This window comes from Acanthochromis polyacanthus, chromosome 15 (genome assembly GCF_021347895.1).
Source record: "Acanthochromis polyacanthus isolate Apoly-LR-REF ecotype Palm Island chromosome 15, KAUST_Apoly_ChrSc, whole genome shotgun sequence".
Lineage (NCBI taxonomy): Eukaryota > Metazoa > Chordata > Actinopteri > Pomacentridae > Acanthochromis > Acanthochromis polyacanthus.
Window position 1 is genome coordinate 36490546 of NC_067127.1, and position 144179 is coordinate 36634724.

Below are 144179 nucleotides of genomic sequence, written 5' to 3' on the forward strand. Positions count from 1 at the left end.
GTTAGTCCACTTGATTGCATTATTTAACCCAACACAGGGAATGAAAGATGGTAAATGTGATGACTGGTTTAGTTGCTATTTGTCACTGAGGTCTGGTTTTCCACTGTTTGCTTATTTAATGTGAAATGTTAACACTTTGGAGACTGTTTTTGCTCTTATTTAATATCATGAAGCTGGGATTTATACCTTTCTGGATGATTTCCTCCACATAAATGTATTAAGTCTTATCCCACTCTATGGATGGACACAGATGTTGCTTCTGGTCATGTGATCACATCTGCAGACCAAATGTTTGTGCAGGAAACCAGAGATTCATGATGAAGAACATCAAAACATGTGTCATCGCAAATTCTTCCTCTTTTTCTCATGTGTCAGCAGAGAAAATCCATCTGTTGTCAATCATGAACGGGACAGAACAAAGGCGTGGCAGCTTTTTTTCATTACTTTATGCCCTAAAAATGATTGTTTCAGACTTCAATCCATCATAAATGAGCCTGTCAGAGATTCAGCTTCCTGCAGAATCATTCCTAAACCTCTGCATGTGCTGGAGATTAAGTGGAATCTCTGAAAGTCTGAAGCACATCTGGAGACAAGTTGACTCTGAAACTTCCAACAGTTCATGGTTTCAGCCACACTATCTCTTTACATCTCCTGTGTTCAAACACAAGCCAAGAAAAGGTCGTTTTATCTTTATTTTTCCTGAAGTTTTGGTAAAACTCTCAGCTGGATCTGCTGTCCCGGATGCCCTGAAACCTTGACAGAACCTCGTTTATTTCTTTCCTCCACTTTCTTTCTTTCTTTCTGCCTCAATCTGTCAAACTCCCATTTTCTTCAGCCTCACTTTCTCTTTCGCTTCTCACCTCTTCATCCGTCCTCCCATTTCTCTCCATTCTTCTGCTGTCACACGCTGTCCCTCCTATGTTTCAATTATGGCTTTTTTTCCCCTTTCTTTCCTTCAAACCGTCGTCCTTAAAAGAAAAACAAAAAACAAGAAAAAGAACATCAGTCTGGAGATGCTTCGATCTGACCGACCTGTTGACCAGCATCTCTCCATCAATACGACGATGCCACAGTAAAAACCAGCCCTGTCCTCTGAAAACCACATTCACATGCAATTAAACTGCATCTTTACAATATTTGAATTTATACAGGAGGTCCTCGGTTTATGACGTCCTCGACCTACAGCGTTTCATTGTTATGTCAGAACTGGTTACGTAGAACTAGTTGATGAGCAGAGCGGATGAATACGTCGTCACACGGCGCTATCAGACGCTTTGTTTCCATTCTCCGGTTGTACTCCACTTTGGATTGTGCTACATTCACTAACTTTTTGTCCTTCGTTAAGTCAGACTCTTCTGATACTTGGAAGAAAAGGAAAGCCGTCTCCATAGAGGTGAAATTAGACAGAATAAAACGCTGGGAACAGGAAGAAACACCGACCAACATGGGTCAGGTTGTACAAATCGTGCAACTTATTGTTTTATGTTATTGTAAAATTACTTCTACATGCATGAAAGCAGTTGGTCTTCATGACTTTTCCAAAGAACTGATCGATATCGGGATGCATGTAACGGCAACACAAGTTTTTACAATGAGACACTAACTGACAAAAATGACACAAATGACACAAAACAAAAAACAGACAAAAAACTGGAATGGACAAACGACAAAAAGATAAAAAATGACAAAAACCAGAAACAAACAACAAAAGAATGAGACAAACAACAAAAGTCAGACAAAAAAGACAAGAACAACAAAATACAAGACAAAAAATTACAAAAATGAAACACAAAACGACAAAAACATGAGACAAACAACAAAAGTCAGACAAAAAAAGACAAAAACAACAAAAAACAAGACAAAACATTACAAAAATGAAACACAAAATGACAAAAGAATGAGACAAATGACACGAAACAAAACAAAAAGGGACAAAAAATAGGCAAATGGCAAAAATATGACAAAAAGCAACACAGTTGACACAAAAATGAGTAAAACAAATGACAAAAACGAGAAACAAGTGACAAAAATGGACAACACAAGCAAGACAAAAAAACACGAAACGACAGTAATGATGCTCTAAACAACAACTAAAGTAAAACACAAAATGACAAAAATAAGAAAAAAATCACAAACAATACAAAAAGGAAACACAAAAAAGTGAAATAAACAACAAAAATCTGACAAAAAACAACAAAAACAAGACAAAATATTACAAAAATGAGACACAAAATGACACAAGAACAATCAACAATCTAGTATTTTACTCTATGATCCAAACAACTTGTCATGGTCTAGAAATGATTTTAAATTTATATTTTACTAATTTACAATCTGCAGTTTATGTCTTCTCTGTAATTTTTACTCTTTGAGGGCCGGACTGGACCCTCTGGAGGACCACTTTTGGACCACGGGCCTCATGTTGGACACCCCTGCTGTAGAATAAAGGACTTTACGTCCCACTATGACAGTCTTACATTAACTTACTTTTCTTTCTAAAGCCTAAATAAATGCGATTTTTCTGAATAGAAATACATCAGATCTCTACACATTCTGCTGCTGAAGACTGAGAGAACCAAATTAGTAGTCGATGGCGGTAATCGTCAAACGTGAGAACTCAAACGGTTTGTTTTGGGAATCGACTCGTTGTAGAAACAGTGAGGGAGAAGCAGGCGTCTCTGGAGTGTCGGTCGATCGTCTTTCTTTGGGTTGCAGCTGGTTTTAAAGAAAGCACAGAAGCAGAAATCCTCCCCCAGGCTGCAGAGGAGGCGAGAGCTTTGCACCGCCGAGGCCGGAGCCAAGACTCCCGATCCGACGCCAGACCGACTCTTTCTACTCGAGGAGAAAGACGAGGGAAAACGTACAGAAAGCATCGTAATCGCACTGCAGAAAATCAGTGTTTTAATCACAGCCAGGGGAGAAATTACACCTGTAAAGAATTATCCAAAACGACTGCCGCATGCTGCAATTTGCACAAACAGTGGTTGAGTCTAACGGCTGTTTTAATTACCTGTGAAAATTACAAAGTGCTGTAAATGCACGCCGCTATTTAAAGTGGCTTTAAATTGCAGAGGACGTGGGAGGCAAAATTACAGGTTCAAAAGACGAGAGAAAAGCACTGATCCAAGGCAAATAATATGAAGGACCTGCTGAGATTAGTCTTCTAATGAGGATTCTGTTTTATTAGATCCCGTTCTCCAAAATAAGAGAAATGAAAGAGAAATGAACGTCTGCACCGGAGCAGCTTCATGACTCTGGCTTCTGAAGAGGAGTTTCAGAGCATTTTAAACAGATCGGTTTCTGTGGAGGATTTTGGTGTCACTCTGCCATTTTAGTGCTTTTCTCCTCCGCTGAGGACTGCTCTTTCTCTTGAAATATAATACTGTGAGTCCACGCTGCTGCTGTGTGCTCTGCAGGGATGGAGGCTTATGAACTTTCCTAAAGGAGGTGGAGGAGGTTATTCTCCCCCTCAGGGACTGGCTTCTTGTAAGTCAGTCCAGGTTTCAAATCTGCAACCTTCCAGTCCAGCACTTAGAGTTTTTTTCCCCTCTTTACCGCCATTGTTTAGCATTTCTAGAAGGAACCTCCAGGGTGTAAAATAAACCATGGAAAGAATATTTTACAATGTTCCAATGGATGGATGGACGGTTGGATGGACGGACGGACGGACGGACGGACGGACGGACGGACGGACGGACGGACGGCTGGACGGACGGTTGGACGGACGGACGGAAGGATGGACGGATGGATGGATGGATGGATGGACGGACGGACGGACGGACGGACGGACGGATGGCTGGACGGACGGACGGATGGCTGGACGGATGGTTGGACGGACGGACGGAAGGATGGACGGATGGATGGATGGATGGATGGATGGATGGATGGATGGATGGATGGATGGATGGATGGTTGGACGGATGGATGATGGATGGATGGATGGATGGATGGTTGGACGGATGGATGATGGATGGATGGATGGATAGATGGACAGATGGATGGATCAACAGATGAACTTTAGTTAAGTCTGAAGGTGCAAACAGCCAAAATGAATAAAATAAAACCTCTCGGACTAGAACTCCTCTCTACCATCTAGAAGAACCTCCAGGGTATAAAATAAACTGCAGCAGGAATAAAATTGTTTCAAAGCAGCGCGGCGTGACTCTAATTATACTGAAAGGATACGGAGGCCTGAGAATCACTTAATCCTGAATGTGCTGCGGCTGTCACATGAAAAACACCTGTCAAACAGGAATCCAGAAATTAGGTTGGACTGCTATTTTTAAATCTGCAGACCACATATTTTAAATCACACGTTTCATTGTTGTTTGCATTCAAAGCTTCCCCGCATCGTATTTACCGTAACCCGTTCTTTTACTGTGACAGCAGTGAATGAGCAGCAATGCAGCAGGAAAAGGTCCCAGCACAAGCTTTTACTGGATTCTAATTATAGTGGAGGTAGCATGTTGTTCATTTTAAGGTTCCAGATATAATGCACTGTTTGAATAATCAGCAGAATACAGTAAACGGTGAAGCCAAATGCACACACGAAAAGCGTTTGTTCCACTGTGAATGAATCAAACAGCTAAAAAGAATACCTTAAGATGACTTGAAAACATGTAGTTTCACTCAGGTCTGCTGCTGAGGCTGTTTTGTTCGTTCTAACCTCCACTACGTTGCTTAAATCAGGATTTTCTGGCTCTAAACTGTTGCTAAAATGGCGACAAGCTTCTAAACATCCCTTCAGAAGAATGTGTCAGTGATGTCTGTGGTTCTGATTCAGATTTCATGTTCTCTTCTTGACCTTTAACTTGAATGTAGACAGTTGATGTGTAAATGCATGAAGACGTATTGTTTTCAAAGTTGGTCTCTGAAGATGACATCAACAGGTGACGATGTCTTTAGATCTCTGCAATCTCTTGAAATTTTCCTGACTTTGGTGGTCAGTTGTTTTTTTAATGTGATGGTAAGTCCATCAAAGACTTTGTTTCTTGCACAACGTCAACACAAGACAACCAAATGTAAATCAGGTTTTTGATTGTCGCAGTTTTGGAACTTTTAGATCATGTGTGCTGTCGGCCTTTGCTGTGTTGGTCTTATTTTATAGATGGAAAGAAAAAACAATGATTGACTTTGTTGATCCTTTGCAGGACAGTGTGTTGTTAGAGCAGTTACAGTCAAGTCCAGACCTCATATCTGACAATAAGCAGTAATGGTTTTCACAGAGAATCTGTTCAGAGACAGTACAACTTAGTAAAACTATGAATAAGGTGATCAGATGTTTGTAATGTCATGTAAAACTATACAGTGTGCAAAATGTAAGCAGAAATGTCAGGTAAAGAAATATTTTCATCCATCCGTCCGTCCGTCTGTTTTGGCTCCAAAAAATAACAGAACAGATCATGTTAGTGCGCTTTAACACATACGCCTTTTGGTCCGCAACACCAGCAAGTACGGTTCGTTTGGGCTGGTGCGAAAGCAGACCACATGTTTTTGGTGCGGACTAAAGAACCGGACCGAGACCACCTCCGCTTCTATGTGAACTCCAATTCGGTTCGCTCCTGGTGAGAACACAAACCTGTCTCCATTCGGACCGGCTTGATGGTGCAGCAGACTTTTTGGTCTACGGGAGCTTCCGTAGCAACCTGCACAGGGAATTTTGGGATAACGATAACGTCTTGCAATGCATCTTCTCCGTGCCAAAAACGACTGTGTAATGTTCTCGTACCGAATGCGAGCTTCATGCTGGAACAACAGCAGTATTTGTGCTTGCTGCATAAAGCAATGATACGAATATATGGCAACAAGAAGGAACAGGAGAGCATAGTTCATTGTTTACGAATAAACCGCGATCCATGGAATAAACACAGCCTGCTGTTTTCTTCTGGGATTTTTCCCTCTTCACATGCTGCACCAATCAGCGTTCACCTACGTCATGTAAAACACCTTATTTTGTGAACAGCGCCGCCAAACGACTGGGGGGAGATATAACATTCATCGTAGTTGGTTCAACTGCGAAAACACTGGTGTGACTGCGAACCGAACCAGTTGAAAATAGCAACATTGTAACAACTTTTGGGTCCAAACGAACCACTCTAACAGACTAACAGGTGTGAAAGCACCCTTAGAGGCCTAAATGGCAAACACACACACATAGCTCTTCTTCTTCTTCTATTTCTTCTTTTTCTTTTTTTCTTGTTCTTCTTCTTCCTCCTCCTCTCCTTCTTGCTCTTCTTCTGTTTCCCTCTCCTTCTTATTCTTCTTCCTCTTCTTCTTCCTCCTCCTCTCCTACTTCCTCTTCTTCTTCTTTTCTTCTTTTTTTCCCTCTTGTTCTCCATCCTCTCCCTCGTCTCTTTCATCCCGTTTCCTCCCTCGTAGCCAGCAGTCAGGATCTGCTCTCCAGTCTTGGACGGAGGAGCTGGCCCTTGTTCCAAAGAGAAAATGTGTTGGTGTCCTCCTGAACACCAGGATGTCTGTTGCGATGTGTGTGTGCTGCAGAAGCAGATGTAATATCACAGAGAACATCTGTCTGTGGCGTGTTGAGGGGGGAGAAGGATATGCAAAGCCCTGCACTTGGCTGGTTGTCTTGTTGTGTGTCTGTGTGTGTGCGACCATTTCAAAGCTTTTATTGCTTCATAAATCTGTTGGTGGAAGCTGCTGCAGGACCGTTAGTGTGGTGTTACATGTGTGTTTGTGATCATACCCACCATGAATACTGAAATCTACAGTCAGTCATATATCTGGATTTATAGAGTCTGTACTATCTAGAAATGGTCATTTTTCACATTTAAATGTATTTTGCAGTTGATCTGATCCTAGTACTAATTTCACACCATTTTTCTGAATAATATACACTTTAAGTACATTAAAGTTATTAGAATCGGTCTGATGTAGGTTTGACAGCTGCAGTGCATTGGGACACCTGTGTGACAGCCGACAGGTGAACTTCCTGCTCAATAAAAATGATTCTGATCGGATAAGAAATGCATCAATCAGTGAGAATGGAACAGAACGTCTCTACATTTGATTTTAACACTGGAAAACAACAATCACATCATTTATTTACCTAATTAATGACGATGGATGGATGGATGGATGGATGGATGGATGGATGGATGGATGGATGGATGGATGGACGGACGGAGTGACGGACGGATTTAACACTTTGGTTAGATTTGAAGATTCAAACGTCCAAAATAAATCAGAATAAAACTCAGATTAAATGACAGCTCTTCTCCAACATCTATCCGTCCATTTTATTCTCATTGCCTGGGTTTAGGTCTCAGTGGCAACAAAAAAATCTGGCCTTTCAGATGTTTCTCTCCTTAGCGATGTTCTCCAGGTCCTCCTGGGGGGATATTGAATTGTTGCCAGGCCACATGAGATATGTGATCCCTCCAGATCACATATCTCTTGCAATATCTCTCTACTTCCAATTCCTTCTGGATGTCTGAGCTCTTATGTAGGAAACTCTTTATGGCTGCTTTCACCTGAGATCTCGTTCTTCCAGTCATTATCCGGAGCTTATGACCCCCACTGAGACCGACTGCTAAATCTGGAGGTTTGTTTTTACCATTCAGTTCCTTCTTCATCATCTCACATTGCATTTTCTCTTCAGTCCTAAACAAGATCTCAAGATACTCAAGCTCTTTCGCTTCGGGCATCAACCAAAGGTTTCCAGCAGAGAGCCATTCCAGCTACAATTTTATTTCTTATGAAAACATTCTGAGAAAGTTCTGCAAAGTTTTCAGAGGTAAGTTTATTTTTATTCCCAGATTGTTCCTGAAAGCAGGATAAGGTTGTCTGAGACATTCTGAGAGCGTTCTTCTTGAAATATTTGCTGAATGTTGCATCCAGAGCATCCTTTATTGTGGTAATGTTTTATGGAAGAACCTTCTCCAACAACAGCATCCTCCAAACATCGTCAGAACACTGCAGGCAGAATGTTCCACCGGTGTTAATGTGCCACATTAGAGGAACGTTACTGAAACACATTCCATCATTTCAGATCTCACTGACGTCTTGACAACATTTTGAAATGTTCTTCTTTTGTTGTCATCATCTGACAAAGCCTTCAAACGTCGTCTGAATGTTCCAATTAAACCACTAAGTCTTCGTTAGATTTTACAAGCGGCTCTGTTCCCTGAAGACCACACGTCAAAAGGCTGTCACATTTATTTTCGGTGCAACATCAACGCATCCGAAGCTGTGAATTATGAATATAATGTACATTATTATGTGTAATATTTGTACTTCCAGACACATCTGTGTAGTATAAATATTAATAATAAACATCTATGCAATGTTAGTATGTCTATATCAGTATTTCTACATTTCTGCTCATGAAAGAATCTGTGCAGCACCACTGAATTTGGACAATCAGAACTATAACATGTATTTTTTATTTTATTTTTCTGCTGACATTTGCTAAATGTTTCCACTCTCCCCCTTTTCTGCTGTAACTATGCAAATTTTGGGATTAATAAACGAGTATCAACTTTATATTGAGATATGCATTCACTGAACACCAGATTTTGATGATTTCTTTCAAACATTATTGGGATATAGGCCAGATGAAGTCAACCCTGTACCGCAAAACTACATTTCTATGCAACAATATTGATTTATTCTCATGTATATTTAAGAAATGTGTTTTCCTCCTGAAAATTAAGACTGTGATGTTGTCGGACAGGCTTTTAATTTGAAGGAGCCACATATCCAATCAAGTAGGCTGGAGGACTGTCAACACATTTCTTATTGTAAGACTTAAATTTCATTTTCACCAGTTTATGTTCGATTTTCACACACTGTTTGATCAGATTTAGGGAAATATCACACTTTAGTTGAAACTTTACCAACAATAATTGCTTGTTAGAAGCTTAGGCACCAAAATGACTTGACTTGGTTTGGAAAAATATCATGATTTGGGTTCAAATATGAAATTTTCACCACGTTTGAAGCTTTGTCTCCATTTTTTTTGGGTAGCTAGGTTGGTGAGTCAGTCCCCACCTGATATAAACTACTTCTCAAACGTTTTGGGGTCACTTAAAATGTCTTTGTTTTTGAAATAAATGTTTTTTCTTTCAATGAAGATAACAAAAATGAATGATAAATCCAGTCCAGACATTGTTCATGTGGTAAATGACTATTCTAGCTGGAAATGACTGATTTTTAATGGAATATACAATAACTACTTGTTCAAGGCTTAGGCACCAAAATTGCTTGGTTTGGTTTGGAAAAATATCATGATTTGGGTTCAAACATGGATTTTTCACCACCTAATTATAACTTTTCTTGGATTTTTGGGTTGCCAGGTTGGTGAGTCGTTCCCAGTCTCTTATATGATTGGATGCCTGAATGGGAGTGAAAGTAAAGCAGTAAAATAAACAGAAGATTTGTTGATTTTAAACTTATTTGCGATCCATCAGGATGAATGTAGTCTGACAGAGAATGCGGTTTAGTTGTCGGAACAGAATTCCTGAGAGGCAGATCTCAGGTCGTTTTCAGCAATAATTAGATTTGCTTCAAAAATCTGTCAAACCGAGCGAGACAAAAGTTCTTCCGGAAGACAAAGTTGAGATTATACACACTTTTTATATCTTCTGTTGGTTTAAAATCAGCCTCTGCAATCAAGCCATCAGTCAATCCATTTTTAAAGCGGCTTCCTGCTCCCCTCCCCTCGGCCCACCGCCTGTCACTCAGCATTTACAAACCCTTCACAAAGACCCCCCACTCCGACGAGCAGCGCCGCACATTTTAACTTCACAAACGGGCCTTTTTTTTGTGCAGCTGTCACGAAGCCATCACAGCCGGGTTTAGTCAGAGACAGAGGAGTAGATTGAGAGAGGAGGGATATTGACACAGAGAGTGAGTAAGAGTGAAAGAGTGTGACAGAGCGAGATGTCACCCACGCTCTTTTGCTCTTTCTGAACAAGTCGCACGGTACCGACTGAGTGACGCCGCTCCCACGTTCGACTTTAAAAAAACTAGACTTTTCTGCTGCTTTTTTTTCCTCCACTTGTTAAAAGGCTTTCAAGGTCTTTGTAGACTTTGGTAAAAGGCAGCAGAAGAGCAGAGGTGTATGCAGCTTCCCACCGGAGAAAGAAACAGTAATGCAGGTGTCTGGGGTGCCGCTGCTCAACTCAAGTGAAGTTTTGTCAGCGCCGAGCTGTGTGAACTGAGCCGGTTTTGCATTTCAGAGTCTGAACGGATACCTTCAGCAGTGGATTTGAGCTAAACAATAGAAGAAAAAAGTTTCCACTGTATATTACAGTTATGTTTGGTGGAATCATTAATGGATGACGAAGAAACAAGTTCAGGTTTCAAATTCTTCCAGTATGTTCAACCTGGATGGATGGATGATAAATAAAAGAATGAATGGATGGATGGACGGACGGATGGATGATGATAAATTAAAGGATGGATGGATGGATGATAAATGAAAAGATGGATGGATGGGTGGATGGATGGATAAGTGGGTGGATGACTAGATGGATGGAAGGATGGATGGATAGATGATGAATGAAAGGATGGATGGATGGATGGATGGATGGATGGGTGGGTGGGTGGATGACTAGATGGATGGATGGAAGGATGGATGGATGAATGGATGATGGAAGGATGGATGGATGGATGGGTGGATGGATGGAGGGATGGGTGGGTGGATGGATGATAAATGAAAGGATGGATGGACGGACAGACGAATGGATGGATGGGTGGGTGGGTGGATGGATGGATGGATGCCCTTGAACAAATCCCATGAGACACTTTAGTCTGAAGGTGCAAACATCCAAAACAAATCAGAATAAAACATTGATCAGACAAGAACTCCTCTTTCAGATGTTTCTCTCCTTAGTAATGTTCACCTGTTCCTCCTGATGTATACTGAAGTGTTCCCAGGCCAGATGAGATATATGATCTCTCCAGACAGTTCTGGGTCTTACCTTTTTAGAGTCTTAGCGGCTACCTTTGGCAGTGGATTTGAGCTAAAAAAAAAAACCAGAAAAGATTCTAATATGTGTTTGTTGGAATCATCAATGGTTAACAAATAAATAAGTTCAGGTTTGAATTTCCATCCAATACGTTCCACCTGGAGGATTTTTAATGACTAGGCTTTAAACTACTGATCTGTAAAATGAGGATTAATCTGGGAGCTCAGAGCCTCCTGCAGTCCCTCTGGATGAAGACAGATGTTCCTTCCTGACAGCTGTTGATGATGGTGGTCTCAGGGACCCTCCATGACTCACTGTTTATACCTCATCTACTTTTTATTTTTTCCAGGATGACATGAGCAACCAGCCTTCATCTGTTCCAGCGTTCAGCCCAGACAGAATTTAAACTCTGGGACAAACTGACAGATGCACAATCCTGATATATTGTGAAGCTGATACAGCTAATGTGTTCGCAAACACTCACATATCTACACTTTCCTCTCCTTTTAGCCTTCAGTTCTGAAGTTTCTGGTTGTTTTCTATTGTTTAATAAGAGACATGACACTGAACAACACAATAAATGTGCTATTAAGCCAAAACAATGCCCTGTAAGATTGGAAAATTGATGATAAATCTCTGATTTGTTACTGCACCAGCGGTAACAAAGAGGATATTTAAAGACCTGCTCATGTTTTCTACCTTATTTTTATGTCCATATGGGGTCTCTTACCTGCTGGAGGAGCTATAATGGGTAAACAAACAACACATTGTTGAGCATTTTCACCTTCAAACTGCAGTGCATTAATGAGTAAAACATGGTTTGAGACGTCTGGGTTTTCATTTCTAACAAACTTAAAGATCCCATAAACCTGCAGCTCTTTCACAATCTATTCCACTGTAAACATAAAATAGAATTCTGTCTAAGCCAGAGGTGTCCCAGATAGCAAACTATGGGTGAATCAATGTTGAATCTATGTTGAGACCTAACGTAGAAATTATACAGAAAGCGCAAGGTTGATAAAATGTTGAGTCAACGTTTGCTTACATAGATTACATGTTTGCAAACATAGATTCAACATTAATTAAACATTGACCTGTCAAACATTTTAATTAAACCAAAATACAACGTAGATTCAATGGTATCTTTTAAACACAAACTTCAATGTTAACAAAATGTTGTTGAATCAACGTTGATCCAACCATCAGTCTTCAACCGTAACCACAATTCAACCTTCTTAACCCTAATTCAACATTGATTTAACATCTTTTGCTATCTGGGTAAAGTGTGATTTATGGTTGAAAAGCAAACGTTGACTCAACATTTTATCAACCTTGCGCTTTCTGTATAATTTCTACGTTAGGTCTCAACATAGATTCAACATTGATTCACCCATAGTTTGCTATCTGGGGTCAAACTCATCTTAGTTCAGGTTCCAGACCAGAAAATCACAGCATAATAACCTATAAATAACCACAACTCCAAATGTTTCCTTTGCTTAAGTTAAAAAAATTACATTCTGAAAATGTCCCCATTCAAGGAATTATCTTTTCTCTAAACATCATGAACAACCTGAAATTTCTTCAGAAAACTAATTCCATTTTCATCAACATTCATCCTCAGTTTATCATTTCCACATTACAACTTCCAGATCACAGAGTGTCTACAAAGGAACACAACATTTAGTCATCTGGAACTGAACCACAGAGGATTTTACTTTATGATCAAAATGACAAAAGTCAGGCAAAAAAGACAAAAAAAAACCCAAAAAATAACAGAAACAAGACAAAATCTTACAAAAACGAGACACAAAACGACAAAAAATGAGACAATCAACATGAAACAGAACAAAAGAGAAAAAAAGACTTTAACCAAAAAGTTAGACCAAGGCAAAAAAAAAAGCACTGACAAACAACCAAATTTGACACAAAATGAGACACAAATCAACAAAAGTGAGAAAAAAATGACAAAAAATGAAACAGATGACATGAAACAAAACAAAAAAGAGACAATCAATTTTAACAAAGTTTTGTTTAATTGACAAATATTTTTAAAATAAATTTGACAAAAGTTTTGTCTAAAAAAAATTAAAAAGTGACAAAAAATGAACAAACAACAAAATTATTTAAAAGTAACAAAAGTGAGAAACAAAAGTCAAGAAAATAGACTGAACACAAGCAAGACGAAACGAAACACAAAACGACAAATAAAGCAAAACGCAAAATGACAAAAATAAGACAAAAGAACCCAAACAAGACAAAAAGGAAACACAGAACAAAAAGACTGAAACTAAATGACAAACAAAAGAGACAAACGACAAAAGCCAGGAAAAAAAGGTAAAAAACAAAACAAAACAAAAGCAAGACAAAAATAATACAAAAATAAGACACAAAGCAACAAAATAAAAATGAACAATCTAGTATTTTACTTTATGATCAGAACAACTTGTCATGGTCGAGAAATGATTTTAAATTTGTAGCTTTACTAATTTACAATCTGCAGTTAATGTCTTCTCTGGAATTTTTACACTTCGAGGGCCGGATTGGACCCTCTGGAGGACCACTTTTGGACCACAGACCGCATGTTTGACACCTGATATAGATTATGGTATCGTGTTTTTGAGATTTCTTATTGTTGAAGATGGTCTCTGACTGGTTTGACAGGAGTTTATCAACACCAGATATAAAGAAGTATTAAAAGCAGTGATGGATGTTTTATTATTTGCTTTTTCTTTCTGTTATTCTGCAGTTCTCGTTAAGTCAAGAATGTGAAATTCTTCATCTGCTGTCAGGTGTTTTATCTGAGTAAAAACTCAGTGAAAATGTATTCAGACTGCAGTTTTTAGGTTGTCAGGTTTGGATTCTCTGTTTACATCTCACCTGTTGACGAACGTGGCAGCTTTAAAACCAGAAAATATAACGAAATGCAGTGAAAATTATGTTTGTTCACCTGACTCAGTGATCACAGCGGGATCTCCTGAAACTCATAAAGTTCCCTCTGAAGTTTGTTTGAGAAAATGACAACTCCATTTACAGTTAGGAGATCACATGATATGAAGGAACTCATGAATAACTACTGAACCTACAGCCGGCTGGTGCCAAGAAACAACCTAAATGTTTGCATAAATATTCACCGTCACTGTCTGGATGGAAAACCAATCATCTCCACGAATCAGTTCTCTATCAGAGGATCTCTCTAGACTTTGCTGCATTGATTTACACTCTATCATAACAAGCCAACCCGCTGCTGAAGAACACCATGATGCTGCCACCACCATGCTTCACATGATGCTGCCTCCACCATGAGTTTGAGTTTGAGTTTATTTCGAGCTTTTACAAGATAAAGTTTATACATGTTGTGAACAGTACTTTGGCAGTTTTTCTACTATGCTTCACATCATGATGCTCCCACCACCGTGCTTCACATGATGATGCTGCCTCCACCGTGCTTCACATCATGATGCTTCCACCACCATGCTTCATGTCATAATGCTGCCACCACCGTGCTTCACATCATGATGCTGCCTCCACCATGCTTCACATCATGATGCTGTCTCCACCGTGCTTCACATCATGATGCTGCCTCCACCGTGCTTCACATCATGATGCTGCCACCACCATGCTTCACATCATGATGCTGTCTCCACCGTGCTTCACATCATGATGCTTCCACCACCGTGCTTCACATCATGATGCTGCCACCACCGTGCTTCACATCATGATGCTGCCACCACCGTGCTTCACATCATGATGCTGCCTCCACCGTGCTTCACGTCATGATGCTGCCACCACCGTGCTTCACATCATGATGCTGCCTCCACCATGCTTCACGTCATGATGCTGCCACCACTGTGCTTCACATCATGATGCTGCCTCCACCATGCTTCACATCATGATGCTGCCTCCACCGTGCTTCACATCATGATGCTTCCACCACCGTGCTTCACATCATGATGCTGCCACCACCGTGCTTCACATCATGATGCTGCCACCACCGTGCTTCACATCATGATGCTTCCACCAACATGCTTCACATCATGATGCTGTCTCCACCGTGCTTCACGTCATGATGCTGCCACCACCGTGCTTCACATCATGATGCTGCCTCCACCATGCTTCACGTCATGATGCTGCCACCACCGTGCTTCACATCATGATGCTGCCTCCACCGTGCTTCACATCATGATGCTGCCTCCACCGTGCTTCACATCATGATGCTTCCACCACCGTGCTTCACATCATGATGCTGCCACCACCGTGCTTCACATCATGATGCTTCCACCACCTTGCTTCACATCATGATGTTACCACCACCGTGCTTCACATCATGATGCTGTCTCCACCGTGCTTCACATCATGATGCTGCCACCACCATGCTTCACATCATGATGCTGTCTCCACCGTGCTTCACATCATGATGCTTCCACCAACATGCTTCACATCATGATGCTGTCTCCACCGTGCTTCACGTCATGATGCTGCCACCACCGTGCTTCACATCATGATGCTGCCTCCACCGTGCTTCACGTCATGATGCTGCCACCACCGTGCTTCACATCATGATGCTGCCTCCACCATGCTTCACATCATGATGCTGCCTCCACCATGCTTCACATCATGATGCTGTCTCCACCGTGCTTCACATCATGATGCTTCCACCACCGTGCTTCACATCATGATGCTGCCACCACCGTGCTTCACATCATGATGCTTCCACCACCATGCTTCACATCATGATGTTACCACCACCGTGCTTCACATCATGATGCTGTCTCCACCGTGCTTCACATCATGATGCTGCCACCACCATGCTTCACATCATAATGCTGCCACCACCATGCTTCACATCATGATGCCACCACTGTGCTTCACATCATGATGCTGCCACCACCATGCTTCACATCATAATGCTGCCACCACCATGCTTCACATCATGCTTCCACCACCGTGCTTCACATCATGATGCTGCCACCACCGTGCTTCACATCATGATGCTGCCACCACCGTGCTTCACATCATGATGCTGCCACCACCATGCTTCACATCATGATGCTGCCACCACCGTGCTTCACATCATGATGCTTCCACCAACATGCTTCACATCATGATGCTGTCTCCACCATGCTTCACATCATGATGCTGCCACCACCATGCTTCACATCATGATGCTGCCACCACCATGCTTCATGTCATGATGCTTCCACCACCGTGCTTCACATCATGATGCTGCCACCACCGTGCTTCACATCATGATGCTTCCACCACCATGCTTCACATCATGATGTTACCACCACCGTGCTTCACATCATGATGCTGTCTCCACCGTGCTTCACATCATGATGCTGCCACCACCATGCTTCACATCATGATGCTGTCTCCACCGTGCTTCACATCATGATGCTTCCACCACCGTGCTTCACATCATGATGCTGCCACCACCGTGCTTCACATCATGATGCTGCCACCACCGTGCTTCACATCATGATGCTGCCACCACCATGCTTCACATCATGATGCTGCCACCACCGTGCTTCACATCATGATGCTTCCACCAACATGCTTCACATCATGATGCTGTCTCCACCATGCTTCACATCATGATGCTGCCACCACCGTGCTTCACATCATGATGCTGCCACCACCATGCTTCACGTCATGATGCTGCCACCACCGTGCTTCACATCATGATGCTGCCACCACCATGCTTCACATCATGATGCTGCCACCACCATGCTTCACATCATGATGCTGCCACCACCATGCTTCATGTCATGATGCTGCCACCACCATGCTTCACATCATGATGCTGCCACCACCATGCTTCATGTCATGATGCTGCCACCACCGTGCTTCACAGTGGGTCTCCACATGTCTTCTGGTGAACTCTAGTCCAGATTTAATGTGAGCTTTTTTCCACAACATGTTTCTCATTGCCACTCTACCATAAAAGTCATAGGTGTCTTGCTGGCATCCCTAGTCTCCTTCTCATAACTCCTTCAGAGGAGTCATAGATGTCTTGGTGGCCTCCCTCTTTAGTCTCTCAGGTCTTGAGGACGTCCTGCTCTAGTCACATTTATTCATGTTCCATCTTCCTTCCATTTCTTACTGACGGATTTAACTGGATTCCAAAAGATCTTCAGGAACTTTTAATGTTCTTGTATCGTCCTAACCGATGCTTTTCAACAATCTTTTATCCAAGTTTGTTGGTGTTCGTTGGTCTTCATGGTGTAGTTCTATCCAGCATTTCTGATCCACCAGAGACTGGAGCATCCAGATACAGGAGTCTGCCACCAACTGGATGCACCTGAGTTTAATTGAATAAGTTACTTTACAGGATTTAAAGGGTTAAAGCTTACACAGTTATCTATCCTGCACTGTATATTTTTGATAGGGTAATGGTACTTTGTTGAAATCTGCTTCCACTTTGACACAAACAAGTTGTTTCTTGTAAATTATTTTCCAAAATCCAAATTAAACTGACCAGGATTCAAGGTTGAAATGCAAAAAAAGGTTAAAACATGCAAGAGACTGAATACTGTCTATACATATTGTCTATTTTACTGTATTTTATGAGGGAACTTGCAAAAAGATGCTGATGTTTTCAACTTCTTTAACTCACATATGTACACAAACATACAACCCTACTAATAGTGGACCATCAAAACAAGTGTGGACCTCTGTTTCTAGGTGTTTTAAAGAGGCTACAATGAAAAGTGCTCGTATTTAACTTGGCTATTTGCTTTAAAACTGTGTTTGAATACGCATCTATAGGTGTTCTGCACAAGAATTATGTAAAATTACTTTTCCTAATGTTGCATCAGGCTTCACTTCGAGGACGTTTTGATAGCATAATATAGCAAATAGACATAAGAGAATAAAAGAGTGAATCTGGGTCACGTAGTTTATGTGTGGAATGAGCAGGGATTTCTGCTGCCGAGTGAATGCAGCCTTTATGAGGAGGAGTAGCTGTGTTTAAGATTCAGCACGTCTCTGCAGACTGTCACCCACACAGCCATGTTATATATGAGTGTTCCGCACTGAAAACCCGGTTTTAGCCATCATCCAGGCGCTCAGTCATCCACAATTTCATCCATCATAGATGTGGTGTTCTAAAATGAAAACCTGTTTTTTTGAGGTCATTCACACACAAACACAAACACACATGTTCCCGTTTGTGTGTCAAACAGTGAAAACCTGCGTTCAACACTCGGCAAATTAGTCAGGAACGTGTTCAAGAGGCTCGTTAATTGCAGCCAAAATTTAATGAGCACCTCAATCCCTGATTTATTAAGACCACTTATGTAAATCAGGCCAGTTGCTATTTTCCAATTAGACACTTGAGGCACAATACCGGTGCAACAGAAACCCGACGTGAAAGGAAAAGCTTCATTAGAGGAGCCATGAGAGAGCAGTCTGTGATGAAACAAACACTGCAGGTCTGCCTTTAGTCTTTACAATGTCTTCTTTATTCAATTTTCCTTTCTTATTGCAACAAAAGTTGATTTAGAATGATGAATGAATGGATATTAGAGCTGCTAGATTATGGCCACCATGATAATCACAAATACTGTGATTAGTTTTGTGATAAATATTACTTTTCACAGTTATTTTCAGCAATTTTAGGGACAAAATATGTTCTTAACTCACTTTGAACATTCTGTGCTACTTCCATGCTCCAAAACTTTGCATCAAATTAAGACTTTATGTAAATTCAATGCATTTCTTGGAGGCAAAAAATAGATAAAGTTGTTCCAAGAGCGCCTCACTTGCAGGTTCTCTTAGGATCTAATGGTTTTGTTGTGCACAGAGAAGCTTCTAGTCTCCATCAGTTATTATAGCTCCTATAAGTGGCCAAAAACCAACTCGAAAAGAGTCAAATAAGGCGTCGCAATGTTAGATTTACACAGGTTGCATTGGCTGTTCCTAAGAGCAAAGCATTTTAAATGTCAATCACCACCTATCCTGTTAGTTTGATTGTGATTAATGTTCAGTTAATCTTTTAGCAATGTGGATAGATACTGTAAGAAGAAATGTTGATTTAATTAATTCCTTACTGAGCTTTAAAAGTGAAGAGACAATTTGAAAACAGTCCTGGATGTGAAAGTAATGTGATACTGAAGAATCGTTGTAGTTCGCACTCGGACAGTTGACATGTTAAATTGTGCTTTTTGTTAACATTTTACAGTTAGCATTGTAGTGCATCATTAATATTTTGCTTTTTTACCAAAATGATATATTTTTGAATGAATATTGAGCAAAACACCTGAATACATGTCAAGAGAACCCATCTTAGGAACACATCTGTGTTCTTGTTCTCTTTGCTATTTTTTGTTTTAGCAAAAAATAAATGAGACTTTCTCAAAGTAAAATGTTTGAATGGGCTTCCTGTGTTCGTCAAACACCAACCTAATCTCCCAAAAATTATATCTCTATATATGTAAACTGCATTTCAAGTTTTGGAAGAAATGCGTTTTCTCCACCATTTTTTCAGTTGTCTGTGTGATTAGTCCTGATCTGATATAGAATTGGTTGAAACGGAGCAACACTGGAGCAATAAAATAAACGGCAAAGATGTGTTGATTAGAAATGGGTTTGTGAGAAACAAAGGCAAAGCGAAAGCAAATATGCTTGAGAATGCAGTTTAGTTGTGTAATGCTAGAAATAAAGCACAGCTTCAAAAACTGAATAATCTCTGTTGCTCCTTAAAAATCCACTTTATTGAGTCAAATGTGTTTATAGTTTAATGTGAGATGTTTTCATGCTGCAGCTTAAAACAGCAGCATATTCTGTGTTTGCAGCTTAATTAATGATGCCAGATTGGTTCCACCTGTATTATAAAGAAGGTCTATGGCTTTAAATGAACTGAATCTACCTTGTTTGAGGACGTCTTCTTGGTAAAACAAACATTAATGCACAAATCCAGCTGTGAATCTTACTGACTGCTCCACTGCTCTGTGCTGTGAAAGGTTTGAAAGTGATTTACCTGTCAATACCAGCGCTACCTGCTCATGTAAAGGCTGATGCATTCATGTTTAGGGGCGACTGTCAGCTCGACTTGTTGGTTTATTATTGCAGATTTGCATGCAGCAGTCAGTCAGTATAGATTCACCCTCTGAACAGAAGAGCTGCTCTGTCTGCCACTCGTCTCGTCTACCTGCTGCCCACACACTCACCTGTCAGGTAGAACACGAGAGCTGGATTTTAACTCGACATTTCCAGCCTCTGGTTATCTGTGCAGGAGACTCGAAGCAGATTCTTCCCCTTAATGCACCGAACAGCTGCTTAATCTGCAGCCTGCTGTGACCTGATGGCAGGTTAGAGCCGTTTAAGTGGACCAGCAGGAAGCTTTACGTCGCCCAGGGCAGAACTGGACGGTTGGACAGGAGAGCAGCTAATGATGTTTTCATTTCTGAGCTTTCATGGAGGTCAAACCGAAGCAGAGAACAAACGTCAGATTCAGCAGCTGGAAGGTTTAACCTTCATGGTGACCAGAGGAGGGTCTGCAGCTACCGTCAGGAGAAGAAACAGCATCTGAACAGTAGAGTTTAAATTAGGTCAGGAGCATCATTTCCCGTAGAATCTCATGGAAACCTGTGATTCTTGTCAACTGTGGCTGTCAGGAATATTTACTGTGGACCACACACACAATGTCAGAAGAGTATTTTACACAGCAAGACCGGATACATGGAAGTATTTTCTGCACTTTTTACCTCAGAAGAAATTAGATGCAGTCATATTTTTCAACAAGTGTCCACATTCAGGAGTCTTGCATGGAAGAGTTTGTGTTTTATGATGTATCATTAAATTAGCCGACTGTATAGTCATCTGACACTAGCGAGCTAACTAAGCTAGCTAACTTCGCTGTATGTAATGTTGGAAAAATGTGAATAAAATGGATGTTTACATTCTCCTATTGCTGGTCAGTGTAATATTCTCCATGATCTTCATCATCAAAATGTTGAAAATCTGTTACAAAGTGAAAAATAAACATATTTCAAACATGAAATCATTCTTGTGTGTACAAAAAAATGATACAAACAATAATATAAATGATGAACCTAATACAACTATAAATGATTTCTCTCAACCAAAATGACAAAAATGGTACAAAAACACTTTGTTTCTTATACAAGTCATTTTCGACCCATTTATGGAAGAGTGTAGATCCAATCATTGGAAGATCTGAGGGTTGAAGCAGAGTTCTGTAACATCATGAGGTGAGAACATGGATTTCTTTTTAACCACATCACCACGACCATCGCTCTCCATCCCTCTACTAGCCAAGTTTGACTTCCTGTGACTTTTCACAGATTCAGCTCATTACAGGTGGTGTTTGTGAAGTTTACAGAACAGGACTTTAAGTAGGCTTAGAAGTGTTGCAGGAGCACTGGGAGCAGAGTATCTCTGCACAAGGAGACGACCAAAGGCCCATCCTTACAACTTTATGAGACTAACTACAATGATACAACTACTAAAACTAAAGTCTCAGGAATGTAAGCAATTAACTTTAATTTGGCCTCTCAATCAAAAAAAAAGGTGCGCAACTATTTTTTCTGCTTTTTTGTTGAACGATAAATTGAATTTTTTTTTTAGAGTTGAGCATTAAAGATGTCATTTGATTAAAGAGCTGCACACACTGCTGGATGAACCATTACAGAAACATAAAAAGATATTATGGTAATCAGTAATACTGTACATTTAGGGCAGCGGTGGCAAACATCTTACATGGTGGTCTAATAAGCTTGTCAGGCATGGTACACACACACACACACACACACACACACACACACACACACACACACACACACACACACACACACACACACACATATACTATGTTTTTCTATCCTTGTGGGGACATACCATTGACTCCCATTCATACCTAACCCCTTACCCTAACCCTAACCTTAACCCAGACCAAAACAATGTCTAACCCTAAAGAAACGTTTTTGCATTTTTACTTTTTTCAGTAACAACAACATGGCCAAGAAAACACTGTTTAACTAGTGGGGACCCAAATGAGGTCCCCACAAGTGACATAGTTCTCAGTTTTCCTACAGTTGTGGAGACATTGGTCCCCACAAGTATAGCCAGCACCTGAGCACACACACACACACACACACACACACACACACACACACACACACACACACATATATATATATATATATATATATATATATATATATACATATTTTATCCATGTGCTCACATAACTGCACAAGGGTTTTCTAATCATCAATGAGCCTTTCATCACATTAGCTAACACAATGTAGCATTAGAACACAGGAGTGATGGTTGCTGGAAATGTTCCTCTGTACCCCTATGGAGATATTCCATTAAAAATCAGCCATAATATCTTTTTATGTTTCTTTTTATCTCCTTATATGTTTTTAGAACACATCTCTGTGGTGTATTTGCATCACTTAAAACTGAATATTCATCTGCCATTAATATGTTTCACTCTTTTTGGTGCTACTTTCTAAACTGACCTTTTAACGTCAACTTTAACTTTGGAGGCAACTTGAAACAAAAAACTTGTCTTGACTGTCTGATTGTGAACTTCCTGGTGAAATGGATTCAGTCAAACATTAAGCATTTCTAAATGTTCTACATTTATTTTCAGGAAAATGAGCAAACACACACTTTGTCTTTAGTTTCTCATTCTGCAAACATCATATTTGACAAGCAGTTTCCATTTTCAAAACCGCCCTGCATCTATTTTTAGCTTTTCTAATTGTGGATTCAAAGAGCTCTTAGAAAAACGGCCACTGGGGTTTGCAGTCGTCCATTTCCTCTTTATGCATGTGGCCCTCATTAATTAAACCAGCCTGCCAGTCTGTTTGCTTCTTAAAAAGTGACACTTTTAGCTCCAGAATTTATGTAAAAAGGGAGCAGATGATGATTTTAAACTTCACGAATGCAAATTTAACAAAAAAAAATACAGCTGGAATGTACACCGGAGAACCCCACAGAAGACTGGAGCATCTTGACATTTAAATACAGCAAACGACGTGTTGACACACAAAACACACAAACACACACAATGGCACATGAAACGACCACAAAGAGACCCAAAACAACTACATAGAGACACAAAACAACCACAAAGAGATACAAAACAACTACAAAGAGACACAACACAGCTACAAAGACACATGAAATGATCACAGAGACACAAAACGACCATACAGAAGCCACAAAATGACTATAGACACAAAACATCCATAGGGTGACACAAAACAACTATAAAAAAACCCCAAAATGACCACAAACAGGCCCAAAATAAACACAGAGACACAAAGCAACCACAAAGAGACACAGAACAACCACAAGAGACACAAAACGACCACAAAGACAGACGAAACAACCACAAAGAGACACAAAACTACTACAAAGAGACACAAAATGACCACAAAGACAGACGAAACAACCACAAAGAGACACAAAACAACCACAAAGAGACACAAAACAACTACAAAGAGACACAAAACGACCACAAAGACAGATGAAACAACCACAAAGAGACACAAACAACTACAAAGAAACACAAAACAACCACAAAGAGACACAAAACAACTACAAAGAGACACAAAACGACCACAAAGACAGATGAAACAACCACAAAGAGACATAAAACAACTACAAAGAAACACAAAACAACCACAAAGACAAACGAAACAACCACAAAGAGACACAACACAACCATGAAGAACACAAAATGACCACAAAGAGACACAAAACGACTACAAAGAGACACAAAGCAACCACAAAGAGATACAAAACAACCACAGAGACACAACACCAACCATGAAGAGACACAAAAACGACTACAAAGAGACACAAAGCAACCACAAAGAGACACAAAACAACCACAGAGACACAACACAACCATGAAGAGACACAAAACGACCACAAAGAGACACAAAACGACTACAAAGACAAACGAAACAACCACAAAGAGACACAAAACAACTACAAAGAGACACAAAACAACCACAGAGACACAACACAACCATGAAGAAACACAAAATGACCACAAAGAGACACAAAACGACTACAAAGAGACACAAGCAACCACAAAGAGACACAAAACAACCACAAAGAGACACAAAACACCACAAAGAGACAAAAAAACTATCACGAAGAGACACAAAACAACCACAGAGAGACACAAAACAACCACAAAGAGAAGATGATGACTTTAAACCTTCCAAATCCAAATTTCACCAAAAAGTACAGCTGAACAGTACACCAGAGAACCCCACGGATGCTTTGTTTAATGAAGGACTCATTACATGCACAATGTTAGTTAGTCAAAAATCAGATCAAAAGCACAAGAGAAGGTCGGGCACTGAGCCAGTTTTCCATTTCATCCCCTTTTCCAGTCAGTCAATCAGCCGTCCGGCCTTCCAGTCAGCCACACTAACGTCCTCTGGTTGAATTCTGAAGGTCTGTTATCAGCGAGGACACGCACAGTTAATCACATTAATTAATCTGACAGGCTTTATCAAAGACATTATGAGTGGAGAAGAATGGAGGGGAGGAGAAAGTGACGTGGAGAGGATGGAAGCTGAGGTGAGGAGGAGAAGACGACGGGTTTATAAATTTGTCATCACGCAGGCAGGGAGAGGAAATTAAAGGAGGACAAAAGGAGGCGAGCAGACAGATGCTGCGACGGTGGATGTGAGTTGGGCTACTTTGCAGTTAATCCTCCATAATTCTGCCTCGTTTCACAGGCGGAGAGTTTCCATAGGAGCTCATTAAAGGCTTATGAATTCGCTGGGGTCACTTCTGCTGGTCAGCGTGTGATTTCAGAAGCATTATGTACATAATAGGGCCTCGTTGGGTGGAAAACACGACAGATTAGGGCCGGCAGGGCGACGACATTAAAGAGGAAATAGTGAAAAGCCGAGGAAAATACTGGTGTGTGATACTCTACAGTACATTATGGGGTATTGTGCTCAGACAAAGCACCGACCTGATGACTGGAGCATCTTGACATTTCAATACAGCAGCCGACGTGCCAAATGCAGGTGTGATTCATGGTATGAATAATACATGGAGCCCATTTAGATCCTCCATTTAGATGTTGAGCACTTATTTAGGTTCAGAAAGACCTTATCAGATGCAGCTGTGAGTTTATGGCCCTCATCAGCCAAAATCCATCCATCTTCTGCTTATCCAAGGTGGCAGCAGCTTAAGGAGGTCACTCCAGACATTCATCTCTTCATCGACGTTTCCAGAACTCTGAAGAGGTTGCATGTCTCATCTGGCCTGGGAACATCACCCAGGTGTTCCCAGGCCAGATGAGATATGCAACCCCTCCAGAGTTTTCTTCCAAGTTGCCTGAAAACCTCTAAGAACGGCACCCCACAGGGCCAGTGTTTCTACTCCGAGCTCCGTACTCAAAAAACAACCACTTGTATTACCTAGATTGGGTAAAAAGTTATCAAGTTATTACAATCAATTCAGTAATATGCTTGACAACAGAATATTTCTGTAATGCAAGACAGAAACTGTATTTCTGCATCCTGTCAGTCCCTTGATGTTATATTGCAGGTGGAACGTTGTTGTAAAGCTCAGTAGAACCCTGTGTGTAGTATTAGAGAGTAGATGTAAATAAGGAGACACAAAACACCCCTAAAGAAACACAACGAGACACAAAATGATAACAGGGACACAAAACGACCCTAAAAGACACAAACTACAAAAACTCCATAAAGAGACACAAGAGACAAAACAAACACTGAAGGCCCAAAAACTACTACAAAAACTCAGAAACAACCATAAGAAACACAAAACAAACATAAAGAGACACAAAACAGCCATAAAGAGACAGAAAATGACCACAAGAGACAAAAAAATCACCACAAAGATACATAAATGACAGCAGAGACCCAAAACACCCACAAGAAGACACAAAACACCATAAGAGACCAAAAATGACCACAAAAACTCCCATCAAGACACACAAAATGATTACAGTCGACCACAATTAGACACACAAAACACCCACAGAAGGACACAAAACAACCACAAAGAGACCAAAATGACCACAACGAGGCACAGAACAACCACAGACACAAAATAACCATAAAGACACACAAAACAAACACAACACAACCATAAATAGACACAAAGAGACATAAAATGACCACACAGAGACAAATAAACAAATGCAAAGAGACACAAAATGACCATATAGAAATAAAATAGCCACCTCAAAGAAACACAACATGATGACAGTGACACACAAACCAGTACAAAGATCTGCAAAACCCACCACAAAGGCACACAAAACAACCATAAAGGACAAGAGTTCCCTCTCCTTCTACATCACAGTAAAATATGAGCCCACGGTGAATTAAAAAGAAACATGACAGGATCCAAACAACCAATAAAAACCGTTTGGTTCAAAGGGTTTAACTCATCATCCCATTGATTCTGCTGCAGAGTTATTAACATAACTCAGTGTTAAGGAGGAGTTTAGGCAGCGGTTCAGGAGACTTGCAGACAGGTGGATATTAGAAGGATCAAAATTTCAGCTTGGTGATGTGAACCAGTCAGTTTGACTGATCTGCTGTCAGTCAGGCATCACCATCAACAGCCGTCAGGCAACGAGGAAAACAAGAGAAGAGACTCCAGTAATTCAGGCGAGAACTGCATTGACCTGAGCGGGTAAACCAGGGGCTATTAATGAGTGGACAGTCATTACTGTCTGGACATTATAGGCATGGGCAACACAATGCGGACGTAACGAGGCCGACGGGGTTTTATGGTGCACGGGTATGGGGACATATACGGCGGGGGTGTCACAACGAGGTGTCTACATGGAGGCTAACCTGCTCTGAGTGTTTACCCCAATTAGACATGTGAGACGGGCGGGACGGAGGGCTGGAGGCAACCGGAGGGCAGAAAACACAAAATTAAAAAAAAGAAAAAGAGGAGAGACATATGTGGAGGGAGGAGGCGGCAGAGTGAGGAAGAAAGACGAGGCGAAGGAGAGATTGAAGGGGCAGAGTGCAGTGATTAGAGTGTGATGGCCTGAGCAGAGGCTGCCGTGGATGGATGTGTGAGCAGCTCCTGGAATTAATGAGAATATCAGATGAGACGAGAGGGCCGCCGCGACCTGCATGCAAATGACGCCCAGCGCACACGTAAAGGCCTGAGAACTCATGTGCACGCCCTCCAGTCTGTTTATCACACAATGCTCTCACATCCAGATGCAGATGCATGAGGCGGCACCATTATCTGCTTTTTGTTTCCAGGCTGGAGATGAATCAATGTGACTGAGTGGCATCGAGAGACACAGCTGCTGTCCTACATGACACGACGTCAGTCATATCTGAAATTTAAGAAATATGTGGAGAACGTCAGCCTTTCACTCAAGAGTCAAACAGCACAAACAGCCTCCAGACTGTATTTGTTTATCAGGGGAAGGTTGAGTCTCCAAACAGATATTCAGCTAAGAAATAATAAGAGAAGGGCAGAAATAAGTGGGGTTGGAGTTATGCTATAGTAAAGGTCTTAGGTTAAGAAAACGGTACATGAACTGAAGTAAATTTGCCATCTCAGTCTATCTGCTTGAGGCCTACAGTATAATTAGTAGTTTTTGTCTATTTTGCATCCACTTAAGCTCGTACAGTAGGAAATATATCTTCCCTATCACATTTTATATAATATCCTGCAGTAATTCTGAAAAAAAAATACAGTTTGGAAACATCGGACATTCTACTTTTTGCAGATGATGTGGTTCTGTTCGCTGATTGCTAATCAACCAGGATCAGAATCAACAACTCCAGCACAAACAGCCTCCAGAATAAATTTGTGTATCAGGAGAAGGTTGACTTTCCACACAGATATTCAACTAAGAAATAATAACTGAAATGTGGAAATAAGTGGGGATGTAGTCATTATATGGTAAAGGTCTTAGGTTAAGAATACAATACTTGAACTGTTGTAAATTTGACACTTAGCCCATATTTCCTTGAGGCCGATAGTATAATTTAGCAGTTTTATGTATAGTCTGCATCCAAATAAGCTCTGCAACAGGAAAATACCATTACATGTCTCATTTTCTATAATGTCCTGCAGTAATTCTGCAAAAATAATAATAATTATTCCAGCTTCGGAACATCAGACATTCTACTTTTTGCAGATGATGTGGTTCTGTTCGCTGATTGCAAATCAACCAGGATCAGAATCAACAACTTCAGCACAAACAGCCTCCAGAATAAATTTGTGTATCAGGAGAAGGTTGACTTTCCTCACAGATATTCCACTAGGAAATAATAAGGGAAGTGTGGAAATAAGTGGGGATGTAGTCATTATATGGTGAAGGTCTTAGGTTAAGAATACGATACTTGAACTGTTGTAAATTTGACAGTTAACCCATATTTCTTTGAGGCTGACAGTGTAATTACTAGTTTTAATATATTTTCCATCCACTAAGCTCGACAGTGGGAAATAAATCATCACCTATAACATTTTCTATAATGTCCTGCAGTATTTCTCTCTACTTTTGCAGAAGAAACTGTCTTGTTGACCAGCAGGATCAGAATCAGCATGTCTAACTCTGAAGCTGCAGTTCTTTGCCGCCTTTGGGTGAAAATAAGCTGATGTTGGTGTCCTCAGTGAAGGAGTTCAAGTATCTCTAGTTCTATTCTGCAAATGACGGAAAAATGAAATATGAAATGGACTGATGGGTCGGTGGAACGTCAGTAGAAATGCAGACATTGTACGGGACCATCATGGTGAAAGCTCTGTTTATTGGTTGATTTAGGTTCTAAACTGCATCTACAGTTTTGAGCTCTGAGTACTGATTAAAAGGGAGGCTGTGGTTACAAGCGACTGAAATCAATTTCCTCCATAAGGTGTCTGGGTTCAGTATTACAGATAGGGTGATGTCTGGAGGAAGCTCCGAGTAAAGCTGCTTCTCCTTCACATCCCAAGGAGAAGTTAAGGAGGTCGAGACATCTGATTATGATGCCTCCTGGGTGTCTATTTTCTGAAAGTTTTCTGGCCAACTGGAAGGAAACCTGGAGTAGATCTAGAACTGTCTGGAAGGATTATGTATCTCATCTGGCCTGGGATTCCCCAGAATATTTGGAACGTGTTGCCGGGGAGAAGGACATCTGGAATGACTTCTCTAGACTGCTGTCACCACGCCTGCCCACGGATAACTGGATGAAAATGTATTTATGACTGAGCAAAATATTAAAACCACTCACAGAGGTTGAACTCATCTGGTAGATGTACACACGTGGACAAAATTGTTGGTACCCCTCAGTTAAAGAAGGAAAAACCCACAATTCTCACTGAAATCACTTGAAACTCACAAAAGTAACAATAAATAAAAATTTATTGAAAATTAAATAATCAAAATCAGCCATCACTTTTGAATTGTTGATTAACATAATTATTTAAAAAAACAAACTAATGAAATAGGGCTGGACAAAAATGATGGTACCCATAACTTAATATTTTGTTGCACAACCTTTTGAGGCAATCACTGCAATTAAACGATTTCTGTATTTGTCAATGAGCGTTCTGCAGCTGTCAACAGGTATTTTGGCCCACTCCTCATGAGCAAACAGCTCCAGTTGTCTCAGGTTTGATGGGTGTCTTCTCCAAATGGCATGTTTCAGCTCCTTCCACATATGTTCAATGGGATTCAGATCTGGGCTCATAGAAGGCCACTTTAGAATAGTCCAACGCTTTTCTCTCAGCCATTCTTGGGTGTTTTTGGCTGTGTGTTTTGGATCGTTGTCCTGTTGGAAGACCCATGACCTGCGACTGAGACCAAGCTTTCTGACACTAGGCAGCACATTTCTCTCCAGAATGCCTTGATAGTCTTCAGATTTCATCGTACCTTGCACACTTTCAAGACACCCTGTGCCAGATGCAGCAAAGCAGCCCCAAAACATTACTGAGCCTCCTCCATGTTTCACCGTAGGACAGTGTTCTTTTCTTCGTATGCTTGGTTTTTGAGTCTATGAACATAGAGTTGATGTGCCTTACCAAAAAGCTCCAGTTTGGTCTCATCTGTCCAAAGGACATTCTCCCAGAAGCTTGTGGCTTGTCAACATGCATTTTTGCAAATTCCAGTCTGGCTTTTTTTATGAGTTTCTTTCAGTGGTGTCCTCCTTGGTCGTCTCCCATGAGGTCCACTTTGGCTCAAACAACGACGAATGGTGCGATCTGACACTGATGTACCTTGGCCTTGGAGTTCACCTTTAATTTCTTGGGGGTGCTCTGGGCTCTTTGGATACAATTCCAACGATCCGTCTCTTCAATTTGTCATCAATTTTCCTCTTGCGGCCACGTCAGGGAGGTTGGCTACTGTCCGTGGGTCTTGAACTTCTGAATAATATGAGCCACTGTTGTCACAGGAACTTCAAGCTGTTTAGAGATGGTCTTATAGCCTTTACCTTTAAGATGTTTGTCTATAATTTTTTTCGGATGTCCTGGGACAACTCTCCTTCGCTTTCTGTTGTCCATGTTCAGTGTGGTACACACCTTTTCACCAACAGCAGGGTGACTACTTGCTCCCTTTAAATAGGCAGACTGACTGATTATGAGTTTGGAAACACCTGTGATATAATTAAATGACACACCTGAGTTAATCATGTCACTCTGGTCAAATAGTTTTCAATCTTTATAGAGGTACCGTCATTTTTGTCCAGGCCTGTTTCATTAGTTTGTTTTTTTTAAATAATTATGTTAATCAACAATTCAAAAGTAATGGCTGTTTCTGATTATTTAATTTTCAATAAATTTTTATTTATTGTTACTTTTGTGAGTTTCAAGTGATTTCAGTGAGAATTGTGGGTTTTTCCTTCTTTAACTGAGGGGTACCAACAATTTTGTCCACGTGTGTATGTCTGTCGACTGTGTCTCCATTTTTCTCCGTTTTGCCGGTTTATTCCAACTCTTACACGCAGAATGACTGTCCCAACAGGTTATGGGCCCAGTAAAGAGTTTGGAAGCCGATGGAATCGTTTATTGTTTGACGGAGATGAAAAGAATTATGAGCTCTGGGAAACGAAGTTCCTGGCACATTTGCGTCTGCTGGACCTGAAGACACCATCCTGGGTGGAGCCCCCGCTGCAGGCTCAGATGGTGTTGCAGCAGATGCAAATAAAAATGAGGAGGCATATGCAGTCTTGATCCAGTTGTTGGACGATAAAAGTTTGTCTCTTGTAATGAGAGATGCTGCTGATGACGGAGAAAAGCGCTCCAGATCCTGCGTGACCATTACGCAGGGAAGGGAAAGCCGCGCGTAATAAGTCTGTACACGGAGCTGACATCTCTTCAAAAGGGTATGAATGAGAGCGTCACAGACTATATTATTCGTGCGGAGACTGCCATCACAGCGCTGCGTAATGCAGGAGAGACACTTAGTGACGGTCTACTGACCGCAATGATTTTAAAAGGTCTGCCTGATGTGTTCAAACCATTCTCTGTTCACATTACACAGAGTGATTCAACGTTGTCATTTGCTGATTTTAAGACTAAACTGAGGAGCTATGAAAGCACGGAGAAGTGTGGTGCGTCTGGCTCAGGAGAGGACAGTGTGATGAAGGTGAAAGGAAGAGACAGGAGAGATAATTGGAGTGCAAAACTCACCTGTTTCACCTGCGGTCTGAAGGGCCACAAAGCCGCGGAGTGCACTTCCATTGGAGAGCGTAGAGACCAGAGACAGTGGTGTAGCCTTTGTAAAAGCGCCACGCACAAGGACGCAAATTGTCGGCGGAGGAAACGGGACAAGGTGAAGCAAGCGGTGGATGAGGAAGACCACACGTTCGCCTTTAAGGTCCAGCTGGATGCCGCCGCCCCGGTCAACGCTGAGAGGATGAGGGGCCTCATGGTCGACTCGGGAGCGACAAGGCATATCATCACTGATATGGAGAAGTTTGAGGAGTTTGATCCAAACTTCCAAGCGCAAAGTCACATTCTGGAGTTGGCTGATGGAGAGCGCGCTAGCGGGATTGCGCTAAAGAAAGGTACTGCCAAAGTGCGCATGAGAGACAATAAAGGCCGTGATGTGGATCTGATGTTGAAGGAGGCGCTCTACGTCCCATCCTTTTCTCAGGACATCTTCTCGGTTAAAGCAGCAACGGCCCAAGGAGCAACTGTCATCTTCAAAGAGGGACAGAATCGTCTTATCCACAAAAACGGTACAATTTTTGATATTAACACACATGACAGACTATTTTATTTAGATACTCTTGAAAATGAAACTGATCAATGTAGTGTGTGTTATGACATTCAGACATGGCATGAAATATTGGGCATTGTAATTATGACGATGTGTTAAAGCTGGAAAGTGTAACAAACGGTATGAAGATAAAAGGGAAAACTGAGAGGTCTAATCTGAAATGTGAAGTATGCATAAAAGGTAAATTTGCTCAGAGTAGAAATACAGATCCAGATGAAAAAGCTAAAAATGTACTGGAGCTTGTTCATACTGATTTGGCTGGGCCAATAGAGCCAGCAAGTAAAGAAGGCTTTAGATTTGCTCTTGCATTTACAGATGATTATTCTGGAGTCATTTTCACTTACTTTTTAAAATCTAAGAGTGATACTGTCAAAGCTACAGAGAGGTTTATTGCTGATGTTGCACCATATGGAAAAATTAAATGTTTAAGATCAGACAATGGAACTGAGTATACCTCAGCTGTGTTTCAGTCACTGCTAAGGCAAAATGCCATCAGACATGAAACCTCAGCCCCGTGGTCGCCCCATCAGAATGGGACAGCAGAAAGGGCCTGGAGAACTCTATTTGAAATGGCTCGATGTATGTTGATAGAAAGTAAATTACCAAAACAGTTGTGGCCATATGCAGTACAAACTGCTGCTATAATCAGAAATAGATGTTTCAACAGGCGACTAGGACAAACCCCATACTTTGTGTTAACAGGGAAGATCCCTGATATGACCAAAATGAGAGCGTTTGGTTCAGAGTGTTTTGCTTACAAATATGATCAGAAAAAGTTGGACACACGCTGTGAAAAAGGAATATTTGTAGGTTATGACAAAAACAGTCCTGCATTTCTAGTGTTTTATCCAAGCACTGGTAAAGTGATGAAAAATAGGCTGGTAAAATTTGTGACAAAACAACTAATGAATGTGACACTCAGACAGATGAAGACATATATGACTATTCTAAATATAGACAAAGTGTACGGGAGCCACCAAAACCGGATGTGACTAATATGATTCCTGAAGAACTAAAAACAGAGGAGAGTGAATTGAATATCAACTCACAAAGTGAGAATGAGAGTAGTCAAAGTGCTCGTTATCCAAAAAGAGAGAGGAGACCCCCAAAATTCTACAGAGATTATGATTATGAAGTGAAATTTGATGAAGATAGATCATTGATGGATATTGACTATTGTTATCGTGTGACATGTGATGTTCCCCTGACATTGCAAGAAGCTGTTAACTCTCCCAAATCAGAGAAGTGGGTTAAAGCAATGCAGGAAGAAATGGACTCTCTAATTGAGAATGATACCTACACACTAACATCCTTACCTGAGGGCAAACATGCAGTGGGGGGCAGATGGGTTTTTGCTGTTAAAGAAAATCCAGTTGAGACCCTATACAAAGCCAGATATGTTGCGAAAGGTTATAGTCAATTGGCTGGGATTGATTATAATGAAACTTTCTCACCTACAGCAGATATGACTTCTGTACGTGCCCTAATGCAGCTTGCAGCTCAATATAATCATGTCACTCTGGTCAAATAGTTTTCAATCTTTTATAGAGGTACCATCATTTTTGTCCAGGCCTGTTTCATTAGTTTGTTTTTTAAAATAATTATGTTAATCAACAATTCAAAAGTGATGGCTGTTTTTGATTATTTAATTTTCAATAAATTTTTATTTATTATTACTTTTGTGAGTTTCAAGTGATTTCAGTGAGAATTGTGGGTTTTTCCTTCTTTAACTGAGGGGTACCAACAATTTTGTCCACGTGTGTAACTGTAACGTCAGAAAAGCCTCCATACTGCCCATTGTCACAGTTTACCTAAAGAGGCTTTTATTCTTGGTGGCTCTGAGAATACTAGAAAGTAGAGAAGGTCTCTACTGGTAGATATTTACAGGAATGATTAACATCTAAATCAGGTGGTTTAGCCCAGTATGTATTAAATCAATAATGTTTGGCTTTCTTCAGTGAGATATTGTAGGTTGATAATCCAAAATCTATAAAAGACAGAAAGGTTAAAGGAGGCTAAAAGATGCTGGAGTCCTGCCATGCTGGTAAACTGTAGAACATTTTTTAATAGCTTCTGCAGTCTAAAGCCTGTAACAGTACACAAATATTCACAGTCAGGGCTCTTCTTGCTCCTACATTGTGTAACCGACTGTTTTTAGCTTGAGCTAACATTAGCGCGACATGCTGCTAACATGCTAAGAGCTTACAGGTTAAGGTTTCCAGCTGTAAATCTGCTTCTGCATTACATTCACAAATCTCCTCCCTGCATATTCATCCTCCTGCACGCACCGAAGCATAACATCCACCCCAGCGTTCACTCGGCCTGTGATTCCCCGCTAGAGTCATCAGCTGTCCGCCTGCGTTTCTGTCAGCAAAACAAAGTTATGATCTCTTGCCATTTGAAAGTCGGGCGACAGTGAGGAGTGTCAGATATGATGCTCGGTGCTGTCAAGGTGACCGTCCGTCAGAAACACAAATGTGACATTCAGGAAATACACGTTTGGGATGATGAGCTGCAAACTGTGACGGTTGGTGTGTCCACGGGCGGCGTGTTTTCTTCACCCCACCTCACCTCTGGCAGCCATCGGAAAGAGCTCTGCCTCCATCAATATCCGTTCATCCATTATGCATGACCAATTTACACTGAGATAGAGGCGGAGCGAGCGAGGCAGGTGGAGGAGAGGGAGGCAAAGAAAAGAGGGAGAAAATGACAATTTAATAAATCTGCAAATTGATAGAGTCTATATCTGTATTAGCAGGGATGATCAGGATATTGGAAATGTGGAAGCTTGTGTGCATCTATTCATAATGGATGACCCATTTACACTCTTATTTACACAAGGGGGAAGAGAGGAAGCAGAGGAGAACAAGTATTGCCACTCTCTGCCCGGAGGCGATCCTATCTCGGAGCATCATTGGCAACAGTCTGCAGTTATTGCTTACCTCACACACTTCAGTGTGCACTTGTGTGTGCATTTGCGACAGTAATGGCCTCTTCTCCTTGGATCGGATGCCCTTAACAGCTGTCATTCAGCCGCCGACAGAGACAGTCAATACTGCAATGAATTGTGGCTCGGCAGCCCAGTCCGCCCATCCATTAGGGCTTCACAATTAATCGAAGAAAACATCAAATCGCAGCACTGACTGCTGCAGTTTTTGCAAGAGGCTGAAATGTGTCCTTATGGGATCAAAAAAAGGTGATTCTGTAACCTCACAGAGTATCGCTGAGCCCCGCAGAATGTCAAACAGCTTCAAAGTCCAAACAAATCAGAACAGCAGTGAAACTAATCTGGATTCTCACAAGATGAAATAAGATAAGATAAGATAGGATAAGCTAAGATAAGATAAGATAAAACTTTACTCACCCCAAAGGAAATCCTTGGACAATCAAAATGACCTCAAAAATGCAGTTCCTAATGAGTGGAAAGCAAAAAGATACACTGCCCATCCAAATAAAAAGTTGCTCACTCTGATATTTCATTGGACCGCCTTTAGCTCTAAGAATGACACACATTCACTGTGGCATCATTTCATTAAGCTTCTGCAATGTCACAGCATTTATTTCTGTCCAGAGTGGATTAATTTTCAATCAAAACCTTATACTGATGATGGGAAAGTCGGACAAAGTCTTCTCCAGATCATCCCAAAGACTCTCAGTGGAGCTGAGGTCTGATCCATCTCCTGCTCTCTGATCCACTCATTCTCAATGTGAGAACATGAAACCTGCCATCATCATCTTGGAACACGTCCATGCCATCAGGGAAGAAAACCTCCACTGACGTAAAGACCTGGTCCTTCAGTATCTTCAGGTATCAGCTGACCTCATTCTTTGGGAACATAACGTTGGTGAACCTGACCAACCCCAGATCATGACCCTAACCCCCACTAGCCATGATGAGGGCATCACTTCATCCACCTCTCTTCTTACCCTGATGCCTCCATCACTCTGGAACAGGGTAAATCTGGACCCATCAGACCACATGACCTTCTTCCATTGGTCCAGAGTCCAGTCTTTATGCTACCTAGCAAGCTGAAACCTTTTTTTCTGATCATCCTCACTGATCAGTGGTTTTCTTAGAGCTACAGCTGTTTAGTCCCAATCCTTTGAGTTCCCTTCATGTGGAAATGTTCTTACTTTCACTATTAAACAGCCGTTAGTTCTACTGTTGTTTCCTACCATCATCTAAGAGTTTGTTCCTGAAGATGATGGTTCTCCACTATCCTTCAGGTTTTAATGATGCGTTGGACGGTTCTTAACCTGATTTTAGTCGTTTCATCTCCTTAGTTGTTTTCTTTGTTGACGCAGACCAATAATTTGATCCTTCTGAGACAGATTAACATCCTTTCCATGACCACAGGATATGTCTTCCAACATGGTTGTTTAAGAAATGAGAAGCTCCTCCCTGCATCAGCTAGGGTTAAATAAGTTGTTTCCTGCTGAAACATATTCATCACTGCAGTAATTATCCAATGGAAGGCCACTGGTCATTAAATTATCTGTTATCTGTAACAAAATAATTGCAAACCAAAGACAAATATCCAACACTGGACATTTATGTGCTTCTATAGTGAGTGAAATAAAGTATTTGACAGTGGCCTGCACTTATATTTTAAGCATTTTCACTTTTGCACAGCTTTTTTAAAGTCATTTCAATGCACATATTTAACTCTTGCATAAAAATTCTAACACTACAACAGGTTTATATATAGATATTTCCACGATTACCCTAAATACCCATCAGCGTTAAGCTCTTCTTTAGTCGCGGTCCCACTGTGGATAAGCGAGTAATAAATCCAGCATCTTTCTGAACAACCGCAGCTCTGTGTTCCTGTGAGTGTTATTTATTAAAAACAACTGCTGCTGCTCTTCGCTGCTCGTCCACAGAATGCAGCAGCTGCAGGCTGTCAGCGTGTGCATTACAAGTGGAGTGGGGGTGTTTGAACTGCGCCTTGAGAGGATATAACTTTAATATTAAAACCACGGCGCTGCCAGTGAACGAGATATCTGCACACGGTTGCTTCCCGTCGCAGCAGAGGGACACCTGAGAAGCCCTTCACACCCACACAGGTGTTTTCAGTTACTACTGCACATTAGACGTCTTTATGGCTCTGCTGGGAGTTTTAGATTTTAAAGCATCGGAACAGGTGCCATAAAAGTAAGAGGAAAGTTTGGGATAAAGCCGAGGCTGCAGACGCCCACTCTGTCCTGAGTAGAGGCCCAACCTGCCAAAGCAACCAGAAACACCCGTCAGGGATGCAGATGTTTGTGACCTGACATCTGCAGGTTGCTCTTTGCATGAATTGGCATTTATTCTACATTCACAATTTGTAATTCAGCTGGAAGGTATGAAAATACAGGAATAAACAAATGAGAAATATGCTAATAACACAGTGAAACAGCAGTAAAAATCAGGACAATTCAGCCACAGCATGAAAAGACAATAAAACCCAGTTAAATACATAGTATAGCAGCTACATCATATCCAACATTTTTTCCCCCAACAGCGTAGCTCCGAGGACCACAGGAAACCCCTCCAACACCCTGAGGTCAGAATTGTTCAAAGGGGTGTCAAAGACTCCAGTGAATTGCTAAAGAAGAAGCTGTAACACCTCGACTGAAATATGAACGAGGAAGTTGTCCACCTTTGCATGCTACTCCTGGCTTCACAGACTGTTTTTGGGATTTGGGCGTCTGGATCAGAATGCTTCCAAACTCCATCTAAGGGGAACCAGATCTCAAGGTAGATCCAGAACTCGCCTAAGGAATTACATATCTCATCTGGCCTGGGAACACTGGAGGTCAACCTGGAAGATGTGGAAAATCTTCCAGAAATGACATTCCGATACAACTAAACTGCATTCTCAATTACATTTGTAGGAGCAGCCCGGTCTCACGGGGATTCGTGAAACTGTCACGTCAGTTTTTGTTTCGGTTTCGTGCGCACCAACACGATGTCGTCATGTTTTTCGTGCTGCTCACCACGAGCGAAACCCGCTGTGGTAATCACATCTGAAAGTGGTTTTATACCGGCGGATTCATGACGATTTAAGCTGTCCATCGGTGTTGCGGCCGCGGCGGCGCCGCAAACACCGATGGACAGCTTAAATCGTCATGAATCCGCCGAATTTGCATAGGAATTTAAAGAATCGCTCGTGGTGAGCGGCACGAAAAACATGACGACATCGTGTTGGTGCGCACGAAACCGAAACAAAAACTGACGTGACAGTTTCACGAATCCCCGTGAGACCGTGTTGGTAGGAGAGCATGTCTTCTGCCAGACTGCATTTGTTTGTGATGTATCGTGAACATCTGAGTCTCTCTGTCTGCCTCCTCACTCTCTTGACATCGTTGAACTTCCACAACAATACCTGTTCAACCAGCAAACTTTTCCATTTATTTAATTTCTTTACTGCCTGTTTTTCAGCGTAACAACTGTATTTTAGATCAGGTAGGCTTCTGACTCCGGTAGCCCAGAAAACGAGTCATGAAAATGTTGTATTTTCCCCCAAATCATCCTGTTTTCTTCAACACAACCGAAGAGTTTTTGTGCCGAAACTGAACCAAAGAGAAAAGGAAACCTATACACCAACTCCCCTCCTACGTACTCTTGCAGACTTCGTGGCTCTTTGCTTCTCTGACTGCTACCTGTTATTTCTCACAAAGCATAAAATGAGAACACTGTTCAGCTGTATAAGAAAATGATTTTAAGGAGACCAGGTTTCATTTTAAATTGAAGCAAATTCGTGACCGCCCACGTTTATCTGTCTGTCAGTTTTAGAAGTTCACATTCTTTCATTAAGGGTGCTGGAACGCTTCAACTTTCTGGTATTTCACAAAATGTAAGAGATTAGAAAAAAGAAGTGAATGTAACTGTGAGTAGCTTTTTTTTTTTCAAACTTTCTTCCCATCTCTAACCCTCTTAATCCTCTCAGATTTATCTCTCAGCAGCCTGGTTGGATGCTGGAGTACAGTTTCATGCTACTGAAGATTAAGTTGCTCCTCACCGGCACTGGAGACAAATATCTGGCAGCACGTTATTCCTCGAAACACAGCGGAGATAAACCGCCGAAAGCATCTTTTATTTTCAAGATACCAGCTCAAACTGTCATCCATCTGTCCGTCCATCTCTGCTACTTCTTCCTCCATTTATCCCAAATAACCCATAAATATTATTATTGCTAATGTTTAATGGATTAGCAGAAAACTGGCCGCAGCATTTCCAGCTCGTCCTCCCGTCCAGCTGAGATCTCCTGGAGGTATCTGAACTCGTGATAGCACACCTGGGCCTCGGCGGTGTTGGAACAGGTGATGGCAGAGCTACTGTGAGCAGAGTGTCTTAATAAGGCCTGTGTGAAATGAATTATTGAACGGTGTTGATGCTAGCCAGGTCCTCCCTGCCTGCAGGCTGTTTCTCAGTGATGGCATGTTAGCGTAGCCGCACACACACACACACACACACACACACGCAAACGGACAAATTAAGATGCAGCGAGAGCTATCAAGTGTAATCTGTGTTATCTGCCTCACACATGTGCTCTCACGTGAACGAAACCATGAACAGAGACACTCAGAACATCCTCTGGGGAAATATTCCATCACCTTAAACCAGTCTGAGGTAATCAGCATCCCAGTTTCTGCAAACGCAAAACAGAAAACACACAAAGTTTAAAGACATCGTGCTACGTGGGGAGGTCCTGCAAGAAAACATAAAAATAATGGTTAACTTGATTAACAGTCAGTATTAGAGGGTAAATGTAGTATTAGACTGTGACAGACTGGTGACCTGTCCAGGGTGTTCCCCTGCCTTCACCCGAGTCAGCTGGGATAGACTCCAGCACCCCCGCGACCCTCGTGAGGATAAAGCGGTGTATAGAGAATGGATGGATGTAGTATTAGAGAGTAAATATAGCATTAGAGGGTAATGTAGTGTTAGAGAGTAAATGTAGCGTCAGAGGGTAAATGTAGCATTAGAGGGTAAATGTGGTATTAGAGGGTAATGTAGTGTTAGAGGGTAAACTGTAGCGTCAGAGGGTAAATGTAGCATTAGAGGGTAAATGTGGGCCATCTAGAGGGTAAATGTAGTATTAGAGGGTAAATGTAGTACTACAGGGTAAATGTGGTATTAGAGGGTAAATGTAGTACTAGAGAGTAAATGTAGCATTAGAGGGTAAATGTAGCATTAGAGGGTAAATGTGGTATTAGAGGATAAATGTAGCATTAGAGGGTAAATGTAGTATTAGAGAGTAAATGTAGTATTAGAGGATAAATGTAGCATTAGAGGGTAAATGTAGTACTAGAGAGTAAATATAGCATAGAGGGTAAATGTGGTATTAGAGGTAAATGTAGCGTTAGAGGGTAAATGTAGTATTAGAGGGTAAATGTAGTATTAGAGGATAAATGTAGCATTAGAGGGTAAATGTGGTATTAGAGGGTAAATGTAGTACTAGAGGGTAAATGTGGTATTAGAGGGTAAATGTAGTATTAGAGGGTAAATGTAGTATTAGAGAGTAAATGTAGCATTAGAGGGTAAATGTAGCATTAGAGGGTAAATGTAGTACTACAGGGTAAATGTAGTATTGAGGGTAAATGTAGTACTAGAGAGTAAATGTAGCATTAGAGAGTAAATGTATAGGGAGTAGAGGGTAAAGTAGAGGGAATGTAGTATTAGGGTAAAGAGTAATATATAATAGAGTAAATGTAGTATTGGAGGGTAAATGTAGTGTTAGAGGGTAAATGTAGCATTATAGGGTAAATGTAGCATTAGAGGGTAAATGTAGTGTTAGAAGGTAAATGTAGCATTATAGGGTAAATGTAGCGTTAGAGGATAAATGTAGTACTACAGGGTAAATGTAGTGTTAGAGGGTAAATGTAGTATGAGATGATAGGATGTTCTGAGTCTCCAACAGATGTATGAACCTATGTTCTCTCCATGAAGTCAGTAAATGTAGATCAGCTGTGGTTCCTGGTTGTTCCACCAGATGGAGCCTCTTCCTGTTTGGACCAGAGGAGGTGTCACTCAGACTACAGTTTATGTTGGCAAGCAGAGAGCATTGTGGGAGTTTAGCTAGCAACGGGCACCATCAAGCACCTCCCAGACCAGCGTCTTGCATCAGTCATTTTTTCTTCTTGCTCATCTTGTACTTATAATTTCATGTCTTGTTTCTCTACTTTTTGTCTTTTATCGTCTTATTTTTGTCATATTGTTTCTGAGTGTTGCTAACGATGGGCACCATGACAAAGACTTCTGTGCTGCTTAATGACATCTGTGCCAAGCTAAAATGTTTAAGGCGAACTGGGGTCAACTCGATTCAAGAAGCTGCTGAGTATTGGTTAAGAGATTTTTTTCTAAATTCTTTGTATGAAATTTTAATATCGTTATCAAAATGTTTCTTGAGGTAACGGATCAGATAAGAAATTGGGTAATTTTTGTTAAGTTTGTCTTGTTTTTGCAGCCAGAGTGCAAATGTAGGTTTAAGGCTTCACTTTTATGTCTTCTCTGTTGATTTTTAACAGTCTATGAACAGAAGTTAACAATTTGTTGATTCAGGGGGAATTATGATCTTATTATTATGTATTTTATTTGTCATATTGCTAAAGACCAAACTTTACAGGGAACTTTGTCCAGAACTTGATATTGAATTATTATCTAACTAAATTCACAAATGGTGTTTTTAGCATCACTTTTGCTAGCGGCAAGATTTAATGCATTCTGGTGACTCGGGTTTTGTGCAACAATGAAACCTCTTGATGTAAATTATGCATCAGAACATTTGTTAAATATGTATGTATACATAGAACCACAGTGGATTTGTCTACCTGTGTGATTGTCTGAGCTGTTTACAATAAAAGACACAATTCGCCCCGGTTGTTATTTCAGACTGACAGACGACAGCAAAGACAAATAAGCTGCCAAACAGAATTCTTTATTTTTTTACATGTCGAAATGATGTTGAGAAACTGCCTCTGCCAATTATTTCAGTGATCTCTGCTTCTGCAGCGGTGGTGTTCTTATAATTAGTGTGGACCAGGTCAGTGCAGGAGGGCGGCGGCGATGTTCCCCGTCTAATATGAACATTTACATTTAGTCCTCATTGTAAATTACCACTTTACCATCATAATTGGGAAGCAGACTAATAATATTCAGCGCCTCTTAATCGCCTTCTCACACATGCAGGTTTGTTTTCTGTGTTTTTTTCTCTAAATAACGCTGCAGATTTCATCATATCATCGGGGGGATTTCATCATGTTTCAGCTGCCAACAGGGAAGCTTTCAAGCCCAGTAATAAAACCAAGTCTCAGCACTTTTAGTGTCCCTGCCTTTCATCCCGTCTCTTTGTTTCTGCTCCTTCCTGCCTGTTGATGCAGCCTTTGAAGGCTCACAGATAAATATGAAGCCGAGAATTGTTTTGTGGCTCTCAAAGACAATATGAAAGGCAGTGGGCCGGATGGCGCGCTGTCAAATGTCACCGCTCGTCCGGTGTGTGCTGGTGTGTGAGGAAATACCTTCACTTGCTCTGCGGCTGAACTATTACACATCTCGTCATGATAACAGAAGCAGAACGCTCACAATCACCGGGCTAACTCTCAGAAGTTAATTAACACAGGAGACTTCTGGCCCGCTTGCATTATTCAGAAATACTTCAAAAGTAGCTGAAGGTTAAAGGAAGGCTCTAATGTACACTACTGTTCAAAATTTCATCTTTTCCATGAAAACTCACACTTTATTCATGTGCAACTTAACTGCATAAACTTCTAATCACCAATGAGCCTTAACACAATGAAGCATTATATCAGGGGTGTCCAACATGAGGCCCGTCGGTCCAAAAGTGGTCCTCCAGAGGGGTCAATCGCCCTGTTGTTTTTTTGCCTTTTTTTGTCTGACTTTTGTGATTTCTCTTCATATTTTTTGGTCGTTTGTGTTTCCTTTTGTCTCACTTGCGTTGTTTGTGCTTATTTTGTCATCTGTGTTCACTTCTTGTTTGTGTATCATTTTTGTCGTTTGAGGGTTTTTTTGTTTTTTGCTCACTTGTGTTGTTAGTCTATTTTTTTGTCATTTTGTTTCTCGCTTTTGTCATGTTATTGTGTAATTTTTGTCTCATTTTGTCATTGGGCTGTTGTTTTGTGCTTCCTAACTTTTTGTCCAATTTTTTGTCCCTTTTTTGTTTTTCTTTCAAGTCATATGTCTAATTTTTTGTCATTTTTTCTGCTTTTGTCATTCTGTGTCTCATTTTCTGTAAATTTACTAGTACCAGAACAATTAGCATTAGAACACAGGAGTGGATGGTTGCTGGAAATGTTCCTTCTGTACCCCTATGGAGATATTCCATTAAAATCAGATAGAATAGTCATTCACCAGGATTGTTAATGTCTACACTGGATTTATTATTTATTAATGTTATCTTCACTGAAAAAAAACTGCTTTCTTTTCTAAAATAAGACATTTTCTAAGTGACCCCAGACTTTTGAACATAGTGTTTGTGATGGTGTGTTGTTTCTGGAGGTCAACTGACGGAATGAACACAATCTTTGAACAGATATTTCCTCATTTGATGAGGATTTTGGTGGAGAACAACATGATGGTGACTGTAAAGGCCACTTCATATATCATATCGTTTTCATCAAACCATCAGTGACCCCTCATCCCTCATTCATTAGTGGATGAAGCTGCTCCCATCAGGATTAGAACAGTCTCATCACGTGATTTCATCACATGAATCACTTCTACCATTTGTACTGATTTGCAGCGAGCCTCACTGCAGGATTAAGGTTTTACTTAGTTATTAGCCATGTCCAGTCAGGGCTCTTAACTCAGTTGTCTATCAATTGGTTGTGCTGACTGAAATAGCTTCCATAAACTCATTTCATTTTAAAAGAAATTGGCCACCAATTTGTTTCTAAGCCAGAAAAGATGATGTCATATAAACCACTTAAACACAAATACTGCTGTTCTAGTTGATTTGTGCTCAAGTTAACACATCAGCTCTGGTGGGGCTATTAAGCATCACAGAAGTCTTGTCATGGGCCCTTTACTAACTCAACCCCCACTATGCTCTCTGTTTGCCACACTGAAACTGCTCACCTCCTCTGGTTGCTACAGCATTAACCCTTTAAGCTTCAGTCAATTCCAGCCGTTTTCAGTACAAAAAATCGCTAATATTCTATTTTTAAATAAAAAAAATTACAAAAAATACAGGGAATATTGGACGGGCATCGCGAGGTGCATTTCCTTGAAAACGACCGATTCGTGGATTTTATACCGACTTCAGGACATGTTTTGGACAAAATAGTTTACTGGCTTGTGTCATCTGGATGTAAAAGGTTGGATTATGGCCGTTTTTGTGGAATCTTTTTTTTTGTGTGTAATAATAAACCCGGAAATGTGAGTCGCGCTGTGTGCGTTGAAGCCCGTTGTATAGAGAATGGATGGATGGATATTTGTTTTTTGTCGGACAAATGTGTTTCTCACCCGCTGTGGTAATCGCATCTGAAAGTGGTTTTATACCGGCGGATCATGAGAATCTAAGCTTCCATCGGCGTATATGTTTGTATAATCGTGTTGCAGCCGTCGGACATTCTTGAAATTCCTATGCAATTAGTAGTGTACCGCCGGCGGTACACTGAAGCTTAAGGGAAGACCTGCCATCCACATATGTGGACATGTTTTTGTTTTTGATATTTTTTCCCCCAAAAGGGCATATTATTAATACTAATATAATACTAATATTAATACTTCTTCTACTACTACTACTACTACTACAAATAAATAATGATAGTAATTACAATATAAATCTAGTAATATATATATAATGTAAATGTAATAAACAGAATAATCAGATATTAGATATTATCCAGTTTATTAATTTTTGGTTACTCCTTATCCCAAGTAAGTAGAAAAAACAAAAATGCAAACCAAACCAAAGCTCGGGTCTTAGGAGTTAAATAGTTACTAAATCTAATCTGTAACACTTTAATTTTATGTTGTTTTAAATAGATCAGGCACATATTTTGGAAACTTTGTATTGGGCGACGGCTAATGAAGAATAAAAAGAAAAGCTGACTGGGATGTCTCTAGGTCACTTAATGAAACTTATCATTCCCGTTGGACGTGCCACCAGCTTTCTGCAGAACCCAAAAAACCCACGATAAAAGACATATTTTCAAAAATATTTATAAAGTACAATCATTTAACCTTTCAAGTGTTGTTGTAAGTGGTCGCTGTTGCAGAAGTTTTTATTTTGGGAAGCTTTAAGGGAACATAATATTACAAAGCTAACTCTGATTGGATGTAGAATTTAAGTAATCAAAAACAACTATGGCAAAACAGACAAAATATTTAATGAACAGTCAGAAAAAGGGCATAAAATTACATTAAAATGCTGCTGAACTGGGTTTAACCCCTGTGTTTGTTTTTTTCTTTTCATCCCATCCCTGAATCCCTTTCTCTGTAATGGAAGCATCAGTCCTGTTCTACTCACTGTATGAAAACCTGAAATGGAAAAAGTAATATATTCAGTGTTATCTATTTCTGCTTAATGCAACAAGCAAAAGCCCTGGGATCAGTTAAATGCTGCTACAGAAAAACTTTGAAGTCCTCAACTCTGCTTTAAACTGAAAATATTACCAGAGAAAATAGATCAGAGTGAATCTTCGAAGACTTTAGATTTCTATTAGGAGTTCTGTTCCATTTGTAAACATTCTAGAAGTGCAGTTAGGGTTAATTTGCAGCTGTGGGTCTGACAGAGTTAAATTAGATCAGCTATGCAGCTAATATTTAGCAGTATAAACTAGATTCTTATCCAGAAAACACAGTAGAGTTGCACTGATGCTTCAAATAATAAAAAGTGGAGATGAAGGAATAAGACTGCCAGGTTCTGTAGGATTTGTAGACTTTTACTGTAGGCTGCAGGCGTATCGACTGCTTTGGAAACTTTTATTTACATTACTCAGAAAGTAAGACGCAGAAACAGTGAAAAGCAGATCCTGTTAGTGTTTCCTCCAGGCTCCAGGCCTCGGTTGTGTTTGCTTCATGCACAATTTTCGGTTGTGAAAAACTGATGCTGACTCCACAAGAAAGAAGTGAAACATGCAAATAATCCAACGTGTTGTGATGTTTAACATCGGTGAAAGTTGCTCTGTAAATGTTATTGTTTACATGAGAAGAAATATCTCAATAATAATTAAAAAACTGTTCTGACAGGAAAATTAATCAGATGAAGGTAATCTGTGATTTTTCATTTTTAATGAAATTGTAATATATTTTACTCATTAACAGTTTGTTTGCCACATGATCACAAATACACCATCTTCACTGTGAAGCACAGTGGAGGCAGCATCATGATGTAAAGCATGGTGGTGGCAGCATCATGATGTGAAGCACAGTGGTGGCATCATGATGTGAAGCACGGTGGTGGCAGCATCATGATGTGAAGCACAGTGGTGGCATCATGATGTGAAGCACGGTGGTGGCAGCATCATGATGTGAAGCACGGTGGTGGCAGCATCATGATGTGAAGCACGGTGGTGGCAGCATCATGATATGAAGCACGGTGGTGGCATCATGATGTGAAGCATGGTGGTGGCATCATGATGTGAAGCATGGTGGTGGCAGCATCAATGATGTGAAGCACGGTGGTGGCAGCATCATGATATGAAGCACGGTGGTGGCATCATGATGTGAAGCATGGTGGTGGCAGCATCATGATGTGAAGCACAGTGGTGCATCATGATGTGAAGCATGGTGGTGGCAGCATCATGATGTGAAGCACAGTGGTGGCATCATGATGTGAAGCATGGTGGTGGCAGCATCATGATGTGAAGCACGGTGGTGGCATCATGATGTGAAGCATGGTGGTGGCAGCATCATGATGTGAAGCACGGTGGTGGCATCATGATGTGAAGCATGGTGGTGCAGCATCATGATGTGAAGCACGGTGGTGGCAGCATCATGATGTGAAGCACGGTGGTGGCAGCATCATGATATGAAGCACGGTGGTGGCATCATGATGTGAAGCATGGTGGTGGCAGCATCATGATGTGAAGCACGGTGGTGGCAGCATCATGATGTGAAGCACGGTGGTGGCAGCATCATGATGTGAAGCACGGTGGTGGCAGCATCATGATGTGAAGCACGGTGGTGGCAGCATCATGATGTGAAGCACGGTGGTGGCAGCATCATGATATGAAGCACAGTGGCAGCATCATGATGTGAAGCACGGTGGGTGGCAGCATCATGATGTGAAGCACGGTGGTGGCAGCATCATGATGTGAAGCACGGTGGTGCAGCATCATGATGTGAAGCACGGTGGTGGCAGCATCATGACATGAAGCATGGTGGTGGCAGCATCATTTTTTTTAGTTAATCAAATGCTGCCACACTGATAAAATCTTGCATTGGTTCGTCTGCTTCATCCACAGATCTTGCAGTTAACAGCTTTGTTTTCTAATTTCCTTCTGAAAATACAACCTTTCCATGTGCATATTTCCAGACCTCCAGTGTTCATCTGCGTGTATTTCAGTGATTCTGAGGCCTTCAGGGCGGCCGAGGTTCTCTTTCTACCCACTAATCTGTTTGGACAAATAAGTGTTGGGGTCAGTTGGGGCTGCAGAGTCCGCTAACCTCGGTCCCCTCGCTCCACAACAGATTGTGTTTGACAGTCGTCCGGGTCCGTCGCCTCGGCTTCTGCTGCTCATTAACGTGACCTTTGCTCGCCGAGCGCTGCTCTCCAGACACTCGCCGCCTAATTGGATGAAGAGACAATGCTTTCCTTCGCTTTAACATTTTCCATTAAAAACCAAACTGCTGGGTCTCAGGATGAAGAGACAATAAACGGAGGATGGACTGCACCTGGATTCTGCCCGTTTTAGCCTCAGAAGATATTTATGTTGTCTCTGAAATGACAGGAACGTAGTGGTCTTTGTTGATTTTTCCTGCAGTAAAGGTGTATATTTGCTGCGTTGGTTCCAGTTTCTTGACTGCCTGTCATCAGTAAAAGTCTGATTGTCTCCCAAATCACCTGCAGCATCATCATCGTCGTCGTCGTCGTCGTCGTCGTCATCATCGTCGTCATCATCATCGTCATCATCATCATCATCCTCGTCATCATCATCATCATCGTCGTCATCATCATCATCATCATCATCATCATCATCGTCGTCGTCATCGTCATCATCATCATCATCGTCATCATCATCATCGCCATCATCGTCATCGTCATCATCGTCATCATCATCATCATCATCATCATTGCCATCATCATCGTCATCCTCGTCATCATCATCATCATCATCATCATCGCCATCATCGTCATCGTCATCGTCATCATCGTCATCATCATCATCATCATCATCATTGCCATCATCATCATCGTCATCATCATCGTCATCCTCGTCATCATCATCATCATCATCATCGCCATCATCGTCATCGTCATCATCGCCATCATCGTCATCATCGTCATCATCATCATCATCATCGTCATCATCGTCATCGTCATCATCCTCATCATCACCTGAACCTCCAGCCGACACTAGACCACGTTCCTGGTCTTTAGAGGAAACAAAATTCATTTTAAAATGCTCTTCTAAAGCTCTTTTAATCACAATATGATTGCAAACATTCTAGAATCAAGGTGTTTATACTATTATTGATCAGATTTGTACCAAGGAGTGCAGATTTTTTTTGTATTTTACAGAGTCTAGTGAGTGCAGATGTTTTTTCTTTTTTTCGTAAGTTTAAAGTGAAACGTAGAATGAAATTAGTTTGATGAAACATCCCAGTTCTAGGTTAAAATCTGAGCTGAAAATATTCCAAAAATGTCTCTTTTATTTTGGGAAAACAAGATGTCCTTACATGCTTTTCACTGATTATTTGATGAAGTCTGTTTTCAGTTTTAAGATGTGTCACCATGGTGGATGCATCTCCAACAACCTGCTCCTCTGCTCACTGTTTCTGAGCCATGCTGCACTTATTTTACTGATCCAGGAGCTTTATTTGTGGCCTCATGTTAATTTTAGACAAGTTTTGGGGCATTTAGAATAGTTTTCTCAACAGTTCTGCATACATGTATACCACTGAGACATTTTTTGAGTCATTTTTGAACTTTTTACACAAATCTATGTCATTTTGGACACTTTTTGATCCATTTTGAATATTATTTTAATGATTGCACACAAGTTTTTGCCATTTAAATCAATCTTTTTCTCATTTTAAGTGAGTTCGTGTAATTTTAGACAGTTTTTCAGTCATTTTTGCCCATTTTAGACTGATTTTGCTCAAGTTTATATCATTTTAGACACATTTTGAGCCATTTTGAATGTGAATAATTACAGCTGCAGAAAGATGTTTCACCATGATGAATGGATCTCCAACAACCTGCTCCTCTGTTCACTGTTTCTGAGCCATGCTGACTTTATTTGACTGAAGGTTTTATCATTTTGGACAGAGATTAAAACATTTTGAACAAAGCTGTTTTTAACCAGTTTTTATCAGTCATTTTGGGCAATTTGAAGATAATTTTGGACACATTTTAGGTCCATTATTGTCTCTTTTCTATTTTTTACTCACATTATATTTACAAACATTCTATAATCAAGACATTTATATAATCGTTATTTTTCTGAGAATTAAAGTTGCTGCATCTGTTTACATACATGTCTTTATTGGCATGTTTATGATGAAGGCACCCTGCTGTCCTGCATTTATCAACATAACCACACAAACATGCATATCTCTATATCTGAACTCTTTAACATGTATTTATGCACATCGTCTTATTTAAAGCCAGTCACAGAGCAGTCACATCCTGTCAGCTCTGTCTCCTAGAGACTAAATCACATCTTCAGTTATGTTGATGAAAACATATTTTCTGTCATATCTTGTCATTAATTTTATTGCTTTATTGTCACTGAAAGATGTTTCTGAATTCTCTCTCCTTCACGTCTTTCTGTTTCCATAGAGATGGAGAATTTTATGTCTTTCACTTTACTTGTTTTTTTTGCATCCTTTAGTTGATATCTGGTGTCTCTTTGTGTGTATTTTCCCTCATTTCATGTATTTTTGGGGATTCTCTCTTGGTTTTCTTAGTTTTTCCATGTGTGCATATTCAGTTTGCATCTATTTTATGTTGATTTGTATCGATTTTTGCTAATTTTGTGTCTCTTTGTTGCGTTGTTGCAACTTGTAGTTCTTTTACAATTATTTGTTTTAGTTTCACAAAGAAATTCAAATTTTTTTAAGACATTTCTTCATTCTTTCTCCTTCTTCGTGTTTCCACAGAGCTGTAGGGCTTCAGACTGCAGAGAAAAATGAACCACAGTGAACAAAAATGTGACAGAAACTAAAGTGTTTGGGGTTCAGAGGGTTAGAATATGAGCCGACATCACGAGACGTTCGCTGGGTGTTGTGTTTTTTAATCTCCGTCGGCCTGAGTTGTCAAACGCTGCAGATAAGCTTCAAACACATCTGATGGTTTAAACAGGAAGAACTCTATTTCCAGAGCTCACAGGAATTCAAATGAGTGTTTGTGTTTCACTGCAAATGTCACCGCTTGAAACACACAGCAGCTTCTCAACTCACAGACACAAGTGTGTTTTTCTGTTGTTTCTGTGCCGTTTTTTACGATCTGTTAGAACCAGGCAGAGCTGAAGTATTGTTCCACCGCGTCGCCTTGATTTAAATCTGCTGCAGGACTGAAGTCAGACTGAAGGCTTTGGTCACAGATTCTGGAGGCTGAAAAAAACACAATTAAATCAAATTCTGTCCTTCATTTAGCAACAAACCCTGGAGATGTTTCAGAGTCTGATTTAAATCCTCCTGAACTCCTTCCTTTAGAGGTTTTCTGGGCAGCTGGAGGCAGACCTGAGGGTGGCTCCAGGACTCTGTGGAGGGATGATGCATCTCATCTGGCCCGGGAACACCTCAGTCAGGATCAACAGGATCTAAAAAACATCGCTGGTTAGAAGAACATCTGACAGGATCTGCTGTCCTGCTGCCTGGACCTGGATTCAAGGAGGAAATGCAGGGATTCATCAAAGAAAAAGGCAATATTTGTGAAATTATCACAAATCTGAATCTATTTTATCACTTGTTTGATTTCAAAAATGTCAAAATATTTTTTTTGAAATTTGCAAAAAAAAAGGCATTTAACATTCTTACTATGTCAAAAAATGTGAAATGTTTATAAAAATAAGAAAATAGTTATTCCAAAAAGCAATTTGCATGTATATCTAAACATTTTTGATTTCAAATTTCTTTACTTTTTTGGCAAAAAAATGCATGTTTTGGTTCTTTACAGTTAATATTGTGGTAATCTTATTTTACATTTGACATTTAACACTCTTGGTGTCAAAAAATAGCAAATTTCTGTTGGAAGAATATGCAAAGCTGCATTTTTTCTTTACTGACGGGCCTTTTTAAAAAAAAAATTGTCTGTATTTACTGTTCTGTGGTTGTTTTCTTTTCTGTAGCTGTCCACAGACCACAGATGCTGATTAACGGCATTAACGGCTTTTAATTTTATGCAAATTAACTGAAACCAAACTGAATATTTTTGGTTATGTACATTTGGTTTTATATATACACCCCCTGTCAAAAGTTTTAGGACGCTTTCTCATTCAAATGAATGAGTAGGCGTCCTAAAACTTTTGACAGAGGGTGTGTATGAAGTTTTTTAAGATTAAAAAAAGTCAGATTTATTTTTTAAAAAATTGCTAAAATGACATGTTATGGCTGTTTACAGTTACAGGGTTTTAATATATTTTTACATATGAAATTTAACATTGTTTTTAACATTGAATAATGCCAAATGCGTTTTTTAGAAGAGAATAATAAAAATAATATATTTGCATTTGTATATTTCACAGTTTTAGTTTCAAAAATGGCCAAAATACATGTTATGATTATTTAGTTACATATTTTTAATGTTTTTTTATATTTGATATTTAACTTTTGTTCATGTAAATATTAAACAAATGACTCATTTTGTGTTGCTTTATGTATTTATTGGTTTGTGGTTGTTCTCATTTTTAGCTGCTCGAGGACAACAGATGCTAATTAGCTGAGCGCTAACTCCACTGCAGTAGCTTCTAATTATGATCTGTTCAAATAAACTAAACTAAGCATGTTGTGGTTTTTCACAGTACCAGGGTTTTAATGGTATTTTTGCCAAATTGCTGCATTTTTAAATGTAAAATGACATTTTATGTTATTCTGTACTTAATACAGGTATTTAATTTTTATATTATTATTATTATTACCTTTACACTTTATTGTATTATTGTCATTTTTAGCTTTCTTTTTTTGCTGTATTTCAAAAACATGTCAACGCTGCCAGAATATAAGGACAATGTTTATTTAAGTAGGTTAAAAAACAACTGAATTCGCGATGAAGAAAAATGAAAATATGTTTTGCTCTACACCAATATTTGCAGACTTGTGACATTTTTTAATACAACAGAACTTAAGTGTTTTTGAGTCACTGTTTAGCAGCCAGACTGTACTTTCAGATTTATCTTTTAGCCTTTTTTGATAAGACGGTGAGGAAAAACAGGAAACTAGGAGACAGAATCCACTGCTTAGAGCATCTTCTCACCACTCAGGTATCAGGTTTCCCCTAAAAATATATATTTTTTTTACTGACATTCAAGATGTAAAAGCATAAAACAGAAAAGCTGCAGCTTGAACGGCGTCATTCTAAAATTCCGCAGATGCTTGGTGAGGTTCTGAACTGTTCTCCTCTCATTGAATATATTAACAACGTGAGAATTCACAGACAGCGTGTTGTTAGCGGCGTCCTGAGCCGATAAGGAGCAGAAACCAGGAATGACAGACGGACGTCCTCTGATTGCTATGCAGCTGCAGCGTTCCTCCATTTGCATGTTTAAGAGGCGGAGGTGTGCGTCTGCATGTGTGTTTGGATGCATTAAACAACAACGTGCACGCTCATCAAACCGTGTGTGTGTGTGTGTTGTCAGGTAAAGATATGGAGATGTATGCAGACATCCATTTATCACCCTGAAACCAAGAGACAGAAGCAGAGGAGCGACAAAGAGGAGGATGGTCTATCTCTGTGAGGACCAGAGGGAGGTTTAGATGCTGCTCGTGTCCACACAAAGGTCACGTTTAAGGATTTAGGGTTAAACTCACAGGAATGCATTAAAGTCCTCTCAGAATCAGACAGATACGTGCAGGCGTGTGTTCCTCAGCTGATTGCTCATTGATTTTCCAGCAGCACCAGTCAACTTTGACAAATTCTGAGCTGCAGAGGATGAAACTCGGCTAGAAGTGGAGTTTCATATGATAGAAAGTTCCTTAGAAAGCTCTAGAAAAAGAGTAAAATCCCTGAATTTTTACTAAGTGACTGCTGGCTGCAGCTGAGTCACTTTTGGTTTTAGGTTTACACCGAGAAATGTAGAATTTTTATTATTTTACAGAATCCAGTTAGCCCAAAATGGTTTATTTTTGGTGAAATTTAAAGTTAAACACGTTGAATGCAATGACTTTGATGAAATATCCCAACAATAAGTTGAGGCAACACACTGAATACATTAAAGGGAAAATCTCAAAATCACTTGCAATCCTGTATAAATCCAAAAATGTATTGAATTCCAAGGCCTTGCATTTGATTTAGTACTCATTGATTGTTCCCTATATATCTTACTGTGTGGAATTGTGGGGATCTACCTTTAAAACCACCATAAATTCAATAATAAAACTGCAAAAAGGAGCAATACGTATTATTAATAAGGCTGATTATTGTGCCCACACGGAGCCACTTTTTCTAAATTCTCATGTTATGAAATTCCATGATTTGTTTTATTATAAAATAATGCAAATTATGTTCAGAGCAAAATCAAAAATGCTCCCTGACCCAATACAGAGGTTCTTTTCAATTCAGGAGAGTCCATATAATCTCAGAGGTGTTTGCAAATTTACTGTACAAAAAGCTAATAAAGGTATGAAAAGGAGATGTGCCTCCATTATTGGAGTTAAATTCTGGAATGATGCCAACATTAATTTAAAAACATGTCATTCCTTTTTGGTTTTTAAGAAAATGATTTGTAAAGCTATTTTTGAAGCTTATAGGTGCAATTAATTATCTGTTGTTGTTTTTTTGTTTTCCTGGGCGTTGGTAGCCTAAAAACAGTTGGTAATATAGGATAGGCTCTCATAAGCATTCTGCCGATGCCTTTTCAGTCATTATTCAACACATGATTCTTGATTTTGTGATCTTATGAGGAATGTCAATACTGTGTATAATATCTGGGTGTTGTTATGACTGAATAAACTACTACTACTACTACTAGGTTTGGTTCAAAATCTGTGCTGAAATTGTTCCAAAAGTAACTCTACATGCTTTTTACTGGTTATTTGATCAAATCTGTGTACAGATTTAGAGCCTCCACCGACTGTTTTCAAGATGTTTCACCATGATGGATGGATCTCCACCAGCTTCCTCCTCTGTTCTGTTTCTGAGCCATGCCGACTTTATTTTATTGAAGCCTTTATCTTTTTGAACACAGTTTGAGCCATTTTTGACGAGGGTTTTTGTCACTTTCAATACTTTTAAGATAATTTTTGGATACATTTTAAGTACATTATTGCCTCTTCTCTCTTATTTTTTGTCTCATTTTGGTCATTCTATGTCTTGTTTTTACTGTTTTCTGTCTGTTGTTTTGCCTCCACATACTGTACATGTGTTTCTATCTCCAGTCTTTTCCTCTCTCCTCTGCTCATCATCAGTAGAAAGATGTTTCACCATGATGGATGGATCTCCACCAGCTTCCTCCTCTGTTCTGTTTCTGAGCCATGCCGACTTTATTTTATTGAAGCCTTTATCTTTTTGAACACAGTTTGAGTCATTTTTTGACACATTTTCTTTGACATTTTTGGACTATTTCAAGATCATTTTGGTCAAATTTTGAGTCATTTTAGGCAAATTTGGATTCAATGTCTCCCAAGCCACTGTCTCATTTTTCTCATTTTTCTCATTTTCGGTCTTGTTTTTGTTGTTTTCTGTCTGTTTGTGGTGGTTTTGTCTGAACATACTATAGATGTTGAACTATTTCCAAAAGTTTTCCAGTCAATTTGTACACATGTTTTGTCATTTTAGACTATTCAAAAAACATTTTGGACACATTTTGAACCATTTTAGGCATTTTTGTAGTTAAATTGACAGCTTTCCAGTGCTTTATTGCCTCTTTTTCTCATTTTGTGTCTCATTTTGGTAATTTTATGTCTTATTTCTCTTGTTTTCTGTCTTTTTTTTGTTGTTTCTTGCTCCTTGACAGTTTGTTCTAATTGTGGTCATCTCATTTCCACCATAGATATCTTAATATTTCCATTTTACTGCCTCTTTTTGACAAGTTCCAGAACAAACTGCTTATTTTTGTGGGACTGCATGTGGCTGTGGAGTTTATTTGGGAGATGTATGCATAATTAAAGTGCTGAGGAGGAAAAAGAGTCAGCTGGTTTCAGTTTTGGGTGATGTAGATTCCTCATTTCCTCTGCCTCTCGGCTTCCAGCTGAACTTGAAGGTTCCTCCTCTGGGAAAATCCTTCACAGTTTGAACTCCAGAGTTTCACTTGAAGGATTCAGAGTGTCGTCCTCCCCGGGGATGCAGCGTTTAGGCCAGAGATGCTTCAGTGCTTCAGAGGTTTCTCCTCTTCTTCTGGGTTTTATCTCTTCCTCTTTGACCTCAGTCTGTAGAAACTAAACTCCTGTCAGGATCGTCAGTCTGCAGGAGTGAAACCAGCGTGTTGACGGATCATCACAGGGCTGATCTCACTAATCTCTACTGAACTGTGTCCTCGTTTGCATTTTAAAAAAGATGCATTATCTCCAGAAGAACAGAGATGTCTTTTCCAATTTGAATGTGCCATGAAGGAAGATGGCAGCAAAAGTAAAAACATGACTTCCACCTTTGTTCTTAGACCTGAGTTTAACCCTCATAACGTCCTCCCAGACAATCAATTCTGTGTTACACCTTTAGTCTTACTTCGGTCAAACCCACATTTTTTGCCCTTCATTGTGGAATTTAGGGCCAAATAGAGCTTGTTACATAAAAGTATACGATGGCAAAATATTTTACTTGGTGTCAGAATGACCCCAAAGACAACATTAGGGTTAAATCCCTTAAAAATCTATTATTTTAACAATATTTAAAGGATCTAACAACCTTTACTCTGAACGTAAAACCAAACTTCCAGCCTTCTGTTTGACTGAAATAATCCAAACTTCCTCGAGCAGTGACGGTTCTGCTTCCTCAATCAAATAATTCTCATCTTTTTCTGAAAATGTGGAGTTTTCTTGACTTTTCAAAGCAGTTCTTCCAGTTGCTGACTCGTTTTTTCAGCTGGATTTGTGAAATGAGAATGAGGAAGTTGCCCCTGACAACCGTCCTGCTGCATGTCTGCAGACCCTCATGTGGGTTCACTGCAGCGACGCATGAAAGCAGTTTGTGAAGAGATGAAGACAGGTTGTGTGTCTGTTTGTGTGTCTGTTTGTGTGTGTTTGTGTGTCTGTTTGTGTGTCTGTTTGTGTGTGTTTGTGAGTCTGTTTGTGTGTCTGTTTGCGTGTGTTTGCATGTGTTTGTGTGTCTGTTTGTGTGTCTGTTTGTGTGTGTTTGTGAGTCTGTTTGTGTGTCTGTTTGCGTGTGTTTGCGTGTGTTTGTGTGTCTGTTTGCGTGAGTTTGTGTCTGTTTGTGTGTCTGTTTGTGTGTCTGTTTGCGTGTGTTTGTGTGTCTGTTTGTGTGTGTTTGTGTGTGATTGTGTGTCTGTTTGTGTGTCTGTTTGAGTGTGTTTGTGTGTCTGTTTGTGTGTGTTTGTGTGTCTGTTTGTGTGTGTTTGTGTGTCTGTTTGCGTGTGTTTGTGTGTCTGTTTGCGTGTGTTTGTGTGTCTGTTTGTGTGTGTTTGTGTGTGTTTGCGTGTGTTTGTGTGTCTGTTTGTGTGTCTGTTTGCGTGTGTTTGTGTGTCTGTTTGTGTGTGTTTGTGGGTCTGTTTGTGTGTCTGTTTGCGTGTGTTTGTGTGTCTGTGTGTGTTTGTGTGTCTGTTTGTGTGTGTTTGTTAGTCTGTTTGTGTGTCTGTTTGCGTGTGTTTGTGTGTCTGTTTGCGTGAGTTTGTGTCTGTTTGTGTGTCTGTTTGTGTGTCTGTTTGCGTGTGTTTGTGTGTCTGTTTGTGTGTCTGTTTGCGTGTGTTTGTATGTGTTTGTGTGTCTGTTTGTGTGTGTTTGTGAGTCCGTTTGTGTGTGTTTGTGTGTCTGTTTGTGTGTCTGTTTGCGTGTGTTTGTGTGTCTGTTTGTGTCTGTTTGTGTGTCTGTTTGCGTGTGTTTGTGTGTGTGTTTGTGTGTCTGTTTGTGTCTGTTTGTGTGTCTGTTTGTGTGTGTTTGTGTGTCTGTTTGTGTCTGTTTGTGTGTCTGTTTGCGTGTGTTTGTGTGTCTGTTTGTGTGTGTTTGTGTTTCTGTTTGTGTGTGTTTGTGAGTCTGTTTGTGTCTGTTTGTGTGTCTGTTTGTGTGTGTTTGTGTGTCTGTTTGCGTGTGTTTGTGTGTCTGTTTGCGTGTGTTTGCGTGTGTTTGTGTGTCTGTTTGTGTGTCTGTTTGTGTCTGTTTGTGTGTCTGTTTGTGTGTCTGTTTGTGTGTCTGTTTGTGTGTGTTTGCGTCTGTTTGTGTGTCTGTTTGTGTGTCTGTTTGCGTGTGTGTTTGCGTGTGTTTGCGTGTGTGTTTGCGTGTGTGTTTGCGTGTGTTTGCGTGTGTGTTTGCGTGTGTTTGTGTGTCTGTTTGCGTCTGTTTGCGTGTGTTTGTGTGTCTGTGTCTGTTTGCGTGTGTTTGCGTGTGTTTGCATGTCTGTTTGCGTGTGTTTGCGTGTGTTTGTGTGTCTGTTTGCGTGTGTTTGCGTGTGTTTGTGTGTCTGTTTGCGTGTGTTTGCGTGTGTTTGTGTGTCTGCTTGCGTGTCTGTTTGCGTGTGTGTTTGCGTGTGTTTGTGTGTCTGTTTGCGTGAGTTTGCGTCTGTTTGTGTGTCTGTTTGTGTGTCTGTTTGCGTGAGTTTGCATCTGTTTGCGTGTCTGTTTGCGCGAGTTTGTGTCTGCTTGCGTGTCTGTTTGCGCGAGTTTGTGTCTGTTTGTGTGTGTTTGCGTCTGTGTGTCTGTTTGTGTCTGTTTGTGTGTCTGTTTGTGTGTCTGTTTGTGTGTCTGTTAGTGTGTGTTTGTGTGTTTGTGTGTCTGTTTGTGTGTCTATTTGCGTGTGTTTGCGTGTCTGTTTGCGTGAGTTTGTGTGTCTGTTTGTGTGTCTGTTTGCGTGTGTTTGTGTGTCTGTTTGTGTGTGTTTGTGTGTCTGTTTGTGTGTGTTTGTGTGTCTGTTTGTGTGTCTGTTTGCGTGTGTTTGTGTGTCTGTTTGTGTGTCTGTTTGCGTGTTTGTGTGTCTGTTTGTGTGTGTTTGTGTGTGTTTGCGTGTGTTTGTGTGTGTTTGTGTGTCTGTTTGTGTCTGTTTGTGTGTCTGTTTGTGTGTGTTTGCATGTGTTTGTGTGTCTGTTTGCGTGAGTTTGTGTCTGTTTGTGTGTCTGTTTGTGTGTCTGTTTGCGTGTGTTTGTGTGTCTGTTTGTGTGTGTTTGTGTGTCTGTTTGTGTGTCTGTTTGCGTGTGTTTGTGTGTCTGTTTGTGTGTCTGTTTGCGTGTGTTTGTGTGTCTGTGTGTGTGTGTTTGTGTGTGTTTGCGTGTGTTTGTGTGTGTTTGTGTGTCTGTTTGTGTCTGTTTGTGTGTCTGTTTGTGTGTGTTTGTGTGTCTGTTTGTGTCTGTTTGTGTGTCTGTTTGCGTGTGTTTGTGTGTCTGTTTGTGTGTGTTTGTGTTTCTGTTTGTGTGTGTTTGTGAGTCTGTTTGTGTCTGTTTGTGTGTCTGTTTGTGTGTGTTTGTGTGTCTGTTTGCGTGTGTTTGTGTGTCTGTTTGCGTGTGTTTGCGTGTGTTTGTGTGTCTGTTTGTGTGTCTGTTTGTGTCTGTTTGTGTGTCTGTTTGTGTCTGTTTGTGTGTCTGTTTGCGTGTGTTTGTGTCTGTTTGTGTGTCTGTTTGTGTCTGTTTGTGTGTCTGTTTGTGTGTCTGTTTGTGTGTCTGTTTGTGTCTGTTTGTGTGTCTGTTTGTGTGTGTTTGTGTGTCTGTTTGTGTGTCTGTTTGCGTGTGTTTGTGTGTCTGTTTGTGTGTGTTTGTGGGTCTGTTTGTGTGTCTGTTTGCGTGTGTTTGTGTGTCTGTGTGTGTTTGTGTGTCTGTTTGTGTGTGTTTGTGAGTCTGTTTGTGTGTCTGTTTGCGTGTGTTTGTGTGTCTGTTTGCGTGAGTTTGTGTCTGTTTGTGTGTCTGTTTGTGTGTCTGTTTGCGTGTGTTTGTGTGTCTGTTTGTGTGTCTGTTTGCGTGTGTTTGTGTGTGTTTGTGTGTCTGTTTGTGTGTGTTTGTGAGTCCGTTTGTGTGTTTTGTGTGTCTGTTTGTGTCTGTTTGTGTGTCTGTTTGCGTGTGTTTGTGTGTGTGTTTGTGTGTGTTTGTGTGTCTGTTTGTGTCTGTTTGTGTGTCTGTTTGTGTGTGTTTGTGTGTCTGTTTGTGTCTGTTTGTGTGTCTGTTTGCGTGTGTTTGTGTGTCTGTTTGTGTTTCTGTTTGTGTGTGTTTGTGAGTCTGTTTGTGTCTGTTTGTGTGTCTGTTTGTGTGTGTTTGTGTGTCTGTTTGCGTGTGTTTGTGTGTCTGTTTGCGTGTGTTTGCGTGTGTTTGTGTGTCTGTTTGTGTGTCTGTTTGTGTCTGTTTGTGTGTCTGTTTGTGTGTCTGTTTGTGTCTGTTTGTGTGTCTGTTTGCGTGTGTTTGTGTCTGTTTGTGTCTGTTTGTGTCTGTTTGTGTGTCTGTTTGTGTGTCTGTTTGTGTGTCTGTTTGTGTCTGTTTGTGTCTGTTTGTGTGTCTGTTTGTGTGTGTTTGTGTTTCTGTTTGTGTGTGTTTGTGTGTCTGTTTGTGTCTGTTTGTGTGTCTGTTTGCGTGTGTTTGTGTGTCTGTTTGCGTGTGTTTGCGTGTCTGTTTGCGTGTGTTTGTGAGTCTGTTTGCGTGTGTTTGTGTCTGTTTGCGTGTCTGTTTGTGTGTGTTTGTGTGTCTGTTTGTGTCTGTTTGTGTGTCTGTTTGCGTGTTTGTGTGTCTGGTTGCGTGTGTTTGCGTGTCTGTTTGCGTGTGTTTGTGAGTCTGTTTGCGTGTGTTTGTGTCTGTTTGCGTGTCTGTTTGTGTCTGTTTGTGTGTGTTTGTGTGTCTGTTTGTGTCTGTTTGTGTGTCTGTTTGCGTGTTTGTGTGTCTGTTTGCGTGTGTTTGCGTGTCTGTTTGCGTGTGTTTGTGAGTCTGTTTGCGTGTGTTTGTGTCTGTTTGCGTGTCTGTTTGTGTGTGTTTGCGTGTCTGTTTGTGTCTGTTTGTGTGTCTGTTTGCGTGTTTGTGTGTCTGTTTGCGTGTGTTTGCGTGTCTGTTTGCGTGTGTTTGTGAGTCTGTTTGTGTGTGTTTGTGTCTGTTTGCGTGTCTGTTTGTGTCTGTTTGTGTGTGTTTGTGTGTCTGTTTGCGTGTGTTTGCGTGTCTGTTTGTGTCTGTTTGTGTGTCTGTTTGCGTGTTTGTGTGTCTGTTTGCGTGTGTTTGCGTGTCTGTTTGCGTGTGTTTGTGAGTCTGTTTGCGTGTGTTTGTGTCTGTTTGCGTGTCTGTTTGTGTGTGTTTGCGTGTCTGTTTGTGTCTGTTTGTGTGTCTGTTTGCGTGTTTGTGTGTCTGTTTGCGTGTGTTTGCGTGTCTGTTTGCGTGTGTTTGTGTGTGTGTTTGTGTGTGTTTGTGTGTCTGTTTGCGTGTGTTTGCGTGTCTGTTTGCGTGTGTTTGTGAGTCTGTTTGCGTGTGTTTGCATGTCTGTTTGTGTCTGTTTGTGTGTCTGTTTGCGTGTTTGTGTGTCTGTTTGCGTGTGTTTGCGTGTCTGTTTGCGTGTGTTTGTGAGTCTGTTTGCGTGTGTTTGTGTCTGTTTGCGTGTCTGTTTGTGTGTGTTTGCGTGTCTGTTTGTGTCTGTTTGTGTGTCTGTTTGCGTGTTTGTGTGTCTGTTTGCGTGTGTTTGCGTGTCTGTTTGCGTGTGTTTGTGAGTCTGTTTGTGTGTGTTTGTGTCTGTTTGCGTGTCTGTTTGTGTCTGTTTGTGTGTGTTTGTGTGTCTGTTTGCGTGTGTTTGCGTGTCTGTTTGTGTCTGTTTGTGTGTCTGTTTGCGTGTTTGTGTGTCTGTTTGCGTGTGTTTGCGTGTCTGTTTGCGTGTGTTTGTGAGTCTGTTTGCGTGTGTTTGTGTCTGTTTGCGTGTCTGTTTGTGTGTGTTTGCGTGTCTGTTTGTGTCTGTTTGTGTGTCTGTTTGCGTGTTTGTGTGTCTGTTTGCGTGTGTTTGCGTGTCTGTTTGCGTGTGTTTGTGTGTGTGTTTGTGTGTGTTTGTGTGTCTGTTTGCGTGTGTTTGCGTGTCTGTTTGCGTGTGTTTGTGAGTCTGTTTGCGTGTCTGTTTGTGTGTCTGTTTGCGTGTTTGTGTGTCTGTTTGCGTGTGTTTGCGTGTCTGTTTGCGTGTGTTTGTGAGTCTGTTTGCGTGTGTTTGTGTCTGTTTGCGTGTCTGTTTGTGTGTGTTTGCGTGTCTGTTTGTGTCTGTTTGTGTGTCTGTTTGCGTGTTTGTGTGTCTGTTTGCGTGTGTTTGCGTGTCTGTTTGCGTGTGTTTGTGAGTCTGTTTGCGTGTGTTTGTGTGTCTGTTTGCGTGTCTGTTTGCGTATGTTTGTGAGTCTCTTTGCGTGTCTGTTTGCGTGTGTTTGCGTGTGTTTGTGAGTCTGTTTGTGTGTCTGTTTGCGTGTGTTTGTGAGTCTGTTTGCGTGTCTGTTTGCGTGAGTTTGTGTCTGTTTGTGTGTGTTTGCATCTGTTTGTGTGTGTGTTTGTGTGTCTGTTTGTGTGTCTGTTTGCGTGTGTTTGCGTCTGTTTGTGTGTGTTTGCGTGTGTTTGTGTCTGTTTGTGTGTGTTTGCGTGTGTTTGCGTGTGTTTGCGTGTGTTTGTGTCTTTTTGCGTGTCTGTTTGCGTGTCTGTTTGTGTGTGTTTGCGTGTGTTTGTGAGTCTGTTTGCGTGTCTGTTTGTGTGTGTTTGCGTGTGTTTGTGAGTCTGTTTGTGTGTCTTTTTGCGTGTCTGTTTGCGTGTCTGTTTGTGTGTGTTTGCGTGTGTTTGTGAGTCTGTTTGCGTGTCTGTTTGCGTGTGTTTGTGAGTCTGTTTGCGTGTGTTTGTGTCTGTTTGCGTGTCTGTTTGTGTGTGTTTGCGTGTCTGTTTGTGTCTGTTTGTGTGTCTGTTTGCGTGTTTGTGTGTCTGTTTGCGTGTGTTTGCGTGTCTGTTTGCGTGTGTTTGTGAGTCTGTTTGCGTGTGTTTGTGTGTCTGTTTGCGTGTCTGTTTGCGTATGTTTGTGTGTCTGTTTGCGTGTCTGTTTGTGTGTGTTTGTGAGTCTGTTTGCGTGTGTTTGTGTGTCTGTTTGCGTGTCTGTTTGCGTGTGTTTGTGAGTCTCTTTGCGTGTCTGTTTGCGTGTGTTTGCGTGTGTTTGTGAGTCTGTTTGTGTGTCTGTTTGCGTGTGTTTGTGAGTCTGTTTGCGTGTCTGTTTGCGTGAGTTTGTGTCTGTTTGTGTGTGTTTGCATCTGTTTGTGTGTGTGTTTGTGTGTCTGTTTGTGTGTCTGTTTGCGTGTGTTTGCGTCTGTTTGTGTGTGTTTGCGTGTGTTTGTGTCTTTTTGTGTGTGTTTGCGTGTGTTTGTGTGTCTTTTTGCGTGTCTGTTTGCGTGTCTGTTTGTGTGTGTTTGCGTGTGTTTGTGAGTCTGTTTGCGTGTCTGTTTGCGTGTGTTTGTGAGTCTGTTTGCGTGTCTGTTTGCGTGTGTTTGCGTGTGTTTGTGAGTCTGTTTGTGTGTGTTTGCGTGTGTTTGTGTGTCTGTTTGTGTGTCTGTTTGCGTGTGTTTGTGTCTGTTTGTGTGTGTTTGCGTGTGTTTGCGTGTGTTTGTGTGTCTTTTTGCGTGTCTGTTTGCGTGTCTGTTTGCGTGTGTTTGCGTGTGTTTGTGAGTCTCTTTGCGTGTCTGTTTGCGTGTGTTTGCGTGTGTTTGTGAGTCTCTTTGCGTGTCTGTTTGCGTGTGTTTGCGTGTGTTTGTGAGTCTCTTTGTGTGTTTTTCCAGCCTCAGGTTGCCGTATCTTTCCACAAACACGACGTTCTTCCCCTGTAAAGTGAGAAAACGCCTCAAACTCCTACTTGCAGCTTAAGATGGAATAAGTCTGATAATCTCTGGAATTACAGCAAATCCTGTGTTTTAGCTGAGAGGATGTTTCTGTTAATATCCTCGCCTGTGCATGTGTTTGTGCCGTTACATTCCGATGATTAAAGACAGATTAGTCTCATTATCCGGCTGTATGTTTACATTAAACACACAGATTTATTCTCCTTTTCCTTCTTTCTTTTCCAACTTCTCCTCTCTCCTGTTACTTACTCTACATCTGCAGCCTTGAGCTCCAATAATCACACGCCACAAACTCGTTACTGCGTGTAAATTATTTATCTTTGCATGTTTGTCACTTGCACGTACTTTGACACTTCTGCACAAACAGAAATGTGTCCTCATGAACTCATGAAGGATGCATGGAGGGCTCTTCTTTGCAGCTTTCTGAGCGTCGCCGTGTGTTTCTGCATCCCTCTAACGGAGCGCTTTCTATTCAGGACGCGTCGCTGCCATTCCAGTTCATTTAGCATGGAGGCTGAGCTGCTTGTAGAATCGTTTCAGGCCGGTTACTGAGGCATCGGGATGCTCTCTCTCTTCCTGGACATCACTCCAGCATCAGCATTTGATTTGCAAATCTCGGCCTTCTGTCCAAAAGTTGCTGGAAATAGTCTTGAACCCTGTTAACCTTCTGAAACCCAGAAACCCACCTGCAGGTTTGATGGATGTGTTGTCTTTAGAAGAATTTATCAGAACCACAAACTATAAAAACAGAGGAAAACATTGAAGTTCCTGAGCTGCTCATCTGAGACGTGCTGAGAAATGAACAAAATCCAAATGCAACATGAGGATATTTCATCTAAAACACTTCATTCTGCATGTCTCATTTAAAAATTCTCCATTTGCTCTAATCACATTTTGCAAAAACAAAAAAATCTGCACACCGCAGTGCAACCACGAAGCTACTGAGCTGTGACCAGCAGTCATGTGACAAAAATTCAGGAAGTTTCTGGCTGATAGGAGACTAGTATGGAAATGAATAACTAATATATTTTTTAAAATGCGTGTTTCTCGACATTTTATATGTTTTAAAATTACTTTACTAATTATCTGTCTAGTATATGGACATGTGAAAGCTAAAATGATGAGATGTCCTTAAAACAACATCTTTATAACAAATTCTAGCTTAAAATCACTCAATTTTCTTCATGCCTCTCGTAAAAACCCAACAAAACAAACCATTTATAGGAACAGATTCAGTAAAAAAACTAACATAATTGCTAAATTGGTAATATTGGAGTTGATCAGAAACTGTTTCTGAAGTAGAATAATGATGCAAAAAGCTCTAAACTGCAAACTGACAGGATTTATTTTTTAGATTTGAAGCCCAGAAGTCTGAATCGTTGCTTTTGAAACTGTCAGCCATGACGTCGTCTGATTTGTTTAAGGATTAAAAAAAAAACATATTGACATGTTATCAAAATTAAATACACAATTTTCAAGTAAAACTGAACAAAACAGTGATGCTTTTACTACTTCATGTAGATACGAATGCAAAAATGATGAGACATCCTCAAAAAAAACAAGATTAAATTCATTAAAACAGCATCTTGTGTGAGCACTGAGGTCTAGAGCTGCTCGTTTCATCTTTAGACCTACAAACAGTTCATGCTAAAAGTCAAAACCCCGGTTTGACCCTTGGGCTTCATGAAACGATCAAAATGTGTGACGGAGGAAATAACGTACAAAGTGCAGCTTTCCTCCTCTGCTGTGTTCGTACAGGGTGAATAAACTCATATTCTATGTATCTCATTCGTCATTTACTCTAATCAGATTCTGCAAAAACAAAGAAATTCTGCACACCTCAATGCAACCAAGAAGCTATTAATGATTCAGCTGCAACCAAAGGTCATGTGACAAAGATTAGATGAGTGAATTTACTCCCATCATAAACTTTGGCTCATACTGATGATGTTTCTCATTTACAGTTTGCTTTTATCTCTAACCATTTTCAAGTTACAACCTTTTGAAAAAATGACATCAAAACTGAATATTTTATTGAAAAAACTCTGGCGCCTAAAGGGTTAACTGAATATATGTCTGCCTCGCTGATAAATGACAGCAAAAATTACAAGATGTCCTCCAAAAAAAAACGGACTAAATTAGCATAAATATCATCTTGTGTGAGGACTGAGCTGCATGGCTGCTGGTTTCTCCTTTAGTCCTGCTCATAGTTCACGCTAAAAGTCAAAACCCCGGTTTGTCCTCGACATCCGAGCTTCATAAAAGATCAAAATGTGTGACGGAGGAACTAACGTACGAAGTGGCCTCTTCCTCCTCCTCCTCCGCTGTGTTGGTACGGGGCAAATAAACTGATAGTTATGCGGCTGCAGCTCGTCATTTAGCCGCCGAGCACCACTTGACCGACACTAACGGCGCTCAGGCTTCAATTAAAGCGAGGGCAGATGTCCGTCCCACTCCAGGAGAAAAACGCAACACGGAAACACACATCGAACACACATTTCCATCGACAGCCCAGCTCGTAATCACACGGATAAAAAGCTGCACACACACATGCTATTATCAGAGCGCTGCCTCTTGACAAGCAGTAGTATTACTAAAAGGCTTCCCTCCCACACACCCATACACAGCAGAGAGTGTGTGAGAGCTCTCTACCGCTGGAGTCATTGTGTGTTTTTATGTGTGTGTGTGTGTGGGCGCCAACAGACGTGTTTTTTGGTAAAAAGTTTGACAATAAGTCTGCGCTCAGCCTCCCGACATGTTTGAACAAAGACGCAGCAGCAGGTTTGTTCAGGAAGCACACGTCTGTTCCTTCAGACGTTTTACTGGTGAAAAAGCGAGAGATGAGAGGAGTGAAGCGTGTTTTTGTGTTCAGCTCGGTCTGGAAGTCAGGACTAATTGAATATCATCTGCCTCTGAGCTGCTCTCAGCCTGAAACATGCAGTCTGGTGAGGTTTCATGGATAGAAATGAGCCTCCAGGAAGAAAGAACCGCACAACGTCTGTCACTTCCTGTCAAATCAACAGTTCCTGGAGCTGCATTTTATAATCAGGTGTGTTCAGATGGCATCAGTGGAAGATTATTTAGAGAATTCTTTATATTTTTTGTAGCCTTTTTGCATCCACCCACTCATTTTCCTCTTATTTTTCAGGGTTGAGTCTCAGTGAAAGCAGACTAACCATTTCTGTCCAGATTTGCTTCACCACAGCAACCACAGCAACATCTTCCAGTTCCTCCTAGGAGATACCAAAGTTTTTCCAGGTCCAATGAGATATATAATCTCTGTAGAAGAGTTCTGGGTCTCCTCCTAATGGGATGTTCTTGGAGGCAAAAAACAAACCTCCAAAGGAAGTCACCCAGGAAGCATCGCCATGAATGGCAACTCTACTCCAAGCAGTACAACTCTGCTTCAATCCCGTTACCCAGCTCATGTTCCAACTTCCTGTAACTCATGAAAAAGATCCTTAAACTCCTTTATTTCAGCACCAACCCAGCTCCGAAGATATAATCCAGAAGTTTACAGCAGATTACAAAGACCTCCAACTTGGAAGTTCTGACACTAAACCATAATGAACAGAACCACATCATCTGCAAAAAGTAGAAACTCTGAGGTTCTCAAACTCTTTAAATGTGACCATGTAGATCTATAAATAGACCCTCCAGAAAAACGCAGGCAAAAATCCTTGATTCCGTGAACTGAAATCCTTGATTCCGTGAACTGAAATCCTTGATTCCGCGAGCTAAAATCCTTCATTCTGTGAGCTAAAATCCTTCATTCCGTGAGCTAAAACCCTTCATTCCGTGAGCTAAAACCCTTCATTCCGTGGGGTAAAATCCTTGATTATGCGAATAAATATGCGGGGTTTTTATGCCATTTTATGCGGGGAAATTTCGGAAAGTTGCAAAGTGTGTGAATAGTTGTGAAATATGCAAAAAGATGCGAAATATGTAAGAACTGGGAAAAAAAGGTGCTACCACTGAATGAGCAATATAAAGATAAACAGACATACTACATGCAAGACACATCACAGTAAGTGATGCTGCATCCATTACCGTAAGTTGTTTGAGTCTTCGGTGCTCCAGAACGATGCTGCACGGAGTACAAAAAAGTTTCCCCCCCACTTTCGTGCAGTAAATCTGGGTACGGTCTCTGGCTGAAATATTCGTAGGTACACACGTGGACAAAATTGTTGGTACCCCTCAGTTAAAGAAGGAAAAACCCACAATTCTCACTGAAATCACTTGAAACTCACAAAAGTAACAATAAATAAAAATTTATTGAAAATTAAATAATCAAAAACAGCCATCACTTTTGAATTGTTGATTAACATAATTATTTAAAAAAACAAACTAATGAAACAGGCCTGGACAAAAATGATGGTACCTCTATAAAAGATTGAAAACTATTTGACCAGAGTGACATGATTAACTCAGGTGTGTCATTTAATTGACATCACAGGTGTTTCCAAACTCATAATCAGTCAGTCTGCCTATTTAAAGGGAGACAAGTAGTCACCCTGCTGTTTGGTGAAAAGGTGTGTACCACACTGAACATGGACAACAGAAAGCGAAGGAGAGAATTGTCCCAGGACATCCGAAAAAAAATTATAGACAAACATCTTAAAGGTAAAGGCTATAAGACCATCTCTAAACAGCTTGAAGTTCCTGTGACAACAGTGGCTCATATTATTCAGAAGTTCAAGACCCACGGGACAGTAGCCAACCTCCCTGGACGTGGCCGCAAGAGGAAAATTGATGACAAATTGAAGAGACGGATCGTTGGAATTGTATCCAAAGAGCCCAGAGCAACCTCCAAAGAAATTAAAGGTGAACTCCAAGGCCAAGGTACATCAGTGTCAGATCGCACCATTCGTCGTCGTTTGAGCCAAAGTGGACTTCATGGGAGACGACCAAGGAGGACACCACTGCTGAAAAAAACTCATAAAAAAGCGAGACTGGAATTTGCAAAAATGCATGTTGACAAGCCACAAAGCTTCTGGGAGAATGTCCTTTGGACAGATGAGACCAAACTGGAGCTTTTTGGTAAGGCACATCAACTCTATGTTCATAGACTCAAAAACCAAGCATACGAAGAAAAGAACACTGTCCCTACGGTGAAACATGGAGGAGGCTCAGTAATGTTTTGGGGCTTCTTTGCTGCATCTGGCACAGGGTGTCTTGAAAGTGTGCAAGGTACGATGAAATCTGAAGACTATCAAGGCATTCTGGAGAGAACTGTGCTGCCTAGTGTCAGAAAGCTTGGTCTCAGTCGCAGGTCATGGGTCTTCCAACAGGACAACGATCCAAAACACACAGCCAAAAACACCCAAGAATGGCTGAGAGAAAAGCGTTGGACTATTCTAAAGTGGCCTTCTATGAGCCCAGATCTGAATCCCATTGAACATATGTGGAAGGAGCTGAAACATGCCATTTGGAGAAGACACCCATCAAACCTGAGACAACTGGAGCTGTTTGCTCATTAGGAGTGGGCCAAAATACCTGTTGACAGCTGCAGAACGCTCATTGACAAATACAGAAATCGTTTAATTGCAGTGATTGCCTCAAAAGGTTGTGCAACAAAATATTAAGTTATGGGTACCATCATTTTTGTCCAGCCCTATTTCATTAGTTTGTTTTTTTAAATAATTATGTTAATCAACAATTCAAAAGTGATGGCTGATTTTGATTATTTAATTTTCAATAAATTTTTATTTATTGTTACTTTTGTGAGTTTCAAGTGATTTCAGTGAGAATTGTGGGTTTTTCCTTCTTTAACTGAGGGGTACCAACAATTTTGTCCACGTGTGTAAATGTGATCTTTGAGCATTCGCCATTCTTGTTTTTCGTCTCTGAGCGCCGCGCTCCACATCAGCTCGTGCTTCTAGTGTGTGTGTGTGAATGCGTGAACTGATGCCAATCAACTGATGACGTCAGGCCGGGTGTCACATAAAAACTCACAACTCCATTTATATTGGTTATAGTTCTCTCATTTTATGCGGAAATTTTGAAATCAAGCGAGACCCGCATATTTCTTATTTTTCGTGGAAATGTGAGATTCTTGCGGGAATTATGCGTCCTTTTGGGAAATAATTGTTCCCCGCATAATCAGCGGCAATTTGGTGACTAATGCGGGAATTCATGCGATAGCATAAACGCGTTTTTCTGGAGGGTCTATATAAACTTAGCTAGGACCACAGATTGTATATAAAGATGGTTTCCTAATGAGCAGTTTGGTGGCTGTTCCCATCTCCATCATGGTTGTCTCAGGTCATATACAGATAAGAGCATAAAGGTGGATCTGATGCTGGCTTTGGATTGTCCTGTTCTGGCACCTATCTGCCACTTAAAGCATCCACATTCTTAATTATGCAAAACTGTAAGCCTTAATACAATTTAAACAGGTGATTTCTAATGAAAGTCACACTTTAGCTTTCAAAAAAATGGATAAAAACTATAGAGACCAACAATATTTTTTCTACTGGGCGGTAAAGATGTTTGTTTCTGTTCTAAAGTTGGACATTTTAACATGGAGGCCTATGGGGACTGGCTCAGTTTTAAAACAAGCCTCTAGTGGACATTTGAGGAACTGCAGCTTCATTTTTCTGCTTTAGTGATTTTCTAACTCCCAGGATGTAGTCTGCATGTATAAACCCTAAACTATCCACTTATTTCCTGTTGCTTTGTCCTTTTTCTTACAGTATGTACACGTCATTGTATTTTAAAATCCACTTTGCAACACAACAATCTTCAAGCTAACCAGCCAGATTGAAAATTTCAAGTTTTATTTTCCATTCTACCTATTACCCATGACCACATTGATTAGTTTAGAGAAAGCTAGGCAAGTTAAAGCATTTTTAACGCCCTGAAAGCAGAATTATGATGAGGTGCAGCCACATTACTACTCTATACCACAGAATGAGCTGGCAAACCAAGATGACTCTGGAGGATTTTCACTTGGATAAGACACCATGCGGGGTCCTCTTGCAACCTAAATATCGTATGAATGACACAATAAGTCTATTTACCTGTTTAAACTTTATTTCTCTTGACATTTACCAGAAATGCTGTGAAATCAGCCACAAAAAGCTTCAAATACACAGACATTTTGTGCCAAATGTGGCTAAAAAGTTGGCAGAATCTTGTAATGTCATAAATCTAGTAGATTGTGAGCTGTGATGATGAAGAAAACCTAATCTGAACTTCAGAATGGTCACAGTTCCAGATGAGTGTGTTTAGAAAATTTCCCTTCAATCCAAAAGCTTAAAAAGTTAAATTAATACTTTTCACTGGACAAAGAGAATTTTTCAGATGTTTCCACTGATCCTTCACTCCTTCAATTAGCTCCTCTCTGGTTCTGGAGTTTGTGTTGATTAAAGCAGATGTGTGTGTTCATGCACATCTGGTGTGTGTTTGTGTGTTTGTGTGACATGTGAGTGTGTTTCTCTGTCTTTGTCTGTGGGCTGTTGAAACAGATTCCACATGTAAACCGTTCAACAACCGCATTGTTTTGCTGACTTTATTATTCATTTCTGGGGAACATGTGGGCTGAGAGGACAGTAAAAAGTTGCGTGTGGGTAGTTTTGTGATTGTAATTGTGGGATTTTGTTTAGTTTTAGTGAGCATCCCACGACAATAATGTCCTGTTTTTTCCAAAAACAGAAGAATAACTGAGACTAGCTGGAAAATTTGTCACTTAAGCAGACTGATGGAGCAGTGACCTTATACGCCTCATGTCTGAAAATGATTTTAAAACTATACACTGAAGGTTTGGACTTGAATCTGACCTGAGATGCATTAAAAATGACCCACAATTTCACAACACAACAATATATAAATGCTACGACTTTAAAAGATAACTGAACTGGTGTTGTGTTGTCTGCAATAGATGTGACATTTACTGTAATAATTGGTGTTTTGAAGCAAGAAATGTTGAGTCAGACTGTCAATTTCTGCAAGTTAAACTCAATTAAGGTTTATTTTGTCACTAATACAGCATCATCTGTCAAAGACTGGGCTGTCTGTTTACTATCGCTTTTGCAGGAATTTATTTTTATTTTTTTACATTAAGACACATCTGCACTTTTATTTTAAATGATCTGACTGAACTATTGGACAAATACACATTTCATTTGGAGTGACTTTGGCTTTTGTTCTCTTGTAATCTGTAGGAGTGGATGATTTCAAACACTTCCGAACCATAATGACGTGAACAGAATCACATCGTCTGCAAAAAGTAGAACCTCTGAGGTTCCCAAACCGCTAAAATGCGCCCAGTTTGATCTATAAACTGAGGAAGGACCACGGAATGTAGCTATAGATGGAAGAAGAATTTAATTTCATTTGGTGTCATAAAATACGATATTTTCAACTCTTTTTTGATATTTTTAACCTTAACCCTTTAAGCTTCAGTCAATTCCAGCCGTTTTCAGTACAAAAAATCGCTAATATTCTATTTGCAAATAAAAAAAATGACGAAAAATACAGGGAATATTGGACGCACATCGCGAGGTGCATTTCCTTGAAAACGACCGATTCGTGGATTTTATACGACTTCAGGACATGTTTTGGACAAAATAGTTTCCTGGCTTGTGTCATCTGGATGTAAAAGGTTGGATTATGGCCGTTTTTTGTGGAATCTTTTTTTCTGTGTATAATAATGAACCCGGAAATGTGAGTCGCGCTGTGTGCGTTGAAGCCGTGTACAGAGAACGGATGGATGGATATTTGTTTTTGTCGGACAAATGTGTTTTTCTCACCCGCTGTAGTAATCGCATCTGAAAGTGGTTTATACCGGCGGATTCATGAGAATCTAAGCTTTCCATCGGCGTATAGTGTTTGTATAATCGTGTTTGCAGCCGTCGGACATTCTTGAAATTCCTATGCAAATTAGTAGGTGTACCGCCGGCGGTACACTGAAGCGCACTGAAGCGTAAAGGGTTAAACACGGACAAATACCTTCCTGTGAACCAGATTTACATCACAGTGCTCCACTAACAGCGTTTTCTTTCTAGCTGCTGCTGAAGCTCCGTCCTCCAAACCTGAACAGGCCTCCATCCATTCTGTCTTTGTTGAAGCTGTGTGAGGCTCTGATGGGATGTTGTGTTGTCACGCTGCTATTTGTGCAAACACACATAAATGAGTAAGAGCAGGAATCACACCTTCACGAGTGGCTTCCTCACACAGACTCGGGTGGAAATGCAGCTGTTTTACTTCACTCCAGCCCACTCCTCACCTCCACTCAGCCCCATGCTCGCCTCCCACTCGCCTCTCCTCCCTCTTCACGCTGCTTTTTCATGTTTTTATTGTTCCACTCTGGCTTCCGTCCTCCCCGGTGCACCATCATGCATGTAAAACTGCGCATTAATAAGGCATGCAGCGGGTCTGTGTGTGTCCAAGTTTGGCTTATCGAATGAGATAAAAGCGGCTCGGTGTGGCTGAGGCCTCCTAATAGCGCCGCTGACCTTCATGGGTGCATTAGCGGCCCCAAGACGAGCCGCCGATAAGAGCTGCTGTTTCTGTACGTGTTAACAGAGACCCTGCAGACGAGTGTTTTCTTATCACACCGACGTACGAGCAGCTGCTGGGCTTTTATGAAATGTGTTCTGAGCTGGCTTCAGGTGATTTTCATTCACAGACAGAAATGAAGCTGAGATGATGTTTCCTCATGTCTTTATGAAACAGGAAGTAGAGTTAGTTTGTCAGGAAGTTCGCTGTCTGTCAGCATCTGCAAATATCTTCTTAACCCTTTAAGCGCCAAAGTCGAAATATTGCGACAAGCAACATTGCTGAACATAACAAGCCATAGCTTCAAATATACTGCCTCATGCAGTTACTACTTTATACTAGGAGATGGTGGACATCTGGAACTTCAATCTGAGCATCATTTGTGGGCGTGTTTTCATTCCAAGTTTAGGAGTTTGTCGAGTTTGAAAACTGAGGAGACGAGACTCGCCGTCGGAGCGTATCAGAGCGCAAGACGGCACATTTTAGAGTGAGAAAACTCACCGTACCGAGAGGTGTGGTCAACGCTGACAAAGTACTTTGTCAAGTATTGGCTTACTCATATTCTGAAGAGGAATATTCACCCTCTGATGAAGATGTTCAGTCGTCTAGTGAGACAGAAAGTGACGCTGCGTCTGTGTGTAACGGCAGCGGGTCGGTGCGCCATGACAGTCCACGAGCAGCACATACTGGAGCCGATGTTTTGCTTCACCGGGTCCGGAGTGGCAGGAGGAGACGTGGTAGGTGTAGCTGGGATGGTCAGAACACTGCTAATGATGAGGGGGATAGCAGGGGTTGAAAAAATAACGCGGAAATAGCAGCAGACGCGGGAGAAAATGCACTGATAATAACAATGGAGGCTGCAGTGGCGTTCACGGCCCCATCGTAAATGACTATGATGATGGCTGGTAGCCTAGCCATGCTACACCCATGTTTCTGACGGCACAAGGGTCTAGGGAAGCTCGACAGGGAGGGAGGCGGGCTAAAAGGTTGTCTATCAAATCCCTCTGCAGCAATTGAGTAGGTATACAACCAATCAACACAACGAATAGGCTGACGTAGTTCCTAGAGCACCGGCGGATTGTGGCTAAGTCCCATTAGCTTCCCAACCAGTGGAGCCAACTGGTATATTAAGGATTTGCCATATCCTGTCAGCATAAGTCCAAATACATCTTTCTTCTCAATGAAAAACTTCAGTGCCGTCCTTTGTTTATCTTTCAAGTTGAATTTTAGCTTCAAATCTTTAAGGGCTGTGGCCAAAGCCGAGTCCAAAGATAACTGTTTATTGTGCGCCGGTTGTTTCTGTCAGAATCGTCGCGCCTCTGTCGTCACTTCGTTACGCCCGCCTTCTGACTCTACACTTCATGGTGATTGGTCCGGCCAGTTTTAGGAGCATCCAGCCTCCAGCCTTATGGAGGGTAACTAGACCCACCCTGGCAGAGAATTAAATTCGTTGCCGTGGGTTGTCTAGCGCGGCTAGGCTAGATGGCTGGGTTTGCTTGACAGATGAGGAAGAGTTTCACAAATGGATCAGACATTTTGTTGGGTATCGTGGAGACAGGGATCTGACAAATTCTGAGCCAAGAAAAGCCATCTTGATCGATAAACATCAATAAAGTTATGTAATCCATATGTCCGCCACCTGGTGACATCATAATATGCAAATTAGATGAGTGAATTTACTCCCATCATAAACTTTGGGTCATACTGATGACTTTTCTCATTTACAGTTTGCTTTTATCTCGAACATTTTCAAGTTACAACCTTTAGAAAAAATGACATCAAAACTGAATATTGTATTGAAAAAACTCTGGCGCCTAAAGGGTTAAAGGAAACAACCGATGTGTCAATTATCCACATTTTAGTTATCTATTATGAAAACATTTTGCTGATTGACATGCCTAAAAAAATCAATCCTGAGCCCAAGCTGTGAGAAAATAAACATGATGTAACAGTTCTAAACTATTTTTTCATTCAAATTAGCTGTTATTGTACAGATTTTCTCAGATTTGCTAAATTGCAGATTTTATCTAGTGCAATCACTGAAAGAAATTATAGATTAAACCAAAAACATGAACAAAATCTCATTTTTCCCACATGCGAATTCATTCTTTTCCAATGTCAGACTGTAAAATTCTTATAGTTGTTACTGTAACTGAACATATAAAACATCATTGTTATCATTTTACAGATGTTTTAAGGTTTTTTTTAAATTTATGACAATCGTTCCCTGTTTTGTATACATCTAGCAAAATGACAGAGAAAAAACAGCATCAACATCAACAATCTGTATCTTTTTTTTAGAAATAATTAAATGTTCTTGCAGCAGACTGTTATACTGCATTTAAATCAGCTAAATATGATTATTTACCAATATTTCCAATATTTAATATATAAACATCTGTATATTAAAGACAGAAAAGAATATTTTAAAGATATTTAACTGCTATTTTACAGATTTTACAGATTTCCCCCCATTTTATTGAATTACAGATAACAGTAACATTACAGGAAACGAGCATGAATTTACATTTTGACACAGATTAGGAGAATCAAGTCATCCAAAATCCTGCTTGTTAACAGAAGTGGACTTCCAGAGGGCGCTAAAAGTGCTGCAGGAGCACTGGGAGCAGAGCATCACTGCACAGGGAGACTAGTTTTGATTTTTATATGCACAGGTGCACAACAAACACACCTCGGTAAAGCCTAAAGCATACTCTTCTTGTGTGCAGCCTGACTATAGCATATTTATATGCGTCCTAAATGGCGTGAATTGCAGTTTTCATTGAAGAGGATGAACCGTTTCTGTGAGGCTTCACTCCCGTGTGCAGCATTTCCACATGAAGAAAAAAATCTTCTGCTTCAAGTGAGAAAATGTGTGCGTGATTGACAGGTGATCTCTGGGAAATGTGGTGGAAAAACAGCGACTCCGGCTGCCGCTCTCATCCCTCAGCGCTGACGTCTGGCTGCCTTTAAACAAACACGTGGCTCAAATCTGGCTAATAAACTGCACCGGAGCCCAGCGTACATTTAGAAAGAATACTAATTGCTTTGTGAAAACGTCGTTTGTCTCAACCTGCAGCTCAAACGACAAACACGCACAAAAACACGGACCGCTTTGCAGAGAGAGAGATTTGTCCTGGAGGCCGACCGACTTTAAAAGGTGGCGCTCAGTCAGCAGCTTAATGCAGAAATATTAACAGAGACATAATGAAGCGTCAGGATCAGCAACATGTGTGTTTGTGCAGCGGCGGCTCCTCGCTTAGCATCGCCTCAGGTGCACATCAAACACACACAGTCATTAGTAGGCACTCCACATTTTGAACAGCAGCCACCGACTCCACACCGGCACAAAATTCTCTTCTTCTCTGCTGTAATCCATCTTCCTCTGCGCCGCCGTCCTGCCTCCACCGCCGCTGCTTTGCCTTCGCTTCTTCGCTTCTTTTTACTGTTTCCAGCCTCCCTCCTTATCATTCCTGAGGAAGAAGAAAACAAAGAGTGGCAGCGTTTCGGTGCATCCCAGATTATGAATAAAAGGCTCCCGAAATTCATCAAAATGTAGAATATGCTTAGGATGCTGCAGTGGAACCATGCGAGGCTTATTCATGCACACTGCTGGAAGATTTGTGCTTTTTTTGTACCTTGAAAACAACATTTTTGTTTGTTATCAGAATTGTACTTTTATGTCTTTGTGCAAAATGTAAATTTCCATTGCTACTGATTTTTATGACTTTAATACTGAAACATGAATTAAAAACAGCTGTTGTGCTGTGAATTCAGACAGATTTACATGTAAATAGTCACTCAGAAAGTAAAGAATAAGAAATGCATGCATCGATCTGAACAAAATATGATCTTCAGCTTTGTTTAATCCACTTTTAATCTTCTAAAAAATCCCATTCCTATCCAATTAAACTGCATTCTGTCTTGAGGAAAACTTATTTTCTGAAGGATTATCTAACAAATATGTTTCCAATCAACATAACTTTAGTATTTTCTTCATTGCAAACCTATAATATATGAGGTAGATGTAAAAAGTCCTATTTTAACCCAAGTCTGAGGTATCTTCCTAAACCGAAATATGAATAAAAGGCTCCCGAAATTCATCAAAATGTAAAATATGTTTAGGACCCTGACCTGCAATCTTGTGGAACATCTGTGCTTTTTTTTTCTTTTCTTTTTTTACCTTGAAAGCAATATTGTTGTACCTCAAATGACAAAATGATTTGGAAAAGAGGAAGAAATCAAAGGAGTCAAACATGTGGAGCAGGGAAGATTGAGAGCAGCAAATAAGTTGCTTGAACCAAAACAAACAAAAAAGGGTGTAGTTGCTCTAATAGGACCAACATGAGCTCTGGTCGGAGGTCATTAACCTCCACAGAAGTCTTTGTCATGGTGCCTGTCGCTAGCTAAACTCCCATAATGCTCTCTGCTTGATAACATGAACTGCTTGTCGTCCAAAATAACTAAAATTAAATTTCCAAGACCCAAATCAACAACAAAAAGTCAATTATAAATGAAGCAAATGAGATGAACAGGACACAAAACAACAAAAATGAGACTCAGCATGATTAAAAACGAGACACTCGGGCTCATTAACCTCCACAGTAGTCTCTGTCATGGTGCCCACTGCTCAAGAGAAAATTGTGTGTTGGTGCAAAAATGTAAATTTCGTCATCTGGCAATGTCACCAAAAACAAGAAGTAAAAACAACAGTCATGTTGTGAATTCAGAGATATTTTCTTTTATATGTTTTATTTTTGGGCCTTTATCAGCTTTATTTGACAGACTAAGTGAGAGAGTGACAGGAAACGGGGGAAGACATGCAGCAAAGGGCCGCTGCGTCGGAGACCAGCTCCTATATGTTATTCACCCGCTTCACCCATTGAGCTATACGGGCACCCAGATTTTTACGTTAGGAAAAACGTTAGACACAATAGAAAGTCCTGGTTCCTTTTCCTTTAAGCACACAGGGCAAACAACGGCTGTATGTGAATACGTTTTACCTGACATCAGGGTTTTCCAGGCAGCACTGATCAAGAATTGAGTCTAAATTTGCCTGTTTTCTTCCTGCACATTTAAATCACCATGTTTTTAGTGGGTTACTACATCATTTGTCTGCACTTTAAGCTTGCTAAAAGTACAATAATGCACTGTTTGCTGTCATTTGTGCACCTTTTCTCATAAACCTTCATGCATTTCTCTGTGTATATTACCTGTTTTTTGATGACTTGCGTCCTGCTGGGTTTCTATTCTGACCTCCAGCAGCTGAACAACAGACCGTCTAATGTTGAATTTTTAAACTTAGCAGCGTAACGACCCTTCACTGTTACAGGCTGAAAATGTTAGACTGAGTATGTGTGCCGTGTTCCCAGGCTTAATGTGGCGGTGGTGTAATGTAGCAGAGAGAACAAGTGAACTGATGTACTGTCGGCGTGTTTAACGGCAGCTTCATCGGCCTGGAAGTACCTGAAACGTCTGACGAGAGCACAGGCGACAGGAAAAGACAGAAAACGTCGGAGAAGAGAAAGAGAAATGACGAGGAGACAAATGTGAAAGGACATTGTCTGCAGCCCGCTTACTCCGGGTTTTCTCTGAAAGTGTGAGGAGCTGAGGAGACGATAATGACCCAGACAGTCAGAAAAGTCCACAAATGCCGACGGAGCGTCTCTTCGCATTTGTTCCCAGAAGCCCCTCGTGCCAATCAGGGCTGTACAGCATCCTCTCAGGGTCTGCATTTTCTCTCAACCCCACTGTACCTGAAAACAACTGGCAGCCAAACACGATTTAGCAACAATCAACCGTCACACAAACCCGACTTCCTGCTCAGGTTTCACTCTCTCAGAGAGAGTTTACTGCTCTGGAGGAATGTTTGTTTAATCTGGTCTTAATGTTCTAAAAATCACATTACTATGCAACTAAAATGCATTCCGTCGTTCAGAAGACTTATATTCTGACTTATAATATGACGAATAAATGACTTTGCATTTTTTTGATTGTAAACTAACAATATATTAGAAAAGATTGAAAAAGATGGAAAAAGCTTCAGATATGTTGTGAAAAAGTCGTATTTTCAGGCATGCTGCTGGAACATTTATGCGTTTTGATATCATGGAAACAACTTTTTTTGTACCTAAAAGGACAAAATTGTACCTTTATGTCTTTGTGCAGAGATGTAAGCTTACATTGCTACTGATTTTTACTACTGTACCACTGAAACACGAGTTAAACACAACAGTTATGCAGTGAATTCAGATGTATGTACACATAAATAATCACTCAGAAAGAAAGGAATAAGAAATTTATGCGTTTCTATACAACCAAACTTGAGGAAAACTTATTTTCTGATGATTGTGTGACAAATATGTTTCTAATCAACATAACTTTTTTCTTCATTGCAAACCTCCAGTACATTAGATAGAATGGAAAAAGCTCCAGACATGATGTGAAAAAGTCATATTTGACACAAATCTGAAGTACTTTCCTGAACTGAACTATGAACAAAAGGCTCTCAAAATTCATCGAAATGTAAAATATGTTTAGGATTCTGACCTGGAATCATGTGAGACTCATTTATGCACACTGCTTGAACATTTGTGCTTTTTCATATCATGAAAAGAACATTTTTGTTCTTCAAATGATAGAATTATGCCTTTATTGTCCATGCAAATACATGCTCTAGGCGTCTGATGCTTTAGTAGTTGCACTCACTGAAACTTGAACGAAGGAGGTTCAGATATCAGATCTTGAGTGGCTAATTACTTAAGCTCTAATGTGTTTAATACAGATGCAACTTTTGGTTTCACTTTGTTCAAAGCTCCTCTAACCAAGCTGGATGGTGCAACAGGAAGTAATGTGGCATTTTGTAGGAATTTTTTGTAACGTTTAATGAGAAATAAATGACAGAATTTCCCATCGGCACTGCAAAAACTCCAAATCTTACCAAGTCTGTTTGTCTTAGTTTTAGTCAAAATGTCTCATCTCACTTGATTTAAGATAAATTCACTTAACAAATGACATTTCAGCAGATGGAGGGACTTGTTTTAAGACAATGCATCTTAAATATCTTGTTAAATCAAACAATCTTGAAATTATCTTGTTTTAACCCTCGTGTCGTCCTGCGGGTCAAATTGACCAGTGTTAAAGTTTAAAAATGTGGAAAATATATATATATTTTCACAGTGAAAACTTTGACATTTTCAAAATTTTTGGGAGATTTTTGAACATTTTTGGTGGAAAAAAATGAAAACAAAATGTAGCAAAACGCCTCATCTAATTTTTTAGATCTTTTTTATTTTTATTTTTTTTAAATAAAACTTTAAAGGGAAACTTTTAAGGATTTTTTTCTTGATTTTTTTTTTTTTTGCTGAATTTTTGGATTTTTTTTTCAGAAAAGGAAACAATATATCCTGGTGCCTGTGAATGAGGACACCAGAAGGGTTAAGACACTTAAGTTTGACAATCCTGCTAAAATACAGCTTAAAATAAGTTTTCCAGCTAATTTTAAGATCTCAATATTCTAAATATCACATCTTATTTCAAGAAATCTTACCAAGACATTTTTCACTTGTTCTATTGGCAGATTTTTTTTACATATTTCAAGGTAAAAAGTTTTTGAATTTTTGTTTTGTTTTGTTTTGGGAGGGGCATTTTTTCCAGTGTAAACTGTCAGATCTTGCAGGTAAATCATGCACACATCACGCTCTTTTTAAACCTGGCAGGTGGACTGAGAACATGCAATCATTTTACAGACTGGATTCTCAGCTTTTCTTCTTTTCTTGCATCTCTCATGCCTTGCTCAGGGGAATCGTGCCGCAGAGCGACGCCGAGTCTTCTTCGCTTTCTCCGCTGGAAACGCTGCAGATTCTGATTCCGTGAGTTCTTCTTTGTAGTCATTAAACTTCTGCTACCTTCGGTAAAAAAAAAAAAAACGATTCAGCTCCACAACGTCACACCTCTGCTGGCCCCTAAACATTCCTCCTGCAGCTCCTCACCTTCCACTCCGTCAGCAGTCGGTTAGGATTGTAGTCTGCCGGCTTGGAACTAAAGGCATTAGCATTTAAATTCGAGTGCCTGCAGGTATCATAGATCAGAGTGTTGGATCTGCCTGTTTTGGAAGTTTGGGAGAGGATTGTTCATTTCACATCGACAGCGAAGTCTCCAAGGCCGTCGGAACAACACGTGTAAAGCTGGGAGGATTTATAATAATGTGCATCGAATAGAGACCTGGGGACGTTGTTTCAAGGTGTCGACATACATCTGAGCTCTCAGATCCAACATTCACAATCAGGTTTTTACTCGTTTCTATGCAGAACGGCAGCACTGAGGTCATAAAATGATATTTCCCCGCAGACTGCTGTTTACTGTGATCACGGTGAATGAAGAGGATCCTCAGGGGCGTTACAGTCGTTGCATGGTGGTTAGCGGTGGCTGTAAACACATGAGAATAAAAACAAGAAGAGGAAACTCGACGCTTCTCTAACTAGACCCAAAGTTACCGTCAGATGAGGCTGCGAGGCCGAAACCAGCTTTGATCACAGAGACTTTATCTGGCTGCAGAATTTCAGCAGATCCAGATAAAGTTGACAAATCTTTTAAGGGTTTGTGTCGCACAAACACCGAGCTGCACATAGAGCTTTGGTCCTTTTAATATCAGTGGCGTTTGGTTAAAAAAATCCACTATTTTCTCCATTCGATGCTGCAGACTAATATCTGGAGTCGCATCATTGACTAAAGTAGGGTTGTAATTGTAGAAAAATGCCTGTAATGGGTTTAAACTAACCACATATCCAAACAAACTCAATCCTTCACCTTTATTTTGTGCTTAGAGTCGACTTCTCTTGGCTACCGGTGTATATGTGCATTTAAATAACACACTGGGAGTTTATCATCAGCATCATGTCAGCCTTTATGTGACCAAACTGACAATCAGTAACTCATTTGACTTGTGAATGTGTGTAGGATTTGAAGGAAAACTCTCCACTTGATAATCAATAATAAGTTACCATATGACCACTCACAGCACCCTTTATTCTCCATGGATTATATCGCTTGCACTGTTGTAAGTCACAAGTGGCTGTTGAACCATCCATCCATTACTTATACACTGCTTTATCCTCATTAGGGTCATGGGGCTTGAGTCTATCCCAGCTGACTTAAAGTGAAGGCTCACCTGCACAGGTAACAGTCTATCAGAGGACGACACATAGAGACAATCACTCACACCAACAGATAATTTAGAATCACCAGTTAACCTCAGCATGTTTTTGGACTGTGGGAGGAAGCTGGAAAAGACTCACACCTGCACAGCGAGAACTCCAAGCAGAAAGATCCCAGGAAGGCCGAGACGTGAACCAGGGATCTTCTAGCTGCAAGGTGGCAGTACTAACCACCGACCCACCGTGCAGCCCTGTGTCTAAACATTTCCTCAATACCATAACCAAGTTGCTGTATTTTTGTATCCAGGCAGATCACACAACATCATACTAGCTCTGCAGCATGATTGACATTAAAATTGACAGACATAAATAAGTAGTAAGAAGGCTAATCTGCTGCATGTTGACAGCAGAAAACTCAGCATTCTGGATAGACTGAAGGCCCAAGGTGGACGCAAGATCCAGCAGATGACCCAAAGACAAAGATAAGGAGAGATGAAGGGATAAATGGCAGAGATACCTCAGTACCACTACCCAGAACAATCCATGTCTTCAGGATGTTCAACACTGAAGATGTTTCCTCCTGAATAGTTTGGTGACCTTAAGGTCCTATTAGGAGGACCAAGGACGGGTCTACGGGGACACTGAGAGACTTTACTTTGGCCATGGAGCAGCTTATTGAACATTCTCTGGAAAAATAACAACATTGAGCACAGTTGTGGTATTTCAGAAAGCGTGAGTATCCGCAAGAAGCAAAATTACACAAACATAAAAGCTAGGATATCTTCTTGTTCTACAATAAAGATTGATTTAAACTCATTGCCAGGTGTTTTTCCTCACAAAAGGCGTTTAAAGCCTCCCCCTAAGTAAAGGACAGTAGTGAGGCTGGTTTCTTCTTCACTCCATCGGTCCTGTTTGTTCATCCGGACTCCAAAACATCAGTTCAGATGATAAAAAGCTGCAGCGGCATCCAGAAATATTCACCACTTTTTACGTTTTCGTTGTTGAATATACGGTGTGATATAAAATGTGCTATAGTGTTTTCTAAAAGCAGCCTTGACTTATTGTTGTATATTTGTTATATTATTTACATTTATCAACTCTATGTATAACATCCTTGACACATAACTGAGTTACTCGAGGTTACCGAAGTGATTTCAATGTTTTCCTGATTCAGAATGGACCTCTGGGGGTAAATAAACTCCACAATCAGCATCCTTGAGCCACCTATAGAAAAAGTAATGACTTACTGCACAGGTTGGACGTGTTTTCTTGTTTTTTATAAATGTTTGACCAACATAAATATCTGTAAATAAAACCTCAAATGACAAAACAGGTTAAAAAATGTATATATAAGATTCTTTGTATTTGAAAAAACTGTCAAAACACAAAAATGAAATCAGATATAAAGGTTGGAGGAAGGCTAACAGAGGATAATTTTACTGATTTTATTATGCAAATAAAGCCTGTTGGTTGGTATTAATATCAGAATACAGCAGACAAACACCTCGTTTTGGTAAAACACACTTTTTGTTGAATTTCAGGTGTTCACACCAATACTCTCAAAAGACTTTAATAACCACATTATTTAATTTGTTCCTGTTTAGATGTATTTATTAGTTTGTGAAGAGACACAAACTGCAAGGCAAAGCTAATTTATTAGTACAACACATTTCAACAACTGGCTAATTCTAAGTGATTTAAATAAAACTTTAAAAATCCTCGAGACAAACTGTAAAAAGAACATAAAATATTAAAAATGTAGTTTAGCACAGCTGAAAGAGTTAAATCAGAGTTAAATATGCAGACAAACGGAGGAAGTAAAGACACAAGTGTCAAAAGAGGAGGGAAACAGACAAAGGGTGGAGTAAAGACGCAAATGTAACAGGAACGTAAAGCAACATTTAAACTATATTTTAGCACAGTTAAGAGTTAAATATGGAATAGAAGACTAAGATTAAAGAATTAAATGTCATAGTGCAGTTTTTCTGCTCTGAGCACATAATTTCAAATCAAAGAAAGTTGAGTTTGATGTTATTATCTATTGAAAAGTCAAACAGAGCGTATGTAATTCCATAAATATTAAAGCTTATATCTGTGCATTTATGTGCATGTGTTGGTTCCTCCACAGAGTTTCTGGAGGTTAAAAGAAGTGTTGTTTTGATGGAACATTTGCGTGCAAGTAATTAAAATGACTAATTCAATTAATAAGCCTGTGAATAAAGGAAGACTTGTACCTGAAATACACATTTGGTGGTTCAAAGTTGTCCCAACATGACAGCCTACTTTTCAGGTTTGGTTTTCATTTTTACTCTGACTTAAACATTCTCTATGCAGAAAAAAACCCTGAATTCAGTGCTGAAGGTTTTTCCATAAGAGGTTGGACTAAAAAAGAAGCTTTTACCTTTTATTCATCAGTGCTGATTCATTGAATCGACGTCCGTTTGCAGGTTTCCTCTTGGAGTTTCCTTTTAAGGCGGTGTTTAGTCGAGCATCATTGAGCCGTCACAGATCAGCCTCGCTCCTGTCGCGTCACGTTTAATCATTTTCACGCCGAGCCACAATAAACTGTCCGACGTAATTGGGGTAACATATGTGGGTTTTGTTTTAAGGTTGTGGAATCAAGGCGCCGTGCTGACGGATGCTTATTGGCAGCCTGTCTCCTCACCTGCTGAGTCAATCAATCTGGCTCTGTCTCTGTTAACAAGTCCTGTTTGTGGTGCTAGAAGAGAGAAAGGGGAAAAATAAAGAGAACTGTGGAACAAAACCAGTGTTCTTGTTAACTGGGGTGCACACAACCAATGTGAAGCTGCAAATTAAGAGCAGAGGACAGGATAGAAACTGTAAAGGTGACGGTATTTTTCTGTTATATTCTGGTAGACGAAGCAACACTGCACAACTCTGAGGCTCTTCTCCCTCTGCTATTTATGAAATAATTATAAAAAGTCATTGCAAAGTCATTTTATAAGTAAATGTGGCATATTCTGGTGCAAAAACCAGCAAAATGACAAAAGAGGTATTGGGTGCAAGAATACTTTTTGTTCCTATTAACTTAATTAGTTCCATAGTGTACTTTTTTGTAATTGTATGTTATTCTGCAATGTTTTCCCAATAAATCAAAAACCTGACTTCTTTTTCTTTCCCAAAATAAAATTTGAGTTGAAGGTTTGCTGTTTAGGAGATTCAGCTTCTAGGAAAAAAGCAGGGAAGAACCCAAGTGTAGAAACACAAGCAGGTTGATTACAGAAAAAGACAAACAATCAAGAAAAAATATACGTTAACAGATGACTGATGAGTCGAGGCAAAAACAAGTCCAGAGGTGAAGATACTAATCCAAAAACAGCATCATTCTGAAAACATGTAGACATGAGGGAAGCAAATAGATTAAAAAGAAACTTAAACGGATGAGGGTTGTAAGGATTCAGGCAGGAGAACACAAGTTAAATGAACAGCAAAGAATGAAAGTAAAACTCAATCATTAAAAGAGGAGGGAAACAGACAAAGGGGGGGGGGAGTAAAGATACAAGTGTCAAATGATGAGGGAAACAGACAAAGAGTAGAAACAAAGGAACAATTCGCTCGGTGCATAACTTTACTTCCGTTCTACTTCCGCATTCTTTACTTCCGCGTCTTTACTTCCGGACTGTCGAGATGGCGATGTTTTTCACACGATGCCTCCAAGACCTGCCCAAGCTTACCATATCAGATGTCCACAGACTCATCCGAAAGGAGTGCTCTACCCCCCGGAGTAAACGGGAAAAGGTGTACAAGATGTACCTGTTCAGTTTTATTGACAATTATGAAGGTAAGTTTGAGCAAGACAGTGCTGTGCTAACGCTAAGCTAGCGGTAGCAATGAAGCTAACATTTAAGTTAGTTGTCCTGTACAGGTTTAAGGTTTGAAGAATTATTTTTTAACGTGTTGAAAAGAGGTACAGTGTGTCTTGACTAACATTATATGAATGATGTTGAATCAGCTTCCCCGCTGGCTCAGACAGCGTTAGTGTTTTGCTAGTGGCTAACTAGCGGTAACAGCTGGACAACCAAATGCTAAACGATTAATAGTAGCTGTAGTATAGTTGTACAAGCAGTAATAGTAATACCAAAAGTTCAAGCAGCAGTAGTAGTATAAATAGCCGTTAGAATCGTAGAAGTAGTATCAGCATTTGTAATAGTATTACAAGTTGTAGTAGCAGGGACAGTATCAGCAGCAGTAGTCAGTGTACTATCACTACTACTACTAGTAGTAGTCGCATTACTATTAATACCACCAATACTACCAATACTAGTTATAAAGCCTAACTCATATATATCCAGATTAGCATCTATGTTCTTCCTCCAAACCCATTTTATGATTGGGATTACAGCCAATTCTTTAGGACTGCTCTCACATAATTGAAATGTTACTAAACAATACTATACTTATCAAATTAAATAGCTTTGGTCTCCAGTATATTGGCTAATTCAGTTCTTTGTACTTAATTTATTAGCATGATTTCTTTATAAATATGTTGTTGTGTACATGTTCATTTACTTCTCTGTCTACTTTTTCTTTACTCCATGTAGGTTTCCCAAAGACTGTGGGTTGAGGAAGAAGTGGAAGCAGCTCTGAGCAGAGAGGGGTTTGCTGCAAATATATAACAGCCTAAAGAGAGAGAGAGATATAAATAAATAATAATAAATATTAATAATAATTCTGTTGTTTATTGTAATTGTGTTGTTTATTGTAAATGAAAATAAACTCTACCCTGTTCTAGTCTATCTCCTTGTTATATGTATATAACAGCCTAAAGAGAGAAATATCAAAAAATTATAATTGTGTTGTTTATTGTAAATGTCAATAAACTCTATCCTGTTCTAGTCTAGATCCTCGTTATACACACGTGGACAAAATTGTTGGTACCCCTCAGTTAAAGAAGGAAAAACCCACAATTCTCACTGAAATCACTTGAAACTCACAAAAGTAACAATAAATAAAAATTTATTGAAAATTAAATAATCAAAATCAGCCATCACTTTTGAATTGTTGATTCAAAACACACAGCCAAAAACACCCAAGAATGGCTGAGAGAAAAGCGTTGGACTATTCTAAAGTGGCCTTCTATGAGCCCAGATCTGAATCCCATTGAACATATGTGGAAGGAGCTGAAACATGCCATTTGGAGAAGACACCCATCAAACCTGAGACAACTGGAGCTGTTTGCTCATGAGGAGTGGGCCAAAATACCTGTTGACAGCTGCAGAACGCTCATTGACAAATACAGAAATCGTTTAATTGCAGTGATTGCCTCAAAAGGTTGTGCAACAAAATATTAAGTTATGGGTACCATCATTTTTGTCCAGGCCTGTTTCATTAGTTTGTTTTTTTAAATAATTATGTTAATCAACAATTCAAAAGTAATGGCTGATTTTGATTATTTAATTTTCAATAAATTTTTATTTATTGTTACTTTTGTGAGTTTCAAGTGATTTCAGTGAGAATTGTGGGTTTTTCCTTCTTTAACTGAGGGGTACCAACAATTTTGTCCACGTGTGTATGTATATAACAGCCTATGTATATATATATATATTATATATATATTTAATACTAAATAATAATAAATTGATATTAATAATAAATAAATAGATTTTATATATATATAAGAATGTGTTATGTATCTTGTTAGTATGCATTTAGTTACTGCAGTGAAATCATTAATTAAATGTCAGATTTATTTGTGTCCTTTGATCCATGTTGTTCTTTATTCATTCTCCATCATGGTTTGCTGTGTGTCATGAAGACGCTGCTGTTGTTCTGAGAAGCCTTTATGAGTGTTTTGTTTTCCACTCACACCGAGTTGAGAATATAAACCTGTTGGCTGAAGTCAGCAAGAGAAAACAAATAGACAATCACACTCACATTCACACCTGCAGACAATTTAGAGTAACCAATTAACCTCAGCATGTTTTTGGACTGTGGGAGGAAGCCGGAGTACCCGGAGAAAACCCACGCATGCACAGGGAGAACATGCAAACTCCATGCAGAAAGATCCCAGGTCGCGGGTTGCTTGGTTACCGATGTTGCGCTGCTCCGCACGTTTAAAAATGTCTACACTTGAAACTCCACCACATCCAAAGAAGCAAAAATGTTTGTTAATTCCTCAGCCCCCCCACAGTCACACTGAAATCTGTTTTCTTAAAATGCCGACTACAAACCTGTGTGTTTTGGTCGGGTTTAAGTGTTCTCGCCGGATCTTCTGCATCCACTCAGCTCGCACTGCAGCGTCAACGGGGAATGTATGGAAACTTACTTCCTTGTTATAACGTGATGAAACGGTACATAAAGTCACACAACAATGAAGTGCTGAAGATTCCACTCTCTGAAAGGCTAATCGTCTCCCTTGAACGCTAAAAACACTCATTGTAAAAATATATCTCTCTCTGATCGCTGTCTGCTCTCCTGCTCACTATCTCCCGCTCTCCTTCTCAAATAACCGGAAGTTTTGACCGGAAGTATCCACGCACACACTTCAGTTCGAACGCCACCTTTGTGCAAGGAGCCTATTGTCAAAAGAGAAGGGAAATGCACAAAGGAAGGAAGTAAAGACACAACTGTCAAAAGAGGAGGGAAACAGACAAAGGGTGGAAGTAAAGACACAAGCTTAGAAAAAGGAGGGAAACAGACAAGGGGAGGAAGTAAAGACACAATTGTCAAATGATGAGGGAAACAGACAAAGAGTAGAAGCAAAGGAACAATTGTCAAAAGAGAAGGGAAATAGAGAAAGAAGGAAGTAAAGACAATTGTCAAATGAGGAGGGAAACAGACAAGGGGAGGAAGTAAAGACACAATTGTCAAAAGACGAAGGCAATAGACAAAGGATGGCAACAGAGATTCAAATGTCAAAAGAGAGCGCAAACAGACAAAGAGAGGAAGTAAAGACACAACTGTCAAAAGAGAAGGGAAACAGACAAAGGGTGGAAGTAAAGACACAAACTTAGAAAAACAAGGGAAACAGACAAGGGGAGGAAGTAAAGACACAAACTTAGAAAAATAAGGGAAACAGACAAGGGGAGGAAGTAAAGACACAAACTTAGAAAAATAAGGGAAACAGACAAGGGGAGGAAGTAAGAGGACAAGCATCAAAAGAGGAGGGAAACAGACGAAGAGAGAAAGTAAAGACACAAGTGTCAAAAGAGGAAGGAAACAGACAGAGGTAGGAAGTAAATTTCAGGCAACACACAAGGAAATAGGATGTCAAAGTAAGATGTTTCTGGAGTAGGACTTTCACGGAGCATTACAAGTGTTGCAGGAGCTCTGGGAGCAGAGGATCGCTGCACAAGGAGACTACAACCAAAGTGTACAACACTGATTTTTTTCATAATAAGAGTGCAATGTTTTTCGAGGAAACCTCAAATCCTGGTCTTCATCTGGATGTTATTTTGATGCCTACCACCTACCCAAACACTGCTCCAGACCGAGAACACTCCACTAAGACTGTGTGCCCCACAACACCTCCAAAACTGTTCAAGAACAGCTCAAGGAACACAACCAAGAGCTCAGGGCATCAACACAGACTCCAAACTCCCTAAATCCCAATCCAGTGGATCATCAATGGGATACTTTGGAACAAATCCAATCCATGGAGGCCAGAGCCAAACACTGCAAACCACAACACCCAAAAAATCTGCTAGCTTCATGATGGACGCCACCAGAGATCCTGTGTCTTCACCCTGACATGTCAGAACTGTCTTGGTTGCATGAAGAACACCTACGTAAATGTTCTGCCGGTGGTTTCAATGTTGTGGCTGACCGGTGTATGTACAAATCCAAAACAAACCTACATCCCACTGTGAATAGAGGCAGATTTCAGTGGCAATACTAAAACTCACTTTGTCACAAGGAAGAAATAAAGCTAAGATAATTTTAAAAAATTTATCTACTTGAGCAACAGAAGCTATGTTCAAGTGAAGGTGCAAGTGTCAAAAGAGGAGGGAAACAGACAAAGAGCTGAAGTAAAGGCACAAATGTTATGCTGTTGGTTTTAATGTTGTGGCTGACCAGTGTATGTAGAACTCCAAAACAAACCCTTGTTCCACTGTGAATAGAGGCAGATTTCAGAGACAATACTACAACTAGAAATAAAGCTAATCTATGACAATTTAAAAAAAAAAAAATCATCTCCTTCAGCACCAGAAGCTATGTCCAAGTAAAGATGCAAGTGTCAAAAGAGGAGGGAAATAGATATAAAGGGAGGAAGTAAAGGTGTGTCAAAAGAGGAGGGAAATAGATATAAAGGGAGGAAGTAAAGGTGTGTCAAAAGAGGAGGGAAACAGACAAAGAGCTGAAGTAAAGGCACAAATGTAATGTCATTGGTTTTAATGTTGTGGCTGACCGGTGTATGTAGAACTCCAAAACAAACCCTTGTTCCACTGTGAATAGAAGCAGATTTCAGTGACAATACTAAAATTACTTTAGTCACAGGGAAGAAATAAAGCTAATCGAAGACAATTTTTAAAAAATCTATCTGGTCCAGCAACAGAAGCTCTGTCCAACACCCCCCTGCTGTGACACATGTAGCCAAACGCCTCATCATTCTGCATCACACTCACATTCAGATCTGCTGCACGTCTTATCACTCTGCCCACAGATATGCATGAATGTGTGGCAGCCGTCAGACCCACACTTTACTAATACATGCACAACTACAAAGCTGACACCTTCACAGACACACTGTTCACCAACTGTGTGGTTTGCAGCCGTCGGCCAACATATTCCTGCTCTGTCATTAAGTGTAACCACATCACACATGGAGGCTGTCACAGTCCACCGAAACACCAAAGAAAAGGATCCGTGGTACAGAGTTAATTGTAGAAATGAGAGAAATCATATTATGTGACCTCGCTCATTATTTCAGATGAGCACTAATATCCATCTTTTTAATCAAGACAAAGAAGTGAAGAATGATATTTAGCTCCATTGAGAGCCAATTAAATCAGTCATAATGGCACAAAGTGGAAGAGCACGACACCATTATTAGCTGTATTATCAATTTAAAAGCAGAACTATGGTCTTTACCAGCACATTCTTTAATTACTGCAATTGAAGCTCTCATGGAACTGTCCATTCACCCACATTTAGTAACAGCAGTGAGCACAGCCCTGGACAGTATCACATAAATGTCACATAATTCCCGTCATATCTCTGTACTTTAATCAGCTCACTTATAACTTCAGCTGTAGGATATTTGCTCTTATGTCATGGAAAGAGTCAATTAGCAGTTTAGGTTTACTATATTAAAAAATAAAAGTCATCTCCCCAAAATCTTCTGCACTAATGGAGCAACATATTATCATAAAATCATCTCCGTGCTTCACTGTCAGGACTATGCATTCACCGTGGCACTTCTTGATGGTAGAAGCAAAAAGACCTCAAAGAAACACAAATAAACCACAAAGGGAAGCAAAATGACAAAAAAGAGGCACAAAATTTTCCCAAAGTCACTCAAGTTGACCACAAACAGACAAAATCAGCACAAAGACACTCAAAATGACCACGAAGACACACAGAGCAACTACAACAAAATGCATCAAAATGACCGCAAAAATACACAATATGACCACAAAGTCACCCCATATGACCACAAACAGACAAAACGAAAACAACAAAACACAAAATGACCACAAAGTCACTCCATGTGACCACAGAGACATCCAATGTGACCGCAAATAGACACAAAATATCCACAAAGATATACAAAATGCCAGCAAAGAAAGCTCAAAACGACCACAGACACACAAAATGACCACAAAGAATCATAATATGACTACAAAGAGGCACAAACAACCACAAATACGCTCAAAATGACCACGAAAAGACACAAATGAACACAGAGACACAAACTGACCACAAAAAAAACACAAAATTACCACAAAGACACTCTAAATGACCACTCAATATGATCGCAAATAGACACAAAATGCCAGCAAAGATGCTCAAAATGACCACAAATAGACAAAAAAGGGCCACAATGAACACAAATCAACCATAAAGATACACAAACAACCACTACATCACTCAATATAGCCACAACACAAGACTAAATGAAAACAAGAGAACCCAAACTGATCACAAAGAGACACAATATGACTACAAAACAGACAAAAAATTACCACAAATAATCCCAAATAACCACAAAGACCTGGTCAGATTCATATCAAACATAGTGGACTCTATCTGAGCCCAACTCATTCATCTCCATCTGACCAAAGAATGTTCTCCAAAATCCACATATTACCCATAGTATTCATATTTTACTGCTACAGTGGTTGAACTTTAAAGCTCCAGAGTCGAGTCACTGTCACTAATATGAAAGTGGCCAACAGGAAGTTGTGACTTGTAACATAAGGAAAGATAAGAAGATGAAAAACTGCATTTTCCAAAACAATTCTCACTGCTGTTGATGACTTTTGTGGGATAATGAGGCACGAACATTCAAACATTTAAAACTTTTCACTCCACAAACTTATTTATGGGCAGCAGTTTACACTTTGCATCTTTTCCTGGAAGCTGTGTGATTCTATGGCACAAAAGATATTTCATTAAAGTTTTTTTTCCTTGTTTGTTTCCAGAGATAGATTTAATCTTTAATTTCGCCCTTTTAATTTCCACTGACTGCCCGAGGATTCCCAGTAATTGATTGGTGTATTTTATGATTGATGATGCCGGTTGATGCACAGGCCTCATTAACGAGACTGACAGAAGTGGTCGGGACAACAAACAAGCAGCCGATAACTGATCCTAAATCAGTCAGGATATCCTCAGAACTGTGTGTTTTATTAAACTTCTCACCTTTAGCCAAAGTCACGGCGATGTTCAGATGTTTTACGGTGTCCAACAACTGATTCCTCTTCTCAGTTTCTAATTCGTGGGCTGAGGAAGCTGCTGTCACGAGGCGTTTGGTTTATTCGTGGCTGCTGCTGGATCTTTTTCGGGGGTGGTAAAATCATCAGTTGTTGGGCATTTGACATTTATCGGGAGAAACACTTGAGATGTTGACCTTTATGTGGAATCATTAGCCAGAATGAGACAACAGTTTTAGCCTGGGCGTTTTCTTTGTTCTTCATTTTCTGCAGTCTTTTTCCATTGAGTCTCTTCAGCTTCTCATTTTCACTTGTCTTCTGGTCTGCTCCCTCGCCTTTCTCTAATGTTTTACAGATACAGTCTATAAAAAGAAAGATTGGCCTTCCTTTGATATTTTCCAACTTTTATTGCTTTTCAACGTTGAATTTTCAACAAGAATTAACAAAAAAAAGCAGATTTTGACAAAGTAATTTAAATTATTTGACATTTTCAAGTGTAAAATAAGAGATTACATAAATATTTACCAACATCAAGCATTGATCCTGTTGGTCTCAGTTGGTCTCATACTTCACATCATGATGCTGCCTCCATCATGCTTCACATCATGATGCTGCCTCCACCATGCTTCACATCATGATGCTGCCTCCGCCGTGCTTCACATCATGATGCTGCCTCCACCATGCTTCACACCATGATGCCACCACCATGCTTCACATCATGATGCTGCCTCCGCCGTGCTTCACATCATGATGCCACCACCATGCTTCACACCATGATGCCACCACCATGCTTCACATCATGATGCTGCCTCCGCCGTACTTCACATCATGATGCTGCCTCCACCATGCTTCACATCATGATGCCACCACCATGCTTCACATCATGATGCCACCACCATGCTTCACATCATGATGCTGCCTCCACCGTGCTTCACATCATGATGCTGCCTCCGCCGTGCTTCACAGTGTTGATGGTGTGTTTGTGTTGATGTTCAGTGTTTGGTGTCCATCAAACATATCATCTAGTCTGATGTTTAAAAGCTCCATCCTGGTCTCCTCAGACCAAAGAACCTTCTTCCAGGTGCCTTCAGAGTCTCCTCATGCCTTCTGGTGAACTCTAGTCCAGATTTAATTTGAGTTTTTTATCATGGTCTTTCTCGTTGCCACTCTACCATAAAAGTCATCGTTGTCTTGGTGCCTCCTTCACTGGTTTCTTCTTGCACGGTCACTCAGAAAAGGTAAAAACTTCCAAGAACACTTTTTGCAGGGTCTGGATTATTTCTGTTTTTCAGTCTCTTTTCTTTTCCCCTTAGCTCTGTTGTCGCAGTGTTTCAGGTTAGTGCTGATAAAACACATTTCAGCTTGGATTCCTTTTGATTCACTAACGTACCAGGGGAATGTTCATACAAGCAGTCCGTGTCGTAGCTCCAGTAGAAGTGCTGAAGGAGGGGTCAGACAGCTTCTTAATAGCCGGTGCTTTTGATTTAAACTAATTTACAGCTTCAGTGAAAGCTCTGACGTGCGTGATTAGCATCGAGAATGATTTCTAGCAGCCTAGCGGTGTAGCGTCATGGTGGTTCTGAACCGTGTCGAATAGCTGATAAGTAATGAAAGAAATGTTTTATTTTTTATTTATTTTAAAAAAAAAATAGGTTTGCTGATGATTCATCAGATTAATTTCATGCCTTTTAATGTCTGGCCACTGCAGGTAATTCTGCTGCTCTATTAGCTGGCGGCGTCTGAATATGAAACAGCACCAGGGGGTCTGAGGTATAAATATAATCACTGGCAGAACACATTGGCGTAGGAGTGTCAAGGCTTTACCACGTTTTAAATGTACATACATTTACATCCAAGGCCATTCAGGATGGGTTCTATTCGGTGGCAGCTCGTCTTTGTGTCTTTAATACAGCCAATATATTATTATTATTATTATAGATTTATATAGAATTGCATTATCAAAGAGCTTTCAGTTAATCAGACAGTACATAGTGTGTAAGAATACACAAACCCTACATGTTTCAGTATTTAAAATGTTTCACATTCTGAACCTCAAACAGCCTCCAGTGGCTTTGAAAGCTAGATTTAAATAAATGCAAATGTTCCATTGTTTATCGGAGCCACAAATTGTAAAAACAAAAAGAATTGTTGGATTTTCCACTGCCGTTTTCCTCTTACGAGCCTTGAATGAATCGTATGTGACGTATTGTTTCACTGTATCAGAGCTTAAAATCATGTGTTCTTTGTTTCACATTTTCTGTGAAATTTATGTTTGGGGAAAAAGAGAGTTCAGCCTTTAAACAAATCCATTGAACTCGTCGGTTTTAGAGCTGAAACATCTTCAAGAAATACAATTAAGTTCGATTACCTTTATTTTAGCACTAGAGCGAGTTTAAAACTAGTCAAAGTGACCACATTGCTTCAGTTTTTGGCGGCCATTACTGGTCACCTGTTGGTTTTTAGAAATAATTAGTTGAGCTTCACATGGTGCCAGCTAAAATTTGTGATCTCTAAACTGCTTGTGAGCCTGATGGCTGATCCTGAATTGTAAACAAATGTGCTATTTATGCCATAAAGTGTATAAATCCATCCCATCTCACACTGTCAGTGTCTTGTTTTAAAACATCACTGAGACCATCCTAATTTATTTACATGTAGCTATTTCATTTGGTTCTTTTAGTCACTCTGTTATTTAAATAACTCACATTATTAGTCTGCTTGTTTTTGTGTTTTGTTTAGTTTTTTTCATGCTTTGCATTGTAGTTATTTTAACGTCTGCTTTGTGCAGCTCCTTGAAGCTTTGTTGCATTGAATAAGACTTCTATGAACTAAAGATGTCCTGTTTTCTTGCTGATAATCTGGTCCCAGTCATTCAGTTTTTAGTATCTGCTGATGCTAAAAGCTCACGTTATCAAGTGAACAGCATTGTGGGGGTTTAGCCAGTTAAAGGACACCATGACAAAGACTTCAGTGGTGGCTAATGACCTCCACCCACAGCTCATGTGTTTAAGATAAACTGGGATTGGTCATGACGGTGTTTATATATTCCAGAAGTTTTTTATTAAGTGCTGTTTCTGCTGATGGAAACATTAAAAAAAGAAGTTTGAGCTGTTCCCCAGTGGTTAAAAAACAAACTGACCCCATTAGAGACACGTAAAGATCAATTTTACTCGCTTTGCTTTCTATAAAAATGCACTTAAGAAACACTTTACCTGGCTGGACTGCAGTAACGACGTTTAACAGTCTCATGGTTCTGCAGCGCTTCGTAAAAATAGCACTCAGTTCTTCCCTGGGTTTTCTGTGAAGCAGTTTGTTTGAACTCGCAGCATTGACATTTGAAATCACAGGCAGCGCTTGAAGCCACAAACCCTCCTGCTTCCTTCTTCTTCTTCTCTGCTGGAGTCCCAGTCCTCGCTCTGCTCCCTCTTCTTCAATTAACCACCTCGTATTCCTGGGCAGCGGCGACTGCGAGCCGCTTAATTGCAGAGTTGAACTAATCATTATGAAAGAAAAACAAATGCTCCGTTATATTTCCAGATGCTGGGTAATTTTAATCAGCGGACATGAAAGAAGAATATCTTGGTGGAGTTGGATAATGAATAAATGAGGATTTTTCATCTCTTAATATGTGTGCAGCCGTGTGTGTGCTAACGCTCCCTGAGGAAACAGCTTTAGAGAGTGAGTTTATGTGTGACGAAGCGCTGAGAGCGTGCACGTTTAGCCGGCTGTGTGTTCGTATTTATGCAGCATTTATGTGCCTGCGCCTGTGTGTCCTAAATTATTGCCCAACTTGATTATTGCATTTTTACTAAACTACATATTTCCCCACAGGCTGTTTCTGATGCCCGCGTAATGATGGCTGTTTTGCACATTTGGGAGATGACTGGATGTGACTGCGAGTAGGCTGGTGCATGCTGGGATATGAATGGGTGTGATTTGGACAGAAGGCGGTGGGAGTTAGCGTCTAGTTGTTTTTCATGCTCCATTGCTTGGTTTGTGACGGAGCCTCGCTTAGATCTCATGACGGCGAGTCGCGCTGCTAGACGAGGTGATTATCGCTGCGCATGTAAACCGGGATTCTTTATTTATTCAAGATTCCACTCAAGAAGTCTGCTTCATCACCGGCAGGACGCTAAGTGAAGCGCTGTAGATCACAAACACACACGATAAAGCATTTCAGTCATTTTTTCTGCTGCTTGTTTGGCTGGTGGAGGCAGCAGGCCAGCAGGACATTCGTCTGTCCGTCCACGTCCTGCAGCTCTTCCTGGGGGATCCCGAGGCGTTCCCAGCCCAGATAGGATATGTAATCCCTGCAGCGTGTTACGGGTTTGCCCCGCGGTCTCCTCTCAGCTGGATGTGCACAGAATACCTTCACAGCGAAGCGTCCGGGAAGCATCACAATCAGAGCCCAGAGCACCTGAGTCGACTGTTTTCATTTCAAGAGGCGGCGATCCTACGAGGAAAAAGTGAAAAAGATGACCAAGGTACTGCTGAAAAATGCTGCCCACACTGAGATGGGACTGTACAGGTGGAATTAGAGCGCCTGTAAAGGTCTGGAAGGTAAAGCTAAGAGGAGGAAACCACAAAATAATGTTCATATCAGTCATTTTACAGGTCACACCTTCCCTTAAAGATGGTATACTCGAAGAACGTCAAAGATTCCTGCAGAATTTAGGAAAGGAGTCCATTTATTTTTAACCTCAAAACCAACCAAAAAATCATGAATTACACCATTTATCGACTTAAAACGGGAAAAACATGAAACAAAAGTCAGATTTTCAACTTTCTTCTGGACCCTGAGCAACATTACTGTTGTGAAAATGAATCAAATTTGAGTTGGAGATCAGCAAAGATCTACATGCTGAAAAAAGTAAACCATTTCTACCAACGAGATTCACACGTTCTCAAAAAAGATGGTTTATTTATAGAACATGAAAGATTTGTGCAGGTAAAAGTGGAAAAACATCAACAAAAGTCAGATTTTCACCTTTTATCTGGACCTTCAGCTAATTCTGTGCAACTAAAATGAACCAAATCTTTGGCTCTTCTCTGGATTCCTGACAGATGTTTCTAAGAGCTCCACCTGCTGGAAAGTAAACGGCATCAAAAAAGAGTGAGTGCACGCATGAAACGTGTGAGCATGAGTCAGGATGTGACATCATATTACGCCATCATATAAATTATATAATATGCTGCAACTATAGACACTTTACTGACATGTGAGACACACACCACATCTGCCTCACAGAACAGTTTTTGAACACATGCCTGTTTATTTTTTTATTGATACTTCTTAAACGTTTGCACTGTTCCCTTTGCAGCTGCAAAAATGCAAATTTCCCCACAGTGGAATGAATGAAGGCTTTTTGAATGGTAAAACTCCTGTACAAGGCTGATCAAAAAGTTCCAGCACTGTTTTTGGTGTTTTTGGTGCGTGCATTAAATGAGTCATGATCACGAGCATTCAATGTGTGCAAAGAAGGACACTTTCACAGGTCAGGATGTGTCTTAACACCACACTATGAACATCAGCAGCTGCATTACAAACACTTTTGTGACTAATAGTTGCATATTTCTCAAACTGGAACAGAATGCAAACATCTCCAAATTTTAACTCTTAAATATTAAAACATGTTTGATTTTTTTCAGACTGGATCTGTAAACTCCTCACATTACCCAATAATTTAGACTCAACAGCATCTCAGACAAAGATCCTGATTATTTTGATGACTGGAAGAGGTAAATCCAGTTTAAACTTCTGCGTCCACAGGGATTTGGAGAAGTAGTACTGGTCTATATTTTTGGTTTATTTCTATTTTTCTGCTGATATTTCTTAAATGTCTGCACTATCCCCATTGCAACTGCTGCAGACTAGCTTTTAGCCAGTTAGCCTGCCTATAGGCACTTTTTTTGTGTCTTTGATGCATTTGTCTTTGGATGCTTTTATGTTTTTATGATTTTGTCAATTTCTCAGTGGAGTCCTGACTTCTCCAAATTAATACTCGGAGTCGTCTGTCAAGTCAAAGCAAAGTTTTACTTGTGCAAGAAATCAGCATGCACAGAACACAGAGTGAACACGTGAGTGGTGAAGGGTGAAAATAGCACAGCGGTAATACAGACACATGAACATGACTTACACATCTTGGACTGTGTTGTCTCCAGGTCGCTACAGGCGCTTAGGACTGGATTCTCATCCTTCAAACTCCTGTGCTGACCAGCTCATGTCCTTGTTCCTCTTTTAGCACACATCACACAGTATTACAATGAATATGAACATTCAACCATCAAATGCAATCATTTTCATATCAGATGTTTTTATGTTTATGACATTTCCATCAGCAGTAAGTGTTTCTGTTTTGTTTCTGTACCGTACGGAGTTACACTTTTACTATCGTTGTATGTTTTTGTTTAGAGTGACAGATCCATCCATCCATGCATATACAGGCATGTCATTGGGAAATTACCAAATAAGTGAATCCTTGGAAGCGAGGGAGCGGAGCGACCGAGCCGGGGCGAGGGTTTGGGAGGGGGGCGGGGCCGCCCTCCCATGCAAGAAACCTTTGAAATTTAAAGGCTGAAATGGTGCATTCTGGTGAACTCTGACACCTAGAATTCTTTAAACATGAAGGCTTAAAAAAATGTCTGTATGGGACCTTCTAGGCACCCCCCAAAAACAGCACAAAGTCATGTTAATGTGATGAAACCAAATATTTATACTGGATTCAAATTTGAATGAGCCACATGAAGTCATCACTATGTGTGCTTTCCGATCGACCATGGGAGTGAGCCTCTTCTGTTGAGGAACTTGTGGGGCAATGCCACTGGGTTGTTGTAAGCATAGACATAATAAAGAGTAGACGCCGCATCGACCGCTACTGCCTATTGGGGCTGATGAGCGGTGGGGCCGCCATCTTGGTCCGGTCAGCCGCTCCACTCAGCGCTGTTTGACAGCGCATTTAATCCATCTTAACTCTGAATATTAAACTGATTTTCACGCGTTTTTATTTTTATTTTTTTGCTGCAAACATCATACGTGTAGCTATGATACAGGACAAATGGTTCAGCGTATTTTAATATTCATAGCGGGAATAATAGATAATAATAATAATAATAGGTAATAGAATATTCTGATATTAAGCTCGACTGTAGACAGGTATTTTGCAAACACTGTAAACACACACACACACTAATATATGTTAGAGAAGCAGATAATGGCAGTAAAGTCAATTATTTTAATAATTTGAAGAGACAATATATGATTACACTATATATACATATATAAACAAAATACTGACTAATGAACACATTTCTATATAAAACAATATATATATATATATATATATTATCATTTTCTGATATATCTTTTTTAATATATATGTATGAATTATATTGATAGTCTATATATGATTTATTGATTATATTAATACTCCATCTATTTGATTTGATTTGATTTATTTGGATCCCCATTAGCTATGGCAATGCCAAAGCTATTCTTCCTGGGGTCCATACAACATCTATGATTTATATATATTCATTTTCTCTGATATATAACTTCTATCTATTGCCCAAAATTGTGTCGTGTTTTTGTCATTTTGTGTCTGTTTTTGTCATTTTGTGTCTTTTTTTGTCATTTTGTGTCTCGCTTCTGTCATTTTGTGTCATGTTTTTGTCATTTTGTGTGGTGTTTTTGTCATTTTGTGTCTTGTTTCTGTTGCTTTGTGTCTCATTTTTGTAATTTTCTGTCTCGTTTCTGTCATTTTAAGTTGAAGGACCTCAGTTTAAGAGGTTCAGCGCTTGATGCATTGACTGAAAACATGCAAATTTGCGTTGCAGATGCACTTGAAGCACTGAACTGCTGCACAAATTATCTGCTTCAGGAGGGTGCAGTTGTTGTTTTTCTGTTATGAACAGGCTCTTAACTTTTTAATCAACCCCCAGATAGCAAACTATGGGTGAATCAATGTTGAATCTATGTTGAGACCTAACGTAGAAATTATACAGAAAGCACAAGGTTGATAAAATGTTGAGTCAACGTTTGCTTACATAGATTACATGTTTGCAAACATAGATTCAACATTAATTAAACATTGACCTGTCAAACATTTTAATTAAACCAAAATACAACGTAGATTCAATGGCATCTTTTAAACACAAACTTCAATGTTAACAAAATGTTGTTGAATCAACGTTGATCCAACCATCAGTCTTCAACCGTAACCACAATTCAACCTTCTTAACCCTAATTCAACATTGATTTAACATCTTTTGCTATCTGGGTAAAGTGTGATTTATGGTTGAAAAGCAAACGTTGACTCAACATTTTATCAACCTTGTGCTTTCTGTATAATTTCTACGTTAGGTCTCAACATAGATTCAACATTGATTCACCCATAGTTTGCTATCTGGGCCCTTACAGATCAACAAGTCATGAGCATCCCCTTTAAAGTCCAACTCCACTACAGTAATCTGGAACACCAGTCTGAACTGCTGCTTTACAACCCACCTGCTGCTCTCTGATTACACAACCTCCTCAGTAAACAAACCCGGATACCTTCTACTGATGTTTCATCAGTTCTACGGCCTCCGTCTAACAGGTGCTGACTTAGAAGAACAAATAATCCATTTCAGCGGTGCGACTAACAATTATTTTCCAATCTGTTATTTTTATTTGGCATCTTTACTGAGAAATTGTGCGAATCCCCGCGGAGCCGTGGTACAGTAGAGGCAGATCTGAGTAATGCACGGATAATATGCTGACAGTACGGGGATGAATAAGCCTTTTGGCAAAGCGATGACAGTAAAATGTTTGTGGACGGCAGTCAAGAAAACATCTCGCCTACTCTCTCTGCTGTCAGACGAGCCCTGCTGATTCACTCCAGAAATGAAAAGCAGAGGGTTCAGTGTTTTAGGAACACATTTTTAGAGAGAAACTGCATGATTGTACACCCAAAACAAAGCATGCAAAGATATTTTACTGGGACTTTGTGCTGCTGCGGTTCGTGTTTCTGCAGCTACACGTCATTATGTGGACATTAGAGGTTGAATTTCAGTGCAGAAGTACCACCAAGCAGAGCTGGTGTCAAAAGTTTAGTCCCATTATTGCAAATCAAACAGTATTTATACAAAGAAATCGATTTAAAGTTCACATCTCATCACGAGTATGAATCATTAATGCAGCACTGAGCTGCACTTTCAGTTAAATTAAGGTTTAAATGAGAATATTTGTTCCATCAGGTTCAAGAAAATGATCACTGCAGAAGTAAAACTAGTTCTGCTTTACAGTGTTGTAGTTGCTTATGTCAAAGAAAAAGTAGAACAAATAGAGACGCACAACTCCACAACAAAATGTTAAGGTCATTCCAGAACAGGAGGACACCGAGGCTTCAAAACATTTGAAAAATAAACCTTCTCTTTCACAGTTTTCTGCTCCATATTTATCAATAATAGGTACTGATTGGCTCAGCTTCCACATCAATGGTAGCATTTTTATTCCATGTTTCTGTGTTGTTGCTAACCCTACTCTAATCCATGCTAATGTGATCTTTTTCTCAGCAGTAGAAGCTAGATATTTAGCTAGCTGTTACTGCTGAACAAGAGGACAAACTGACCAAAGAATGAGTCTGATCCTGATAATATGAGGTAGAGAGAGACGTTCAATCAAGACTGACAATGGATGAAAAGATGGAAAATAGAAGAGAGGACATAGCTTTGCTCTACCCATTCTTTAGGAACACTGTTTGATGAAGGAAACGACCAAAACTAGACAAAAGACCCCCGACAAAAACAATACAAAAATGACAAAAATGAGATGAGATGAGAGATGAGATGAGATGCAAAACAACACAAGGCACAAAAAACAAATTGAGACACAAATTGAAAGAAAAGAGACAGAAAATGACAAAAATAAGACACAAAATGACAGAAATGAGACACAAAATGAAAAAAATGAGACAGAATATGACAAAAACAACACATAAAACGACAAACGAGATGCAAAGTGAAAAAAAACAAGATGCAAAATGACAGAAACAAGACACAAAACCACAAAAACAGCATGCAAAAGACAAAAACAAGACACAAAACAACAGAAAGGTGACACAAAATGACAAAAGCAAGAAAAATGACAAAAACACACAAAATGAGAGGAGTAAAACATAAAATTACAAAAATGAGACAAAACGACAGAAACGAGACAGAAAATTACAAAAATGAGACACAAAGCAACAGAAACAAGACACAAAATGACAAAAACACCACACAAACTGACAGAAGCGAGACACAAAATGGCAAAAACAAGACACAAAATGACAGAAGCGAGACACAAAATGACAAAAACACGACACAAAATAACAGAAGCGAGACACAAAATGACAAAAACAAGACACAAAATGACAAAAACACCACACAAAATGACAGAAGCGAGACACAAAATGACAAAAACACCACACAAAATGACAAAAACACCACACAAAATGACAGAAATGAAACATAAAATGACAAAAAAAGACACAAAATGACAAAAACAAGATGGAAAACGACTGAAACGAGACAGAAAATTACAAAAATGAGACACAAAGCAACAAAAACGAGACAAAATGACAAAAATAAGACACAAAATGACAAAAGCAAGACACAAAATGACAAAACAACACACAAAATGACAGAAACGAGACACAAAATGACAAAAATGAAACACAAATCAATAAAAAGACAGAAAATGACAAAAATAAGACACAAAACAACAGAAAGGAGACACAAAATGACAAGAGCCAGCAGATTTGCAGGAATATCCAGAAACCAAGTCGCTGGAGCCGTAAAAAGACATCAGTACATCACTCACACGGTCACTTTTAAGATAAGGCGGATCAGATGAAGCCGGTCGTATCGCCGCCCGCCGAGGCCCGGTCGGTTCAGCCGTCTGGTGGGGAGTGTGTGCGTTTCAAAGTGTGTGTCCAAACTTATCCAAGAGCCTCTTATTCTGTTTCAAAGAGGAAAAGCCGAGCGGTTGGAAGAAAAAGAGTCAGATAACGCCTCACATCTCTGCTGTTATTTATGAATGTGTTTAAATCCCATAATAACAGGCTGCCATGGACCCTTCTTAGAAAGTGTTTCAGCGCTAAGATCATGTTTGGTCCTAAGAGGAGGAAGAGGAAAAGATTACCAAGGTGCTGCTGGGAAACGCTGCCCACAGTGAGATAGGACTGTAGAGGTGGAATTAAAGCACATGCAAGGGTTTGGAAGGTAAAGCTAAGAGGAGGAAACCACAAAATAATGTCTATAGAGGCCACACGTTCTCAAAAGACGCTGTACTCATAGAACATCAAAGATCTCTGCAGGATTTAAGAAAAAAAGTTACGTATTTCTAATTTATTTTCATTTTAAACCCAACTAAATGTGGTGTTATCTTTAAAAAAAAATCATCCAAATTACACTATTAATCAACTAGAAACTGGGACAACATTAATAAAGTCAGATTTCCAACTTTCTTCTGTGAGCAGCTTTTTTGTCATGAAAATGAATCAAATCTGAGTTTAAAATCACCAAAGATCTACATGTCGCCAAAAGTAAACCATTTCTACCAAAGACATTCTCATTTTACAGGTCACACGTTCTCAAAAAAGATGGTTTACTTGTAGAACATCAAAGATTTACGCAGGATTTAAGAAAGAAGTCATACATTTGAAATGTTTTTTCACCTGAAACCCAACCAAATGGGGTGTGATCTTTTAAAAATCATCAAAATGGAGACACGGACGCAAGCGAGGAAGATGGCTGCTTAAAGGATAGGCTCTGCTCGGCCCGACGATAAAATTTTTAAAAAATATTGTGAAAATCGTATCTTCTTTGACCACAGTATACTCGGTGAAACAAGAGTGAAAAATGCCTCAGACCAGCTCCAAAAAAACTGGAAACCAGAAATTATTTTCAAGTTTTAATGCGGGTACCTTCAGGGCTAACGAAAAGACTAGCATGGATTCACGCACGCAGCACGAGCTAACAGCTAGCAGCGCTTCCACAGCCATTGACAGCGAGGTAGCCAGGGAACTCGCAAACGTGTCCAAATTGATAAGAGACAGTTCTGAAGCACAGGACAGGAAACTGGAAGACATCAAGAGGTCAACATTTGCAGTAGAAAATAAGGTGATGGAGCTTTCTGAGCGTCTTAATCATGTTGAGGCGCGACTGAGCTTCCTCCAGGACGGGAACCAGGCACTCCAGCAGAAGCCCCCCGCGACCAAGGATGAGGTCCAACAACTCCGAGAAAAATTGGATGACATTGAAAACAGAGAGAGGAGGAACAACTTATGTTTAGTCGGCTTTCCGGAGGAGTGTGAGGGTGGCGATGCTCGGGCTTTCCTCGCTGGTATTATTCCAAAACCATGGAGCATCAACTTCCCAGCTGCGTTGGAGGTGGACCGGGCGCACAGACTTGGAGCTCGACACCAGTCGGAACCGAGCCAGTCATCGAGGCCGAGGGCTCTTATCGCCAGATTCTTGAGATTCCAGGACCGGGAGCGTATTATGGAGGCAGCGCGCAAGGGGAAAGTGACCTGGGATGACCATAATATCCTTTTGTTCCCCGACTACTCCAAGAACATCACTGAGAAACGGCTGCGCTTCAATGAATGCAAGAAACTGCTCCACGACCGCCACATGAGGTTCTCCTTATTGTTTCCAGCAGTGCTTGTTATCCGGTCACCGGAGGGTCGTCGGGAGTTTCATGATCCAAAGAAGGCTCTCGCCTACATCCAGTCCTGGGATTAATGTAACGGCGCGCCCCATTACGCACAGACACGGCTGGTCTGCTGTGAGGTTTCTGTTGGATTTTTGCCTCCAAGGTCTTCTTTGACAGGTAACACTCAGGAAAGTACATTTGTTCACCACCACGGTATATGCTAATGTCTCAGTTCTATACATACATGTGGTGGACTGGAACTACCTGGTTTAGCTTTTACACGGCCCTGAAGAACCCCCCCCCCCCCCCCGCATTGGTTCTTTTCTTATTTTTATACAGGGGACAATCTTTTGCATTATTACTCAGTTCGTTTCTCTCCAGTTGACTTTCCATTCCAGGCCAGTTGCTGAAATATAATTGGACTTTCTATTTTTCTCTCAACTTGTCTGATAGTCAATGTGAGTTCACTGTCATGGAGGCGGTTATGACTAGGTGTTGGACATTTTTTATCTGGAGGAGGGTGCTATGAGGAGAGCCTGGGCATGCCAGCTGACAGTAATACTTAAGGGTCTGTATCATATGTTCTGCTTAATGGGTGCTAGACATTCTCCTTCTTAATCTAGTATTGAATTCATTTGATTTTCATGTATCTTTGCTCTTCCTGACGCTGTGTCAGGAGAGTGGCTGTATTGATGTTACCGTCGGGCGGCTCTCATTCTGGAAAGCCGCCGTTAGGTTTAAGGGTCATGGTCCTAAGAACAGTTTGTGTTTTTGGCATCATGTTCAGAGGATGCCTGTTGATGACAGCAGATCATCACGTTTAGTTTTTGTTTTATTTTCCTCTGTGTTTTTGTGTCTATTGTACTGGTAGGGATATACCATTTGCTGTTCACCATAGATCTTAAGCATCTAACCCCATTTAATACCCACACCAACTATGTCAGCCAGCAAAATTAATCTCAATTTTATGACATGGAATGTTAAGGGCCTTAACCATCCAATTAAAAACAAAAAAGTACTGAGGTTTATCAAATCAAAAAAGTGTGATATTGCCTTTCTGCAGGAGACTCACCTCCTAGCTCAAGAATCACAAAAACTGCACTGTGACTGGGTTGGCTTTGTAGCAGCTTCCTCTGAAAGTAAGAGCAGTCGAGGAGTAGCTATCCTAGTCAACCAACATTTACAATTGAAATGTTTAAGACAGAGCTCAGATGAAGATGGGAGAATAGTGTTGATATTGTCAGAGATTCAGGGACAAAAAAATCATATTGGCAAATGTACATGCCCCAAACACTGTAGATCCATCCTTTATTGGCCTTTTGGAGAGCAAGCTCATGGACTTGGGGGACTTCCCAATAACTTTGGGTGGGGACTTTAATGAGGTACTAGATCCGATATTAGATCATAGCACATCTTCACAAAGTTCTTCAAGGACCTGTATTGCCCTGCAAAATATGTGTAAAACGTATGGACTGGTCGATATCTGGCGTGTACACAACCCAGTCAGTAGGGACTATTCATTTTATTCCCCACCTCATAGGAGTTTCTCAAGAATAGACTTTATTTCAGTCTCAAATTCTTTGATCTCCTCCACTTTATCAAGTCACATTGGGAGCATCATTATTTCCGATCACACACCTGTGGATCTATACATGGCTCCCTTTAGAGATGTACAAACATCACCCCGATGGAGATTAAATTCAGCTCTCCTACTAGACCTTAATTTTAAGGAGGCCTTAAGAACACAAATTATCCTCTTTAAAGAGACCAACTTACAATCTGCACCTTCATTAGGGGTTGCTTGGGAAGCCTTTAAAGCCTTCATGAGTGGATATGTAATTCAGAATGCCTCCTTTAAAAAAAAAAGAAGAAAGTTTAACAGGTGAATTTAGAAAATCAAATTCAGATTGCTGAAACTCAGTTTAAACAAAATATGTCCGCTGATAACCTGATAGTACTGACTAGGCTAAAATACAAACTTAATTCTATACTCTCCCAAAAAGCAGAGTTTTCTCTCTTTAGGGCAAGACAAAAATATTTTGAAGAAGGTGATAGGGCTGGAAAATTCCTTGTGAAGTACATTAAACAGAGCACACTATTTCAGCTATCAGAGATGAGACAGGTAATTTATTTACACACAATAGTGAAATAAATGAAGCCTTCAAAAAGTTCTACATAAAACTTTACATCTCAGAATCACAACCTGATAAAGATAAAATAAGGTCATTTCTAAATCCTCTTAACCTTCCTTCCTTCCTTATCTGTGGACCAAGTTAAAGATCTTGAGCTTCCAATAACCAAAGAGGAGATAATTAAGGTTATTAAAGATCTTCCATCAGGCAAGGCCCCTGGTTTAGATGGATTTACTGCCGAGTTCTATAAGGCTTTCCCTGAAGAAATGGCTCCATTTTTGCTGGATATGTACAATGAAGCCCAGGCTTTGGGTAAATTACCCCCATCATTATCAGAAGCACTAATTTCTCTTATACCGAAAGGAGGTAAAGATCTACTTGATTGCAAAAATTACAGACCTATTAGTCTGATATCGTGTGATAGTAAAATCTTAGCTAAAATCCTTGCAAACAGGCCAGATAGGGTCGTGACTTCTTTAATTCGCCCCGACCAGGTTGGGTTCGTACGTTCCCCTTATTCTGCTGATAACGTGAGAGGTTTCATTGATATCATGTGGGCCCAACAGAATGTCTCCTCCCCCTCTGCAGCCATCTCGCTAGATGCCGAAAAGGCCTTCGATAGGGTGGAGTGGCATTTTCTGTTCTCCACCCTAGAGACCTTTGGCTGTGGTAACAACTTTTTAAATTGGATCAAACTAATATATTCCCAACCCAAATCCTCTGTCCTCACAAATGGGTTTATTTCTCCCTCATTCGTTCTTGGTCGGGGCACAAGACAGGGATGTCCACTGTCCCCACTTCTTTTTGCCCTGGCCCTTGAGCCATTGGCGGAGGCCATTAGGCAGGACCCAGACTTGAAAGGCATCCAGTCAGGCCAAACATCCCATAAGCTGATGCTATACGCGGATGACATCCTCTTGTTTGTATCTAAGCCAGAAAAATCTTTGCCATCCTTACTCAAAACAGTCGACAACTTTTCAAAAATTTCTGGTTATAGGGTGAATTGGTCTAAATCTGAGACACTGCCCTTGACAGCTTGCTGCCCCAAATCCCTCTTCTAAATGTGCAATTTTACTTGGCCTCAGAAAGGCATGACATACTTCGGGATTACATTCCCTCCAAGGTTGTCTGATTTTGTAAAGTGTAATTTTGAACCCTTGTTAGCTAACCTACAGATCGACACAGAGCATTGGGCCCCTTTGTTTCTGTCCTTGTGGGGTAAGGCTAATGTAATAAAAATGACTTGTGCCACTAAATTTAATTATTTGCTGCAGGCTTCCCCAATTAAAATTCCACAAACATAATTTAAGCAATTTGACAGTATCTGTAACATCTTTCTATGGAATAAGAAGCGCCCGAAACTTAAATTATGGATACTACAGAGGCCAGTGGATCGTGGTGGGCTGGGAGTCCCTAACCTGCAACTTTACCACCTAGCTTTTAGCACTCATTTCTACTTCCTGAGAGAGCCCCACCGTGGTTCACTTTGGAGAGTGCTTTATGCAGCCCACTCTCCCCTGCATACCTCGTAACAGCTCAATTACCTCCTGAAGTTAATAAACGTCCAATAACCTCGCATTTGCAGTGGGTTTGGAGGAGAGTTGCAAAGAGTGTTAAGGTTAACCCTTATCTCCATGTTCATGCTGGAATTTGGCTCAACCCTAAGCTTCTTATTGACAAGGAACCCTTTTTTTGAACACTGTGGTATCAAAAAGTTATTAAGGTGCTGGGTGACCTTTATGACAAAGGAACACTGAGATCATCTGAAAATATTAAACAAAAATATGACATCCCACAAAACCAGTTCTGGTGTTATTTACAACTAAGACATCTGCTGACACAGACCTTCAGCTCTACCTCCGTAGCCCCCTCTAGTGCAGACATCTGGTGTCGCATATTAAAAATTTCTGGAAAGAGTCATGGGGCATCAGTCTATTACTCTATGATGCTCCAGAACTCGGAGAGTGCTTTGTCAGCTCTTAGATCAAGGTGGAATATGGATCTTCAGATTGATATCTCAGAGGAGAAATGGAACCTCATCATTCAAAATTTAAAAAAGATGTCAAGAGAGCTAAAAACGAGAATAATTCAATTTAAGATAATGCATCGAATCTATTGGACCCCTTCTAGGCTGCATAGGGCAGGACTGCGATACGATGCATAATGCTGGAGGTGTTGGAGAGTGGAGACTTGATACATATGCTATGGGGTTGCCCAAAAGTCCAGGAATTCTGGTCTGCTATTCATAATTATACTAAAACAATTGGCCATCATATCCCTTTTATTCCAAGTTTATATGTCTTGGGTGACCCTACTGTGTTGAAAGATTTGACTCCTTCCACTGCTGAGTGGGCACAAACTGCTCTCATGTTGGGGAGAAAACTTCTGGTAATAAACTGGACAGCTTCTGCCATTCCTGCACCGTCTTTGTGGTTCATCCAATTAGCAAATCTAGCTGCTCCAGAAAAACTGTCCTTCAGGTTGACAAATGGCAGGGAGAGGTATTATCAGAAGTGGGGATGTTACCATGACTACATAGAGAGATGCTGATTTTGAGGATTGGGTTCCAGATGGTTGGGTTGATGTTAAGAATTGCAACTCTGTGATCTGTGGCTATGTACTACATGAATTGATCTACTGGTTTATGTTTATTTGCTTTCACAAGCCTTCTGCTGGTCAGCTTATTATTTCCGTTTTTTTTTCTTTTTTTGTGTAATGCCTTTTTTGCTATCATTTACATTAATATGTATCAAAATGTACACACATGAACAATGTTTCTTGAACTTTATTTCTTTAATTGTATTTTTGCATCCTGTAGCTGATGTAGCTGGTTTTTCTTAACATCTGGGGATGGTAGGATTGGTTGTTACAGTTTCTTCTAGATTATCTCTGAACCATTTCTTTGTAGTTTTCTCTTGGTTAAGTAGTTTGTGCAGCTCTTAATGTTCATTTTGCATCTATTCTGTGTTGGTCTGCGTCTCTTTCAGGTCATTTTGTGTCTCTTTGCTGTGATGTTGCATTGTCTAGTTGTTCTTTTTTGCATCACTTTGTATTAGTTTTACAAAGAAATGACACTTTTTCTAGTCATCTCTGAGTTCTCTCTCCTTCTTCATGTTGTTCTGTTTCCATAGAGCTGCAGGACTTTAGATCTTTTACCTGCTTTTTTGTAGCTTACAGTTGATATCTGTTGTCCCTCTATGGCCACTATCTGTGCATTTTTGTTCATTCTGTTGCTCTGTTTTGTTAATTCAGGCGGTTTTTGGAGTTATATCTCAGTCAGGTAATTTTTGCAGATGTTAATGCTCATTTTGCTTCTATTTTATGTTGATTTGCATCAATTTCAGGTCATTGTGTGTCTCTTTGTCGTGTTGTTGCATCATGTAGTTGTTTTATTGGATCTCTTTTTTGGTAATTTTGAAAAGAAACAATACATTTTTTATTCTTTAATATAATAACAATAATAATAATAATAACAATAATAATATATTCTGTGTCATTCTGCACAGAAGTCATTTCTGACCTCTTCTTCATGGTTCTTCTGTTTCCATTAACTTTATGTTGCAGTGAAAAATGAGCCGATGGTGAAGAAAAGTGATCCAGGCGCAACAAAGACGAGCAGAAACTGCTTCAGTGTTCTCCAAACAAAAGACGAAACCATGTCAGTCGTCCACCGGATCTGGATTACGGCGCCCGTTTGTAGAGGCCTCAGAATGGCTGTAAAATGGGAGGAGAGGAGGAATCTAAACCTGATCTCCAGCTGTGTCCAGTGTTTGTTTAAGCAGAGCTGCAGGCAATGACGGAGGGAAAGGAGGAAAGTGGAGGAAAGTTATTAAGGTGGAGCTGCATGAATGAGCCTCCAGGGACGAGAAGAAGGAGGGAACAGGGAGGAACATGACACGATGAAGGAGAAAGAAAAACATGAAGAAGGAGGACAGAAAGTAGGAGTCGGGGTTGGTGTGAAAGGCGGTCTTTGTTTGAGCTAAAAATACCACAAACGCTGTCTGGACTGGCACAAGACTGTGTGAGTTTAACGGATCGCGTTTCTGCACGGCTGAGATTCAGGATTAACCCTGGGGTCACGTCTTCACCTCAACGCTCCCCACGCAACAAACACACACAGTCCAGCGCCCCCGCAAAGCACACAACCCCAGCTACACACCGCTACACACAGCTACACACCTCTACACACAGGTACACACAGCTACACACCGCTACAGACAGCTACACACGCTACACACGCTACACAATGCTACACGCCACTACACGCAGCTACACGCCGCTACACGCCGCTACACGCCACTACACACCGCTACACACAGCTACACAATGCTACACGCCACTACACACCGCTACACAATGCTGCTATACACAGCTACACACAACTACACACTGCTGTTACACACTGCTCCACACTGCTCCACACTGCTACACACTCCTACACACCGCTACACACCGCTGCTACACACTGCTACACACCGCGCCCCTCCGGACTTATTGTGCAGCTTTAAGTGCCTCTTTGAATTGAGTCTAAATGGGCATATTAGTGTAATAGTCTAATGTTACACTCACATACTTCTGGCCACCATATATCATCGCCTCCCCGACTCCCTGCACGCAGAAACAACCCAGAAACACTCCAATCAACTCCTATATTCTCATTATTGAATGTAAATATACAGGTTTGGCTCATTTCCAGTTAGTTTGACCACTTTAGAAGTTCAAGAACTTCAGTTATGAGAGACAAAAGTAGCATATAAGCTAGCTAGACTACCCAGAAAGCACTGCTGGAGACCTGAAAGTCACCAGAGAGCAGGTTTTAAAACTAATCTCAGCAGAAGTGTGGGAAAAGAAAAGGTCTGTCAGTAGGTACTGTCCATGTCACTGATTGTGCCGACTGACTAGTTGAAGTATACTGAAGTATTTTTTTCAATTTCAGCTAATTTAACTCAGACATTTTGACACTTTTACAACTCATGAGTAGCCTAGCCATGCTATACCCATGTTTCTGACGGCACAAGGGTCTAGGGAAGCTCGACAGGGAGGGAGGTGGGCTAAAAGGTTGTCTATCAAATCCCTCTGCAGCAATTGGGTAGGTATACAACCAATCAACGCAACGAATAGGCTGACGTAGTTCCGAAAGCACCGGCGGATTGTTGCTAAGTCCCATTAGCTTCCCAACCAGCGGAGCCGCGGAGCCAACTGGTATATTAAGGATTTGCCATGTCCCGTCGGCATAAGTCCAAATACGTCTTTCTTCTCAATGAAACACTTCAGTGCTGTCCTTTGTTTATCTTTCAAGTTGAATTTTAGCTTCAAATCTTTAAGGGCTGTGGCCAAAGCCAAGTCGAAAGATAACTGTTTATTGTGCGCTGGTTGTTTCTGTCAGAATCGTCGGGCCTCTGTCGTCACTTCGTTACGCCCGCCTTCTGACTCTACACTTCTTGGTGATTGGTCCGGCCAGTTTTAGGAGAATCCAGCCTCGAGCCTTATGGAGGGTAACTAGACCCACCCTGGCAGAGAATTAAATTCGTTGCCGTGGGTTGTCTAGCGCGGCTAGGCTAACTCATGAGATGATTTTGAACAAAAACAACAACAAAAATATCAAGCTAGAGGGAGTTAAAATACTTTTTGATGGAAATTGTATGAACTCTTTACTTTCCTTTAATTTTGAATACCAGCTGTACAAATGCAGCCTCAAAGATATGTCCATCCATCCATTTTCTTCCGCTTTTCCGGGGCCAGATCGCGGAGGCAGCAGGCGAAGCAGGTCGTTCCAGACATCCCTCCCCCCAGCAACGCTTTCCAGCTCTTCCTTGGGGATCACGAGGCGTTCCCAGGCCAGACGAGATATATAATCCCTTCAGCGAGTTCTGGGTCTACCCCGGGGTCTCCTCCCAGACGGACATGCTCGGAAAACCTCCAAAGGAACTCTCCCTGGAGGCATCCGAATCAGATGGCCAAACCACCTCAACTGGCTCCTTTCGATGCGAAGGAGCAGCGGCTCTACTCCGAGCTCCCTCCGGATGTCTGAGCTCCTCACCCTATCTCTAAGGCTGATCCCAGCCACCCTACGGAGGAAGCTCATTTTGGCCGCTTGTATCCGCGATCTTGTTCTTTCGGTCACTACCCAAAACTCATGACCATAGGTGAGGGTTGGAACGTAGATGGACTGGTAAATCGAGAGCTTCGCTTTACGGCTCAGCTCTCTCTTCACCACGACGGTTCAGTACAATGACCGCATTACTGCTGACGCCACACCAATCCACCTGTCCATCTCTCGCTCCATTTCCCATCACTCGTGAAAAAGATCCCGAGATACTTGAACTCCTTCGCTTGGGGAAGAAACTCCCCTCCTACCCGGAGGTGACACCCGTCCAAAACATACAGCTGCAGGTCTGAGTATACGACTACAAAGTCGATCATCGACCTTTGGCCTAAGGTGCTCTGATACCAAGTACACTTATGAGCAACCTTATGCTCGAACATGGTGTTTGTTATGGACAATCTATGACTAGCACAGAAGTCCAATGACAAAACACCACTCGGGTTCAGATCGGGCAGACCGTTCCTCCCAATCACCCCCTCCAGGTTTCTCCATCGTTGCCCACGTGAGCGTTGAAGTCTCCCAGGAGAACTATGGAATCCCCGGGCGGTACCCCTTCCAGGACACCACCCAGAGACTCCAAGAAGGCCGAATACTCTGAACTGCTGTTCAGCGCATAAGCACAGACAACAGTCAGAGTTTTCCCCTCTGCAACACGAAGTCGCAGAGAGGCGACCCTCTCGTTCCCCGGGGAGAACTCCAACAAAGCGGTGCTCAGCCGGGGTCTTGTGAGTATCCCCACACCCGCCCAGCGCTTCTCACTTTGGGCAACTCCGGAGTAGGAGAGAGTCCAACCCCTCTCCAGGATTCTGGTTCCAGAACCCTTGCTGTGCGTGGAAGTGAGCCCAAGCAGTGTTTCCCCTCCCATATAACCGACGAGGTGGGCCGCCTTGCTGGTATAGGCCACCGCCTCATTAAAATTCTGCCAACATTGCCGCCTCACTGGTCCGCGGCAAAAAAAAAAAAAAGTGCAGCACAAAACCCGCCGGACCGACGAGACCGTCCGCGGGGGGGTGCATGGCTGCGGCGGAGACGGCTCGATAGTATATATAATTCCCCCCCCAACAACTTTCAACTGAAAGTGACCCCACCACCTCACAGCCATTTCAACCCAGGGGAAACACTGCCAACTATATCTCGCCGGTATCGCTCCACCTCCAGCACCAGCTCAGGTTCCTTCCCTGCCAGTGAGGTGACATTCCACGTCCCCAGAACCAGTCTATGCCACCAGGGGGCGGCATGCCCATGCGCCCACTCCTGCCTACTGCCCGGTGGACATAGCACCCGACCCCGACTTCCTGGCCTGTAGGTGGTGGGCTTACTGGGTGGACCTTAAAGATCACCAAAGTTTATTCTGTGAGACTACAGAACTATTTAACCATCGAAAAGAAAAAAAAACAAAGATTTTTCAGACTGTCTCTGTCTCTGCTCGCCATGTTTTCAAAAAGCAATTTTTAATTTATTTTTCATTAAGCAAATTTAGGCAGTAACCTTCATTAAAAAAGATCAAATCTGTTTGTTTTGCTTTTGTTAAACTGGAAACTTATTCTGTTTTCATTTTTTGTTGTTAATACCACATTGGTAAAGTTGCTAAGGCTTACATAATGTTTTATATTTGTTGTTAATTTAATTAATTGTCCAGTTATTTGCTCCTTTTTGAACATAAATGCAGGTGTGGATTAAAGCATACATGACATTCTTTACTTCTAAATGTGTTTCAAAACTGTAAACCTGCCAGAAATCACCATTTTTACTGAGGCCCCATTTACACGGCAGCATTCAACCCGACAACACAAAAGAATTGCCCGTGACTTGTTGGGTTTACATGACAACGAAGTGAAAAAAATCAGCGTTTCCACCGGAACACCAAAAAAGCTGAAACGTTGCAGCATCCATGCCAGGCTGGCAGTCGAAGATGTAACTTTGTAGAGAAACACCTCATGTGACCGCTATCCGTTCCTCCACAGACCACAGCCAAAGCGAGCATGCAGTCAACATACAGGAGGTCCTCGACTTACATCAGAGTTCCGTTCCTACAGATTGATGTAAGTCGAATTTCACCATAAGTCGGAACTCTGGAGAAAATGTCAACAAAACCGTTCTGTGCATCCCGATACGATCAGTTCTTCATAAAAGTCATGAACACCAACGACATGCATGCATGTATGAATCATTTTACAAGAAGATAACAGGAAATGTTCTGTTGTCTAATGATGCCGATGCCGACTCAGGGGTGTCCAACATGAGGTCTGTGGGCCAAAAGTGGTCCTCCAGAGGGTCCAATCCGGCCCTCAAAGTGTAAAAATTCCAGAGAAGACATTAACTGCAGATTGTAAATTAGTAAAACTATAAATTTAAAATCATTTCTGGACCATGACAAGTTGTTTAGATCATAAAGTAAAATCCTGGATTGTTCATTGTTCTTTTGTTATTTTGTGTCTCATTTTTCTAATATTTTGTTTTGTTTTGCTGTTTTTTTTTTGTCTTTGTCAGACTTTTGTGTCATGTTTCTGTTGTTTTGTTTCTCATTGTCGTCTTGTGTTTCTTTTTTGTCTCTCATGTGCTTTTTTGTCTTGTTTTTGCCATTTTGTGCTTTGCTTTATTTGTTGTTTGTGTGTCGTTTTTTGTATTTTGTCTGTTTTTTTGTTTCTCTTCTGTTGTTAGTCTATTTTTTTGTTGTTTTGTTTCTTGCTTTTGTCATTTTTTGTCTATTTTTTGTCATTTTGTCCATTTTTTCAGAGGTGTGTAAATCTTCACAAGAAAAATATTTAAAGTACATGTGAAAGTAAAGTTTATCCTGTCAATAATTTTTTTTTCCTTACCAATACTTGAAAAACTACTATATCAACATACTGCGGTTATTTTTCTGTTGTGGTCTTTTAGATTTGAGTCACTAAAGACTTCATCGTTGCTCCCAGAAGTACAGGATATTCAGATTTTTTTCAACAGAATCTGGTTATTTTTTGGCAGATTTTTAAATTTCTTAAATTAAATTAATAATTAAATGATATTGACTTAATTTTTATTTGTGTATTTAGTGGTTATTTTCATTTTTTAACACTTTTTTTGCAGCATGAATGCTCGCTACACAGGCTGAATACACGGAAAAATCCGTACAAAATGTGACATTTTTTTCCCCGCTTCATTAGTATTCATGTCATTTGACATGTTTTGTGCTTTATCTCTAGAATCAGTGGAAAATACAGACGCTGCACGCTTCTCTCATGTGCAGAAGAGATAAAAAGAACACGAGAGCGGGAGTAAGGAAGGAGGGAAGGTTATAGTTTCAGAGGGAAGATAAAGGTTCAGGTTCCAGCAGCATCACATTCAGCTCTGCAGGGGTCCAGACGTCTCTCTGCCCCGGAAACCAGCCTCCCAGCCGAGGAGCCACGAACAGATCAATAATGCATCCACGCACACGCATGCACACATGTTCAAACACAACCCGCATAAATATGCAGCCAAACAAAGCCACTCATTATCCTTCTGTGCGTTTTCAAAGCTGACCTCTTAACAGCAGAGAAACGGTTTGAATTCTGATCTCAGGAATCCCAGCGGGAAGCGAGAAACAGTCAGTCATGACGGTTCTAATGGAATAAATAGAGAAGTAAAGCAGAAAAGCTACCAGAAAGACTGAAATATCTGCTCTGAGACACTAAAACCGTGTAATCACACGTCTAATCGGTGTTTTTTTAAAAAGCTCTAAAGCTAAAAATCACCAAATATATAAAAACACAACATAAACTAAAGCAAGAGACACACAGAAGCAATGAGAAGAGTCAAAAAAGGAGAGAAACCTCGACAATGGGGGAAAGTAAAAACAAAAGTGCAATCAATTTCAAAATAAAAGAGGTAGCAACAGAAAACAAAGCATCGGGTGCTGGCAAAAATTAGTCAAACATCACAAAATATAACAAAAACATGCTGCTCTGATCACATTTTATTTACCCCTTTGCTTATCTGGTACTTCCTGTTTTATTTTGATATTTCGTTTCTGCTTAGTTTGAGTACTTCCTGTGTTTCTCCTGTAATTCCCGGACTGTCTATGTGTCCTATCATTGTTCCTTTCCTGTTGCTTCCTGTTGTACTTTGAAATTGACTCCCCTTGTGTGTCATTTGTGATTTTATTTCCTCCCCTTGTCTCTGTTTCCCTCCTTTTTTGACTCCTCTAACAACTTCCATGTGTCTCTTGCTTGTCAAATTTTTGTCCTGTGTCCACTTTTTTGTCACTTTGTATTTTTTTGTCTTTTTTTTGTTTTGTTTCATGTCAGTTGTCATTTTTTTTTGTCATTTTGTGTCTCATTTTTGCAATACTTTGTCTTGTTTTTGTGGTTTCTTTGTCCTTTTTGTTGTTTGTCTCCTATTTTTGTTGTTTGTGTTTCCTTTTTGTCTCACTTGTGCTGTTTGTCTGTTTTTTTGTTGTTTTGTTTTTTTTTTTGTCATTTTTTGTATTTTCCCTAATTTTGTTATTTGTCCATTTTTTGTAGCTTTTTAAATTTTTGTCACTTTTTATCTGTTTTTTGTTTTGTGCCATTTGTCTCATTTTTTGTCGTTTTCTTTCTTGCTTTTGTCATTTTGTTTCTCATTTTTTAAACTGTTTTATTTTTTGAGTTGTTTGTGTTTACTTCCTCCTTGTTTATCCTGTTCCCTGTATTTGCTGACTGCTCTGAAACTTACGTGTCTCTTTTCCTCATCAGATTTTTGTCATTTGTTCATTTTTTGTCACTTTGTAACTCTTTCGTCTATTTTATGTCTCTTTCTTGTCTTGTTTTGTGTCGTTTGTCTCATTTTTTGTCATTTTCTTTCTCGCTTTTGTTGTTTTGTTTCTCATTTTTGAAATCGTTTTCTCTTTGAGTCCACTTTGTTTTTATTTCCTCCCTTTGTCTCTGTTTCCCTCCTTTTTTAACGGCTCTGATAACTTCTGTGTCTCTCTTGCTTGTCAGACTTTTGTGCTTTGTCCATTTTCTTGTTGCTTTCTAAGTTTTTTTGTCTAATTTTTGTCCCATTTTTGTTTTGTTTCATGTCATTTGTCTAATTGTTTGTCATTTTGTTTCTCACTTTTGCTGTCTTGTGTCTCATTTTTGCCATTTTGTGTCTCATTTTTGTAATATTTTGTCTTGCTTTTGTGGTTTCTTTGTGCTTTTTTCTGACTCTTGTCATTTCTCTCATATTTTTGTCGTTTTGTTTCTTGTTTTGTCATTTTGTGTTTTCTTTTTGTCTCAGTTGTGTAGTTTGTCTATCCTTTTGTTGTTTTGTGTCTCGCTTTTGTCATTTTTGTCTAATTTTAATTGTCATTTTTTTGTCGCTTTTCAACTTTTTTGTCAATTTTTTTGTGTCTTTATTGTTTTGTTTCATGTCATTTGTCTCATTTTTTGTAAACCTTTTGTGTTTAGATCCTCCTTTTGTCTTTGTTTCCCTCCTTTTTTGACTGCTCTAATAACTTCCACGTGTCTTGCTTTAGTTTATATCATGTTGTTGTCATATTTAGTGATTTTTGACTAATTTTTGCCAGCTCCCGATGCTTTTGTTTTCTGTTACTTCCTCTTTTATTTTGAAATAATGCATCCACGCACATGTATGCACACATGTTCAACCACAACTCCCATAAATTTGCAGCCAAACAAAGCCACTCATCATCCTTCTGTGCGTTTTCAAAGCTGACCTCTTAACAGCAGAGAAACGGTTTGAATTCTGATCTCAGGAATCCCAGCGGGAAGCGAGAAACAGTCAGTCCTGACGGCTCTAATGGAATAAATAGAGAAGTAAAGCAGAAAAGCTACCAGAAAGACTGAAATATCTGCTCTGAGACACTAAAACCGTGTAATCACACGTCTAATCGGTGTTTTTTGAAAAGCTAAAGGCCGCCACTGCTCCGATTGCTGCGTTTTATCCACAGTTCATATTCAGCCTCATTCAATAGTTCGTCTTAATGCAGAAATTATACACGAGTTTCTAAAGTGCAGCTTCTCGAGAGGTTTGAAGTGTCAGACGAGACGAACCTGAAAGCATCATTCATGTCACCGTTTGTATAGAAAAGCTCACAACATGAGCAGAAACGGGATTTAATTACTGACATTTTCACACCTGCAGCTTTTCTCCGCATCAATAAGCGACAGTCACCTCAGCTCAGCTCGTCAATCTCAGTCAAATAACCTGTGAGCATCTTATAAACAAGTAAGCAGCGCTGACAGTTACCTTTAAATACACAAATACAAGCTGAAAACAACACTTCCTTAAAAACCGTATCATGTAGTGGTGTATGCGTGTGAAGACTCCTTCAAAATATGAAATATTTCAACACGTTTTGTCACATTATCGCCCCTCATTGTTTTCAAAATCTTGGATTTTGGTTGTTGGTTTTGTTTTGTTTTTGTGTGCTTGCCGATGTGTAGGTGTGAGGGAGCTGATGAAGCATCCTCCTCACTACTGTAAAGCTGCGTGAACTGACAGACTGATACAGGAAGATATTTTGGTTTTGTTATGTTTTATTTGAAATCCCTCTGAGTTCTGTTTCCAGGGGTGCACCCAGGGGTGGATTTGATCAGTGATTAGGTCATACCAGGCAGTCGAGATAGAGAGGGGGGGAGTTGTTAGAGTGTTTGATTTTGTTTAGATTTTTGTTTATTTAATTCTTTGGTTTATTATGGGTTTCATTTTCCTGTATAGTTCTGTGCATGTTGTGTGTAGTCTTGAGTGTATTAGCCAGGTAAATCTGGTGGGGGAGATGAGTTTGGTGTGAGGAGATGGTGATAATGGTATGATCTGGAATGATTAGGTGGCAGGTGTGAGGAGTGTGCGTGTGAGAGGGGTCAGGCTGTGTGCTCTGCTGAACAGGAATGCTGCCACATGTTCTTCATGTACCATTTGTTGCCACTTCACGATCTTTCATTGTAAGTTTTTGGATTAATTAAAAACCCAGAAAAATATCAGAGCTCTGGAAAAAAAAACTCCTGCCTGCTGTGGCTCTTTTTACCATCACACTCCACCCCTCCACACCACTTGGCATTTCCATCCGGCTTGTGAGGTTCCCAACATCTGAAACCTTACAGTAGGTTTTATGTCCCATTTCAGGTACTTCCTGTTTTACTTTGAAATTTTATTTTCTGTTGTTGCTTTGTTTGAGTACTTCCTGTGTGTTTTCCTTCTATGTATTTCCTGTGATTCCCGGTTTGTGTCTCCCTCTATTTGTCACTGCTACTTTCTGTTTTATTTTGAAAATGGGTTTTGTTTTTGTGTTTTGTTTGAGTACTTCCTGTGTGCTTTCCTTCTACGCATTTTCTGTGATTCCCGTTTTGTTTTTCCCTCCATTTTCTTTATTACTTCCTGTTTTATTTTGAAATTTTTGCTTTGTTTTAGTACTTCCTGTGCTTGTCTCCTGTGAGTCCCACTTTGTGTTTCCCTCTGTTTGTCTATGTGTCCCATCATTGTCCCTTTTCAGTTGCTTCCTGTTTTATTATGAAATGGCCTTCCTGAAGCTGATTTTACTTCCTCCATTTGTCTCTGTTTCCCTCCTTCTTTGATTGCTCTCATTATTTTCACATTTGCTTCAGCTTATCTTGTGTTTTTGTAATATTATCTGACTTTTGATTCATTTTTGCTCGCTCCCAGTGCTCTTGTTTTCTCTTCCTGCCTCTTATATTTCGAAATCATTTTTATTTATGTGTGTTTATTCCCTCCCTTTGTCTGTTTCCCTCCTTCTTTGACTGCTCACATTACGTCCACATGTCTCTCTTGCTTTAGTTTGTCATGTTTTTGTTACATTTTGTGGTTTTTGATTCATTTTTGCCACTTCCCAATGCTTTTGTTTTCTGTTGCCTCCTCTTTTATTTTGAAATCATTTTATTTTTTGTGTTTATTTCCTCCCTTTGTCTGTTTCCCTTCTTCTTTGACTGCTCTCATTACTTCCACACATGTCTCTTGCTTTATTTTATGTCATGTTTTTGTTACATTTTGTGGTTTTTGATTCATTTTTGCCAGCTCTCGATGCTTTTGTTTTCTTTTACTTCCTCTCTTATTTTGGAATCGTTTTCTCTTTTGTGTTTTTATTTTTACTTCTTCCTCTTGTCCATTTTTCCGTCCTTTTTGACTGCTCCACCAGTGCCTCGTCTATCCAATCAGTTCACAGTTTTACACTTTAATATGTGAACATTTGCTTTCATTCCTTTCTGTGCTTTTTTTTGGTGACAAACAGTTTTGTTACAATAAAATTAGCTTAAATTAAATTGAGCTCATTCAGTTTTTTTTAGTGGTTTAGATCAGTTGAGGAAATCATAAAATATCTGATGAGTAGATTTACTGCAGATAACTGGTGAGTTTTTAGGGGATTGTAGAATCAAGTTTCTGTCTGTGATTAAATCTGAAATAAAAGTTCACTAAACACGAAGTTTAGCTGCTGGATTTCACTTAAATAATCACATTTAATGCAGAAAAATCACCTGCAGTTACCAATATTTAAGGTCTTTAGTGCCACGTTTGTTGCTTCGCTGTAATTTCAGGAAACAACTGCGACTTTTGTCAACGATCCACTGAAAGTAGAACTAAAACAAGAACCAGGAGAAAATTTCTAAAAATGTGTCCAAAATTACACACTTTTCTTCTAAAACAAACTGAAGTCACATAAAATGTCCCAAAAATATCAAAAATTAGAAAATTGTACAAATTTGTATCAAATGTATAAAATTGTGTAAAATGACTCAGAATTTGACTAAAATTATTTAAAATACATTTGAAATTCCTTAGATTTGTCCAAAATACTCACATTTGTCCAAAACAAGATTAAAAATGGTCCAAAATCATTTCCAAAACACACTAAAATCACAGAAAATGACTCAAAAACATCCTAAATTAGATGTAATTTCTCCAAAATGACTCAGTTTGTTTCAGAAAAACTTAAAATTTGCCCAAAATTTCCTGAATTTAAACTGAAATTACTCAAAATATGTCCAAAAAGATAACTTCTTCCCCAAAGCAAGCTAAAGCCGCACAAAATGACCAAAAAACTCAAAAATGACTCAAAATTTATCCAAAATTAATACAATTGGACTGAAATTACTTTAGAATTGTCCAAAATTACACCATTTTCCCCAAAACAAGCTAAAAATCGAACAAAATGACTCAAAATTTGCTTAAAATTACTAGAAATACATCCAAAAAATAATATAATTTTGAAAAAATATCCAAAATGACACTCCCCCCCCCCCAAAAAAATGAGCTAAAACGACACAAAATGACCCAAAAAACTCAAAATTAGATCTAACTTGTCCAATAAATTACCTGAAATTAGACTGAAATTATTCAAAATATGTCCAAAATGACACTTGTCCAGGCAGAATCAAAACACTTGAGTCATTAATAAAGAAAAGCTTTTCCTCCTTTAAGTCGTCTAAATCTGCGGCTCTTTGCTGATGAAACTCAGGCTCTTTTATTTTACATAAGTACTGAAGTATGAGGGATTATGTTTTGGACGAGGAGGAGTTTTATTCTAACAGACAAACGATAGAAATGAAGAAACTGGAGGAGAGAATAAAAGGCTGGAAGTGAATGACGTGGTGAGCTAAATGAGGAAACCTTTAGTCCTTTCTTCCTTTTTTTCCACATCTGTCACACAATTAAACGTCCGTCTGTCCACACCAGCAGAAATGTGCATATTTGGCGCGACATCACGGCTTTCTCTCCTTTAATTTCTCCTCTTTCTGCTCCCTCCATTCATCCCCTTTCATGGCAGCTCTTTTCAGCGGTAATGAATGCCATAATCTGGAGGGGAGCCGGCTTCATCCAGAGCTTTTAGCTGCTGGACCGAGCATGAAAGCTGGGCTGGGAGCTTCCAGCGAGGCCTTCCCTCCCTCCGGGACGCCGTTGCGACACGACTGGCTTCGCTCTCAAAGCAGAAATGATTTTTTTCTGACCAGAGAGAATCAGAGCGTCACAATTAGAGCTGTGTGATAACGTTATTTATCTGCTCTGATGCTGAGCGGAGCAGAAAGGAAACGTCATGAAGTCCAGAACAAATCAGATTCACACCGAGAAAAAACACAAACCTTTGGTCGCATTTAGAGAACAGAGAAAACTGACATTATTGTAAATAGTTAGATTTTTCAGTGATCCGAGGAAAGAACTGACCTTTACTTCCCAGATAAGACTCTAAAAGTGTGAGGAAAATGAATGCATAACTTTGTTAAATATGAGCTTTTCTGTCTATGAGCTGCTGCTGGCTCCGCCCCCTTCAGGAAGAAGACTCCTTCTGCATCTGTGTTTGACTTTCTGTTCCTTCTCACTTTCTCTCTGATGATTATTTTATAAGAACAGCAGTTTTGACCTGTAATTGTTTCTTTTTTTTGTTTAAATAATTTTACAAATTTGACCTCTCGTTAAATTACAGAAAATAAACCAGTAAAATCACACAAAAAAGGTATTTATGGACGTGGTATTCCTGCAATAATGTAATTTTTTTAACCCTTTTAAATTTCTGATGTCCACATTTTCAGCATTTTTGGGAAATCTGAGAACATTTTTTGGTGGAAAAAAAAGAAATGTTAAAAATGTTTCCTAAGAATATTCACATAAAAATCAACCAAAATCTGGTAAAATTGGCTGGATTTTGGTTGATTCTTTGTGAACATTCTTAAAGAAAATATTAGACGTTTTACCGACACATATGTAATCATTTTAGATATTTCTAGGATTTTTTAGAAGATTTTTACTCATTTTTAAAAAATATTTACAAGAATTTTCGTGCCAAACTTGGAGATTTTTTTAGAATAAAACTTTTAAGGAATTATTGGAATTTCCTTCCTGAAGGTTTTGCAAATTTTCAGAAATTTAGGGAATTTTTTTGCAGATTTCTGGGATTTTTTCAGACAAGGAAACTTTTTTTTTTTGGTGTCTAAATGAAGACAGTAGGAAGGTTAAAAAAATCTATATTCATTCTTTTAAGCATGATTTTAGACTTACATTTTTTAAAATCATATTTAAATTATAAATAGATGAAATACACATGTTACAGACATTTGCTGTTATTTAAAAGAAAAACTGCGTATTAAGAGTGAAGATGTATTTGAGACAAACATCTTTACCTTACAGACATTTTTCATTACTTTCACTGTTTTTAATATAATTTTTGGCTCCTTTACTGTCAGATACTCACTGTTTCTTTACAGATTTTTATTAAGTTATTTAGCATTTTTTTTTAAAGAATTTCTTGAAATTTTACAGATTTTACTGGTTTTGTTAAATTAGAGGGAATAAACTAGTAAAATCACACAAAAATATTGATTGACATGTTAATCATTTACAAAATAAAAAAAAGAAATAAATAAAAAACAGGCCAAAGCTGCAAATAATGCACTTTAAAAATGTGTAACATTGTTTTAGTTGTAGTCTAGCTTTTGCAAATTAATTAAAGATACATATTATCAATATTTGCTGTTGTTTAAAATTAAGAACTTATTTTAAGAATAAAACAATACTTTAGAAAACTTACATATTTTCCCCGTTTTGATAAATTACATGTAGCATCCAGTTAAACTGCAGGAAAAAAAAGAATAATTTACATTTGGGCCAAAAAATAAATACAATAAAATTTTAAAAAAAACAAACTCATAAAATATATACAATGTCCACTTTAAAATAAATCTGAATTTTTACAAAAAATAATTTGTTCTTTGATCAATCAGCTAATATATCATCATTTTATAGACACCTGTTGTTATTTTTACGGTTTTTATTATTTTTATTCCACTGTTTTTAACATATTTTTTGAACTTTTGCTGCCAGATATTCACTGTTTGTTTACAGATTTTAATGCAATGTTTTAAATAATTTACTGAAATTTTACAGATTTGACTTTTGTTAAATTTCAGTGAAGAAATTAGTAAAACCACACAAAATAAATATTTATTGACACTTTATTCCTTCAAAAAATCTGTATTTGTTCTTTTAAGCATGACTGTTTTTTACTGTATTTAAATTGTAAATAAAATAAACATCGATATTGCACATATATGCTTGAATTTGAAAGAAAAATTGGGTATATTAAGAGCAAATGTATTTTTTAAACAGTTTTTTTTATTTAATCACAGGAAAAACATTAATCTACATGTGGAATAAAAAAAGAAAAGAAACAGGACAAAACTAGTATTATTATAACTATTTTTTCCTGTTTTTAAAGATCATCTTTTTACTTATATTTGTTACAGTATTCCACTGTTATTAACATTTTTGTGATTTTCATATTTAAAAATAATAAAATGTCCAGGCAGCAGCGTACATATCTATAAAACACTTCCTAACTGCTCGTTTAAATCGTCTCTTCTATTGATGATAAAAATGACCGCAGTCGTTGTGAAGAAGAACATCTCCAGCCTCTCCTTCCTCTCAGATCAGGTGAATAAATCACGTTCTGTGTCTTTAACCCGCATTGATTCGAGTGTCTCGGTGTTGAAACAGGAAATAACGGCCCGTGTTATTTGACCAAAATGTCAGAGCTTTATCGAGGTCGAGGCTTCGTGGACGGAAAGATGGACGAGGTGTGAATACTGAAGACCTAAAACAGACTTTTTAGTCAAAACGCAGCTTTTAAGCACGTCCTAGTCTGGAAGTCAAGTGTAAAATAGTTAATAATGTGTAAAATATCTCATCTGAAGCCAGCAGTTGGTGTTAAACTGAGTTTCAGAGTGAAAACACTGAAAACTAAACTCTTCTGACGCCATACAACAACCTGTTTATTGCGTTTTTCTTATCGATTATCCTTCTTTTGTGAGAGAAATACTGCTCTTAAAGAGCTGACTGCATGATTTATGATGGGTGTTGGTCCATTCATCAGACCTGTGTGTGTCCTGATGTGTGGGCAGCTAAACATGGCCGCTCCTTCATGCTATTGATTTCCTATCTGGTGGTCGGACACGGCTGACCCGACCGCTGCTTCACCGCCAGCCTCTAATCTAATAGAGATATCTGAGCCTTCAGACGCTCACAAACACTGAAAAGTAAGACGGACGGGTCAGCAGCGCCAAAAAACACTTCAGATAGGAGAAAAAAGGATCAAATAACAGAGAAAACTGGAAACCTAACACAGAAAACTACATGAAACGCGCTGACAGGGGAGTTTTAGAGCATCAAATACGTCATTTTCTGCATTCTGGTCACTTTTTAAGCAGCTATTTGAGCTTTTTCAGCATCAGTTCATGGTGGAATTGTCTTTATTTATGGAAAAAGTTCAGCTGAAAACTCAGATTTTTTGTTCAGTCACAGTTGGTCACAGCTGAGTGAGTCATGGTTTCATGGTTACACCGAAAAGCACAGAATTTTTTGTTTTTTACAGAATCTGGTTAAAGAAAACAATTTATTTTTAGCAGTAGTTAAAGTTGAAAGTGCATCAGTTTGTGGCTTCAGAGGGTAAAACTCGATGTTGTTTATAAAAAAAGAAGCAGAAACTACAGAATAGAGGAAAAAAACAGAATTACAACACCAGATGTGTAGTCTAGCAGAAAAAAATGTCACATAAAATGGAAAAAAAATGAGTTATTTTTTCTGTTCTAGTCATTTTTTAGTCATTTATTTTTATTTTATGTGACGTATTTTCTACGAGACACTGCATCTCTCATGTTTTATGATTGGATGTTTGTGTACATTAACATCCAGGTTTGTAACATTTTGGTGCATTGACATCCAGGTTTGTAACATTTTGGTGCATTGACATCCAGGTTTGTAACATTTTGGTGCATTAACATCCAGGTTTGTAACATTTTGGTGCATTGACATCCAGGTTTGTAACATTTTGGTGCATTAACATCCAGGTTTGTAACATTTTGGTGCATTGACATCCAGGTTTGTAACATTTTGGTGCATTGACATCCAGGTTTGTAACATTTTGGTGCATTAACATCCAGGTTTGTAACATTTTGGTGCATTAACATCCAGGTTTGTAACATTTTGGTGCATTAACATCCAGGTTTGTAACATTTTGGTGCATTAACATCCAGGTTTGTAACATTTTGGTGCATTAGCATCCAGGTTTGTAACATTTTGGTGCATTAACATCCAGGTTTGTAACATTTTGGTGCATTAGCATCCAGGTTTGTAACATTTTGGTGCAATAACATCCAGGTTTGTAACATTTTGGTGCATTGACATCCAGGTTTGTAACATTTTGGTGCATTGACATCCAGGTTTGTAACATTTTGGTGCATTGACATCCAGGTTTGTAACATTTTGGTGCATTAACATCCAGGTTTGTAACATTTTGGTGCATTAGCATCCAGGTTTGTAACATTTTGGTGCATTAACATCCAGGTTTGTAACATTTTGGTGCATTAGCATCCAGGTTTGTAACATTTTGGTGCATTAACATCCAGGTTTGTAACATTTTGGTGCATTAGCATCCAGGTTTGTAACATTTTGGTGCATTAACATCCAGGTTTGTAACATTTTGGTGCATTAACATCCAGGTTTGTAACATTTTGGTGCATTAACATCCAGGTTTGTAACTGTTACGATCCAACCTCTAGGGGCTGGCTTGATGCAACAAAATAACCAGATGCAATTGGTTTAGGTGAAGGGATTTATTGCTTAGTAGTAAAAGGAACTCAAAAGTGACAATGAAACACAAGACGAGTGTTGCCAAAACAAAGAACAGAATAAAACATAACAAAGGCTAACAGAGTTTGAAACTGAGCTAAACACAAAGAAAACAACTAAACTCCCTAGCCAAACCGAACTACAGAAGCAACACCCACCACCAGAAACAAAAACTAATACAAAAGGTGTACAAACAAACTAAACAAAACTGGTGCCTCTGAACAGATGTACATACTGACCGCGGTACACAAAAGCTCAGTATACAGAGTGGCTTTTACACAGACTAGGCAAGCTACAAAAGTGGAGCCTCAGTTTCCACTGACACATAGGCCTCCACGCTACACAAAAGCCGCCAACAGAAAGGTCGGAGTTGTCTGGGCACAACCACAAGTGCTTCCAGACCGAAAGACCACACAATACAGTGATATAAAGCCACAATATAAAAAGAGAGCACCAGGGTGGACTGGTCAAAGCACCAGCCACCAAGCCTAATGGCGTGGTGGGGGTTTATAGTCCACAGGTGTGGTGCTTGGCTGCCTTCGATTGGTCCAGGGAGGAGGAGCTGGAGGGTGGTCCAATCAGGATGACCGGAGGGCGGGGAGAACCAGACGGAACCAGGTCGTCATCAGCTCTGTGTGTCATCAGCTGAAACGGCCGGCAGCTGGGGTTCCAAAGACTCTGAAAAAGTCACAACTGAACCCACACACAAACATTTCTCCCACACGAAGGCCCCAACAAAACACCATCACACAACGAACGGCACACCAATACTGGTGGCCGTAACAGTAACATTTTGGTACATTAACATCCAGCCTGCCTTGTGTTCCACTGCAGGTTCTGTCTGCATATATTTGCTCGCTCGTCCTCACAGTTCATCCTCCAGGTTTCTCTGATTGCAGCATCCTCATTCTGATGCCTGTTTGTTGGTTTCGTCACCGTCTGCCAGCAGGACTACTTAGCAGAAAACCTCTTGGTTTTTGGTGTTTTGGTGCAAGAACCTCCAGCTTTTGGCTACTTTATTGCATTAGTGTCTGGGCTTTTGACATTTTTGTGCATTTTTATCCATGTTTTTGCATATTTTGTTGCATTAATTTTCAGGTTTTTTGACACTTTTGTGCAAAAATATGAAGATTTTGGATATTATTTATGCTCTAACATCTATGTTTTGGATGCTTTGTGCATTTTTATTCAGGTTTTTGACCTTCTTTGTTCATTAATATTACAATTTTTAAAATATTTTCCCACATTATAATCCAGGTATTTCACATTTTTGCACATTAACACTGTGGTGTTTGATAATTTGGTGCATTAAGGTCCAAGCTTTGGATGCTTTTGTGCATTTTTATCCATGTTTTTGCATATTTTGTTGCATTAATTTTCAGGTTTTTGATGCTTTTGTATAAAAATATGAAGATTTTGGATATTATTTATGCTCTAACATCTATGTTTTGGATGCTTTTGTGCATTTTTATTCTGGTTTTTGACGCTTATGTGCGTTAATCGTATAATTTTTAAAATACTTCCCCACATTATAATCCAGGTATTTGACATTTTTGCACATTAACACCGTGGTGTTTGATAATTTGGTGCATTAAGGTCCAAGCTTTGGATGCTTTTGCGCATTTTTATTCTGGTTTATGACATTTTTTAAAATGTTTCCCACATTATAATCCAGATATTTGACATTTTTGCACATTAGCACCACAGTGTTTGATAATTTAGTGCATTAAGGTCCAAGCTTTGGATGCTTTTGTGCATTTTTATCCAGGTTTTTGACATTTTTTGTGCATTAATATATTGGTTTTTGATATGTTGGGGTATTAGCATCCAGGCTTTAGATACTTCTGTGGAATGATATTCAGGTTTTTGACATTTTTGTGCATTAACATTGATGTGTTTCATTCATGCTAAGTGTAAAGTTAACTTTTTGTATGTTTTATCTCCAAAAAGCATCAGATTTGACCTTTTTTTTTATCATATTTTGCAGACAAACTGTCTACTATTGTCAGTTTTTGCCTGCCTTGTGTTCCACTGCAGGTTCTGTCTGCATATATTTGCTCGCTCGTCCTCACAGTTCATCCTCCAGGTTTCTCTGATTGCAGCATCCTCATTCTGATGCCTGCTCGTCGGTTTCGTCACCGTCTGCCAGCAGGACTACTTAGCAGAAAACCTCTCACAGATTTCAGGCTCATGAATTATTCACAAAGGAAGGAGTCTATCCTCCCGCTTCCTTTCTTCAACCCCCCAACACCACCTCCCATGTATAATTACATTAGGGTGACTGGGATTGCACTTCACACACCGGTGGCAGAAAAAAGGAAAAGAAACCCACAGTGGTCTCCGTCTTCCTGCACTCCATTTTCAATAATCAAGGCACACGGTGTAATGATTTCACGCTGCAGAATTATTTATTAGAACACGTTCGCAGGTGAAGCGTGAATCACCAAAAACAAACAAATTCTTTTTTCTCTTCCCCCCACCTGTAGTGCCTCTGTCTTCCCCTGAATATTAAAATAAGAGGCAGAATCGGCGGCTAAAAGGGGGATTTCATTAGCATAATGAACAGCAGGAGCGAGGAGGGGACTGTTTTTCATTAGGTCCTGTGTATAATCCACCCACTTTGAAAGCCAGGTTAAGCGGGGATGTGTTTAATTGCCTGCTTAGAGGCTTTTTTCTAAATTAATTGCTTTGGGAGCGGGAAAGGTGTTGGCATGAAGTTATCCTCACAAATTGATGCGTGAAGATGCTGGCAGACGTCTTCATACCTGCAGGTTTGAAAACAGAAGCCATTTCTAAGAACAGACGGTGAATTTACAGGAAACCAGCAAACACGAGGAGAGAAACGGCAGATTTACCAAAAACTGAAACGACATCTTTACGTCTTTTATCGCTGTGGTGAAAATCAACAATAAGATCAGTAAAGAAGAAAGATGAAGTTTGATATGAGGGCGACAACATCACATAGAAATCAGTTAAAATATGAGGCCACCTGTGAAAACCCAATGGATAAAACTTTATTCATCTGGAAGGAAATCCTTTAATCCTTTCATCTTAAAAACATGAAATGCAGTGTCTAGTAGCAAATACACCACATAAAATTAAAAATAAATGAGTTAAAATAAGACTAGAATAGAAAAAAATGATTAAAACATGAGAAATGTAGTGTTTGGTAGAAAACAATAAAATATGTGTAAGATAAATTATAGAAAATACAAATTAGTGAGCTAAAATAAGACTAGAATAGAATTGTCTAGTAGAAAATACATCACATAAAATGAAAAATAAATAACAGAAATAGAAAAACACTGTAATAAACAATAGTGTCAGTGATACTGAGGTAGTAAAGTGTCATATGTGACAATACTGCACCATAAAAATAAAATATTTCACATATTATGCTGACCTGTTGCATGTTCTTAGTTCATTTCCATGTTTGTCATCTTTGAAAACCAAACCTACAGTTCAGCAGAGAACTCTCAGAATCTTTATTATGTGACTGTTAGTCTCAAAGATGTCGATGGAGGCGGTTTGAAGCGATAACTAACAGCCTGATTCTTTATTTGCTTCTGTTTGTATGTTCAGTTTTCCATCTTAAAGCCACAAACTGTTACAGAACCAACAGATTTTCAACTTTCAGGAGGCCTTGAACCCATCTGTGATTTTAACGTCAGAAAACATCCATTTTATTCGTCGTCTTACTTCAAATGTCTCAAAAACAGTTTATATGTACAAACCAAATACTGCAATGAACTAAAAATGAAACTAGCAGTGAATCAGCTGTGACCAACAATAAACATGACAAGTTTTTAGCTGAACTGCAGGCAGTGTTTTCACCAAGCAGAGGACAAAAGTACAGAAACAGATATTGTGTTGTTTTTCCTAAATAAAGATGATTTGATGCAAAAACTGCCCAAATGTCTGCTTAAAGCACCAGTGATATCAAAAACCAACAAGTTATTGCACAAAAGTGTCAAAACTTGGAAATGAATGTGCCAAAATATGAAAAACCTGCATATAAATGCATAAAAATGTCAAAAACCATGATAATAATGCACAAAAGTAGCCAAAACCTGGTTGTTAATGTACCAAAATATCAAGAACCTGGATAAAAAAAATGCATAAAAATGTCAAAAACCTGAACAAACCTACACAAAAGCACCCAAAACCATGATATTAATGTACAAAATGATCAAAAAGTTGGATGCTGTTTTGCAAAAGTCTCAGAAACTTGCATATTATTGCACTAAAGAACTTATCAAATTAATATATATAATGCACAAAGGTAAGAACAACATGGATATTCATGCAGGTATTGAAAACGTGCATATTAACATACAAAATCATCAAAAAGTTGGATGTTGTTTTGAAAAAGTCTCAAAAAGCTCCATATTATTGCCCCAAAAATATCAAAAACCAGAATAAAATTCATGAAAGTATCCGAAACGTGGGTGTTAATGCACCAATATATCAAAAACCTGCTTATTTTGGCACAAAATAATTTAGAAAATGGCTATAATAATGCACAAATTTAAGAACCATGTGGATATTCATGCAGAAAGTATTAAAGATCTACACATTAACATACAAAATTATCAAAAACTTGGATGCTGTTTTGCAAAAGTCTCAGAAACTTGCATATTATTGCACTAAAGAACTTATCAAATTAATATATATAATGCACAAAGGTAAGAACAACATGGATATTCATGCAAGTATTGAAAACGTGCATATTAACATACAAAATCATCAAAAAGTTGGATGTTGTTTTGAAAAAGTCTCAAAAAGCTCCATATTATTGCCCCAAAAATATCAAAAACCAGAATAAAAATTCATGAAAGTATCCGAAACGTGGGTGTTAATGCACCAATATATCAAAAACCTGCTTATTTTGGCACAAAATAATTTAGAAAATGGCTATAATAATGCACAAATTTAAGAACCATGTGGATATTCATGCAGAAAGTATTAAAGATCTACACATTAACATACAAAATTATCAAAAACTTGGATGCTGTTTTGCAAAAGTCTCAAAAACCTCCATATTAAGGTATAAAAGTATCAAAAACCTGCATTTTATTGCACTAAAATATCACAAATCTGCATATTAACACAAAAAGGTAACACTAACACAGACATCAATGCTTTTATTTTGAATTTTTTCTGCAAAATCTGCCCAAAAAGTTGCAGAAAAGCCCCATAAAACCCATAAAAACCTGCACCCAAGCACATAAACAGCTGGCTTTACTCAGGCCGAACACACAAACACAAAGTCAAGAGCTGCACTGAGAGTCCTGACCACTAAATGCTTTAACACACTCACACACGTGCACACAAACACACACAGACACACAAACACACTGAGCGTCCCGGCTGCTAAATACTTTACCCACCTGGCAACCCAGAGCTCTGCTAGTTAAAAGCTTTCCGATTAGATGGACACGGATCCAGTTTCACTTTAAAGAGCCTGCGGGAAGCAAAGCCGCTCGCCATCGGCGGGAAAACATCACGCTTTTATTCCGGGAAAGTCGGAGAGAATGAGGCGATGACCGGCAGGAGAGATGGATGGATATAGACGGAGGAGGCAGAGTGCAGGAAGAAGGGTCGGCACTAATCAGTTTATCTCATATCGCTGCACTTCCATCTCTGTCATGTTCTCTCTCTGACTGCTTTCTGCTCACTCCTCTCATTAGCACACCAGCAATACGCACGGTTTGTTAGAGGTAACAACAACGTAGATAATAATGCACAAAGGTATCAATCACCTGGATGCTGAGGCACCAAAATACCAAAACCTGGATGCTAATGCACCAAGATGTCAAACACCTGGATATGAAGGAACCAAAGTCTCAAAAATCTGGATACTGTTGCACAAAAGTCTCAAAAATCTGGATATCTTTCCACAAAAGCTTCAAAAGGTGGGGAAGCTACAGCACAAAAATCTAAAAAAAACAAACAACTGGATATTGTTGCTATAAAGTGTCAAAGATTTGGAAATTGTTGCACAAAACGACCAAAAACTGGATAGTAATGCACCAAAAATATGAATATAAATGCTCCAAGATATCACACACTTGGATTTTAATAAAAGTATCACAAACCTGGATATTGTTGCACTAAAGTGTTAAAAACCTGGATATTGTTATACCAAATTATGCAAAATCTGAATAATATTGCACAGCAGTTTGAAATATGGAGATATTATTGCACAAAAGCCTCAAAAACCCGGATATTCTTGCAGCAAATTACCAAAAAGCTGGATATTACTGCAGAAAAGCTGAAAAAAATCTGGATTTTGTTGCACCAAAACATCACAATCCTGCATATTAACATATGAAGAGTTCATTTGTTTCATTTGTTTTATACATTTTCAGAAAACTCATTTTTTTATTGTTTACTTGAGATAATAATAATAACACTAATAATTTATTTTTTCTCTATTTTGTCAGGTATTTTTGTCAAATCCACTCAACTTCAGTTTGATTGATATTATCTAAAGTAAACAATTAAAAAAGTTTTCTGAAAATTTATCAAAACAGAGTTATCTGTTTGTGCAAATGAACTCTTCATATGAAAACCCAGATACCAATGCATCAAAATATCAGAAACCTGAATGTTCTTGTACCACAAATATCCCAAACCTGGCTAAAGTTGCACAAAAGTATGAAACCATTTGATATGACTTCACTAAAGTTCTAACACCTGGATATTAATGCCCTAAAATATCAGAAACTTACATTTTAAAGTTCAAAAGATTAAAAAACCTGGAATTTAAGAAACAAAAATATCAAAATTCTGGTTGTTATTGCACAAAAGTATCACACATAAGGATATTTACATGGAAAAGTATCAAAAACCTGGACAGTAAAAGGAACAAAAACTCTGATATTAATGTGAAAAAGCTTCATTTTCCTCCTACAAACATCCTTTCTACCTCAGCTCACATTCCACCTTCCTTCACCTTCTGCCCTCCCATTGCCTCCTGTCTCTCCTCCCTCCCTCTCCTCAAATACCTTCCATCATCTGCCACCTTCTACCTTCTATCTCCACCTTCCTTCTTCACTTTCCTCCACCTTCCTAGACCTTCTCCTTCCCGTTGCCTCCTCCCTCTCTTCCCTCTCCTCCCTCTCCTCCCTCTCTTCCCTCTCCTCCCTCTCCTCCTCACTCTCCTCACTCTCCTCCTCACTCTCCTCACTCTCCTCCTCACTCTCCTCCTCACTCTCCTCCTCACTCTCCTCACTCTCCTTACTCTCTTCACTCTCCTCCCTCTCCTCACTCTCCATCCATCTTCCTGCTGCTCCTCTATCCATCCCTCTCCTCAAATACCTTCCACCTCCACCTCCACCTCCACCTTTCTTCTTCATCTCCCTCCACCTTCCTTCCTCCCTCTCCTCCCTCTCTCTCCTCACTCTCCTCCCTCTCCTCCCTCTCTTCACTCTCCTCCCTCTCCTCCCTCTCTTCCCTCCCTCTCCTCCCTCTCCATCCATCCTCCTGCTGCTCCTCTATCCATCCCTCCATCCAGCCATTCATCCGTCCAGCGTAATGTGTCTCTAAGTGAGTTACCCGTGGAAACAAAGTGGGTCACATCATGGCTGGAATCATTACATCACCGGCTGATATTATGGGCTGGATTGTTTATACTCGGGGAGCTCGTGCTCGACTGTTGCCGTGTTTTATAGGGCCGCCGCTGTTTGCTTTATGGGGTCATCAATCCCGACGCCTGCTCTGAATCAGTGTTGTGGTAATAAGCCGTGGCATTTCCATGTAAATAAACGTCCATTTGGCTGCACTCAGTGGTTCAGAGGCGCCTCAAATCACCTGCACACTTTGTGCTTCCATCTGCAGGAACGGTAAAAGACAAGAAAGGATAAATAGGTATAAAACCTGGATATTAATAAACCTGGATATATCACAAACCTACATATGAAGAAATTATCAATGACATGCATATTAACATACCATAAAGTTGGATTTTAATGCATGAAAGCAGCAAAAATCTGGATATTAATGTACAAAAAAACTAGATAGTACGATACAGTGCCATCGAGAACCTGGATAAAAATGCACAAAACTATCAAAAACCTGAAATTAAGATACAAAAATTATTTTTAAAAAAACCCAGATATTAAAGTACAATGCCATCAAAACGCGGATATCAATGTACAAAGATATCTAAACTTAAATATCAACACTCAAAAGTATCAAAAACTTGAATATAAATGTAGGAAAGTGTCAAAAACCTAGAATTTTAACACACAAATGTATCAAAACTTGGATAACAATGTGCAAAACTATCAAAAAGCTGGATTTTAATGCACAAACGTAGCAAAATCCTGGATATGGAGATACAAATGTACCAACAACCTGGACATTAATGCACAAAGGTATCAATAACCTGGAAAATACCACACAAAGGTATCAATAACCTGGAAAATACCACACAAAGGTATCAATAACCTGGATATTAACATACCAAAGTGTCATAAACATGGATTTTAATGTATACAAGAAGTACCAAAAACATTATGTTATTGTACATAACTATCAAAAACCTGAATATTCACACGTTAAAATGTCAAGAACCAGGATACTAACACACAAAGGAAGCAACAGCTTAGATGTTCATTCACAAAGTATCTAAAACCTGGATAGTCCCACAAATATGTAATAAAACTTAGCTATTAATGCCAGATGCATCACATACCTGGATATTCATGTACAAAACTATAAAAAAAAACTGAATATTAATGGACATAGATATAAAAAACATCTGGGTATTTCCACACAAAAGTGTGAAGGTGGAGTGGTAGGTGAGCTGGTGTGCTGGAGCTGCAGTATAAAGCTGCATCAAAGCCATACTTTCATCAAATAATCTTCTAAATATGTAGCTTTGACACGCAGAGGAGAGTTTTTTGGGCTTTAAATAAACTCTTTCACGCAAGATTTTTGTTTAAATTGTGTTAAAAATGGCAAAAGAAAAACTTAAATTACTTTAAATTCATGCAAAGATAAACACGACACAGTCAGGACATAAAGATCAAACCGGATCCTTGAAGGAGATGCATTAAAATCTCCATCACAGTGATGCTTTATAAGATATTTTCACCCGATTTTGATGTTTTAAATGAACATTTGTGTCATGATGGATCTGTAGAAGAGTTGAATTCCACCCAAACATCTCAGTATTATTTAACCAGTGGAACCAGTTCAGTGGAGATGGTCTGACATTAATGAGAATCATCTCTTCCTGAAATCTTTAAAACTCTTCTGTTGGATATTTTCTGGACATTTAAAGCTTCCAGCAGAACGGTTAAAGACAGAGAGCTGCCTGAAGGTGGAACCTTTTGGTCCTGAGGAGGTTCTGAGTCCAGCAGTTGCAGAACTGTTGAGGATGTTTGTCAGCCCAGAGTGACGGAGAACATGAGGATGGAGGAGGTCAGGTCACGCCTCAGGAGCTCCAGGCTGGATCCAGATCTGGAGGTTTGGATCTACGAGGTCTGAGGGTTGATCTGCTGAGGATCTGTGGCCTCACATGAATTTTTAAAATCCGTCCTGATCATATCAGAGGCTGAACGCTGAGCAGCGACCACGGAGACTAAAGCAGGGATGGAACCAGTCAGCTGATGGGGACCATTTAAACCCAGTAATATAGAACAGTTTTCATTCAGCTGATGTTGTTTTTATTATTATTGCAGTGTTAAAACATGAGGAGGAAAATCTGGCAGGAAAACACGTGTTAAATGGTAGAATAATGTAACATTTAACAACAAAAACAAACAAACCAAAAACGGTGGAAATCTGGCAGAAGAGATGCAAGAAAAAAACGGTAGAATAGTCTAACATTAAATAACGGTGAAAACAACAAAAATGGTGGAAATCTATTAAAAGGGGTCAGAAAAAAATCTTATAAAATGGTAGAAAAATGTAACATCAAACAACAAAAGCAAACAAACAAACAACAAATCAATGGAAATCTAGCAGCAGAAGTGCAAGAAAAAAATGTAAAAGTAAAACTGTAAACAAAAAAATAAATCAGCAAAAGTGCTGGCAAAAGATCGCCATAGTAACTGATACTGTATATACAACCTGTTAGATCGCCATGGTAACTGATGCTGCATGTACAGCCTGATAGATCGCCATGGTAACTGATGCTGTATGTACAACCTGTTAGATCGCCATGGTAACTGATGCTGCATGTACAACCTGTTAGATCACCATGGTAACTGATGCTGGATGTACAACCTGTTAGATCACCATGGTAACTGATGCTGGATGTACAACCTGTTAGATCGCCATGGTAACTGATGCTGGATGTACAACCTGTTAGATCGCCATGGTAACTGATGCTGCATGTACAGCCTGATAGATCGCCATGGTAACTGATGCTGTATGTACAACCTGTTAGATCGCCATGGTAACTGATGCTGCATGTGCAACCTGTTAGATCACCATAGTAACTGATGCTGCATGTACAACCTGTTAGATCGCCATGGTAACTGATACTGTACGTACAACCTGTTAGATCCCCATAGTAACTGATGCTGCATGTATAACCTGTTAGATCGCCATGGTAACTGATGCTGGATGTACAACCTGTTAGATCGCCATGGTAACTGATGCTGCATCTACAACCTGTTAGATAGCCATGGTAACTGATGCTGGATGTATAACCTGTTAGATCGCCATGGTAACTGATGCTGCATCTACAACCTGTTAGATAGCCATGGTAACTGATGCTGGATGTACAACCTGTTAGATCGCCATGGTAACTGATGCTGGATGTACAACCTGTTAGATCGCCATGGTAACTGATGCTGCATGTACAACATGTTAGATCACCATAGTAACTGATGCTGCATGTACAACCTGTTAGATCGCCATGGTAACTGATACTGGATGTACAACCTGTTAGATCCCCATAGTAACTGATGCTGCATGTATAACCTGTTAGATCGCCATGGTAACTGATGCTGGATGTACAACCTGTTAGATCGCCATGGTAACTGATGCTGCATCTACAACCTGTTAGATAGCCATGGTAACTGATGCTGGATGTATAACCTGTTAGATCGCCATGGTAACTGATGCTGCATCTACAACCTGTTAGATAGCCATGGTAACTGATGCTGGATGTACAACCTGTTAGATCGCCATGGTAACTGATGCTGCATCTACAACCTGTTAGATAGCCATGGTAACTGATGCTGGATGTACAACCTGTTAGATCGCCATGGTAACTGATGCTGCATCTACAACCTGTTAGATAGCCATGGTAACTGATGCTGGATGTATAACCTGTTAGATCGCCATGGTAACTGATGCTGCATCTACAACCTGTTAGATAGCCATGGTAACTGATGCTGGATGTACAACCTGTTAGATCGCCATGGTAACTGATGCTGCATCTACAACCTGTTAGATAGCCATGGTAACTGATGCTGGATGTACAACCTGTTAGATCGCCATGGTAACTGATGCTGGATGTACAACCTGTTAGATCGCCATGGTAACTGATGCTGCATGTACAACATGTTAGATCGCCATTGTAGGAGCCAATGAGCTCGATTATTATAAATAGGAACCAATCTTTGTCCGGGCAGGTGTTCCGCCCGGAAGGATAAAACAGTTTTGACCGCCGCCGCTGCCGCCGCCGTTGAAAAGCCGGTAACAATGAAATGTTTGTTCATACAAAAGCTGTTGGACTATACTTATTTGGAGTAATAAACGCAGGTTATTGGAACCGCAAGCATTGGTCTCGGCTCTCTTCATCAGACGCGGTAAAGTTGTCGGCGTGTCAACTATTTACATCCTGGTGAAGCACCTCAGGGGCTTCAAGCATTGGCTTAGCCTCTACATTCAAGTCAAAACTGTTTTGAGTCAACACTGGACTTTTGACAGAAAGTGCGCTCTTGTTTGACGAGCGAAAGACAATATTAGAGCCGTATGTGAGCAGGCTGTGAGCTGGAGCAGCCTATCCAGCGGCACCTTGTTTGCCTACCTGCCGGAGAGGACGCCGGAGAGGGGTACGCCACCATAGCGGCACCTTGTTTGCTTACCTGCCGGAGAGGGGAGAGCCAGCGGAGCCGGGTGAGGAGCCATCGTGTGGTGTTTCGGTTGTTGGCGTCGGCAGCGCGGAGGACGCCGAGGGATTTCGTTCATATGATCACGGAGCAGCATTCTTCTGGACAAGGTATGGGTAGCGCTACCATAGTTATGAATGGCCATAAAGTTTGTGTGCACACATAATAGTGTAATTCCAATGCATTGGTTGCCGAAGAGGATGAACAAAAAACAATAACGTTACGTCATTGTTTGACGTGGTTGACTCTGTCAGTGCTATTTAAATGGAAGAGCGCGTTGCGGACGGGGACAAACATTCTGGCGTGGGTGTGTCCACAGATGGTAAACTGGACGCAGTGACCAGCTGTAGCGACACACACCAGACTAAAAGAGTGAGTAAACTCTCTGCTAAAGCTCTTGAGCAAAAGTTAGAGAGATTGCAAAGTGACAGGAAAGCTAAACTAAACAAAGCTGCTAAGTTAAGAGAAAATGTGCAATATTTGATGCAAAAATACAAAGGGTCCGACGTGCAAAATGGTCTTGATGATTTTATGAAGCTATGTGATGACATAAGGTCCATTCATGGTTCTGTGTTGGGTTTATTGCCACAAGATGAACAGGGCAGACACGAAACATGGTTTAAAGCAAAGATGATGTTTAATGATGAATTTATTGTCAACACAAAGGGCTGGCTATGTAGCAATGGTGTGTCGGAAATTGCTGCTATTAATAATGATGGTGGAATTGCTGAGCCAGATGATGTCAATCCCAATGACAGTGTTTCGAATGTGGGTGAAATTTCAACCAAAAGTGAAACCAGTAGCCATAAGTCAAGCACCACTTCCTCAGCTAGAGTTAAAGTTGCAGCTGAGAGAGCTGCACTTGTTGCTCGTGTGGCAGCTTTAAAGGAGAGACATGCGCTGGAAGTACAGGAGCAACAAATAAAGAGGAGAAAGGAAGAGCTGGAACTGGAAACCCAGCTGGCTGCCACCACTGCTAAGCTGGCAGTTTTGCAGGCCTCAGAAGGGTGAGGTTCTTCTCATGCAGCTTCTAATGGTATGAACTCTTATTTTGAAAAGGAGAAGAGGAAAATGGCAAAATGTAACATCCTTGACCCTTTGGCTAAGGAGTATGAACCTGCAACTTCCAAAGGAAAAAGAACATGTGGGACACTCACAGAGAACATGCAATCAACAATGGATACAAGGCCTAAGAAAATCGAAACTCAGAAAGCCATGTTGAATTGGGGTACTGGCACACGTCATCAAATGTCTTCGCAACCAACACAGTCTCTGCAAAATGGTACAACAACAGCTTGGCGGAATAGAGAACAAACTGGAAATATGAATCCTCAACAAAACAGTCCAGTACCACCTGGAGATGTAGTCACAGTCTTGCACAGACAAAATGAGATTACAACTGCTCTTTTACAGCAGCAGCGTTTACTGTCCTTGCCTGCACGGGATATTCCGGTATATGAAGGTGATTCACTTCAGTATAAAGCTTTCATCAAAGCATTCGAACAAGGAGTTGAAGACAAAGCGAGTAAAGCTGATTGCTTATACTATCTTGAACAGTTCACAGCAGGACAGCCAAAGGAGTTAGTTCGTAGCTGCCAGCACATGGCTCCTGAGTGTGGCTATGTTGTTGCTAAAGGGTTGCTACAAGAACATTTTGGCAGTGAGTACAAGATTGCTAGAGCATACATTGAAAAAGCTTTAGCCTGGCCAACAATAAAGTCCGAAGATGTCAAAGCCTTGCAGGCTTATGCCATGTTCTTGCGTGGCTGTTGTAATGTCATGGAAGAGCTGTATTATATGCAGGAGTTGGACATGCCAACCAATATGAAAACGCTTGTGTCAAAGTTGCCATTCAAGCTCAGGGAGCGATGGAGAGGCAAGGCTCATGACATTTTGGAAGCCACGGATGACAGAGCTCATTTCGGGGACGTGGTGACTTTTTTGGAAAAACATGTAAGAATACTTTCTGATCCAATCTTTGGGGATTTGGAATGTGTAGCACAAAGCACAGTTGGGTTAAAACATCTCAACAAACTGAAGCCACAGTCGAAGTATACAGTGAAAGGAAGTAGTTTTGCCACTACAGTAACATCTATGGAGGCTGTGGACGAGAAACCAGCAAGAAATACCATCAATAAGAAGGAGAGCTTGTATTGTCTGTACTGTTCTCGTGCTCACCTGTTGGAGAAATGTCAACAGTTTAACAATAAGAAACACAGAGAAAAGATCCGTTTCTTGAGGGAAAAAGGAGTTTGCTTTGGATGCTTATGTTCTGGACATATAAGCCGTGAGTGTGGTAAACGTTTGCACTGTGAGGTGTGCGATCAACAGCATCCGACTCCACTTCATATCCAAAAGCACACTGGGCAGTCTGAACAAACAGCTGAGTCACCAGTGACCAAACCAGAGACTCCCCCGCAGCTGTGTGGTCGTACAGGGGCTGGAAAGGATCAGTGCTTACTTTCTATTATTCCAGTGCAAGTTAAGTCTGCAAAAGGAAACGAGATTATAAAGACTTATGCTTTTTTGGATCCTGGCAGTACAGCAACCTTTTGTTCAGAACATCTCATGCAAAAGTTGAAAATGACAGGAACAAAGACTCATTTTCTTCTGAAAACCATGGGACAAGAAAGAGTTGTTCCATCCAATTCCTTGGTTGGGATGGAAGTGTCAGGACTGGAAGTAAATGATTTTCATCCCTTACCAGAGGTCCTCACACAAAAGCAAATGCCAGCAACGTCAGATAACATTGCTACTTCTGCTGATTTAGAAAGGTGGCCTTATTTGTCTAAGGTACACATCCACAACATAAATGCTGATGTTGACTTGTTGATAGGTACCAACGCTCCCAAGTTATTGGAACCATGGAAGATTGTCAACAGCTGTGGTGATGGCCCATATGCTATAAGAACAGTGTTGGGTTGGGTCATCAATGGTCCTTTAGGTGGTAGTGGCAGCAACAGTAATGTGACGCTTCCTTCTATTGTTGTTAACAGGATTTCTGTGAAGACACTTGAACACATGTTGAACAATCAATATAACCATGACGTCAATGAGAAGACTTCAGTGGATACAGAAATGTCTAGAGAGGATATAAGATTCATGGAAATCATGGAATCCTCTGCAGCCCTGCAGGATGAGAGGTACTGCTTGAAGTTACCATTTAAGAATCCTAATGTGCAACTTCCAAAAAACTTTGCAGTGGCAAAGCAAAGATTGCTTGGATTGAAAAATAAATTTCTGAAAAATCAACAAAAATGCAACAACTGCATAAGGAGTATTCAACATATGTCAAAGAGATAATTGGAAAGGGGTATGCTGAACCTGTACCGCAGGAGCAGATGCAGGGAAGAAGTGGAAAGGTCTGGTACATTCCACACCACAGTGTTTATCATCCTAGAAAGGGTTCTATTAGAGTTGTCTTTGATGGTGGCGCCACATGTCAAGGCACGTCATTAAATAATGAGTTACTGCAAGGTCCAAACCTTACAAGCTCGGTGCTTGGTGTCCTCATTAGGTTTAGACAGCACCCTGTGGCCTTCATGGGTGATATACAGGCCATGTTCTATCAAGTGAAAGTGCCAGAGCAGGACAGAGATGCTCTTCGCTTTCTATGGTGGCCAAATGGAGACTTCCATCAAGAGCTCAAGGAGTATAGAATGACAGTGCACTTGTTTGGAGCAGTTTCATCTCCCAGTTGCGCAAGTTATGCACTCAGGAAGACTGCAGATGATAACAAGTTTGATTTTC